This window comes from Molothrus aeneus, chromosome 9 (genome assembly GCF_037042795.1).
Source record: "Molothrus aeneus isolate 106 chromosome 9, BPBGC_Maene_1.0, whole genome shotgun sequence".
NCBI lineage: Eukaryota > Metazoa > Chordata > Aves > Passeriformes > Icteridae > Molothrus > Molothrus aeneus.
The window spans coordinates 24,797,218-24,940,513 of NC_089654.1; the positions used below are offsets into that span (position 1 = coordinate 24,797,218).

Genomic DNA, 143,296 nt, shown 5'->3' on the forward strand with positions numbered 1-143,296 from the left:
TTTGTGTTTTGCCAGTGGCCTTCTGGTAAGTGTTAAGTAATTTAACATAAAAAATTATGTATATATATTAGGGTTGCAGTTAGTTAGAAGATGCAAAGTATTTCCAAATTTTTGTTGATGTGCCCTGCTATTGGCTATACAGAATCATAGAAACCCAGACTGGCTGGGGTTGGAAGGGACATTAAAGATCATCTCTACCCCCCTGCCACTTCCAGGTGTCCAGGTTGCTCCAAACTTCATTCAGCCTGGCCTTGGACACTTCCAGGGATGAGGCATTGATCCAGAGATCCTCAGTGGGTATGCAGTGGGTTGGTTTGAAAGCAGATGTTTTGAACATTATTTGCCTTCTTCCCCCAGGTTTAGGGTTTCCCTGCCTTGCTTTCTCTCCAATGAGGAATCCCCCTGGATGAAAAGTAACCAGCATGAGTCAAATTCAGAGTGCTCTGTACCCTGCCCTCTCCAGTGGCAAACTAGTGAGATCTCACCAGCTTTAACAGGTTCCCTCTCCCAAAGCTGCTCAGCTCCCAACTTGCCCAGGCCACCTCTGGCTTTGCTTTCCCCAGCTTTGGCTGCACGTGGATGCTGAGATTTTCAGACAAGAAAAGCACAGAATGGAAAATTGGCTTGGGTTTGATTTTGGTTGTGATCTGTATCTTGCCAATATTGATGAAAATATCTGGACTTACTCTGTAAGTAAGCACAGAATTCCCAGATTTTATGCTAATAGGAAAAAACCCCAAGAGGATCAGAGGAAAGAATTACAAATTGAATCCAATCCTGCTGCTCCTCAGTATGTTATTTGCAAACTGAAATCCCAGATTAAAGGAAAGGGAGCACTCAGTTCTTCCCAAGGAGGGCTTTTTCCCTATGATATTCCTTTGGGATATCGCCGCATTTTTGCCTTGTGTGGCCCTTTTCTTGCATTTTAGCAAAGGGGGTAGAACGTCTCAGATCACCTCCTTTTCCACATTTAGAGCATAGAGCTACAGCCTGCTCTTTTCTGTACTATATGCACATTCCTACAACATTTTGTTGTTTTCCTTCCCAGTCTTCCAAAGGGAACAGCACAGATTTGCAATTTCCAGAGCTGTTCACCTATTTCATTGGCTGTGGACAGGCAGGGAACACATGACAGATCCCTTCCCTCTCTCCAGTCAAGGCACCTGTTGACTTCTCTGGATTGATGCTGAAAACCAAAGGATTATTTTCTTACGGCCACTTGTTGCAGGAAGATCTCCTGGAATCTGGAGAAGCAGCTGCCTTGGGAGCTCAGCTCAGCTCAGCTCAGCTCAGCTCAGGTGCAGAACCCAACCTAGTCAGGTGCCTGCAGGGCTCCAACTCAGCGCACGCGAGGAATTCCTAAGCAGTGGGCAGAGAGGAAGTGATGCTGGGGAAAGCCCTTGGCAAGGAAGGGAGGGGACCTGCTTCCAAAGCATGGAGCTCTCCTGAGCCTGGATGGACTTCCTGCTGAGCTCCCCTCCTTTATCACACTTCCAAGGGTGCAACAGTTCCCTCAACCCCAGCTGGGGAGCAAGAATTTGGCAGGGCAGGGAGGGAATGTTCCTCTGGGGAACATTCTTGTCTTTTGTGTCATCAGGACATGCCCCTGCTCAGAGGGAAGGAGGAGCTCCTCCTCGATCAAACTATCTCAGCCATTGTGCTCGAATCCATTCGGGCTGGCCCTTCCCTAATTAGGGCAGCAGTCACCCAAAACACCTTCTCCATGGATGATCCTGCAGCCTCCTGATCGCTGCTCGTCATCTCCCACTGAAACCACCGGCCTTGTCTTCCCTCCTCCCTTGCTCAGCTTCTCCCCAAACAGGGAAGTGGCAATTCACCTGTGGGGACAATGAGCTGACTGGTGTCAAAGGAAAAGAGCCCCACATGTGGTCTGAACCTGCCCCCATTCACCCACAGCCTGGATAGGCACTGAAGTGATGCTTTTGCAAGGGTCCTCAGGATGTTTAGTTTCTGGGACTGAAGATGGTCACTGAAGTATGAGGAGTGAGTGGTGAGGAGAATTGCTGGAGGTGTTTAGGTGCCTGGGCACAGTAGGAATGCAAAGGAACTGCACATCTATGGAGATGGAAAGGAGCCCCAAAGCAGAGGCAGAACTGTCACACTCTCAGGGCTGGAGAGTTGTTGGGAATATTGACCTGTGGGACACTGGGATGAGCTTGGACCAGAGAGGACTTTGGGTGGCTAGAAGGAAGGTGACTCTGGGTGAAGTACTGTGGCTCTGGGGTTGGTCTCTAGGCAGAGGCTGTGAGAGGACAGGGCGCCTATACTGGGATGGGGGAATACTGGGGACAGTCAGCAGTGGGATGATGGAAGGGGACTGAGGTGACATTTGCTCAGAGGCTGGTGCAGGTGGTGACTGACAGGCAGTACAGTGATCCTCTGGGACATCTCCTTCTCAGCTTCCCCTCATTTCTCACCAGAGGTGAAAATGTAGGGAAGAGGCTGGGTGGCCTCAAAGGTGCTTACTGCAAGAGAGGGACACATTGTCCAAGCTCCTGCTCCAGCTTTCAGGAAGCAGAGCCCTGCTCTGGTCTAGTGGTCACTTGCACCCCAAAGCAGTTTCCCCTTCTGGAGAATGCCAAGCATGAAAGGAAACAGCTCTAAGCTGTTCTAGCCTGGGAAAAGGGAAGAGAGGAAGGGAAGTTAGTTACACCAAGGTGGTGTTGTGCAACTCCAGTATTGTACTTTCCCTTTGAAGCTGCCAGGGCTGTGCTGGCATCTCGAATGTAGATAAGAGGAGCTGGCTACTCCAGGGATAGAACAGTGAAATCACTTTTCACTTGAGGCCAAAGAGAAAAAAATTACTGCATCTGGGCAATTTAAGCTACAGGCATCTTGGGTTTGACACACCAGAGAAGTTAGTGCAGCTGGTAATGCCCTGTAATTCTCCATGTAATCAATTAAAGAACTGTTCCACCCTAAATACTGCTGAAGGAAAACACAAAGAAGCACATAAAGGTAATGTTTTCAATTTATTTATAGAAACAATTGCATTTTAACAACATTGTTGTCCTACAAAAATAAAGTGAAAAACAATTCACAGAATTTTAAATAAATAATCTCAAACATCCACATTTAGCGGCTGCAGAGTACAGAACACAGAGTGCACAGGAATCCTTGCTGAAGCAGCCTGTAACTTAACTCAAGAGAGATGGTCTGAGGAATTCCTCTGTGCCTACCCCAAAATAACTCAATCTGTCCAGACTTGTCTCCCTTTGTTTCTGCCAAACCCTGCTCCTGGGTTAATGGCAGAAGGGTGCCCAGAGCTGGGTCTGATGGACAATTTGCATGAGGCACAAGTGTCCGAGCAGTGTTCACTTGCTAGCATGTACAGTACTGACCACCTTGGATACCAGGGGAGAGAAGGTTTTCCCTTCTTCATGCTTCCAACAGAGAAAGGAAAACAAATGCCCTTCTTGCTCCCACAGCATCCATACCAAGGACCACTCCAGATGAGTCACTGGTATCGATGGCTGCAGGAGAGCTCGGTTCTGCTGTTCATGGCCACAACTACAGCCCTACCCAGCACGAGGCATGGCTGGCTCTACACAGATCCATGGAAACAGAAGCCACACACAAACTACACTGCTGCCAGAGCTGGTACAAATGCACAAGCCTCTACAAGTGCTTGAGAGTTCAGATGAAATAGAAAACTCAAGTTCTTTTCCACAAGTAGTCAAGTAATTTTGGGCAGAATACCCGGTTGCTGCTCTATTCCAGTCTGAAGTGATATTTTCTTTTTCCCTATAGTTCCCCAGCTGCTTTTTTGGGAGGATCATCTTCTATATTTCCTCTCTAGAAATTAAAAAAAGATACCCTTACATGCAAAGTCTGAAGTCCTATACAAGATCCTGTGTAACCTATGTGCCCAGATGAGACTAGATATTTTACTGCTGGATTAGGACAAATATGTCTAGGAGATTTTGTGCTGGCCAGTTTTAAAGAAGCTTAAGCCACTTAACTTAAAATAACTCTGTTAATAAATTATAAATAAAACATTATCCCTCCTCCCCCCCAATAAATAGAAGTACAAATTATATGTACAGCTTGTGCACACAGGCAGAGCTACCTCCTGTGCCTGGAAGTGCTGCTGAAGCTCTTGTGTTCAGTTCTCTGTGTATTTACAGAGCTGCTCAGTTCACAGCTCCCCTGTTTTTGGGAACACAAAGCCACAGCACACCCTAACTCCAGCTATACTGTCCTCCTGTCCTTGGAGTAACAGACATTAAAACTACATTTTCAAGTAGACCAGAGAACTACAGCTATGAAAAGAATCCCAGTGCCTTGGGCCAAGTTTAAGACCTCCCCAGAGTTACATAATAAAAATATCCCTATCCAAATGCAAGCAGCCTTGTATTGCAGCCTGAGAGTCAGTAACTGCTAAGCTTAGTATCTCATTTTCACCCCCTTACACAACTAATACATCTGTCACACTTCCTTCAAAAAGAAGTAGAATCCAGGAAAAGTACTATTTTCTTAAATACTGAAAACATTAAAAATATTTTTTTAAAAACTTGTAAAAAATTTTACTTTAAATATTTAAAACATTAAAAACATATTTTTAAAAAGCTGTAAAAAAATTACTTTCATCTAAATCCAGAAGTGGATTTGTACATAAGAGACAATAAGTTATGATACAATGTGCCCTCTCTGCAGTGAGGGAGAGGTAGTATCAACAACAAATGCAATGCATTTTCTGACCTTACATAAAGAAGTGAATCTCAAGTATTTTTTTGTTAATTTTTGAGTGCTCATATGAAATCCATAATCTTTTCTGGCAGTTTTCATTAAGTCAGATTTTTTCTTGTACTTTTAGGTCAATAGCTGCTTTCAACTTGCTGAGAAAAAAAGTTGCTTTTGTAGTGTTATGTGACCTATGAAAACTGCCAGACAGAATCACCACCAGCCCCCTTCATCAAGTATTAAAACAATAGTAAAAAGAAGTTGGAACCTTCATCCACTTTGGAATACATCATTCTGTTACAGAAGATTTTAAACAAGGGATTCACCACTGTCAAGCTGAAACACAGAAAATCCCTTTTGTAAATGGAAGCCTTACTTCAGTAAGGAATTTAAGGCAACCCTCACAACGAAGATGCTTAAGTTGGTTTTTTAAATACTAAGTCATAAATAGAATAAATAACACAGTTAAATAAATAAATAAATAAATAGAGAGATAGCTGGATTCCTACAGCTCGGCAGAGCGCTCTTTCAGCAGGAGCGTGGGGTTGATATCTTCCATGGCAGTTTTTGAGGTACTAACGTTAATGGTGGCCTCGGTGGGCTCGGGAGGCAGGATGTGGAAGGCGGTGAAGGGACAGCCCTTCACGTTGTTGCAGATGAGCTTCTGCAGGGAGGCCGTGTTGACGATGTCGAAGCCCACTTTGCCCCCGAAGGTGCTGGGCTTCCAGTACTCCGGGGAGCAGATGGCGTTGCCCATCAGCCCCTTCAGGGAGAACGGGGCCCCCATCTCCACCATGGTCTCCCCAAAGATGGCCCCGGGCCGGGGCTTCTCCACCAGCAGGCCTGGGTACAGCTCCATGGCATCGATGTCCCCGTACAGCTCCTCCAGCTCCGCTGCCATCTCTTTTTCTCCTGCAATGATTAAAAACTGTAAGTGGAAAACTCCCATTTTCTGTGCAGGACTGTCCTGCTCAAGCCCAGCAATGACACTGCAGGACTCTCTGGGCATTTTAAGGCAATGTCTCTCATTTGCTGGGAAGGATGAGGACTGTTACCTGTAAGCTCTTCGAAGGATTGGAATGGTTTCAGCATGAAGCGTTTCCTGTACTCGTTCAAGGACTGGTACCTCATCTGCCTGCTTTGGTCAATGGAGGCCTTTGCCACTTTCTGCACTGCAGCAGGAACATTCTTCCCACCAGCAACCTGTACATTAAAGAGGAAAAGCTATAAGATCTCCTGATATGAGTCACGAGGAAGTTGTGACTTTCCAGTGATTAGTTTTAAATAGCTTTATCCCATTCCCTTGTCCCACCCACAGAGGCTCATGCTTCTGTCGGTTCACCATCAACTTGAGGAAGGACCTACCCTGCCAGCGCTTTGCTTGGAGAAAGATTTGACCATATGGGAGAGTCCATGCTCCAGCATGATGGAGTTGTTGTAGAGGAACTGCTGGAAGGTGTACTCCTGGTCGTGGATCTGGAAGGTGTCGGGCAGCAGCGGGTGCCAGTGGTACAGGGTGTTGAACTCGGCTGCAATGCGGTTCTGGTACTGGAACTTCTGGTTGAACAGCAGCTCAGGGTCAAACTTCAGCTTGAAGTGGTACCCACTCAGGTGCTGCACATAGTCCTCTATAACAATCTTGATTGTCTCTCCTGTTGGACAAAGGAACAGGAGAGAATGTTGGCACTGCTTCTTCTCAGTGGCAGGGAAAGCACCATTTCTGAACTGTTCTATAATATACTACAGTGATCAGGACAACAAACACTTTTCTGTAATCTTTCCTAGAAAGCAACTCATGTATTTTATGTGACTAAGGGGTGGAACAGTACTTCAGATACCAAGAGTTCTTGGCTGTGGGTAGTGAGGTATTTTCTACAGCCTGCTTTCCCCCTCCCAAGACACAATTCCTTGCACCCTCCACAGAACAGCACACACCAGTATTTACACTGTGTTCAGTTATATAATATCTCTAGGACAGAGGGAGGGGATAATGAAGAAAGTTGATGTCTGAAAACAGATCTCAGCTTCTGAACTACGTAATACAATTGTCTTCGTTTCTGGTTTTAGCTGGGGCAAGGTTTTTTCCAGCTTAGAGCACATCAGCATTTACATAAGATGAAATATCACTGGGCATGCAATTAAGACAGGAGAACTATGCAGAGTTACATTTTACATAACCTTCTGAACTTTAGACTTAATCACAGCCTTTCTTTTAAAGCATACCTGAGCTGACCCAACCCTAGGGAAAAAAAAACAAAACCCCAGATCAGGGAGCCTGAGGTCACCCAGCCTCCCAGGCTTTCTCTGAGAAAGGAACCTCAGCTTCCTGTCTTTTCACTGCTTTCAGTTCTGCTTCCCTCAGATGAGGGAATTGACTTCCCCTGAGTTTTCTTCAGTTCCATCTTTAGCAGAGCTGGGGCAAGCTGCACCTCAACACAACCCCAGTGACGGGCCATGAAGGAGCCACTCCCACCCACCCCAATTTTGGGGATAGCTTCCCCCTCACTCCAGCCACGCAGGCTGGAGCTGGAGCTGCACCTAGCAGCAGGGCTCTCACCGATGAGAATGAGCCGGGCGGTCTGGAAGAGCTGCTCGTCGTCCCACTCGGGGTGCTGGTGCTTGAGCACGTCGCAGACGCGGTTGTGCTCGCGCAGCCAGATCGTGGCGTACATCATGAGCCCCGGCACCAGCCCAAACACCTCCTGCCCCACGGAGAAGCGCAGGTGCTCGGGCACGTGGGGCGGGTACAGCATCTCTGCCTGCGTGTCCCGCACCGTCGGAGGGTACATTTCTCCATCGATCATCTGTGCAAGGGGGAAACAGCAGGAGCTGTGAGCTATGATACTTTGGTAAAGCTCTGTCCACTCTCTCAGTTCTGACTCACACTTTAGATCACCTACACCATTCACACAGCACTAATGTAGGAAATCTATGCCATCCAGTAAGAAGATAGGAATTCTGAGCTAAGACATACCTGGTATTTTAGCTTTCCATCCTTTCGAAGCCTCAGTTTAAGTTGTCTCTCCAGAGTCTCTCCATAAATGTGGTTCAAGTCAACCTATAAAATAAAAGCATTTGGGACATGAAGCCAACCTGCATTTTTTGCTATTTTAGGATAAGTCTCTGTTCTATGGATACCAATAGGAGTTCACCCCCGAGATGTTTACCTTTCAATTATATTACCGCTACCTTATAAGTATCATGCACCGATATTTAAGATGAAGCCAAATTATTTCCTGGCAACTGGAGCCATCTCTGCATAAGAGGAGGTTGTTACATCAGCAATATAAAAGGACTCTGTTTAAAGTGTCAGCAATTTTTTATTATGCAGACAGCTTTCTATATATATACACACAATTTATAGCTTTGGTTTGGACGTAAGAGTGACACTTATAGTGAAGAACTCTTTGTCCAAAGAATGCCAGTCTTGTAGGTAAAGATCTTAAATCCAAGTCTGTTTTTGAAGTTATTTTTAAACTAAGGCTATCAGCAGTACATAAGCAAAACTTAAGTGCTGGATATGTCTCTTTGGAAGTGACAGAGTCCAGAGAAGTTTTGGATACTCGCTACATCTAACGTGCTTTAGGTGAAAACAGATTTTGGGAACAGTAAGAGATCATTGGGCAGGTATTTTAAACAGAACCACTTGTGCAGAGCATGTGGTTCTGACCCGGGAAGAGACGCTGCTGAACACTGGAATTTGGCCTGAGGAGCAGCTACAGAAGGGGTAATCCCATGGATTGTGGCACAGTGTGTGCACAGGTGTCCCCTGGATGCCATTCTGGCCATTCCAGGTGCTCAGCAGCTCCCAAAGAGCACGAGCCGTGTCCCCAGCTGTGACCGTACCCCATGGCCGAGCGCTCTGGTGAAGGCAGGGCCCCGCTTCTGGTCCGTCTTGAAGAACTGGTGGGTGAAGTGCTGGGCAAAGAAGGTGAACATCACATTTGTGCCTTGTGGGTCAGGAATAAACTTTCTCCTCAGCAAAAACTTCTCCACGATCAGCTTCGAATCTGGGAGCTCTTTCTTCCCTGTGGGAGAAACAGACAGTGAGATACTCAAGACAACTCTTTATGCAATACTGAAGTTTATTCCTAACAAAAAGGCTTAAGACTTTCAGTGGAATATAATGACAGCAGCATACAAACAAAGGGAATTACCTACTCTTCTATGCTCACTTTCTTGATTTTATTAGAAATTTCTAAATTCCCTGCTTTTAGCATATAGCTCAATAGCAAGAACCAAAATAATATCTTTTAGGTCTTTAAACAATATATCCAAAACATGGTTATTCATAAAGTCAACTACACTGAAAAAAGGCTACAGACAAGCAGGTCTCATAGGAACTACTACTTATTTTTTCCTCTTAGAAAAGACCAAGCAATCATTACGTGTCTGGTTTATTCCTCACCTTTAACACCCATTGGTGTTGGGCAGTCAAGTCCTACTGGTGGAAGGCTTCTTGTGTAGTAGGAAAGGTTGGAATAAGCTTCCCAGCTTTTGTAATTGTAGTCACTATTGTAAGTTGGTGGGCTGTCAATCAAGTGTGATCTTGCTGAAAGACAAATATGTATTTGGTTATTTTTAACTCTACATTTTAGGCTCAAAGAGTAAATCACAAAGCTAGATCTTTTGCATATATTTGGCAGCAGTTGTAAATTCCACACATATCAGTTACTGATGTTAAATATGGTTACAGTTACTGAATAACAGGACTGGATCCTGGCTGATCAGCTGGATCTCACTATTAACACAAGCAATGGGGTGCCAAGTTCATGTCAGCAAAATCCTGGACTCTTGCAGAAAGTAGAATCAAGCTGCACTTCAGCATGTTTCATACAAGCCTGCATCATGCAGAAGTCTTAAATTTTGGTGTTTTAATTTCAGTGCAATTTAGGCTGCTTGGTTTGTAAACAGATCAATTCATTGCAATATTCTGGAGTAAGCTTTAAGAGGACTGGAAGAGACAATTCACACTTACACGTTAGTACATATCTCATAATAGTGTCCCTTAAGAAGGGAATGTTGTTGATGATATTCCAGACTCCTTGGAAGTGGGTGAGGATGTAGTGGACAGTGTTTGGTGATGGTTTCAATGCTAGCTTCAGCCACGTGAAGAATTCCGCTGCAAACGACAATGGGAAGGTTATTATCAATTAGCTTATGGAGGATAACCTGCAATGCTGGAATTGGACTATGAGTTTCATTTGGGAGAGGGGTGTGGGATACTCACGTGTGGTGCAGTTCTGCCCGTAGAAGCCTGTCCTGGTGCAATCGCACTCGTAGCGATCTGGCCCGGCGGTCATGCAGACGCCTCTGTTCTGGCAGGGGTTCGAGCAGCAAGGGTTGGCTGTGGGGAACCAGAGCTGGGGTTAGCATCTCTGCAATACACTCCCACCTTCCCAGGGCTTTAGACAACCAACAAGAACGGCCTGGAGTTTAAGGCTGATCGGGAAGGCATCACAGCGACCATCCATCCACGGCAACCCCTGGGCAACCAGGGAGCAGCTTGAAAAGCGCAGGAATTAGCCTCTTGTCTGCTGCCAGCAATAACCCCCCTCAGAAGGGGAGATCATCCCTCACAGGCCAGCGGGGACCTGGCACTCACACACAGCAGAGAAATGCCAAGAGAGCGAGGAGCAGGAGAAGCAGAAAGGCAAAGCGCGCGTTAATCCGGAGCGCGGCGCGGACTCACCGGCGCGGCCGGCGGCCAGCAGCGCGGCCAGCAGGGCCAGGGGCAGCAGCGGCATGGCTGGCTTTGGCTGGGCTGTGCTGGGCTGGCGGTGCTGGCTCGGCAGCTCCAAGTGTGGCGGCCCCTGCCGCACATCCCGTATTTATGGCAGCGCCGAGTGGAGCCGGGCTGAGTCACAGCCGGAAGCATGAACCGAGCACGGAATTTCTGCTCCCGCCCCGGCCCGCCCCAGGCTGGCCCCTCTCGGGGAGGTGTGCGGGGCGGCTGTGGGTACGGCGCGGGGCCGCTGGCAGCGCCCGGCTCCGCTCAATGACGGCTCGCTGTTGGTTTAATCCATTCCATTCATTCAGCAGCAGCTCGCAGGGCTGCGGCGCACACGGGCGGCAGAGCACCCGCGCTGCGGAGCGCCCCGCGCCGCGGGAAGGAAGGAAGGAATGCTGGAGGGAATCAATACTTTATCTTTTGGGCATAGATTATTTACCCTTTGCTACTATTTTTAGTGCGTGAGGAGCGACAATGAAAACAGGAGGATGTCATGCGGTTGTGCAACCCAGCGTGGAGCTGCGCTTTCGCCCTCGATGGATGCCAGCATTAAACACCAAAACCCCACAGCGGCATTTGCTGATGTTTGAACTACAAATCTGTGACTTGACAGAAAGCGGATTCAGGCCGATTTAAACGTAATCTTATTTTTGGCCCCAAAGCGTATTGTAGTTCGTGAGTAACTAGTGTACATCAGTGGTGGGTCTGTCTGGATGTTTTAAGACTGGTACACAAAAAGTTGCATAATCAAGAGAAGGCAGATAATATTTCTTTATACATTTGCATGCAGAAACCACAGGCTGGGTCATACACTTCAGCAGAGGATGTCTCTGTCAGCCCAGCTGAACCGGGGGCCTGTGGCACAGCCACGTCTTGCTCAGTCTTATCAAGTGTAAAAAAAGTGATATTTTTTCTTGCATAAGCCAAATCAATTAAATATGGAATGTTGATTATCCAGTGGATCAGGCTATGCCATGCATAGCACCAAGGGTCTACACACATTTTCATACATTTCATATGTCCATCTCACACTGATTTTGTTCCATCTCACAAAGCTTTCTTGGATGCTGTCACACTGTAAGACTTTACTGCAAACAGCAGGCAAATGAGACTCTGTGTTTAAATAACATGCATAGGAAAATGTTTCCAGAGTTGTTTCCAGCAACATTAAGGGGAAAATTGAATCCAGACAATTGCCCCTAAAATGATAATACAAAGGTAACTGTGCTATGATTTAGAGGACCCTGGAGATAGAGATAACTGATGATGCTTAAAGTTTTCAATTATTACAATTAATCAATATGTAAACCAAGAAACATGGCAGAACTCCAGGCTTTGGAGAGGATGTTTCCCCTTGAGAAGCAGTACTTCTGCAGCTGGAAACCAGTCAGCACCCCCCACCCTCCACTCAATGCTGCAGTCAGTGTGACGTGAGCTCTCTCAAGTCTGATTTTGGCTGGGGAAGGTCACTTGTGTCACTGTCAGCTGCAGTAGAATTGAAGGGGTCATTCAGCTTCTCAAAATAATGAAAAATCAGGGAGATACAATAGTGCTGCTTCTCAGAAGGCTGCCCTTCCCCACTTGTTGCTTTGGGATTATCTCAGGTAAAGAACTGGTTATATGTTGGAAAGGGACTTTTTCTCAGAAATGGAAGTTTGCTGTGGCAGGATTCACCACCAGGTGGAGATTTTATGCATCAACAAAATGCTCTTTTCGTTTTTAGCACATAAACCATCTTTGCTAAGAATTAATGTTATTTTTCTTTCTGTTACTTGAAGTACCTTTTGGCCCAGGTCAGAGCAGCCTGTGGAACAGAGAACCTTCGTCAACCTCAGCCTTTTTGCATTTGCTGACATTTCTGCAGGAGGCAATTCCCTGAAGCTATTCCTGTTTCTATTTTAGGTTTAACTGCATAAATTCACACCTTTCCAAGGCAAGGGTTCAGGACAGAGGATGCAGTGACCTGTAAGGATTGACATGCTTCAGTAATGCCAACAAAAGAAGGAGAGATGGAGTGGCACCAGGGAAAACATTGTCTCTTGGCACTGGTGCTGCTCCATTTTGCAGTAGGTCAGCTGAACCCAGCTGAATTAGCACTGAATTCATCCTTGAGCCTTTTTAATCTGTTTGAAATATCTTCCCTCCCTTTGTGACTGTGGCAATCTCAGGTTTTGTAGCACAGTAGTTTCCTGGGATGTCATTTGCTCTGTGCCATTTTGCTGCTCTTTCATGGCAGAAGGAGCTCAATCTGCTCCTTCTGCTGTCTGCTGTCAGCTTGGATACATTGCTCCCAATGCAAGCACACTCCAAGGCTGATTGGACATGGATACGATAACAATCCTGGATGTTCCAACAACGTTCTTGGGAACTGAAGCACCTCCAGGGGAAGTTGGTGTCTTTAAGCTCCCATTCTATGCCTTTTGTAGTATTAGAACTCTCTTAACAGAAGGGTTTGATTATGAAATTGCTTTGTTCTTTCATGGGATCACCCTGGCTAGACAGCTAAGCTCTACTTTCCTGTGTCCTCCTGCTGTGTCCTCATGGAGCACTCTGATCACTTGGGTCCCAGTTTCATTGGCACCCTGGGTCGTGCCTGAAAACAAAAGTACTCATTACCTGGTTTGGAAACAAAGGAGGTTTGTGAAAATTTCAGTAAAAAGGTGCCTTGTTTATGGGGTTTCCAGGCTACCGCAATTTTGGAATTGTTTGGAACACAATTCCAGGCAAAACTACGTATGAAAATAGAGGGTGTGAGAGCTGGGAGCTGGACTGCCTTGCCCTCAGGAGAAATCCCATGGACAGTGATTGGCAAGGAATGTTTGTGCATGGGCTGGGGCTGCTGGCACACAAACACCTGGTGCTGGGGGACCAGGAGGGTGAGCTGGGAGCTCACCTCAGGGGGACATCAGTCATTGTGTAGGGAAATGGAGCATACCTTGTTATCCAAATCAGCTTCAGTTGGGGCTGGTTTTATTCCTGGAATTATATTTTTAAAAATGTGAAAAAAAAAAAAAAATAGGTGGGCGGCACAAAAATCTACATCTGACTTAGGCAAGACGTGAGCAAGTTTGAGTCTCCCCTTTTATTTTCCTTTTTAAGAGCAGCTTGCCTTTGGACTTCAGCTGCTGGAAAACAACATAAATCCACAGCTTGTGTTTTATTTGCAAGCCAGTAAGAGTTTTGAGGAATGTTTTCCAATACGATAGATTTTATTTTACCATTAACATCTGCATAAAGTAAACCCTGCTCAACAAACCCTTTCCAAGCGTCTGTTTTTAATAACATCTCCAAGTTCTTGTTTTAATTCCCTGGCATTCTTGACAGACTCAGTTACTAGTCAAAGGCTATAATGAAACAGGTGAGAAGAGTGACTTTACATCAGATTTACCTGCAGAGATGAGATATGAAATGAGATACCTGTGCAGTCATGTGTGGTGCCCAGGTTTCTCCCAGGCCTGTTTGCTTTGCAAATTCTTTGCCAGGTACCTGTATGATATTATTACTACAGGGCATCTGCACACTGCTTGGGACATGATACACATAGTTTGAGAGAAAAAAAACCACAAGAATTACTCCTTGCTCAGCTTAAATGCAGATCTCCACCTGATCCAAAGCAAGGATGAGCTCTTTTCTTGGGAGGTGCCCAGACACTGAATCCCCATGATTTTAAATGAAAGGGAATGAATGAAGTCCCTGCAGAAATGGCTTTCAGAACTGTGTTTTGTTTGTTCAGATGAAGTGTATTAGATGATTCCTTTCCTCATTGGCACTGTTGGTAGTCACAACTTCAGTCCTGCCTGACTAGTTCCTGACAAATAAGCCCTAAATGACTTAAACTCAGCTTGAAGCTCTCTAGGACGACCTTTTTCCAAGGAGTGTAGATGAATGGAGGATGAAGCACAACATTTTTATCCTATATGGTAGTTTGAGGCAGAAGCTGGCTGAAAATTTCATCCTAGCTACGATCTGTCCCATTTTTAAATTTTTTTTTAGGTCACAAGACTTTAAATTCCTTTTTATGGTGAATTTAAAGGGGAAGGCCATAAACATGAACTATTGGATAAACATAAGATTTTTGGCAGCCACACTCTGGATTAGACTTGTGTATTTTTTTAAACTTTTAAAAAAAATTCTGATTATTTTTCAGAGACTTTATTTGGATACACTCATCTATGCATTGTTTTTTTTTTTTCCCTATATAAGCTGTACCTATTAAAATGGAAAATATTTTTCGTCATTTCTTGACTGAAGAAAAGGATGTTTTCTTTATTGGCAATTGTTATTGGTAATTGTTACCAAAGTTAAGCCATGACCCTCCCTGCTCCCATGATCCTTTTTTTATTTTTTTTGCAGAGACCATTTTTCCCCACACAGCCTCCATGTGTTTCTGATGTGGACATTTGATCACAGGCAGATCTGAAATACGTCATGAGATTTTGTAACTGCCTTTACATAAAGAAACGTCAGCTGGCACTTTATCTGCTTTTGGTCACCAGCTGCAACTCACATTAAGGTAATTGCTTCTGCTGTTCCATTTTTAGTAAGCATTGTATATTGAAAGGCTATCTTTCTGTGGGAAACCTGCACAGAAAACCCGCCTTAGAGAGATTTCCAAATACTTCCCTCCTCAATGCAGATGCTTGAATTTTCTTTTAGCAACTTCCTGCTTAATGTTAGTGAAATCTGTCATCCAGCCTCATGCTCTTTTGTTGTGCAAATACAATCATGTGGAATTTTCCTTTGCTTCAAGCACATGGACATTAAACTGGGTAAGGGAAATGGAGATAGGTTTTGCTGAGTGGAAAATTATTTCAGTGTAATGCTTTCTTACATAAAACATGCCTTGGGGTATTGAAATTTATTTAGCTTTATTCATTAAGATTTTTTTTCTACAAGAGCATTTACCAGATCAGTTTACAACAGTGCAAAACCTGCTGTTCCACCAAGTAAGCTCTGCTCTGCAGGCTTTTGTAGGGTTGTCTGTGAATTCGAGGTTTCATGGAATCACAAAATCACAGAATGGTTTGGGTTGGAAGGGACCTTAAAGCCCATCCAGTGTCACCCTGTGCCATGGACAGGGACACCTTCCACTGTCCCAAGCCCCATCCAGCCTGGTCTGGGACTCTTCCAGGGATTCAGGGGCAGCCACAGCTTCTCTGGGCACCCTGTGCCAGGGCCTGCCCACCCTCACAGGGAACAATTCCTTCCCAGTATCCCATCTACCCCATGTTGCTGTCTGGGAGTGGGAAGCCATTCCCTGTGTCCTGCTCCTCCCTCTCTTGTCCCAGTTCCCCCTCCAGCTCTCCTGGAGCCCCTTTAGGCACTGGAAGGGGCTCCAAGGTCTCCCCAGAACAATGCCATCCAGTGCTTTGAGAAGGGGGACTCCGCAGCTCCTTGTTGTGACCCTTCCCTCGGTGCCCACAGGGAAGGTGCCACCAAGGTACCCCATGGCCCAAAGGGGATTCAGATATTGATACTGAGACACTGAGTTCCTTAAAACTGACTCTGGCTCTTCCCAGCTGGAGGCTGGAGGAGTCATCTGGTTTCAGCAAGAGAAGAATGTTCCATGACACAGCTCCCGTGGCAGCCCTTGGATGGACAGTGCCCACACAAATTATGGCTTTGACTTGCACCAGGGTGGGGAGGCTCCTGGAGCAGGCTCTGCCCACTGCAGCATACCCAAACTCCCAAGGCTCCTCTCTACTCATCTTCACTTCCAGAATTAAATCAGGACTGTTTTCCAATGGCTTGTCAATTTGCCACACTTCCAGAATACCCTTACAATTAAAAAAAAAAAAAAAAAAAACACTAGGAAGAAATTAAGAAGTAAAAGGGATGAAATTTATTTTGAATGAGCTGGTTACTGGTGAAGGAAAAGGACTCAGTGACCAGATTAAAACTGTGCCCTGTGATCCTTTTCCATAACAGCCCTCCAGAAACTCAAATTATTTGTACTTATGGTGGGAATTGAAAGCACCTGAAGAAATACTGTGAGTTAAACTACTCAGGTCAGAACAAGATCAAGAAAATGTACATCTCAGGAGATACAAACTGGAGAAATTCCTGCTTTATTCAAAATTAAATTAGATTATTGGGAAGGAGACATCACATCATATTTTGTCTTGCCAAGACATATGACTCTAAGCAAAAGCAAATCATCTGGAAATTCTTCAAATACTTTTCTACTTTTTGAGACGGCCAATTATTCAATGGCATAAAAACCTGGCCAGCTCACTGGGCTTAAAATCCAGCCTCCAAGGGAAACTGTGCCCTGGGGATGCTCATCAGGAGATAAAGCCTTGCTGGCTTTGACTCCTCTCCCTAGAATATGCAGTGAGGGAAAATGTATAATGATCAAAATTACAGAAATAGAAAATAATTAGGGATCTGCAAGCCCTGCAGTGGTTGTAAGAGCTCAGAGCCCAGAGAATTTATGTCTGCAAGGAAAAACATCCCATATCTCTTTTTGGTGCTGGAGCTGTGTTAGTCATCCCTCTTCAGGAATGTCATCCATTTATTGTTGCTATTTGGATAACCTGAAGCCAGCCAGGTGCACCATGTGCCTGCAGAAACAGCCCTTTTCAAAGAGCTGAACTGGCCATCACAGGATCCTTAAGGCTGGAAAAGACCTTGGAGTCCATCAACTCCAAGCAAAATTTGCAAGGGTATGTGTTCTCACACAAGAGTGTTTGTTCCAGGAGCTGAAGTGTCCAGGTTAGGGACTAACTCATGGCTAGATGAATTACTGGTTTTACAAGTAAAGCGTGTGAATTTATGGTTGTTATTTTTATTGTCCTTCACACAACTCATCCTATATAATGAATTTTGATGGTGTTTCTTTGTGGAGCAGTTGTAAATTTGGTTTAATATTGACATGTCTCTCTTCCACTATTTTTCTGTTTATCCAGAGGCAGTCCTGACTATACTTTGGCATTTATTTCTCATCCTGACCTCCGGTGTAGAAGAGATAAGTCATAGAAGCCCAAGAGCAAACAATCAGCTTGTCTGGTTCTGTGGTTTCTCTGGAAACTCTGGAAACTCTGTGCTGGTTGCCTCTCTGTTCATTAAGTAAATGAGGGCTTTGCAGCGTTCTGGCCGTGCGTGTTATTTTGGGGTTTCGTTTCAGATGGCATTCTTCCGGGGATTGTTGTGGAGAGAGTTGCCAGCAGCTTAGGGCCAGTGGGCTGGAGGCCAGGTTTAGGTGGAAATAGCAGGGTTTATATCACCAGCACACAGCTCTGTCTGGGCAGCTAATTTTGGGCTGGTGCTTCTTTGAGGCATCGGCCGTTCCTGCGTGTGTCTGGTTCCAGCCATCACAAAGGCTGTCACGCCTTGGGCAGGCCAGCAGTGGTGCCCAGGCCAGCAGCCGGTGGCAGGGCTGGTGGGAATCGCAATTCTCTGCTGTTCCAGGGAGCTTTTCTGTGCCTGCAGCTCTGTGAGGGGTCCAGCTCTTCCTGGGGAAAGAACACCTGACTCTGTGCAAGGCCTCTGTTTCCTCTTGATTCGATTTCTGTGGGAAGGGCCTGAGCTGCCCTGCAAACCACTCCCCGTGGCTCCTCTCACCACAAACACACTCCTCCACCCTCTCTCCTGGACTCCATGAACTGGGATCATCTGGGGTTGGACCTGTGTGGGGTGGCTGGGAATAGAAGTGTGGATGTGGCAAGAGAGACCTTGTGAACTTCCACTGGCTGAACTCCTGTGAAAGGCTGGAGTTCCTGCCCAGATCAATCAAATATGGATTGCTCCACACACTTCACAATAATTCTGAAGTGTTGCAACTTAGTTCATGGGGATTTTAAATGTTTATAGACTTTCCAGAGGGAAGGAAAGAGGGGAAATATTTATGTGTAGATAATTTCTGTTATATTTGAGCAATAGAAATGCTGGGCCCCTTGCCCAAGGCTCCTTGCTCCCTGCTCTGCAGCACTAATGAATGTAAATGACTAAAGGCAGGCCTGTGAGCAATGCTGAGTGGAGAAAAAGCCCCCAACAAATGCAAAGCACAGCAGGAATCACCAGATAACCACCTTACATCCTTTTCTGTGTGCTGCACCCACTGGGTGTGCAATATTGTCATATCAGATGATTTGTTAGATGCTCCAAAACAAGTCTCTGCAGCCCCGTGGAGATTTACATTGCAACGATTTGGATGCTCTATTTATCCTTGGGCTGGAATATTTTAGTGATTGCCAATTACCTAGAAGTCCTCCTCAGCACAAGGCACTGCAAGATCAGTGTGAAATAAAGAACTTATGCACAGCATCAGAATCTGGACAGTTAAAATGTTCATGATGGGGAGGAGTGAGACAAGCCTGTCTGCAGAACTCCTCAGATCTAAAGGTTTCATACACTGCTGGATAACACTTACCTAACTGACTTGGAACCACTTCCTATGCAAAAAACCATATACGACTTCAGGCTTGCAGCCATCAGAAATTGTGTTGATTGAGATAATGTGTTTCATTCCTTACCCTAAGGCTTTTGGATTTCATAGAGCTGAACATTTCAAAACTTCTCCTTCCCAGGTGTTCTGGTTCCAACTTAATTAGGAGGGTGATTTTAATTTTACTCTTTCTCAGCTGTTCCGTTTTGCTCTGATGCGTAACCAAAATATTAATAAAATCTTCACCTCCTCTACGTTAAAAATTGGCTTTTCCACCTGATATAGCTCTGTCCTTATCTTAAGGTGAATCTTTTTCTCTCACTTGGAATTTCACATTTGATATAGCCATTTTGAACCTTCTTTTTAAATTATCAGTATGTGGAATCAGTCCTGATTTTGGGAGAGAGTGCTCATCCCTGAGCTCTAATGCCTGTTGTGCCTGGGATTGGGCATTCATGAACAGGAGCACTGCTATAGTGCATGTCTTTAAATACAGTCACCCCAGGCATATCTATATCCATTTCCAGGTGTGGAGTAGTATATTTGAAGCTTGTAGCAAACAATGTATTCCATGTTTGCAGAATTTTTATTTAGAATACAAATAAATAAATGTTTATTCCTGAGGATATGCAAAGTGCTTTGTTTTGACAAGAGCTGAAATTATTTTAGTCCAGCCTGGTAAAGGGACTCACCCCTCTGCCCTTTCCATGCACCTGGGGTGGCTTAGAAGTGTGGCTAGAGAGGTTTTAGAATCACAGAATCATTCAGGTTGGAAAAGACCTCCAGGATCATCCAGTCCAACCTGTGACCGATCACCAGAGCACTCAGCCCAATGAGCCTTTGTCAGCCAGACCAGAGCCCTGCGTGCCACATCCAGTCATTCCTTGAACACCTCCAGGGATGGGGACTGGGCAGCCCCTTCCAGTGCCTGCCCACCCACAATTTTGAGTTATGAAACCTGCTGGGTACTGTGGCTTGGGGGAGATGCATATAAAAACCTCTGGGAAAAAAAAAAAACCCACAAGGAAAAAAACTTTATTTTGCTACCCTCAAAACTGAAAGGTAATAATTAACATTAAGGTAACCAATGCTAACAGCAAAAAAGTAGTTTGTTTAGTTACTGAATAAAGTGTCATTAGGCAAATGAGATGACAAATTTGAATTGACGTGGATCCTAAAATAATCCATACAAATTTTGCAGGAGTGATAGCCACTGCTGTCGTTCTCTGAGGTCACACCTCCTCCTTTTATCCACATGACGTAACGTGGGCTGGGAGCTGTGTGAGCCTTGTTTGCCTTCCTGTTACAGGAGCTGTTCTGCTCCCTGAGTTTGTCATAAACCCCTGAAACCTCCTGAAAAGTTTATGGGGGATTATGAGGAGCTGCAAGCTCTAGAGCACCAGGCTATCCCTGTGTCACTGGGACTGTGTGTTCAGCTCAGAGACTGGATTTAAGGAATGATGGGCATGTCTAGGTGATCATTTTTGGCATCATGTTGTTCTTTGGTTTGAGCAGGGAATAAAGGTGAAAATGTAGCAAGACCAAAAATAATCATCTGTCTTTAGTTTCTCACTCCCATTGTCTTCTCACTTTGTTATCAAAAAGGAAAAATGTTGGTTTTGAAAATATTTGCCAACTGAAAATGCCTAGCAAGTTGCTCTCAGCTGGGTGTGGACATTCATATGATTCAGTCCATTTTCAGAACCCCATAATCCCAGAATGTTTTAGATTGGGAAGGACCTTAAAGCCCATCCACTTCCACACCCTGCCCCTTCTGCTATCCCAGGCTGCTCCAAGCCCCATTCAGCCTGGCCTTGGACACTTCCACAGATGGGGACTCCAAAACCTTTTCCTGATGATGGTGAGAGTGTGCAAGCCATGGATAGTGATGTAAATTACATGCCCTGTCTGTCTCCTCTGCCTGACTCTTACCTCAGCGGTCTCCTGGACAGGTTTCCAGTATTGATGTTTTATGAACTTTACTAGATAAATATGTGTAAAGCATAATAAAATTCATTTAAACAGAAAATTGTAAATAAGAAAAAAGAAATATCAAACAGATCAACATTTTGAGGAGAGAACACAAAATTTATCCACACATCTGGTGAAATAGTGACTCTTTTTGGGTTGTCTCTTTAAAACTTTAAAAATGGTAAAGGTGAAGCCAAAATAATGTTGGGCTTACAAAGGATTTTGATTTAATCCTGTCTGGTGAATATCTATATTGCAAGTGGCATAGCCTTGTGCCCATCCTTTAATGCACAGAATTATGATGAGGAAAAGTGGACTCTGATGTAGTCACCTCTAAAGAGCCATGCTGAGGAGGAGTCTGCAAGTGAATAATTTTTTACCTGTGGAAATATTGTACTCAAAGCCAGCCTATTTCCAGCTGAAGTTTTAGGATCCTGATCCCATTCATTGATCCCTAACCATCCACCAAATGTTTTAGAATCCTGATCCCATTTATTGATCCCTAACCATCCACCCAGCAGGTTTTAGCTGTATCTTGTACCTCTTTTAGCAAAAACCACCACACAGTGGCATTTGTGTCTTAGGTTTCTTTCTGTCACTACTCAGAAGATCAAATTTCCCAGTGTTTCCAGCAAGCAGAGACACAGGATTGGCTGAGCAGAATCACAGCTGTGAGTTGTCAAGATAGATCAGCAGATAAATCATCTGAGAAGAGCAGACAATTAGAGCTGATAATTTAGTCTTTTTTTTCATAGAGAGAAAAATTGGGCAGGTCCTGTGAAAATACCCAAGAATTACAGCTTTTGATTAACATTAGCAAGGTGAAATTAAATCTGGAATCAACAACTATGCAGGGACATCTTTGCTGCACAGAGGAGCATCTGGCTCTGGAGCCTTGGCACAGGGTGCCCAGAGAAGCTGTGGCTGCCCCTGGATCCCAGGTCAGCTTGGATACTGGGGCTTGGAGCAACCTGGGACAGTGGAAGGTGTCCCTGCCCATGGCAGGGGTGGCACTGGAAGGGCTTTAAGGTCCTTTCCAACCAAACCGTTCTAGGATTCTGTGAATTTGTTAAACCTGAGCATGTCCAGTTATATAGAGGAAACCACAGTAAGTTAATATTTCTCCTTTGGTTTCTTTTGCCTTTCTTGCTTGGCAATAATGGATATTACCCCAGTGTGATGCAGGTTGTGTTTGCCTTGCTTTTTGTGCCTGTTTGTGGCTCATAACATTCTGGATGGATACATTTATATAGATACAGAGAGTGTGGAGGTATGCTTGCATGTGTGACACATCCAACCACATAAACCTTTATTCAAAGGGTTTTCTGAGAGCCCACTGTGAACAATTTATTTGGTGCGTTTGAAGCTCTAGACTTAATTCCAATCAGGCTAAGAAATCCATAGCATGTGCATTTAGAGATAAATGTAGATAAAATTTTAGATAAAATGTAGATAAAATCTTACCTAACCACTATAGGAACTTGCAGTCAACTTGATTTAGATGTAGATTATTTCAAGCCCCTAACCCAAGTGGATGGCATGGCTGCAGAGGCTTTGTGTGGTGCTGATGGGTTCAGAATTTCACCATGCTCTGTGCACCCTGTCTGCACCAGGGGCCTGTTGCACTCAAAGAAGGTAAAATTAATGATGGCAGATGGAATTCCTGGTCTTCCTTCTCACCCTTTGCTCCTGCATTCCCATCCAATCACTTGAGGCTGTGGATGGGGAAAAGACAGGGATATTTCTCTAATATGGGAAGGGAGTTGTGGACTATTTGTGTGCCAGGCACAATCCTAGGGATTGCATAACTGCAGGAAAAACACAGAGCTGTTCTGGCACTGTCAGAGTTGGCATGGAGGAGGAGCAGAGTCCTTTGCTAGAACAAACAGTTCCCAAGTCAGCCTCAGTGCAAGGATCTCCTCCTTGGGATCCTTTCAGTTTTGTGGAGATTTTTTTAACTGTGCTGAGTTGAAACTGAAAATAATTTCCATCAGGGAAGGAGCAGTTTTTTCTACCTAATCTTTCCTTGCTAATGGCCCTCTGTGTCTGCTGGACTACTTGGGATTTTCTGAGCACTATTAACCTGGATTTATGACCTGAGCTCAGTTAGAACTGCAAGCACTGGGACCTTCAAGAATATTAGAATTACTGCTCAGTTCTTAGAAACAATGAAGCATCTGGATGTTTTACACTGAGGGATAAGAATTTCAAAAAGAAAAGGTCTGGATCCAAGATACATTTTTAGGACTTCCAAAGTGAATCAAACTTTCAAAACTTCAGGTGTTTTGTTCAAGTTTGGGATAAAAATTGCTCTTTATATCCAGGAATAGCAATGTGCCCCTTCAAAATTCCAATATCTGTTCCTAGGAGAGCTTTACAAAACTAATGGCTGAAGGGATGGCAGCTTAGTAACAGACTTTGAGTGAGGCATTGTCAAAAGGGGAAAAAATGAAATTCTGCCATCTCAAGTGGAAAACTCTTTGAAATTTCTAGCAGGCTGATAATGGGTTGATTAGCAGTAAATCAAAGATGCTCAATAATTATGGTTTCCTTACAGAAGTAACTTCCCAGTTATTAGAAAGTTAACCCAGTATGATATTGAGGCTGGTCCCATCCCGTACCAGAGTGGGATGAATGGTTTTTAGTGCAATTCCACCTAGATCCTGTCATTCCCTTCTGAGTATAGAAGAGCTGGAAGAAGTTCAGACCCAGAAATAAACCAGGTAAGTGCCTGGAAGGCTGGAGTTTTGAGAGGGTAATAAAGTAGGTAAATATACAGCACAACTTGGCTCCATGACAGTTCACCTTCTATGGACACACTGGCTGGGGAAAGAAGAGTTTCAGGTGTCTGTAAAAATAGCAGATGAAGTAATGGAGGAAATATGGATCTGGACACAGGGGACAGAATCCTTAGAAATCCTTAGATCTTGCAGATCATCCCATTCTCTCTCTGAGAAGTGATAGAAACATTAGAGGGTGCTGAGTAGCTCATGAGGAATGGGGAGGGGGTAGTAAGAAGCAAAGCAGCCACAAACTGCTTTGTGAGAGGCAGGGGAGGAGGGCATCTGGTTGGGCTTCTCTCATCAGGAGTTTCTCCCTGAGGGAGGGGCAGAGATACTGGGAGAATTGGGCAGGGACAAGATGGGGCTGGGCCAGCTGCTGGCTCTGTCTCTCTCTGTTTTGGAGGAGCACGGTCGGAGCTGCTGCTCGGGGAAGGGAATTCGCTGCTGCCGCCGGGGCCCAGCCCAGAGCTGCTGCTTCTGCCCTGGGGGGAGCCTCTGCTTGTGAGAGCAGGCCCTGAACTGGGCCCTCATTCACACCCTCCTCACTGAACACTGAAACAAGGGAGCTATCCCCATGTGCCCCGGGCTGGGCTGCCCCAGGGTTTGTGCAGCAAAGCCTCTCCTCCATCCCTTCCCTCTGGGCCCGGCAGCCATCAGCCCCCAGGAGCAGCAGCGCCCGAAGCTCTGGCTGGGGTAACGCAGAGCTGCTGCTGTTTGTCTGCCTTGCTGTGCACACTAGGAAAGGGCTGCTATTCCTGTCCTCATACCTTAGCCTGAAAACCCCTTCATTTCAAAATTATAGTAATTCATAGGGTTATATTTTTCCATTCCAAGGGAGGTACCTCCCTTCTGTAGCAGACACCTGTCTTTCAAACCAAGACACCTGTCTTTCAAACCCAAAGGGACAACAAAAATCAGAGGCCTTGAGAACCACACTGGAGAGGTGGAGTATGGGTGGAAAAGGCTTCTGGCAGAAGGACTTTTTTGGTGACCTTAACCTCTCAGTAGTGTTATAATAAATCCTTAGGAAACACATAGGAAATTGGATGTTTGTAGCAAGTAATGGCCTGGAAGAACAGCCTGCAGCCTTAGGCACAGCTGAAAACCAAAGACGTAGCAAATTAATCATTAATCACAGTAATGGTTTGTTTCCAACACTTTATTGTAAGAAATGTAGGTTTTTATTGTCAGGTACTCATGCTTTAGGATTTTCTCCTGGTTAGGCTTAGGATGGTTTTTACGTAGAGAACGCAGAAAGGATTTGGAATTGGAAAAATGAATGTGTTAATGAGAATTATTTCCCCTGATGGAAATGATCCCATAGAATTCAGAACAAACAGTGAAAGTGGCCATTTGTGACCCATTTCAGACCAGCCATTAAGCATACAAGTAAAATTAGGCATATGTTAATATTTCTTTGACTGTCAGTGGGACTTCAACAGGGCTTAAGTGATGTCCTGACTAGAGAAGCTTCCCTCACCTCATTGTTTTGCTGATTTAAATCTGGGCTAAAACAGATGTCCTTAAAGCCTCCATGCATTTTTATGTGATGTTCAATCCCACTGGCAAATGTGTTCACAATAAAGTAAAAATGTAGTGCCAAGTTGTATTCAGAACCAGAGCTGGCTGCAGGATTGATGGCAAGGTTTATACAGCTTTGTCACCATTTGTCTCCACAGCAAGCTTTGTTTGAGGGTGTACAGAGAGAGGACTCATTAGAGAAAAGGCAGCAGGGAATATTTTTACATTTCTTGAATAAGATGCCATCCTCCCATGTGGAAAGGGAAGAGGTAGCCAGTGAGGAAACAAGGGTTTGTTCTGATAAGCAAAGAGCTGGAATTAGCTCTGTTTGATTGGCATCACATGAGAGAGGATACTGATGTCAGCTGTGCTGGACCTGCTCTCAGGGCTGTGTGCTGAGCTCTGAGTATTGACAACGATTGGTGAATGCTGATTGTGGTTTATGCTACTTCTCTGTTTAAAAAAAAAAAGGCAAGGAGAGCAAAAGGAGAAAGGTTGGGGTCTGCAGGCCCAGGAGTGGAGGGTGCAGCTGCAGGTGAGGGCCCTGCTCTGCAGTCAGCACTGTTTCACCAGGGCAGCTGGGCTGAATTCCCCCAAAGAAAAGGTGGAACAGAGAAAAGAAAAATTCTGCAAATGTCTCAAGCACAAGAACTGCTTTGTTCTCCTTATTTTCTGCATCTTGGCTATTTCTAACAATTTGCATACCTGAGTACCTTGTTGCCATGATGACTCTTCACCTGGCAATTATCAATATTATCTGTGACTTGTTTTCCTCATGTGTTTTATTCACTTGCCTGCTCCTGTGGGATTGTGTCCTTCTGCCATTTGCAGGCTGGTTTGTCATACTGAAACATTCCCATGTCACATACTGACAAAAATAAAGTTTATGCTTCAATCTTTGGGTATTTTTTTCTTCAGATGTTTTACTTGGCACCTCCACAGGAGTAAGCCCTGTTGGACTCACTGTAAGTGCAGAGTTATGTCCCTTCACATAATTTATTTTGGGAATATCCAGGAATTTAAAGAAGTGTAATCATTGAGGACAAAGCTCAATGTGCCCATTTAGTCATTAATAAAAAAGGATTATGCTCTATCAAATAATAACATCCTCTACTAATTCCTGTATAAAGTTTGTTTTCTTTGGCAAATTGCTGTATGTTCTTTTCCAGTAGATAGTGATACTTGTAAGGGGTGAGTAGATAAGGCATGAATCATTGGATCAGAAAATATCCCGAGTGGGCCCACAGGGATCATGGAGTCTGACCCCTGTCCCTGCCCAGACACCCCAACAATCCCACCCTGTGCACCCCTGGGAGCTTTGTCCAAACCCTCCTGGGGCTCTGGCAGCCTTGGGGCTGTGCCCATTCCCTGGGGAGCCTGGGCAGTGCCAGCACCCTCTGGGGAAGAACCTTTCCCTGAGCTCCAGCCTCACCCTCCTGTTCTGGTGTTTTGCACTCTGATCTTTGGTGCTCTTCCAAGGCAGTGGGTAAGTGAGACAGAGATGGAGTTAAATGCAGGATTGTGGAGAGAGGCCCTCCCAGAAGAGCCACTGCTTGTGGGGAAGGTGCCCCCTTTTCAACAGAATCATAGGGACCTTCTCAATTTTCCTATGTAAGAAAAAATACCTTATCCTGGGAAGGTCCAGTTCATTACTGTGAGAACAAATAAAAATCCCAAAGCACAGCTCATGTTTAGGAATCATCTACCACAGAGATTTGAATTCCTTAGGAATTTAACTGCCTTATCCCCCCCCCCAGACCCCTCTGTCCCAGCATAGAGCATTAGCCCATGGAGCTACAGGGATCACAGGGCTGGAAGCCTTTCCTTGCTCTTACTGCCTTGAGCTGCAGCACCAGGGAGGCCAGGCTGGGGCCAGCAGATCCTGAAGTTTAAGAGATTGAGGTAAGATATATTAAAATTATCCAGAGTATTTCTGTAACTCAACATTGTGCAAAAAGTCTAATTGAGATAGTCAGGTCCTGAGACACGAAATGCACTTTTCTTCCTTGCTGTATTGGAATGCCCAGGTATATTTGTAGAGTTGTAAAAAAATCCTTCTGCATGCACCCTGTATTTATCCACTGTTCTGTGTTATCTCTGTGTGATAGTGACTTTGAATATTTCCAGGTTTTACTTCTGTTTTTTAACTTCTACTTGCAGAATGATCTGTCAGTTTGTTATTGTGGGGAGAGTGATGGCTTGCTGCCAGGCAGGGTGGTGTGGGTGATGTTTGCCTCATCCTGATGCTTTCCAGCTATTTCTGGGAGCAGATGTCTTCAATCACAAGGATCCTCCTCTCCAGAAATAAATAATGGAAATATTTATCACTGAATAAAGTGACTGCCAAAGATCAATCTGCATGGTTGCTGACAAGGAACAGCAACTCACAATTCAGTGAGAAATCTTTAGGTTTGCTCTTACTCCAGAGTGTCCCTGACCATTTATAAGATACAGAAAAGATTTCATAGTTTCTCAGGGAGAGATGTGCAAGTCTGTACAGTACCTGAGAAACAGCTGGCTCCTATTTCCTTGGTTTTATTTGTATATTAAGGCAAACATGTTTAATTTCCACCTGATCTATTCCTCAGTGTCAAACAAAAAACCAAGTTAGAAAAAACTACAATTTCCTCATTCTGCAGATGTAAAAAATTGTTCACTTTTCTGTGAATTCTGCAAATTTGGACTCAATTCTTCCTGAAACAGCAGGCTGAGAGATTGTTCCATATAAAACTAAATTTTTATTAATTTTTTATTAATTTTTATTACATTTTTATTAATTTTAATTAAATTTTTATTATATTTTTGTTAATTTTTAATTAAAATTTTATTAAATTTTTAATGAATTTTAATGATTTTTAATGATTTTTGATTGCTATGCTTGGTACCAGACTGAATCAGTACATTGAGGTTCTGCTGCTCTAGAAGTATTTTAAAAATTCAAATTCAGCCTCAGCACACAAAAGTAGCTTTTTTTTCCTGTGATAGAAAAGGAACTCCTACTGGTTAAAAAATTCTCCTATTTGAGTTTAACTTGTTTTACAGAGTGTTTCTTTGTGGTTAGAAAATGTTTTTATGTGCTTTGCCTTTGTCATAACTATAGAACAGATTTAGGGCATTAGGGAATAAAGTTTCCTGATAGTGAAAAACTTTGATGGTATCTGGGGACTTTCCTGAATGTTAGGACATATTTTAAATAAATCCAGCCCTCTGCCTGGTGTAGTGTCTCGTATCAGCCTTTGATGTGGGGTTTTCATGTCTAACTTAGTTTATGGGTGTGAGACAGAGTAACAGTTGGGAGAATGAGGACAAAATATCCCAAAGAGATGAAGGCAGTGTTGGTCAACAGAAGATGCAAAACTCAGCAAACACATTTCTCCAGAGCTTCTCCTTGGTCTGTCACACCTGGAGTTTTGCACTGCTCCTGGATTTCCGTGATAATTTCTGATGTGGGGCCGGGTCTCTTGTGGTCACAGCAGAGCTCAGGTTGATCTTAGTACACGGAGAAGCCAAAGAGTAATGGGTGCATGGAAAGAAAAGGAAGGCATTAGAACAGAAATTGCCTCATTTGTGAGAGGAAATGTCCAAGTTACCCTTTAAATGGAGTATTGTCTTTGAAGAGCCTGAATGGACCATAAAACCAGCGACCCGTGGTGTTAATAACAGAGTGTGAAGTGAATGTTAAGGGTGCCATTACTCTCAAAAGGGCAAACAAGGTTGTCTAAACACCTTCAGCTATTTAATGAAAATATATTTCTTCAAAAGTATATCTCCAATATAGTCTCTTGGTTTCTCTCAGTTTTCTTGTGATACTTGGGGGAGTTCTTTGCACTTCTTAGGAGGGGGTTGACTTAATTTCTTTTGATTTATGTATTGACCACAAGGGCTTCATTAGTTACTGATTTTTTTTTGGTTTGAATTAGTTACTGGTTTTTTTTAGTTTGAATTTCAAACTGAATTCTATTTCTTGTAGCTTTTTGTTTGCACTGACTTTTTCTCTAATAATGATTACAGGACAGAGCCGAGACTTCTGGACCTGTGAGTCCTCACTTCTTCCAAGGGAACAATAAATTATATCTATAAATATGTGATAACCCCATGATTTTTTTCAAGGGGAAATCAAGGGGAAACTGCTGGGCACAGTTGTCAACAAGGCACTGGGCAAGAAAGCAGGTGGGAAATGACAGTGAGGACAACAGATCTTCAGAATAATGAGCTTCTTGGCATTCATGTTCTTAACATGTTTGGGGTTTATTGTCTATTGCCTCTTTGGTGACTGATTTTTGTTTAGATGGAGGCAACTTTATTTACATCCATAATCTAAGTGGTGCTCCTGGATATAATTTAATAAAATATTTGGTCGTGGTACTCATCTCATTTAAAATGTCCTAATAGAAATAGGATCAGTCTCAGTATAAAATTATTCTAATTTGTTGAAAAGCCACAAGTCAAAGTCTCATGAAAAGCCGGTTTCCTGTCAAGGAAAGCTGGGAATATGAAGCCCTGGGCAACCTGGTCTTACCCCAGAGCTGCCTCTGCTTTGAGCTGGAGGTTGGATAGGAGCCTCCTGAGGTCCCTTCCAGCCACTTCTCCTGTGATCCCATCATTTTATGAGGACAGACACCATAGATCCAATAGCAGGCAATTACAGGGATTGACTTTTCCCTTAATATGAAGGTTTCCCCTGACATGCTGCACTTCAAGCACTCAGGGGATATTTCAGGATCACAGGATTGTGACTGAAACCTGCTGTTATTTTAGCTCTTTATGTTTGTTTCCATAAGTGCCATGGGTGGCTTGGCCACAGCCCCAGAAAACCACCTTGTAGGTGGAAGCAGGGAGAGAAAGAAGGAGAGGAATATCAAGGAATCAGGCACCTGACTGAGAGCCCCCTTCAGAAGTCCCTTCTGGTGCAAAGTTTTCTCATTTACAGTGGAAAGTCCTCCAGAATTATGACTTATTTTTTTATCTCATAGGGGAAATATTTCCATGTGGGAGTGGGGAAGTAAGGGCAAAGGCAAATTGGCTTGGAGAAAAAGCCATTTTTCTGCAGTCCTGTTATATCTGATAAATGGTCTTAAGGAGTAAAGTGGTAAAAAGGAAATGCATTTACTCTGCTAGACGTCAATGACAGGAAGCACCAGCTTGAAAATCCTGCTTTAGGCAGAACCCCAGCTAAACCATGTCAGGATATGCAATGGATAAGCAAATTGCTAATTTTCACCTGGACAAATCTTAATAGCAAATTTACAGTTCCCCCCTCACCTCATGGTGCTATAGATAATGCTTTTCACCACAGGAGGAGAGGTATTTTATCTTGACAAGAGCAAATGTCAGCCTTCCCTGGAACACCTCATATTTGTGAGCCTGATCAAAGAATGACATTTCTCTGATACATGGTGAAATGTCTGGAAGAAAGCAGTGAGTTTGTGTGAAGCATCTGACAAAATACCTCTTTTTGTTTACTTAATTGCGTGTTTGTCCTGCTATCCCCACTCTCCCTTTTCCACGGTCTGCCTGAAGCTATGCCCTTGAGGACGCACTAAAGGGCCCCTGTAATTTGGCATGGCTTCCTTTAAAGTTCTGCTTCAGGGGAGATCTCGTTGGTGCCTCTCAAAGCCCTTTTCCGCACCCTGTCATTGCCTCACCACAGTCCAGGGCTGTTCCCACTGCTGCAGGAAGGGAGGGAAGCCAAGGAGGCAGCGCAGGGTCGGGGGCTCTGGCAGCTCTGGACACACACAGGGACACTGCAGCAGGCAGTGGGCTGAAATAGCTTGAAATTAGAACAGCAAACTTCACATAAAAGACAAGGCAAAGAGGTTTCTTAACCCGTTCCAAGGTTAGTGGTGAAGCACCCCACAGCACAGTGTGGGGGAGAATGAGGGATGGGGGAAGGCAGCTGCTAAACGTCCTTTGTCACAGGGGAAAAAAATAAATCATGAAACCCTACCCATAATTTTCTTGAAGAAACAGGATTAAGATTAAAAATAATTATATGAAGTAACGTGAACAGTCACAAGTAGAAAAAAAAGGTTTTTATTTCTCCTTGTGTCAACAAGAAGGGAAGAGGAATTTTTGACTTTTAGTTACTCAGCTCTTTATCAGGAGTCTGAGCTGTTTCCTTGAGCAGGGAGAAATCAGAGTTTTGATAATCAGAACTGACCCTGGGAGTTCTAATGGAAATACTGGAGTTCCCCTGCTTGCTGGGGGTGGTGTTTATTCCAGCATTTGCTATCTGTCAAACCACAAAATCTATAACCAGAGTTGTTCCCTGGGAATCGCGCTTTGGAGAGATTTCAAATGCCGAGAAGGAGAGTCAGAGATAAAGCCTGGGTTTGCAGATGCCCCCTCCTTGGCAGAGTTCAGGGGCAGCTGATCAGGCCTGCGAGCAGCACGTGGCTCCACACAAGGCTGTGGCTGGAGCAGGGCTGTGCCAGGGAGAAGGGGGAGCAGGGGGACCCCAGGAATGGGGCTCACACCTGCCTGGGCACTCATGGTCACCTCAGAGCGCTGGGAACTCCTCTTGTGCTCAGCAGGGCATCTCTTGGGCACTTGAAATAAGTGCATTTGGAGGATTTAGAGCACAGATGAGGGGATCAGACCCCCAGCCTTGCTGTCAAAGGGAAAAGGGTAACTAAGTCAATGAGAACAATCTTATTCATGTTTTGTCATCTCTACATGTCTCCAGACCAATGTTCAGCTTGTCTGACACATTTCAGAGTCCTTTCCTACCCAGAGACGAGGTGAGGTGGTCTGCAGACAGCGGTTGAAGTGGAAGACAAAAGGATCCAAATAATGGCACCACTGTAGATTTGCTGCATTTTTCTGGTCAATGTTCCCTCAAATGGCACATTGAGGATGTGGAGGAGGAGGCTGCCACATCAAACAGGCGCTTTCTGAGCTGGCAGTCCTAGGCTGGCTTTCTAAACATACACTTGCCCTTCTTTGTGACAGCATTTACAGAGGGCAGCTCTTCCCTACCCTGCTTCCCTACCCTCACCAAGGAGACAGACCGCCAGATCATCAGTGGTGACCAGGGCAGCTCAGCCCCTCAGTGCATCACAGCAGGGGACCAGTAAGATAATGGAGAAAATGAGAATTCTGGCTTGCTTTGTGCCAAGGAGTGGCTTGCTGCCCTCTAATTGTGGCTGCAGCTTTGCCAGACACTCAGCTTTGTTAATAAAATGTGAATGCCACCTACGTGCCCCTCACCGGTATCCTTTGGTTTGCTGCGCTTTGAGGAGGTCTTGCCTGAGTCATTTCAGCCTTTTCTTCTCCCCTTTATCTCTGCTTTTTTAAGACCACATTTTTCAAAGAAGTGAGTTCCAATTTAGGCACGGAGTTTGTGCAAAGCCCCAGTGTAAAAATGGGTCTTTGGAAAGAGCTTGACGTCAACATTGAAGTGAAACTGTCTCATCTTTTGTTATGTGTGGAGAAGAACTGGCATCTTTGAGAGCTGTCATGTTAAGAGTGCAGGTTATGGGTGAGCAGCAGCTGAGGTTTGAGCATGTCAGACTCTCCCGCTGACTCACGGTGAGCTCCAAAAGCCCAAGTAGGAAGTACTTTTTTGGGTGCTAATCAAAGGATCATAGACTCTGGAATAGTTTGGGTTGGAAGGGACCCAAAAACGCATCAAGTCCCATGGATTGCCATGGGCAGGGGCACCTTCCACTAGCCCAGGCTGCTCCAAGCCCTGTCCAGCCTGGCCTTGGGCACTGCCAGGGATCCAGGGGCAGCCACAGCTTCTCTGGGCACCCTGTGCCAGGGCCTGCCCACCCTCACAGGGAACAATTCTTTCTTAATCTAAACCTGCTCTCCTTCAGCTTAAGACCACTCCCTGTTCAGCAGGAAACAATGCAGCAAATAATACAATGCAATTTAGAAAGAAATTTACCAATTTCGGTATATTTCAAAACACTTCAATTTCAAATCTATTAAAGCAAAACAGAAAAAATGTGAGTGAATGAATGGAAGGGAATTCTAAGGTAATCATCACAAAGAGCGAAAGTGATAGAATTAATAATGACTTAAAATTCCACTTTTTAGATGGAAGTGTAAAGTGGACCAAAGGGGACTGAGTGGTCAAGCAACACCTTGGTGGACCTGGCCGAGGTTCACAGGGCACAGTCACCGCAGTTTCAACACCCATCCTTTCAAAACCAAGAGTCTGTAAGTGAAAGTGTTGCACGTGCAAACGTTCACGAGGTACTTGAAGAGCACGGACGTGTTGTGTGGTCACATCTGCTGAATCAAACACCTTGAGAGAGGCACATTCCCACAGTAACATCCACCGCCGCCGCGACAGCAAGGGCATTTTAACGCAAGGGATATTTTAATGCACATCCCATTTATTTGATTACCATTTTCTGCCACATCAGTCGCTCCTCCGGCTCCGGCCAAGCGCTCCCCACGGCAGCGCCGGGGCTCCTCCGTCCGCTCGGCCCGGTCACCGCAGCGCCCGGAGTGACGGAGCCGCCGCAGCCCCGCCGCTGTCCCCTCTCGCAGCCGCTGTCCCCGCTCCCCCCTTGTCCCCGCATAGCCCCTATCCCCCTCTCAGCTCTGTCCCCACGGCCCCGGCCGCCGCCTGGATCCTCCTTAAGAGGCGGTGGCGGCGCGGGCCCCTCCCCGCCCGGAGCGCGGAGTCGCCCGCGGCGGGAGCGGGAGCGGAGCGGGACGCGCCCGGCGGAGCCCGGCAGCCGTAAGCGCGGGGTGGGAGCGGGGCTCACCGCGGCTGCAGGGGTCGCAGGGCGGGCAGGAGCGGTGCCGGGAACGGGGTCGGAGCGGAGCCGCCCCCGCGGCGGGACGGGACGGGGCTGGCGGAGCCCCCGCGGGGAGCAGTCCCTGCGCGGACAGCCCCGGCCGCGCCCGGCCCGCTCCGCTCTGTTCCGCGGAGGGGGCTCCGAGAGGCGCGGGGGAGCGGGGTGGGAGCGGGACCGCGGGGTCTCTGCACGGGTCCGCAGCTCCATCCCCGGCCGGGGCGGGGGTGCGTGCCCGGCCCCTGTACCCGCCTCTGGCACGGGCACGGGCAGGCAGTGAAGCACTCGGCCGTGCGAGCTGTGGGGAAGTGCGGCAGGGCGGCTGCAGAGGGAACATTTCGCAAAATGCCTGCGAGAGCAGCTTTTCTCTTGGGTCTGATGTGAGAGAAATGCCTGTAAGAGTTGCTGCTCACGGCCTCGTGCAGGTTTCTGTTCACTTAATCGGTGTGGTCACGGACCAAAGTCACGGAATGGTTTGGGTTGGAAAAGACCCTAAAGCCCATCCAGTCCCACCCAGTGCCCTGCGTAGAGACACCTTGCACTATCCCAGGCTGCTCCAAGCCCGGTTCCATGGGGTTCCCGGTGCCTTTTTGGGACTCCCGTACTCACAGGTGCGGGGTGATTTGTCCTGCCCAGCCCTGCTGCACCTGTGCAGCGCTGCTGCCCCAGCGGTGGGACCCGTTCTGTGCTCCCCCAGCAGCTCCGGCCTTTGCATGGGCTCTGTCCCCTTCCCTGGGGAGCTGGAGCTGCTGGGGCTGGCTGACCCCTCCCCAGAGCTTGACCTTGTGCCTTCATTTTGGGGACAATCCCTTCGGCAGCCCGAACTGCTGAGTGTGGAATTTCCCATGTGGATGACGGGATGCAGACTCCGAGTTCCAGCTCCAGCCCCAAGGGAGGAGCAGTGATGTGGGTAGGACCTGTAACTGCAGTGGATGTTCCTGGCAGAACTGTTCCTGGCAGAACAGATGCTGTTCTGCACCTCACTAGGGCGAGATGCACGTGAAGCTGTTGATGCAGGGGATCAGCTGCTTTGTGGTTACCGAGAGTTGTTCAGCCTGCTGAGGATTCCAGACAGAAAACATGAATCTAAAACTGATGTGCTTATTTTATTTTCTTCTCATTAGTGAGAGGTTTTCAATATATGGTGTAGAGATAAATGCTCTTCTAGCACTGTTGTCTCTCCAAACCTTCACGTTGGCCGTTGTCCACCTCTCTGCACTCTTGTGTTCCCCTATGGCAGGGATCCATAACAAAAGAGAAATGCAAATATTGATTTATGCTTGAATCACATAAATTAATCTCTCCTGCATGGCCAGTCTGCACTGGAAAAACACCAGTTTGACTCTTAGCACCAAGTGCTGTTTATGACTTGTTTTTCTTAAAAAAATTAGAAAAAAAGCCAAAAAAAAAGGAAAAAAAGTTCTCCAATGCTGGTGCATCACTAGGGTTGCATATTTAACTTGAATATGTTCCATTGAACATTGTTATCATGATTATAATTTTCACAGCACTTTGAATAGGTTACTTCTGCCTAGTTGGCCTAAACCAGCTAGAATTGGAAGTATTTCTGGTTTTTCCCTAGTTTTTCCCTTCAGTTCATGAATTTTCATCCTACAAAGGGGAAAAATCACGAGCATGGGGTAAGCATTGAGTATTTCCCTCAAAAGTATTCCTGCAAAGCCATTGAGCAAACTTCACTGACTTTGAATAACCTCAATTCCTCTGACAATGCCAAGGGCTGAACCCAGTGCAATGCAGAAATGACCTTCTGGGTGCACATTGCTGCAGGAGTAATGGGAATGGCTCTGCTGGGGTGTTTGAATTGATGTGCAATATCCAGGGATGTGGCAACCTTGGTGACTTCCATGTAGGTTGGAACAGGACAGCCTTGGCAGTAGAACTGGAGATTTGGGAACTGTGAATTCAAATCACATGAAGTTAATTGAATGGCTTGGGATAGAAAATACCAGGGAGAGCAACAAGTAGCATCCAGAGAAGGAGGTGTCTCCCTTGTACCCAGAAGTTCAAGTATATTAAAACTGACTACAAAATATGAGAAAATACTTTGTTGTCCATGGAAAATTTCTAGCTCAAGAGGTAAAAGCTCAGAGTATGGTATGGCCTGTGGTGAATGTGGAGTTGAGAGAATACACTCCCATTTATTTTTTACCTGACACATAACACTGCTGTGGAGCAGTTTCCCTATCCTTCAGGGCACATATCCCCTGCATCTGAGGAAGGGGAGTGGCCTCGAGGGAGCAAAACTGAATTCTTAACTAATTGTTTAGTTCACACTGATGGGCAAGTAGGTGTCAAAAATATTGGTGCCTTACAGTCTGGACATGATTTAAACTATAAAAGCAGGTCCTTCCCTACAGCTCTGGTTCAGCTAAGGATTCAGCTTCCAGTTAAAGCCTGGGGGCCACTCATGGGACACACTTTTAAACTGAGTTTGCCTCTGGTCTGGTTTTATTTCATTTGTCTCTTTCCAAACAGAAGCTCCACATAATTTGTGGAAGAATTTGTCTTTGATTTGATGGGCAGGGGCAGCAGGATCTTGCTGTGAGGTGATGAACTCTTGTCTGGGTTTGCTGTGGCACTGATATAACTGTGTCTTTTTCTCAGTAGTCTGAAAAACAAATCCCAGAACCTGCTTTGGTAATGGAAATGACCTCATCACTGCCCTAGGTTATAATAACGTGATGTAGTAACAGAATACTTTCAAAAGAATTCTTCCTTTTTAAAAAATAAGAAAAAAAGAAGCCCCTCATCACCTTGGTATTCAGACTTTCCTGAGGATTTTCATTTACTGTTTACCTCAGAGAGATGACCCAAATTTCCTGACTGTACCAGTTTCCAGTAGCCTGTGTGTCAACGTCTGGAGCAGAGTTACTCAGCCCATGAGGCAGGGATGGGAGGTGGGCTCTAGGACAGGGGAAAGTGGTCCCCAAAGCAGGACCAAACTAAGCACCAAAAGCTTCCATTTTTTTTAATAGATTATGGGGAAAACAAAAGGATCTGGTGAACATTTAAACTTTGATTTTTTAAAGTGAAAAATATTGTGGCAATACTGCAAGTGAGAATTCATGGTCTTTTTTTAGAAATATCAATTAATTTTCCAGTTTGAACACATTGTGGAGGTGTCCAAGGCCAGGTTGGATGGGCTTGGAGCAGCCTGGGCTGGTGCAAGGTGTCCCTGGTCACGTCAGGTGTGGAACTGAATGGGCTTTGAGGTCCCTTCCAACCCAAATCACTCTGGGATTCTGTAGTATTACATAGAATGACACAGCTTCTGTACAGAATAAGCCAACAGTGTTGATGAGGGGAAAATACCACCCATGAATTGACAGATGTACAGATTTGACTCATTTTCTCACGGGTTCATTTTGGGCTGCCAGCTGTGGTGCTTCCTCACCTGTGCTGGTCCTGTCTCAGCTGGCAGCAGTGCCAGGGGACACAGACACTGGAGCTTTTCTCCCAGGTGTTTTCCTTTCCCAGAGAGTGGGCTGTGGGGATGACACTTCCATCTCAGCCTATGCTTCTGCTGCATGCTGGTAATTGCAGGACTCTCAGCACATGTAGGGGAGGATGTTTTTGGGATCTGGACTGACAAACAGCCAGAGTGGGAGTCAGCGTGGGAGTGTCCCAGACTCTTTAAGTGATCCCTGGAGGAAAAGCAGGTGCTTCCATGATAAAATCCATGTGATTCCAAACAGATATCCCTCAGAGCACAGAGTGATGCTCTGGGAGTTCCCTTTGCTCTGTGCGAGGGGGGGGCACAGTCTCTGGGGTTGGTGTTGGAGCTGGCTGAGAGGTGTCTGTGGTGGGCTGCTGTCCAGGCTGCACAGCTCTGCTGGCAAGCCCTCTTCAATTGTGATGTTTAATCTCCTTCCAGATGAGTGGTAGCACTGGTGGCTTGGAGAGAAAGATACAGAGATGCTTTTTCTCCTGCTAACAGCATTACTTCAGCTTAGAATGCTGAAAGTATTTAAAAATACAGCTAAGCCTGCAAACAAAAATTGTTATCTTTCCAGCTTCCCTAAATATGCAACTTTTGGAAGGAGACACAAAACAAATGGTCAAAAGCTTCCACATACACAAGTTCTGAACTATTTGAGATGTATCAGTCACATCTGTGTTTTTTTGTGGTTATCTGATAGTAAAGCTGTTGAACTGACTCATTTTTGATATTCATCTGGTATTTTCCTTAGAATGATTTCAGCATAAATCAGTAAGGCTCTAATTTCTTTTCCTATTAGTATTATCAGTGCTCATATCCTTTGCCAAGGTGGGTAGGAATGTGCACTTCTATAATAAATTATCCTTTTCTATTTACTGGGATTATAAAGGTCCTTATTTATGCACACACTGAGATCTTATAATAAGATCTGTACAAATGTGTATTTCTTCCAGTAAGGGGCAGTCCCAGCCTCCAGTAAGGGGCAGTCCCAGCCCCCAAGGGATTGCATTTTATTAAACATGCATGAAGGACAGGACTGATAAGTGGAATGTTGGGATAGGTGGAGTAAGAATTGGATGCACATGTCCAGGCTGTCTCATCCCATCTGCTCCATGGCCTTGGCCAGACCACGAAATAGAAAGATTTAGCCTTACATGTTCTTTGTGATGTTACTTTTGATTTGGTGGTGCTTCCTTGCCCCTCTACCATGTCTGGTTCTCAAGGGTAGAGATTATAAGTAGGATTTAATAACTAAAACTGTGTTTCTCATGCATTTAACTTACTGCACTGTCAAATGGATGTTAAAAACAAATTCCTCCAAGCAGAGGTTTCATTCTGTCCCATCTTAGGGGAAAGCAAACAGCACCTGTGGGTGATTGCACTGATCAGGGAGCAGCTCTGGCTGTGGCATGCACCAGCACTTTGCATGCTCCATCCCAAAAACTGTGCCTTTGGACCTCACATGCAAAACTGGAGCTCTATGCAAAGCCAGCAGCTGCTGCCTGGTCTGGCAGTACTGGGAGGAGCAACGTAAAACTACGTTTTGGGGAGAAGGTGGTTGTGGAATGTGAGTAAATGGAAATGTTATGGTTGATCCTGTTGTGTTCTGTATTTTCAAAACTAGCCTATAATGGAGAATTTTGAAAGACTTTTGAGGCACATCTGTTCTTTAATTTATAATCAATCTGGGTGTGTGTTGAAGTGAGCATTGCAATAGTGGCCATCTCTTGTCCTAGACAGTTTCTATAAAATACAGAACTAACTATTCATGTGGTGCTGTTCTGTTTGAATCCTTTTCCTCCTAAATCCAAGCAGAATGGATAATGAGTTTCTAACCACAGCACTGAGTGTAACACCCCTTTATCTCCTGATAAAGGCAGGACTCTGTAATTTTCACAAACCTGGTGGTTTTGGACTGTTGTATTGTGAAGAAAAAGTAGTTTTCCCTGTGTAACCAAAGCCCTACAGCTTTTGTGGTGACTTAAGGACAGTGCTGGTGAAAAACTTAACAAAAATGGGAACAGAGCTTGTACAGCATCCGAGAGGAGGGTGCTGGGAAGCAGGTCCTGGCTTTCCCTAAATCCAGAGTGTTGTTATGGGTGTGTGTTTGTTTCAGTGATGATACTCTCAGAGTCCCTGCTTTTCCCAGGCACTGTGAGGTTCCCTTAGGGAGCTGCTGTGAAGCCTGTCCTGATGGTAACGAGAGCCAGCTCTTTGCTAATGGCAAAGCCTGCCAACATCTTGCATTTCTCTGGCATTTTCCACTTGGAATAGCACATGTCCACACAGGCTTTCTTGGTGAGTGATTGCATTCAGCTGGGACATGCTTCCAAGTGTTATTTTGCTTTTTATACTTAAATTCCTTTTTCCAAGAATCCCAAATTCATTGGCTCAGTGCTATTCAATGAGCTCTTCAATTCCCCTGTGGCCTGGAGAACACACGTAAAATTTTTATAAGGGTGTTTTTGAAGTAGAGAAAATTATATTGGATATTAGGAAGAAATCCTTCCCTGTGAGGGTGGGCAGGCCCTGGCACAGGGTGCCCAGAGCAGCTGTGGCTGCCCCTGGATCCCTGGAAGTTCCAAGATCAGGCGAGATGGAACTTGGAGCAACCTGGGCTAGTGAAGGTGTCCCTTCCCGTGGCACAGGGTGGCACTGGATGGGCTTTAAGGTCACTTCAAACCTTCTGTGGTTCTGTGAAATTAAATAGCTTCTTCCAAGGCATTAAGTCAAATCTGAATGAAAATCCCTATCTGAAAGGAATGGTGTGGGCAGGGCAAGGTCTCTCCCCGAGCTGAGGGGCCTTTCCTGGCCACTTAGTAGCTGTTTTCATTTAAGTGCTGGTTTTGGGGTTAATTTCACCCCCAAAGAGTTTTATTTAAACTGATGTAGTTGTCTTCTGACAACTTTGTGCTTTGACAAATGGACATTTTATTTAGAGAAAGTTTCTTGAAAAGTGGTTAAACACCTGCACTCTGAACTCTCTGCCCTGTAACGCGTCAGTCATTTCCCTTTCACCACAGAGCCAACACATCCATGGGTGTTTCATATGCTGAGAGAGAGTTTGAGTTGGCAAGGGAGGGAGTAAGCCCTCGGTGTCTTAAGAAATAGTTAAATTAGAAGCTTAGGTAGTTTGGTAAGAGAGTAGTCATAGTTCATTTAAGTTTCCTAAACTAATCCCCTGTGCCTCAGAGAGGAGCATGAAAGTCCCCCTTGTGTCCCAGATTTTGCAAAGCTCTTTTAACAAGGGGATATGTAAATTTGGGGTTTCTTCCTCCTTTGATTGCTGTCCTTTTACTTTTGAAGTCATTGTGGCTCCTTAGTGATTGAGAGTTATTGTATCACACTCCTGAAATCCACGTTTAAGTTGCTGTGTTTTTATGGGTTTTTTACTTCTGTGGGTTTTTTCTGTTTTGTGTAACCACTGATGAAATTAACCTCCTGGTACTGCTGGAATCACATTACAGTAAAGAGAATTTTTTTTTTGTGTGTATATTATAGAGAAAATTTTCCAAGAATTGTATAAAGATAATCTTTTCAGTCTTGATCCATCTCCAAAGCCTTAGTTGGGAATTTGTTTGTAGTGGCTTCAGTCCTTCATCCTCTCAGGGCTTGGCTGTGTGTGTGTGTGTGTGTGTGGATGGATAAGAGTTAGATAGTTACCTAAAAATGAAGTGGCACCTGACTCAAAGCTTTCCTTCTAAATCAGCAGGCGTGGCACTGTACTCGTGCCACAGCTCGGTGTTCTCCCTGTTGGCACTCTGAATCCATCTGGAATGGTGGGGCAGGAAACTGAAGCCCTTGGAACAAAGCAGGAGCAGGGACTGGTTGGCAGGGCAGGGCTGGCAGAGCTGCCCAGGGACCAGAGAACTTGGGGAAGTTGTGAGCCCAAGGCACAGGAAGAGGAAGGAGCTGGGCAGGGGCAGGAGGCGCCGCTCCCAGTGTGGTCTCCGAGCAGGAAGGTGCCACTGCTTGCCCTCTCCAGCAGGACAGGAGGGTGGAGGAGAGCCCAGCCAAGCCTGGTGCAGAAAATCAAACCCCTGGGCAAACACTTTGCCAAGGTGAGGTTGCCTTCAAACACAAGCTGGCAGCTCAGGAGCTGCTTGCTCCTGAGCGTTGGGGCTGCCCCATCCCTGGAGATACCCAAGACCAGCATGGATGGAGCTTGGAGCAACCAGGAATAGTGAGTGGCATCCCTGTGGGTGGAATGAGATGGTCTTTAAGGCCCATTCCAACCCAGACCAGTCTGGGATTCTGTCTAACAGCTCAGATCCAGGGCTGAAGGTCTGCTTGGCCAGAGGCTTGGCTGTGTGGAGCCAGGTGGAGCTTGCTCCAGATCTGGCTTTGCTCAGCAGCCAAGGGTTGGATACAAGACAAAGATCACTGTTATGGAAGTACTTAATTTCTCCTCTCAAAAATGTAATATATGTGTTGGGCATGTCTATGTTTGTCTTTGTGTCTGTGTGTAAAACATATATTTGTGTTACTTACTCAGACTCCAGCTTGTCAATAGCCATGAAATATTTCCATATAAATTTTACTCTCAGCATTTAAAGAGGTTGAAAAATGTCAGCGTCAGAAGTTTGTTCATCACTACTTTTACTAGAAAGTCCAGACAGATTTCCTTGAGTCACTCCAATTTTGTCATGCTTTAAGTGCTGTGACCATAGAGACCAAAGGAAGTGCTGCACAATTGTCCCCTTGGCTGCACATGGTGACCAGAGCTCGTGTTTGGAGTGAGGAGCCCAAAACCAGAAAGTTGAGTCACGTTGTGCAGACATGACGAGTGGGAGATGACAAAACAAACCTTGTGAGTGCAGCCCTTCCTCCAGCCTGGCAGTGCCAGCAGCTTGGCTGGGGCTACAGCCTGTGCCAAAATGCCAGGAAATCCCCAAAACTGATACCAACTGAACTGAAAAAGACTGAAAAAGATATTGAAAGGAAATATTGACCTTACGGTCAGCTAAATTTGTTTTACGTGCATTACTGGCCAGAAGCTAGCTGTTAAATTTTACCAGCTTGTTCCATTTTTAGCTGTTTTTGGGGGGTTTTGTGTGAAACCACTGCATAACTGTAGTGAAGGACTGTCAGCTGCCTCAATTGAAGCCTGAGTGCATCAGGCACCATTGCATATTGGATTCTCCCACAAAACCCCATAAATACTTAAATAAAAGCTTATTCTAATGTTTTCCCTTTCTGTTTTTAAACTATTCCTGCTTTACAGCAGGAAAGTAAAAGAAGGGGAATGAAGGCATGGATATGCAAGAACCAGACCCTCATGATTTTAATAGAATCTTTAAAAGGCATTGGCTCAGAAATATTTAGAAGTTGGCTGAGCTCGGTGTTGTCCCCAAGGAACGGGGATGGGTTTGGAATGAGGTTTTTGGAGGCTGATTCTGGAGCTTTAAATCATGCAGCAGCAGTTCTTGCCATGGTACCAGTGAGGCTTCTGGAAGGGGGATCCTGAGGTTTTGGCAGGCAGCAGCTCTTGATCACAGTGCATCAGAGCAAGTGGAAAGTTTTGCCAATGCTCCAGGTAAGAAAGAAAGGCAGGGAGGTTTTTTCCCTTCCTTTCCCCCCTTCACATGAGCTTTAAAGGAATATAGTCAACAAAAAGCTCTGCCCAGTCAGGTGTTGCAGTTGAGATGTCTATCTTTAGTTTTAAGAGTTCTTGCATAAGTGTTTGCATTCCTGGCAAGACTTTGGAAGCTGCCACTGGCAGTGAGTTTTTCCATTTCAGAGAGCCTGGCTCTGGGTACTTGGGGCACCCAATATCTTGAAATTCAAAAGTGAGCCTTAAGCTGGGCTTCCAAAAGTGAAAATACCCTTAAAAAATAACTGTCAAACATTCCTGGAAGTGTCCAAGGTCGGGCTGGACAGGGCTTGGAATAACCTGGGATAGTGGGAGGTGTCCCTGCCTGTGGCAAGGGGTGGCACTGGATAGACTTTAAGGTTCCTTCCAACCCACATCATTCCAGGTTTATATGATGAAAAGTTTATTTGTGGAATAACTAGGTCCCAAATTCCTACTTTATAGAAATGTTGGGCATTTTCCCACCTGCTTTCCCTAATTGCACTGTGCTCATAGTAAATTACCTTGCAGAGGTGGGTTTGAGTAGTGCATTCTGATTGGTTTAGGTCTATGTCCTAATAATTGTTTTTCATGGAACTTCTGTCAGATTTTTCATGTTCCTCTTTGTTTCTTGGCTTTCTTGCTGGAAAACAAGTGAGCTGCTTCCCACATAAGCCTGACCCACGCAGTGGGGATTACTGGTCAGCTGCCTGAGGTTTTTTGACCAGTTTTGAGACTCTGCCTTGTGGCTTTGATTTCTGTAGCAAAGGATAGTGGTTGTTGCCATTTTTAAAGAGTATTCTTGGTATCTCTCAGCTGAGTTTGTTGTTCTTTCTCAAGGCTTTTTTTTATTTCCAGTGCAATTTCAGTTGAAGTAAAATACGATGTTGAAGAAGAGTTATTTAAAGGTTTTAACTCAAGGAGCTCTTTCATTCCTTGAATAAATGAACTCCTTACTTGGAATTTACTCAGTTCACTTGGACATCCTTCTGTGAGTTTGCCATACAGCGAGTTCACCTATGAGGACATGGGTTTTTCTCATAACCTCAAGGCTCTTGCAGCGAGTGGTTCTTGTTAAGTCCCCTTTGCGCAAGCAGGATAATTGTAATATAAACCATGGTGCCCTGAATCAGTTGCCTCTTCCTCAGACTTGCAGATGCTGTCTATGGGGAAACTACAGCACTTGGCGTGGTTTTCAGTCCAGGGAACTTCCATGGCCAACGTGACACAGGTGTGGGGATTCAGGCAGAGATGCTTCCAGCCTCTTGACCATTCCTGTTGGGGAGGCCATTCCTTGCAGGTTATAAGACAGGGAGGATGTTTTGAATCCAGCCTAATTCAAGTTTATTAAAGGACCTTGTCTGATGCCCTTGACTCACCAAGCTTTGCATCGTGTATCATGGAGCGTATCTGTGGCCTGGTAATTTTGCAGCTTCTGTTTTCCTCACTTTTGGCCTCTAAAGTAGCCTTCAGCACTAGAAAAGAAGAAACTTTACACTGGTGGTCATTGTTGGGACTTTTCCAGAGTTTCAGCCCTGCTAGAGTGTTTACAGCCCTCCTTCCACTGTTGCTGTGTCACCTGTATTTTCAGTAATTGCTTACAGGCCGACAAGTCATCTTTAAAAAAAGATTCACTATCTTTTCATCTATTACGTCCCCTACAGCAGGAAGTCAGATCTTAAAATCTCCTGTCTAGCTCTGCTGTGTCAACTTCCTTGACAAGCTTCACCTCACAGTGTCCTCCAAAAATGTGGCACAAAGGTTGAACTTTTTGCCCTTCTGCTCAGAATCCTTCCTCCCACCCATACTTCCTTAGCATGGGGAAAGCAGTCACAGAACTACAGAATCACTGGGGTTGGGAAAGGCCTGTGACTGATCCCCACCTTGTCACCAGCCCAGAGGACTTTCTTGGACACCTCCAGGGATGGGGACTCCACTATGGGCAGTCCATTCCAATGTCTCATAACCTTTTCCATGAAGAAGTTCCTCCTGACATCCAACCTCACAGTCTGAGGCCGTTTCCTCTCCTCCTGTCCCTGTTCCTGGGAGCAGAGCCCGACCCCCTGGCTGTCTCCTCCTGCCAGGAGCTGTGCAGAGCCACAAGGGCCCCCCTGAGCCTCCTTTGCTCCAGGCTGAGCCCCTTTCCCAGCTCCCTCAGCCCCTCCTGGTGCTCCAGCCCCTTCCCCAGCCCCGTTCCCTTCCCTGGACACGCTCCAGCCCCTCAAGGTCTCTCTGGCCATGAGGGCCAGACCTGGACACAGCACTCGAGGTCCCTCAGCAGTGCCAGCACAGGGCACAGCCACTGCCCTGGGCCTGTGCCCACACCAGGGCTGGCACAGCCCAGGGGCCATTGGCCCCTGCTCCACTAGGGCACACCTGGGCTCATTTTAAGTTCTGTCCCCAACACCCCCAGAGCCTCTTCCAGCTTCCCAGCCACTCTTCCCCTCAGCTGGAGCTGCAGGGGGTTGGGGTGACCCAAGGCCAGGACCCAGCACTTGTCCTTGTTGACCCTCATCCCTTTGGCCTTGGCCCATTGGTCTACTTGGCACGTCAGGAGAGCATCTGCTTTTCCATTTGTGGTGGAAGTGGAGTGATGGGAGCTCTACATGGAGCAGAGGTAATCCTTCCTCCTTGTGTGGGAAGCCCTAAATTAAGAAATAATATTACAGTGATTTTCCAGGATGCTAGACAAAGTCATGTAGAAACAGAGTATTTGTTATTTCTGTTATACAATCACAGGATCAATCTAACCAAATAAAATGCTGTAATCTGATTTGATAGAAATGGAGGGTGACATTCATACAAAAAGTCTGAGTCATTACTTAGCTTATTCTCTACCCCTTAGTCTTCTCCTGATAGATTGAAAGTTAATGACTTTGCTGGTGAGTCACACTTATTATATTTAAAGTTGTTCCTGTCTTTGAGTTTTTAAGAAGAATTGGACAGCTTGATATAAACAACCTCCCTCTAATGATTTTTCTTACACTTATGAAGACGTATTCTGGCAATGATATTTATATTATGCTGTGTTTACTCATTTTTAGGGTTTTTCCACTTGGTGAGACTAACTCCAGAGTAAGCTTGTGCTCAGCATGGGAAAAATCTCATTATTCTTATCTTTTGACATATGCTGTACAAATGAATTATCTGTAGGAATGTACTGAGAATGAAAATGTTCCAGTAATAATCTCTGTGTATGTGTGTGTGTGTGTGTGTGTGTGTGTGTGTGTAGCTTCTTTTTGTAACTGTGTTAAAGTTGGTCTTCCAAGAGAATAATCCCTTCTCCATTTCAGTCTGTCACCTCAAGTGAGTATGAGCTGAGATCACAGAAGACTATTGACTCAAGGAGTGATCCAGTTATCCACTGATAGCTTGGTACTGATGTTGTCTGAAAATGTGCCTAGCGATGAAACACCCTTGTCCTGGCAGAGGTAGAGTGCACTTTTGGGTGAAAGTGAGATTTAGGCACTTAGGGAAAGGCTGCCTGTCCATGACAAGGCTGGGATTTATGGCACTGGGAGAAAGGGAAAGGCTGCCTCTCCATGACAGGGCCAGGCTAAACTGTGGCCTGTTTGCTGTGTAATTTGTAAACTTGGACATTGACCAATGAAACAGTGAGAATCAGAGGGTCATGGAATGATTTGGGTTAGAGGGGACCTTAATGCCCATCCAGTGCCACCCCCTGCCATGGGCAGGGATACTTTCCCAGGTTCCTCCAAGCCCTGTCCAACCTGGCCTTGGACACTTCCAGGGATCCAGGGGCAGCCACAGTTTTGTGGGCACCCTGTGCCAGGGCCTGCCCACCCTTAGAGGGAAGAAAATCTTCTGTATGTTGAATCTAAATTTCCCCTCAGTCCGTTTGAAGCCATTCTCCCTTGTTGTGTCACAATTCCTGATGCAGAGGCCCCCTTTGGCTTCCTTGTAGGCCCCTTCACATCCTAAAAGGCTGCTGGAAGGTCTCCATACAACCCTCTGTTCTCCAGTTAACTTAATCTCTTCTTTGATTTCCTATAATATACAGTTAAATGTTAATGTTGGTGGTGCTGCCTTGAGGTGCTCTTCCTTTAGGAAGGAATGCTGTCAGCCCCAGGAACAGCACAGTCACAGGTGGTGTGACACCACCAGGTATCAGGAAAACAAAACAACCTGTGTTGGTAATGTCACAGTGTCCTTGAAGATGTGTTCAGAGGCACTGCTTCCCCTGCATCTGCCAAGGGTGGGGCTCACCAACTCCAGCTCAAGTGCAGGACTTTGTGTGTGCTTGTGATACAGCCCTGAATTTGTTATGGTCAGCTTGGGGAGGAGGCTGAGGGCAGAGCTCACCGGGGGCTGCAGCTCCTCTGATCTCTGCTCCCTGTGACCAGGGACAGGACCCAGGGAAGGGCTGGAGCTGGGCCAGAGGAAGGTTTTCCTGGATATCAGGAAAGGCTCTTCCCCCAGAGGGTGCTGGGCACTGCCCAGGCTCCCCAGGGAATGGGCACAGCCCCAAGGCTGCCAGAGCTCCAGGAGAGTTTGGATAATGCTCCCAGGGATTGCTGAGATGTCTGTGCAGGGCCAGGAATCAGACTTGATGATCCTTGGGGGTTCCTTCCCACTCAGGACATTCTGTGATTCCGTGAAGTTTTTCCCCATTAGGCAGTGTGGGATGGACAGCATGTAGGGGAAAGTGTTAAGCAAGATAATTTTGGGATTACAGCTCTATTTGCTGCAGATGTTTGCAGTAAACATTCTTCAAGACTTTCTTCATGGCTCTTGATGAGGATCAGGATTTCCTGGTTGTTCTGTATTTGGCTCCTCTGCCACACTGAGATTTCTAGATCTAGAAATCTCTTAATTTGCTTTACCCAAACTCCATGGGTAATGCAGTGCGAGCTTCCAGAGGGTGTGGTGTAATTACCTGATCTGAATTAAATCAACTGTAAGGGATTAAGTATTCAAGTCACTTAAACATCTGCTTTCTCTTGACATGGGCTCTGGGAAGAGCATGGATAGCTGTCCCTCTGCCAGCCCTGGGCACCTGAAATGGCACTGATGCCTGTGCTCGGGTACCTGCCTGTGTTTGTCACATCCTGAGGGACTGTGATTAACACAGCCAGCCAGGAGCTGCCATTTGGAGTACCATGGCACGGGCAGGGCTGGATGTGCAGTGCTGGTGCTCAGAGCCCTGTGGGACCCCGAGATCCCAGGCTTTGTGTACGAGGTCTCCTTGCTCCCTGGCCCTGCTGAGAGCCCTGCCCGTGGCCCTGCGCGGGTGTTGGGATGCAGTTGTTGATGACGTGGTTGTGTTTTTGTCCATCTGCAGGATCCTTGCCTCATCCATGGAGGGCAGATGGCGCCTGGGGACTCTGCTGGCCCTGTAGCCAAAGAAGCTGTTTTGTTGTCTGCAGCATCACCAACGCGCTTCCTGCAGATGTCGAAACAAATGAGGCGGGGGGTTGTAGGGGGAGAGAGCATGATCTCATGTCTGAACCAGTTGAGGGATCATCTGGGGAACTGGAACTCTGCCTTTAGGATGCAGCACGTTAACTCGAACCAGGCTTTTTGTCCTGGGTCTAACCTGTTCTCTTATTTCCCCAGGCAGAGCAGTATCCTTGGCTTGGTTTTGTGTATCCTCTTAAAGTGAGTGTGGTAGTTGGCTGTGCACTTAGGGGAAATGAGTATTTTCTGGTTTTACAAATTTCCTCTCCGTTACGGTGATTGGGTAGCTCCTGCTGTTCCCTTTCCTGGATTGCCTTCCAAGATGTCAGCAGTTCCTCCAGAAATGATATAGCTGGGCATATTTACCATGATTCTCCAATGCTGAAGTCTTTCTTATTCACACTTCCTCAGACAAAAATGAATAAATAAACCCAGGGTGATTCCTAGCCTCAAACTATCGTTAGGGCTGACAGGAAAGGGTGGTCAGGCATGACCAGGGAAGTGATGGAATTGCTGTCTCTGGAAGCATTCAGAAAATGTGTGAGATATGGTGTTTTGGGACATGATTTAGTGATGGACCTGGCAGTGCTGGATTAATGGTTGGACTTGATGATCTTGGAGGGTTTATCCAGTCTTAATGATTCAGTGATTGAAGAACGGACATTGTAATGTTCTAGTGATCATAACAAAATTAAATTTTTATTGTTATGTCTTCATGTAGTTGCTCAAGAGCAAAGGTTTGGGAGTGATATATACAATTGCTTAGGGCTTATCCTGCTGTTTCAGAATTGAGCATTAGGAATCATTGCTTTGAGACCAAACCCCAAATGGTGCTTCACTTCTTTTCACTTTGAAATTTCTGCTGATTGATCAGGTCGATGATGGTCCAGCTGGATGTGAGAACTGATCCCATCCAGCAGTTCCCCGGGTTTTTTAAAGATGCAGACAAGAGTAACCTCGGGTACTTGGATGGTTAAAAACAGTTCTGACTTTGAAGGCCTCTGGTGCTCTGGTGGCCCCTGATCTTCACTGAGTGCTCAGAAAGCAGTGGCCTGTGGAGAGCCTGTGGGAGAGCCATGAAGTCCTGATTTGCAGTTTGCCCCTCCAAGCCTCTGGAACATCTGCAGTCAGTGGAAGGTGGCCAGGAGGTTACATACAGCTCCAGCTGGAGTTCCCTTCCTGGATTTACAGAGGGCAGTATTGCTGCTCCTGCCGGGCTCACAGTCATAACTAGCACTGAAATGTGTGGAAGCATAAATACTACAATATAGTTACAGAATAGATATAATTCCTCTCTTCTTTTGTTTATCTGCAGAGCTGCTAGAAACCCTGGCATGACTGGAATTTAACATACTGGATTCCTGCTCTTACCCTGAAGTAGAGGAAATAAGCAAGCACAAGAAATTTCTCCAGCTCAGGCAGGTAAATACCTATATCTGCACAGCTTATGGGGAATTAAGTTCTTGGTAAACAAATTAATTGTGGAAATCTTTCTAAAGAGTAGGAACTGATTTGCTCTGTAAAATATAGTTCAGAAGGAACAGATTAATTTTAATTATATCTTCTTCTTTTATTTAATAGTTAAAGGACCTTTCATTCTGAACTCTGCTCTGAGAAAAAGGGAAGCCTCTCCTGTGTGGGATTGAAATAGATACTTAGCAGTTGCCTTGGATAAACTAAGGCAAAAATGTCTGTCATAGATCCTTATCAACACATTGTGGTAAGTAGCACTGAATCTTATATATTTACATATATATATATATATATATATATACACACCATCTTCTCTGATATATACACTGTCTTGTATAATGACTTACCTGCTGGAAGTTACTCTAAATAAGCACATAACATTACAGTTGTTACTATTTCCTTGAAGAAATGGTGTGTCTAGTTTTCTTCTCTACAGTGCAGGTTTTTTTTTTTGGGGGGGGAGGAGGAGGAGGTTGTACTCTTTCCCTTTTCATTAGTATGAGTGGAGAGATAAGTTGACATTTTGGGATATTTGGATCTTAAACTGCTGTATGTCACTAATGTTGCTTCAAAGAGAATCCTCACAATATATTGTGCAAACTCTAAGTGAGATGATCTGTGCCACTCAGCAGCACACTGTGCCCCTGCTCCCTTCCTCCTGCTTTATTCCATTTATCCTGCTGCATCCTTGCCCCAGCTGTCACACCCTTGGGATGGCAGTGAGCCAGTGGATCCTGCTGAATGAGCAAAAACCCTGTTCAATACAAAAATAGACAAAAATTTCTTAGGGAGAAATCCTTCCCTGTGAGGGTGGGCAGGCCCTGCACAGGGTGCTCAGAGAAGCTGTGGCTGCCCCTGGATCCCTGGAAGTGCCCAAAGCCAGGTGGACGGGGCTTGGAACAACCTGGCCTAGTGGAAAGTGTCTCTGCCCTTCCCCTGGACGGGCTTTAGGGTCCCTCCCAACCTAAACCACTCTGGGATTCCATGGAAGGGTTAGAAATTCCATTCTGTGCTGTTGCAGCTGGCCCAAAGTGGGCTCAGCCCGTGGATGTGTAGAAGTAGGAGCAAGGGAAGGAGGAAGGAAATGGGAGCAGAACTGCCCTCAGTGGCTCAGCAGCCTCTGAACACAGCTGTGCTGGAAGTGAGTTTCCAAAGCAAACACTGGGATGGCAATTCCTGCCCAAGCCAAAATCCAGAGCCACACTGGGGGTGTTCCTATCAGGGGCTTCTCGTAACAGCACGGGGCTGATAGCACCAGTGAGGTGTCCCCAGAGATAGCTGCCACACACTTGTCACAGTGTTTTACTTTTACATGGCTAAAAATACTCCCTGTGCTTCCTACAAGTGATCTCTTATCAGCCCTGTGGTTTGTGCCCCATGCACTCACATCCTCCACAGCAGTGTGCAGCCAGCAGATGTCAAACTGGCTTTTACTCCCTGCCCAGTCCTGGGAGCTGCTGGGAGGGAGGACAAACCTCAGGGTGATGTCTGTGTTAAAACAATACTGGCTTAATTCCTCCCAGCATCAGTGCCCTCTCCTGGATGGATTGCTTGGAATGATCTGTATCTTTATGGGAGAGGTTTCTGAGGCACTCAGTTATGTATTTTAATAAATCACTTACATAAAAGGACTTTTTGATACCAGTAATCAACAAAATGGAGCTGTCCTACATATGTAATATAATAAATAAAAATGTGTGTAGTAAATGTAGTTACAGCTCCCTGGGAATGCTGAACTGTTGCTAATTCCAGAATCAACAGTGTTTGTGCAAGAGCTGATCCTTTAATTGCTTGGAAAGTGAATTGAAATCTTTGAAGTTTTTTAATTCTGAATAATAAAACTGAAATCCCGTGGAAAGTTTTATTGCAATTTTGATCAGTCATGGGCAGCAGGCTCACATTAATGCAAAAATACTGGATTTAAATGATATTTGGCATTAAATTACTCAAAAGGATTCTGCATTTTCCAGAAGTCCTTGTGCTGGCTGTTGTGTGTTTTCTGAGCTTTTTTTTTCTCTCATTTTATGAAAGACTCTGAGGTATAAATTAAGATGTTCAGAAAGCTGCTGCAGGTGCAGACAGAACTGACTATTCCAAAAATGCAAAGAATTAAAGTGTGTAATGCCTCTTCATTTACTTTGATATGGGGGATAAATATTGTAGCAATGGAAAAAAGCACTTCAAGATAAAATTTGTGTGTGGGCACAAAAGTTTGTCTTAACTATAATACCCTGTGAAAGAAGAGCATGGACTCCATGAAAATCAATTACTTATGTAAACAAGCAAATATTTTCATTTGTCCAGCTCCATTGTTAGCTCAAGTGTCCTTAACATGAAGGAAGTAAACCCATTTAATACCTGTGCAGTCTGCCTGACTGCCTGGCTCACAGAATGCCCGTGTCCTGGTGGAGCTGTGCTCTGTGACTCAGCATTCTGGAATATGACAAATGTGATTTTGAGCCCATGCAAATCCCTGGCTGGCCGGGCACGGCCGGAAGGGCGGCAGGCGAAACCCGCCCGTGTGCCGGGAGATCCCGCGGCTCTGTCCCTGCCCCTGGTGGGAAGGGGTGGCGTTGGTGTGCAGGGACAGCTAAATGAGAGTGAAGCAGATAATTAGGGAAATCTTACTGAGGGCAAGGAAAGCACTCAAAGGTGAGAGAGAAACAAAGGAGACAGGAAGAGCTGAGGTGTGAAAACAGGAGATGCTGAACTGTGGCTGTGCAGTCATGGAAGACGTTGTGGATTGAGTAGTGAACACTGTCTGTCCATCTGAGTTTCCATAACTCAGAAAACCCGTATTCAGACAGGGCATGGTGAAAACTTTTTGGTTTTTCTCTTTTCCTCTCTACATTGATGGAGAAAGAGGAAGTGAAATGAAACACATGTGTAAAGCAGGTCACTTTGGATGGCGTATTTTAGTTTTTTAAATCCATAGAATCCCAGAATGGGTTGAATTGGATGGGACCTTAAAGCCCATCCCACCTCACTGCCATGGGCAGGGACACCTTGCACTGGAGTTAATGGTGAGCTTTTGAAATTTGTAACCTGTCCTAGATTTTTAAAGGAATGTGGATGTTGCTCCTCTCAGTGTTGCAACGTTTAAGTGATTTATTTACCATTATCTGTTTTTCAGAAGTACTTGATGTATTTGTACAGATTTTTATCAAGGCTTAAGGTGAACATAAGTCACTTGAGAAAATGCAGCTTAGTCATCTAAACTAGCAAGGGCTGGATTTGTAAAGGCATTCAGAGTCAATACATTTCTCATTGTGTTTTCAGGGGCCTTCATCGGAGCTCCTTCTGAAAAACTAAAAAAAAAGATTTTTCATTCTGAAATATGGACATTTAGGCCTTTTGATCTTCTTAGAAACTGGACCCTAAGTGGAAAATTGCCCTAATTTCTGCTTACATTTAATTTGCATGAAAAACATTTATTTTGGTGTAAGAAGAGATCTAGACTTACGAGCTTCCTGTGTGTATCTGTGTATTTATTATTTTTTTTACCAAGAGGGAGATTGTTTATTTCAGTAGTGGCAAATTTCTTCCAAGTGTGTGACCATGGCCAAATATTAACAACTGTGTATAACTGTAATCCTCAGTGTGTTGTTTTGGGTGAGGCATGGGGAAAGAAGATACTGCTTTTCTGTTTTGCCAGCCCTCTGTGTTTTCACATGCCTTTCAGAGGATCCCAGTCTTAAACCAGACTTAATTTCCTTGGCAGTACAACAGCTGGAATGATGGATGTTGCTGCTTATGTCAGTAAAAAGCAATTTTTGTGGAGTCATTAGTAAAACTGTTATGAACTTGTAATAGAAATAGTGGTGATATCTGTGCTGCTGTGAAGAGAGCAAACTGGGAAATGGTGGCTTGGCCTTGCTTTGATGGTAGGCATAAGAATTTAGGCATATGGGAGATGCAAGCAAATTACTTTACAGAGTGCTTGTTGTCAGAGAGTACCATGTAGTATCCCCCTTTTCCAGCCAGAGCTGTGGGACATCAGAATTGCACATGAACTTCACCTATCAGCTGAGAACTAAACCCAGCAGACCCATGTCCCATCCTTGTCACTTAATTATAACTCCTCTTCACTGTTAAATGCTCAGTGATCTCTGATTTGTGGTCTCCAGTGAGGACAAGCTCTTTCTTGACAGCTGAGAAAAAGGAGGAGGGTGGTGTGTTTGTACTTTGGGCTGTTTCTTTTAATTACAAGGTTGATTATGACAAAGGAAATGCTTCAGACTGTATGAAGAAACTGAGGCCAGTTGTGAAACCAACTTCATCAATCTGACATACTTGGGAGATAATATAATGGGAGATAATAAAGCAGATTTGGACAATTTCAGACAGCAAACTGGAAATAGGGGGCAGCGAGAGCCCATGGATTCTGGGGAGTCACAGCTTGTGGAAGTTCTTGAGGCAGGGTAAATGACAGAGCTGGGGTGACTTCACACAGTTGTGTTCCCAGCCCTTCCCAGATACCCACAAAAATCCCCATTTAACCCTCTGTGGAGGAAAACTCTGGACTTCTTTTTGCCCTGTGACAGAGGCAGAAATTTGTTCAGGGAGAAGTCTCATCCTCCTTCCTGTTCATCCATCTTGGAAGCTGCAGTGCAGAAGGTGGTGGATGTCACTCAGTCACTGGGATGTCTTCATGTCAGCCCATGGAAGGCTGTGAAATAGATGTTGCTCCTTAGGAACTCTGGGTTCCCCCAGCTGAACCCTCTGTGCTGCGTCTGATGCTTTCAAGGTGAGCAGCATCCCACTGGGAGTGTTGGGAAGAGTCTGAATTCCCCTTTTCCCATGGGTGCTGAACCCCTTGCAGTGCCATGACAGTTTCAGTGCACCACAGCTGGCTTTGCCACAGTTTCCTCCTTGCCTGCTCATTTGGTCTTGGATCCAGATAACTCCCGTGGCTGCCAGGGGAAAATCCCAGAGCCAGGCAGACAGTCCTGGCGGATCCTGCAGCAGCTGGCACGGCGTTGGGGTGATTCCAGCCAGATGAAGCTGATAAACTCAGTGTCTGGGTCAGGCATGGCTGCAGTGGTGTCATCTATGGCCACCTGTATGACAGTGTGGGTGTTTTCCACCAACCCTGTATGGCTGTGGGTGTTTTCTCCTGGAGTCTTTGCCACAGGGATGGGGCTGTGCCTTGGCACACCTCAGGCTGCTGCAGGAGTTGTGTTGCTGTCACTGGAGGTGCTTTTTATTGACTCCTGACTCAATGCCACTTAAGCACTCACAAGGCACTTTGCTGCCTTTTGAAGATTAGTTTTGGCTTCCCTTTTTTTTTTTTTTTTGAGAAAATTCCATGTAACCTATAAGATGTTAACTTTTTTCTTTATTCGTCGTTTGGCTCGGGTCTCTGGGTGTGAGCTATAGACACAAAATAAGGAGGTTTGGCTGAAACAACCATTTCTGGAAAAAAAAAATAGGAAGTATCCAGATGAAAGCACCAGGCAGAGCCTGGATAAGCATGTCCTATAGCAAGGGTATTGTCTGTGATTTTAAATTTCCTGGTGGTGGCCTTCTCCCTGGTTGTTTTGGTTCCAGTGATTGAGTTTATTTTAATGTACTTCAGAAGGTCAGTGGGTGGTTAGGAAAAGATAGAAGTTATACAATTTTTGTGAGACCTGATCCTGGCTTTACTACCTCACATTTCTTTCCAATCTCTGTGTCCCTGTAAGGGCAGTATTGGCTGCCCTGCAGTCTGCACTGGTTATTCTCAGTGGGTCGGTCAAACTCAGGGCTATGTAGATAAAGCAACACTACAGCCAAGTTAGGGACCTCTTTTATTAAGGCTTTTGCTTTTTGTTTCTTAATTTCACATGTTTTCCTACTTCTCTGGTTTGCTGAGGACACACCTGCTCCTAGGCAGGCAGCACCTGCTGTGTGTTTGGGCTTTGCAGGAAACAAGAACCTCCAGAAAGCGCAGGAAAGGTGCTGGTGGCTGTTTTAACAGCTTGCTTTGCACCTTCCTTACATTGTCTTGAGGCTGCTTTCACACTGAATATTGATGTGTACTAGAAAGTACAGCACTCTTACCCCTTTTGTGTGCACTGTGCATTTATCTGCTCCAGAATACAGACTTTGAAGTAATTCCTCTCATTCTTTTTAGCAGGAGAAAGCAATTACCAAGACAAGCTGTAAAATAGCCCATTTTTATTTTTCCCTTGCCGTTCTCAGTGGTTGCTGCCTGACTAAATGCCTCGGAGCAGGTTCTGTGGTGAGAGGGAGTGTTGTTGGTTGAGATTAGTAGGTGTGGCTGCAGGAAAATCCAGCAGCCCCAGTGCAGGTACCTCTTGGTAAAGCTCCAGGGTGCAGTTCAGCTTTAGGATGCTCTATCCAGTATGAGTTTCCCTTTTGTTTTGACTGGGTGATTTCTCTCTCTCTCTGTTTTTGGACAAAATGAAAGCTTATTTTGAGAGATGGGGTGTTTCTTGGTTCTGGATCTTAATCACCTCTCACTCTCTGACTTTCAGGTGGAGCACCAGTACTCACACATATTCACTGTGACAGTAAGGAAAGCCACAAATGTCACCAAAGGAGCCATTGGTGACATGCGTGAGTATCTCTCTTTCTATTTTGCTTTTCTTCTGTGAGCCTGGGCTGGGAGGGGGAGCTGGTGACTCCTTGTGCATTAAATGGTTGTCAGTGGGCTGGTTGGTGGAGTTCTGTCTGTCTGTCTAAAGCCAGGGCAGTGTCCCCGTGTCAGTGCTCACTCTCACTCAGAGAGCAGATGTGCCGCTCCTTCTTCCCATTGATCCAGGAGGCCTGAGTGAACTGTAAACGATTTGCCTACAAGCCAGCAACACCTACAATTAGCTTTTTGGCTCGGTCAGAAGTGCTGTGTGAGTGCAGTGAAACTGGAAATTGCTGCCACCTCACAGGGCTGTGGTTTGGTGGGGGATAAAAAGAGCCTCAGCTCTGCTGAGTCAGTGCAGAAAGCAGAAAAAATGTAAGTCCATTTAAAAAAAACCCACCCAAATGGGCCAGCAGATCTTGTGGTGGGGAGATGGATGACAAGAGCACCTCTTCCTCTTTCTGGGAGGCTGCTGAGCCTCTGGACTTCACAGCTGAACAGGAAACCACTAGGAAGAACAACTCTGCTCTTCTCTTAAGGAGGGAAGAGGGAGAAAATATTGGCTGAATCCGCAAAAATAATATTCCTCCTTCCTTAGGTCTGTCTGCTTTGCTGCCAGGCCACCTCTCCCTTTTCCCAGTGCTTGCAGGCTGGGGCAGGGAGGATGAGCATGACCTCTGTCTCCTGCTCTCCCATCAAGCTGATTGGACATACAAGTGTTTCCCAACTCCTGGAAACTACTTTTGGGTCAAAGTACAGCAGCTGCTCTGACCCACCCATCCTGCTCTTTGCTTCAGGGGGTTTTCATAATTGAAATCTGCTGTTGATGCTAAAATTGCAGGAGGGTTACTTGAGAGGGGGGTGTTCAACAGCCACAAGTACAAGGGAAGAGAGGGGAGCCCTGGCAAAGGGGAAGAGAGGAATTAGGAATCTGTCATCCCCTGTGAGGTGAGGGGAAGGAGCACACAGGGAAGATGCAGTGGTGTGTGGATACAGATATATATAATTTCATACATATGGTGGTGTTGAGATAAGAAGACCTCAGGAAAGGAGCTGGAAGAGTGGAACAAGGAGCCCATGAGTTTGTGTGTGTAAGATGATGAGTTAAATGGAAAGACACAGGTTTTACACAGGTCTTGGATGCAGGTGTCTGTCATGAGGCAGTGTGGGCAACATGGGCAGGGAAAAAAAGCCATGGTAACTTTGTGCACTAGATCAAATATGGTCCTATAGTATCAACTTCAAATATTATTCTTCAATATAATTGTATTTTTTTTCTAGAAAAAAAAAATCCTCTTATCTTAGCAAGTCATCAAAATCAAGAAGCTGCTCAGGAAGAACATTTTATTTTGATAAAGCTTGCCAGAGTGGTGCTGTAGGGCCACTGAAACCTGCTTGGCTTCTTGTCTGAGACAACTGCCAGGGCTCAGTAACCTGAGGCACCCCCAGGCTGAGGCATCTCTGGGTGAGCTTCAAGGACCCAGGGCTGGTCCTTGGGGTCCTGGCAGATCCCCCAAAATGAGAAAAAACAGATTGTTGCTTCTTTTTTTTTATTTTGGGAAAATTAAAAATATTTTTATTCCCTGTCATGGGAGCCTGGCAGCTATTTGATGAAATGAATGATTGTGTTAATTACTGTGGGGAGGTGCTTGAAGCTGTGAGTGGGGAAGGGCCTTCACAGTTGATTGTGCCAACATACACACACATATATATTTTTATATTTATTTATTTATTTGTTTATTTGCTTGTTTGTTTTATTTGATTTGCCAAAAATTAAACTTGTTGAGGGAATTGCTGAACTTTTCCATCAGGTTTTTTGTCTCAAGGACAGGAAGATGGCTGTGACAGACCAGGTGTGAGCCCTCTTTGGGGTGGGTGCCTGAATTTCACTTCCCTCATGGACACTCCCAAGCTGTTGACCCTTCTGAGGAGTTCCCCTTAATTTTTTCAGGTTATGAACCAGAGGTGCTCTGGGAACAATTTTACATTGTGGTGTGATGGAGGCCTGGGGCAACATGAGGGGTTTTGTTTGTTTTGCTGTTCTTTTTCCATATCAGCATTTCCAAGACATTCTGGAACAGCTCTGAGAGATCTGAACCAATCTAAGTTTATGAAATATGCTGAAGTGCTTTTGTGATGTTTTTCATCTGGGGGCCCTGAACTCTACCTGTGCTTAAGGATTTCTTGCTGCCAGGTCTGGTGTGTGTGGTGTCCCCCACAATGGGTGGCATGGAGGCACTGACTCCTCTGGCATGGCCATCCACACCTCTGTCTCCTCAAGCCCAGGCTGGGCAGATAACCAGTATTTCTAGAAAGTTTTCCAAGATTGCTTGAGCTCTTCATGAATGGGCAGTGTAAATGGTTGTGTCATCCTCAGGCCATTTTGTCATTCCATGAATCCATGTGTGGGAGTGATAAATGAGATTTCCTGTAAGAACTCCTCACCCAGCATGGTGGGAAGGGGGCAAAAGAGGTTTGAGGGCAGAGCCCTTATTTCCCAGCAGTTCATTCAAGTCCCTTCTTATTTCAGGTGTCTGCTCATTTACTGTTGCCTCTGTAGAAGTCCTTCCTTTATTGGTGTCACTTGCTTCAGTTTTAGTGTCCCCTGGGAGTGGGTGACTCCCACACCCTGGACACCTCCTGTCAGCGTGCAGGTGATGCAGCTGTAGCTGTACAAAGGTTTAAATCCTGCTTTGGAGGCTGCTGCTCTGGTAGGTGTGCTCAGCTCCTGAGCAGGCTGGGAGGTTTATGAGCTGAGTAAGTGCAGCAGGTGGGTGCTGGGTGACCTTGGCTGGCTGCTGTCACTCCCTCTGTCAACAGCACAGGGAGAGAACATGACAAAAGGGTCACGTGAGGACAGGGACAGCTCTCACCTCTCACCACACAGGCAAACAGGCTCACTTGGAGAAAATGACTGTAATTTATTGCCAGTTAATTGTAGCAGGACAGTCAGGAATAAAGGAAAACCCACCTCCTGCACACCTTTCCTTCTTTCCTGCTGCATCCCTCTACCAGCTGTCATTGGGATTGGGGTCAGCCAACAGACCCTGCTGAATTCAGAAACGCAGGTCAATGAAAAAGAAGACAAAATACATTAGGAAGGAATTGCTCTCTGTGAGGGTGGGCAGGCCCTGGCACAGGGTGGGCAGAGAAGCTGTGGCTGCCCCTGGATCCCTGGCAGTGCCCAAGGCCAGGCTGGACAGGGCTTGGAGCAACCTGGGATAGTGGAAGGTGCCCCTGGCCATGGCAGGGAGAGCTTTACAGCCCCTTTCAACCCAAACCATTCTAGGATTCTATGCCCCTGCTGCCCCAAACCTGCTACATAAAGCTATTACAAGGTGAAAAATCAGAAAATCTGCGTGGCTTTGGTGAGGATTTCATTATCTGAATTGCTTAGCTTGCTGCTGATTGCAGACCTTGTAAAATCACTTCTCTGACTGGACCTCCTGAAAAAGACTTTGCCTCTGGCTCAGTGAGTTCTTATGTAGTAGATGTGTAGTTTTGAGTCTACTCAGATGCCACCCAAACTCTAGAGCCTTTCCTCACTTCCATGACAGTACAATAACTTGTAGGAAAATTTCCAGAGTCCAGAACTGCAGCATTGTGGAAGAGAAATGCTTGCAAACTGGGTCTCCTTTCCATAGCATCTCTCTCCTTCTGGACTTTCAGGGATCTTGGTGGAAAACTGGGTCATAGGAAGCATTGTAAAATTTGTCTTCTATCTTTAAATGTGTATTTAAGTGTAATGGCTTTCACAACAAACGGTGATATCTACAGAGGGAACCAGTTGTGTGACTCTGCTCTTAACGATCACTCATCTTGCTTAATCCTGTTTGGGATTTGCAGCTTTTCCTTGCTTCATCTTCTTTTGATGCTGTAGTAATGAGCAGTGTCATTCCAGTGCGGGGGTACCAGTCCTTGGTTTTTCTGGGTCTGGATTGAAGCCACTTGAGACAGTAATTTGTGTTCAGACTCAGGTGTTTATTATTTCTTATCAGTAAAACAGTCTCACTACTGTGAGTTGGGCACAAAATGGCCAACAATCTCTTGTTACAAGGTCTTTTAAGACTAAACTATCCAATTAAGAGCTGACACCTGGATTATTTTCCCTTTTAACCCAGTAACTGATCCCAAAGAGCTGCAATGGGGACTTTTCTGCCCAATTACAAAATGCCACCCAAACCCATGGAGAAGAAGGAAGAAGAATCATGAAGAAGAAACCCAGGGTGACACCCTGTGCCCTCCATCTTGCTGCCATCCACAACATACTAAAAATCCCAAAACCTGAATTTCTCACCAAGTGATACACTTGCACTACTCTCTGTAATCTATTTCACACTTTTGTGGATTCTAGTTTATTTTGAAGTCTAGGATACTTTCTCCATGAATGAGTGTCAAAGTCAATGCTCCCTTGGGGGTCAGGGCACCTCAGAGCAGTACAGAGAAATATTCCCAGTGCCCTGGATTTCCACATTCCAGGTATTTTTAGGAAAAAATTTCCTTCTTAAAAATGTTTAAAGTTTGCTAGCTTGCAGCACTGGCACTCAGCTTCTCTCCCAATTGCTGCCCACCAGTTGGAATCAAGGATTCATCTCCACTGCAGTTTAGCTGCTCAGATAAACAAGTGCTGGGAGCAGTGCAGTCACCAGAGCTCAGCTCTGGTTGCAAAACTTGCCCAGATAGAGCTGGGAAGCAGCTCCTGAATGGCTCTTGGCATGGTCAGCCCACATCACTGCAGCCAGCTATGGACATCTCCCCAAGTTCAGGAGATGCCCTTCCTCATGGCTTCCTGCATCTCCAAAGGAAACTGGGATGGGAACACACCTTTACCTGTCTGGTCTTGGGATCTGGGAATGAGGAAGGGATGTCCAGCATGCCCTGTTTGTCCCTCACACCCCTGTCCCCTGGGGCTGTTCCCCATGAGCCAGAGCTCCTGGGGTTGAAGCTGGCTTGGTTAAACGTCATGGCAGTCCAGGCAGGTGTGAGCAGGGTTTTAAACCTGGCCTAGCTGAAAGGAAGGAACTGGAGATTTGCCTGCTTGTATTATGGTTTGTGTTACAGCAGCTCATCCAGGACTCATCCAGCTGTTCTCTGGACTGCAGCTGGCCAGTCCTGCACCCTGAATTAGCTACAGTGCACTTACCTGGTGCAGTGCCATCAGATAAGGCTCTTCCTGCAAGGCCCTGGAGCAGCTCCTGGTTTTTGCAAGGGGAAAACAAGCTAAACTGCTCCCCTTTTCCAGCCTAACAGCCTGGGAAAAGTAGGTCAGAGTTGGCCAATCCTCCACATCCTACAAGCTGCATGTGCAAGTCTTGATGTGGCTGAAATATGGATCCATAAAAGACGGATTAAAAACAAATCTTAAATGAACAGTGCTGCTAACAACTGCTCAAGCTGTCTACTGCAGATCTCAGTCTAACACTGAGGCAACCAAATGCAAGATTTCAGTTTCCTTGGCACACCCACATCCTTTCCCTTTTGTGTGGATATCCAGTGCTGGGAGGTGGAAGTAATGTTAGAAATGGGCTCTTGGGTTCCACAGTGAAACTGATCCAGATAATGTTGCTCTTCCCAGCTTCAGAAATATAATTTTGATGAGAAATTTTGTCTGTGAGTGCTTGCCACAGAGTTACTGAGGGAGGACCTGTTTCTGTGAGACGTTGGTGAAAACTCACTCCCATCCTAGAGGAAGCTCTCCCATGACTCTGTTATGTTGTGATGGTGACATGGAGCAGTGCTGGCTCAGGCCTGGGATCCATCTTGTGTGGCTGGAGAGCCCCCTGTCCCTGCTGCAGGCCCTGCCAGGCTGTGACCAGCCCCAGAGCTTGGCTGGGAGCTGCTCCTGTCCTGTAGGCACACAGTGTGTGGTGGTTGGGAGTGGGGCTGGCCCAGCCTCATCCCCAGTGGGTGCAGCTGTGAGCAGCAGGTGAGCAGCACTGACAGCAATGAGCCATGGAGTGCCCAGGGGCACTGAGCAACCACCAAAGGGAGCAGAGGGCACACAGGTGCAGGGCATCAACAGGAGGGGATAAAAGGTTGGGCTACAGAGCAAGAAGAGTGGATGCTTGCAGCCTTCTGAAGAGGTAAGGTGTTACTCTGGATATCATGGTTATCTCAGCTGTGACACTGTCCCATGTCCTGCCCTGCTCCAGGCAGAGCTTCCTGGTGGGGCTCCCCTCCAGGACCAGTGGACATCACTGTTCCTCCAGTTTGGGCCTCTCCATTTAGCAGGAAGCTCCCATTTGTCCCCTGTGATAATTTGACTTTTTCTTGCTTTCGATTCTTTTCCCTCCCATCCCCTGTCCCAGAGTGCTTTGAAGTTGTGTTAGGGTTGGGCTAATGCCTGATCCAAGGGAGAATTGAGAAGAACATCAGTCATAGTGAGGTGTAAAGGAAGAATATGAAGAGGGTAAGAGTGTGATGCTTCCCACTGATCCTCTTCTCTCCTTGGCTGCCTTCAGTGAGGCTCCCTGAACTGGCTGTGCCTTTGGGGTCATCAGCTGTCTCTGAGTTTCTCTTGCAGAAAATTCACTGGTTTTCCTTTAATCCACATAGGTCTTCTCATCCACAGCTCTTTGGGTAAGGAGTTCTGCAGGTTGCTGCCTGAAGGAGACTTTTAATTTTAAAAGCATGAGCTGAAAAATCTGAACTACATCAGTTTGGGGCCTGTGTAGATAACCTAGAGAAGGCAGTGTTTCTTTTCCTCTTGGCCCTTCTACAAGTGTGTTTTGACCAAAAGCTGAGTTGTTTGGGAATTTTTTGCCCTTTCAAGGCTGGATCAGTGGAAGCAGTGGTGTCCTGCACCAGTGAACTGGGTGATAGTGCAGTGCCTGTGCTGGGAGCTGGTTCTTCCCTCCACTGAAGTAATGCCAGAGATGAAAAGCACTGTCATAAAAGGCACAAATAATTCTTAATGAAGGTGTTACCTAATCCCAGGATTTCTCATAGCATAGCTGCTGCTTCAGAGCAGCCTTACTTCCCTTGGAGTCACCTTCCGCTCACGGAATCTGGCACTGCATCAGCCCTTGGCAAAATCCCCCAAGCCACCAGCCCTGGCATTCCCTCTGGTGCCTTAAACACAAGCAGCAGGGAGTACTCCTGGGGATTTTAGGTTGCTGTGGCCTTCTGGCAGGTCTCCTGGCATCTGCATTATTGCTAGCCTGTGGATTTGTTTGGAGCATTCAAGTATCTGCTCCATGGCTGGAGGGACAGTTATTGATTAGTACAGTTTTTAAGAATTCCCTTTTTAAAAACTGAAAAAAATCACATGAAGCTGGGAAAACCCATGATTTTAAAATTCATTACTTTTTCTCCTGACCATGGCAGAGACACCAGCTCATGTTTCTGTGTCACTGTGAGGCCTCATAAAATTCACAATTTGAATAGAAATTCTGTGGATACTTAGCTTCCTTCCCCTTTGAGGAGCGAGAGGTCATCCAGCAATTCCCATTATTAGCTTGACCTCAGCCAGGCTGCTCAGTGCATGTGCTAAACAAGTTGTAGTGTGGTGCAGCAGTCCCAAAAAATGGTGGGAAATACACAGTGATGGTCATTTGGGACCTAGTAAGTTTTTATTAATGGGATTTTACTTAATGATAGATAAATTAAAGGTTATTACCACTTTTTATTTTGAGATAGACACATATCTATCTCAGTATTATATTTGAACAGGCTTTCTATAGTTTCTTTATGGTAATTATGCTGTTGAAGTTATTGAAATTGGAATGACTGAAATATAAATCATATATCTGAAATAATAATCATATTACTATAGAGGCCTGATGACAGCCATCTCACCAATCTTAATAACACAAGATCAAATGGTTTGCAGTCATTGCAGAAAATTTTACAGGTTTCCCTAATAGCCAGATTGCTTAAAGCATTACTCATTTTTCACTGTGAAAACGTTTGACCCTAATTATTGTCCACTGTGTGTTTCACTTGGTGATTCACAATGCAATTTAGAGGGAGAATCCTATAGCCATGACTTAAATCAGCTGAGGAAAAGTCAGTGAATCCTTACTTTCTACCTCTCAGCCATTCCCAAGGCAGCAGTTTAAAGCCAGCAGCGGGGATGCTGACTCTCCTCTTGGTTTTGGATGTGTGTCTTCAGCCCCTGGAGCTTTGGGTGGGGGGCTGTAAATCTGGATTATCACCAACATTTTGTTAATTAGCCAAGACTTCATCTGCCTCCAGGCTTCTAATTGAAGGACCCTCATTGGCATCAGTGCTGAAAGCCTTAATTGTGTCTTTTAGAGTGCAGGTGGGATTTGAGATACTCGCGCTTAATTGTTGGTTCAGCCTGCCTTGTTTCTGAGAAACGGTGATGGAGCAGCAGGCTTGCATAAGGAACAGCCTTAGGGCTGAGCTGCACAGAAACTCTGCTTTCCTCAGAAATGTCCTGGGAACAAGTGCAATTCCCCCATGTGGCTGCTGCTGAGGCAGCTGCTGCAACAAAGGACCGGTTCCCCAACAGTGCTGCCCCTACACCGAATCCTTAAGGCTGGAAAAGACCTTTAGGTCACCAGGTCTAGATAGAGATAATTCTCAGATGTAGGTAATTCTCTTGTCATGACTGAATGGCAGCTTTTGACCTATACACCATAATGATTCTTCCTTTTAAAAACAATATATAGATGGCAGCCTTCCAGTGCCTAAAGGGGCTCCAGGAGAGCTGGAGAGGGACTTGGGACAAGGGATGGGGAGGGAGAGGACACAGGGAATGGCTTCCACTGCCAGAGGGCAGGGTTAGATGGCATACTGGGGAGAAATCCTTCTCTGTGAGGGTGGCACACAGTGCCCAGAGGAGCTGTGGCTGCCCCTGGATCCCTGGAAGTGCCTAAGACCAGGTTGGATGGGGCTTGGAGCAGCCTGGGCTGGTGGAAGGTGTCCCTGCCATGGCAGGGGTGGCACTGGATGGGCTGTAAGGTCTCTCCTAACCCAAACCATTTGGGGGTTCTGTGATAACAAGCTATTTTTAGTTATGTTTTCAGCTCAGTTTTTTTAACGTTACCTGGCAAATCAATTAGCAGAAGCCCAGGCAGGAATGCTGAGAGTGCACACTGGCTGTTTAATGTATATTTGATAACCTCAGTGTTTTGAAATACATTAAGTGAATACTTCTGTGTTATTTGCCAGGTTGCTAGTAGTTTTTGGTCCCCATCCAAGGATCCAAGGACTGAGATTTTGATTAATATAATATATCTTAAAGAAGTATTTAGTATTATTTATAGCAGTATCTTAATCAGAGTAAGCAGTCTTCCCATGTATTTTCATCTAAAGAAGGAAGTTAAAAAAGAATAGATTTTCATTTTCTTAACTGAAATAGCTCCAAATAAACTTTCAAACATGAAAGGGCAGGTGATTAAATCTTTGCCTTGGGTTAAAAAGCTAATAAAGAGATGGAGTGAGGTGACTTGGCAGTACTGAACTACCAAGGCTGATTTTTCCAAGTTCAGTTGATCCATGCCTTGGGTTTCGTTTCTGTTTCAACACTTCCTGGGGTTTGCCTGATAGAAAGGTAGTGATGGATCTGCATGTCAGAGGTCTGGGGTTTCCACATGCTTTGGGGTTTTAAATATGGATAGGAAACCATTTGCTGTTTGTGTTGATAAGAAAAAATGGATTTTTGTGAGTGTTGGGACTGAGCACAGCATGACCTGAATGGAGAGGGAGGCACTGATCTTTTGCCCAGAGCTCTGCTCAGCCATCTGGATTTTATCTAAAATCCAGGTTTTTGTAGGCAGCTTCAGTCTCCTGGCAGGGCAAGCCTGGGTGTTTATTGCCAAAGTCATGCTGGATATCAAGACTTAGCAAGACCTTGTGACTTCATGGATTTTTAGTTTCAGACAGCCTTGTTTCTCTTGATTCTTTTCTTTGTGGCAGAGCTTTGTGTAGTAGTTGGAAGGAATGGAAAAGTTGGCAAGTTGGAACATCTGCCCATGAGGAAAGACTTGGGGCTTGATCCCCCAGTTCCCCTGCCCAAAATGAGGAGACAAGATCAGGCATAATGCCTCAGCAGCTAATAAAGGTTGCTATTTAAAGCCTTTCCACACTGATCCCCAGCTTTAAATAGCTGCTTCTTCATTACTCAAGGGGCACTGAGACCACCTCAATGTAGCAATTAGCTGAGCCCCACAGGTATGGAGCACAGTGGAAAACTCCTTGACAAGTTGGATTAGGATAACACTGAATAGGATTTGCCTGGGGACACATTCAGAACCTCCTGAGTAGTTTCCAAAAGCCTTTTTTTTTTTGGTTGTTTGGTCAGGGTTTTTCCCCCAAAAGACATTTGATTTGATTTGATTTGAAATTACCCTACTTCTTTGTTTTCCTCTTTTCCTTCTTCTCCCAGCAGGAGGGAGAAGTGATTCTGGTCCTCAGGAATCTCATGGATAAGGTGTTACTGAACTCCCAGAGTTTCTAAAATTTGCCTTTATTGAAAAAAGTAGCTTTAGACTGAAAATGTGTACCAGGAGAAATGTTTGGACTTGCTTTTCCTTGTGATAAGATTTAATCTGGGCACTGCCCAGGCTCCCCAGGGAATGGGCACAGCCCCAAGGCTGCCAGAGCTCCAGGAGGATTTGGACAATGCTCCCAAGGATGCACAGGGTGGGATTGTTGGGGTGTCTGGGCAGGGCCTGGAGTTGCACTGATGATCCTTGTGGGTCCCTTCCAGCTCAGGATATTCTGTGATTCCGTGTTTCAGTGTTGGAAAGATGTGGGTGTTTTACCACAGCAGAGCAGGAAGCTTTTCCTGATCCACCATAACCACAGAAATAACTTCCCCTGCTCTCCTGGGAAGCATCTGAGCCCTGGCCCCATTTGACACAAAAAAATCCCCTCATTGTATGGAAAACCCCTGCTTTAACTTGTTAGAAAGTTCATTTTTATGGCTGCGTTCTGTGCTCTGGGGAATGGCTATTTTTAGACACATCCGATGGGATTTGCCAATGTTTTCTTTTCTCCCCCAGTAATTCCTATCAGCTGCAGTTGCCATATCTCTGTTTTCAGTCAGGGTTCTGCTGTGTAAATGAGGTGTCCTCATCCTGTGGTGACTCCCCAGGGCTGTGGTGGTGGCAGTGTGTCAGAACTGAGTGCTCCTTATGCTGTGTGCAGCTCTGCAGTGCTGGGACAGATTTCCTCCATCACTCCCAAACCAGCAAAGGTGAAAGAGGATCCAAAACCCACAGCAAACTGCTTGTTTTCATTATTTTGTGACACAAGCCAAAGCCATTAAAGGCTAGAAAGAGAGGAAGAAGTAAAAGCTTTTAAAAACACCACTCTCTGGCAGATGTTTGCATATTCCCAATGAACTTGACTCAGTCCCTGTGCCCTTCTGTTTGCTCAAGGCTTTGCCCCTCTCCTCCTAAAACCCTAATGTTTCTTTTGGGGAGATTGTTGGTATTGTTTGTGACATTGTTCACAGGGGTCTGAGGATGAGGGAAGAGACGAGGATCTGACTCCATGTTTCAGAAGGCTTGAGTTATTATTTTATTATATATATTATATTAAAATTATACTAAAAGAATAGAAGAAAGGATTTCATCAGAAGGCTAGCAAGGAATAGAAAAAGAAAGAATGATAACAAAAGCTTGTGTCTCGGACAGAGAGTCTGAGCCAGCTGACTGTGATTGGCCATTAATTAGAAACAACTCTATGAGACCAATCACAGATGCACCTTTTGGATTCTACAGTAGCAGATAACCATTGTTTTTACATTTTATTCTTGAGACCTCTCAGCTTCTCAGGAGAAAGAATCCTAAGGAAAGGATTTTTCAGAAAATATCATAGCTACAATTGTTGTATCATTTTTGTCATTGCATTTATGTAGCTTAAAGAGTTGCATATCTTTCTGTCCTTTCCCATGAGTGGTACACAGAATTGTATCATTTTTTCCAGCCCAAGCTGGAGTTTTCCCTTGCCTGACCTGTGTTGTGCTCCACAGTTGACACTCCCGATCCCTACGTGGAGCTGTTCATCCCCACTGCCCCCGACTGCAGGAAGAGAACCAAGCACTTCAACAACGACATCAACCCTGTGTGGGATGAGACCTTTGAGTTCATTCTGGACCCCAATCTAGAGAATGTCCTGGAGGTAAATCCCACAGCTGGGCTGGGCAGGTGAAGGGTAAAACAACAGTGGCTTACACATGTGTGGCATTTGATGTCTCAAGATCACCCCTTTGTTTAAAATGTTAAACCTGGGTTTAGCTGTGGTGCTAAGCAAGCAGTGTTGGATAAATTGAGTTATTCAAGGAGTAGCCTGAAGAGTCATTACAAGATATGCCTGTGAGTCATCCCTTGGACAGCTTCTGAGGGATAGTAACTTCTTGTTCCTCACATCAGCTGCAGAGTACTCCCTGCTTCCTACCCTGATTCAGCCCTTACAGACAGGGAATAGGTGGGGCTTAAGTCAAGTCTCTGCCCATGGAGACAAAGCAAAAGGCTGGTTCTGCTGTGTCCTCCTTGCCTGGAGCCCACCCAGGGCTCTTCTGCACACTCCAGCCTTGTTGGCCAAGCCACTGTTCAGTCTCATGTGTTAAACTTCTCCAGGCTGCACACAAGAGCTGAATGTTAGGTGTGAGTGTTTTCTGAGTGGGCATGGCAAGGATTTAAGGTTAGCTCTGCTCCTTTGTGAGCTCTGTTTTTTGTGGAGGATGGCCCTGCCACCTGCTCTCTTCTGACCCAGGCTTACAGAGTTCAGTCTAAATTGGCCAGCTGGGACAGAGGCTGCAGCCTGTGAAGGTTTTCCTTGAGGCTGTGACCATCAGATCTTGGGTCTCAAAGGGAATTGTGCTTCCTTCAAGTTCCCTGTGTTCCTGGGTGTTGTAGAACCATGGGTTACTGCACCTGGGGAAGGCTCAACAGTTTGAGCATTACACCCATGGTATGGATCATGAAGTGCATCCTGCACTAGAGACAAAAGACATTAGGGAATTCACAATGATTTATTTCCTGGGCATCAGTTCCTGCCTGTTCCTCTGTGCCATTGCTGGGTCTCCTGGAGCAGAGCCTGGGCCCTGCTCTGAGCTCCCTTTCTCTTAGGCAGCTTCCCTAGGAGTGTTTGAATTTGTTGAGGACGAAATTTGGTTCAAGGGTTTTGAAAGGGATAAAATTACTACAGTCACAAACACAGCAAGATGGATTAGAGGTAGAAATGTGTCTTTACAATAACTAAAGGCTGTTGCTGGTTCTGAGATAGGCAATTATCAGGGAATTTTATTGCACTACAAAGAGTAGATGATAACATTTAATAATGGTTAATTGTGGACCTGGTAGAGTAGGAAAGAGCCTTTGGACTCTACAATGGAGTGCAGTGTCAGAAATATGTAAAGTCACCTCCCCACCCAAATACTCTGTGAATTCTGAAGCTCAGACTCCACAATCCTTGTGACTCCTTGGAATGTTTCAATCTGCATCTTTAACTCTATCCCAAGGGTAGTTTGCCCTCTGAAGTGTAAGCAGCTCTTCAAAATCCCACTGAGAAGTTTTTGCTTTTGGTTTTAAGAGACAGCACTCAGAGATTGCAGGAATGGGCATAAAGTTCTGCAAGGAAACAGAGCAATATAAATAGCATTAAAATAATGAGCTCTGTCCTAAAATAAAGAGAATTCATCATTTCAAAGGGTTGCTTGTGGCACAGGATGAAGAAAATTCTTTATAGCTGAGAAGAGGCTGATCCCAGATGTAGCAACTAATTATTCAAGTGATTGTATCATGATTCCTTTTGTTTTCTACAAAAGATACAGTCCAAGCCACAAACATGTGATATTTTAGAAGATATAATGCCACAAAGTGGAAAAAGAACCTGTAAATCAAATTAGTCTGGAGATCTCATTTAATAAAAACCATGTAAATGAGAATTTGAAATTCTTTCTATATATCTTGAGGACTTGGAAAGCAGCCACTGGGGAAAAAAGTCTGCTAAACATAGATCCACATAGATTAGAACAAAAGCATGGAATGGTGTTCTGCCATATCCACATCCTTCTTTGGATATTATCACATTTTTGAAAGGTCTCTGCTCCAGCATGGAGGGTATGAGAAGAGACTTGAAGGTCTGGCTGGATACAGAGAGCAGCTTTGTGTAAATTGGAATGCTGCACGCTTTGCCAAATCACTGCTGTAACAATCTTAGTCTGTAGAGTCAGGGCTGGGGTATGTGGATTCCATCTTCTCTGAAAAGTTGCTGGATGTTTTTTATAATTAGAACTATACGAGTTTCTCCATAGGGAAATTCTACTGACTGGAAATTTGAAGGTACTGTGCTTTGCTTCTACTATATGTAAAATTTGAAGGTATTGGAAAGATGGTGAGATTTGCTGCCAGAAAGGTGCTGAGATTAAAATCCTGTTGTGAGTAATCCTGGTGTACTCCTGCAGTTCAGTTCCTTGAAGTGCCACCTCCACTTATCCTGTTTTAAAAGAAATGTCAGCTGGCACTGGGCATTGACTGGGTTGGGTCAGGCCCATTCTTCTTCCATATAATTTTTTTAATAGGCTTGATGGAATTAAAAAGGGATTTCTTGCAGTGGAATTGAATATCCAGATATCTCTTCCAGGTTACTCTCATGGATGCCAACTATGTTATGGATGAGACTCTTGGCACATCCACGTTTCCCATCTCTTCTCTGAAACTGGGGGAGAAGAAGGAGGTCCAGCTAACTTTCAATAATGTAAGTTGGACATTCATGACTTTGCCCTGGTCAGAAGTTTTCTGAGCATTCACTGTTGCCCATGGATAAACACAGAGCCTAAAGACACTTTTAAGCCTTTATTATCTATCTTCTTACAGCCCTGCTGAGAGGAGAATTAAGCAAAGCAGTGCCACTGAATGTTTTGGTGTCTCTACTGGCAGAATCCTCTTTGAAAGTCTAGTTTGGGACTTCCTCTACCTGAAGCAGTTTCTTGTACACTCAGTGCAGTTTAGTTTCATGGCCTCAGTTTGTGTGAGGTTACTCAGAGTTTGCTGGTCAGTGCATTGCCCCTCCTGCTGCTGCCTGTGGCTTCCAGAAAGCTGCAGGGATTCTTTTATCATTACATGTTTCACTTTCTGGAAGTGACTTGTTGTAACACAGACCTGGTTAACATGCAGTGATGCAGGTGATGCAGTAATTGGATTATTCCCTGTAAACATGTCTGCAAATCAGATGGAGTCTCTTGAACAGGGCTTGTCTGCCTGCACTGTAACTCCTGGAAACTGTTGTTAAATCTGGGTGGAATTGAGCTTGTTCTGCACATGTTGATATCTATAAATACCATCTGCATTTCTGGTTTGGGCTATGGTTTATTTTATGATCAGAGATCTTGATTTGTCACCACTCTGCTGTTTTCCATGTGATACAACTTTAAAAGTGTAGTTAACAGCAAATAACTGGTTAAAGGTCTATTTATTGGAAACCAGAGAGTTTCATGTGTGAAGTTTAGCATTTCATTTGGCATAGCCTTAGGGCAGTTGGAATTTTGATAAATTCCATTATTTTTCCTTTTTGAAATAACAGCATTTTTGAAGTTTCTTCATATTTATTTCACCAAGTGTTTCAGTAACTCTTGGGCTTCCAGAGCATGGGCTGGGAGCAGGTCCTGGTTCTGCCAGGCATGAGGTGGGGCAGTGAGAAAGAACTGATGAATGCATTTTGCAAACACAGTTCACAGAGCTCATTCCATGAATACAAGGCCTTGCCTTGCTTGAACTTCCCATCAGTGTTCAGCAAAGCTTGGTAGGGAGTCATAGGGCAAAAAAACCAGTGCATAAAAGGCAAATACACTCTGAAATCTATAAGCAAATACTTAAGGGGAGATAAAGTCAGGTTGAGCCTGATGTAGACAATGTATACCTAGAATTCCTGAAACTGAAAATGAAATAATACTCCTGAAATGTCTGTGGCAGTCTGTGTAAGGTATAGAAAATGCCATGACATCTCCCTGTTGGAATGCTTCCCTCCAAGGGTTTCTTTCATGTGCATACATTTTTATAAGCATTGGATCACTGCATGGTTTCAGGAGTGCTTTCTAAATTAGTAATGCCAGGTGGGGAATAGTGTAATTGCTTCCCTGCCTTTGAAGTGCTTCCTCAGTGACTCTTCACTCTGTTTCTTCATGTCCTCCCTTTGTTTTTTCTCTGCCTGTTCTTTCTTTCTCCCCCCACCTTGCTCATACTCTGCCTCATTTGCAATTCCCATTTCAGGAATTGGGACTCAGAGGCAGCTGTGCATCCCAGATCCTTCTCTGCAGTCTGAGGGTCAGGCAGACCTTCAGTCTGGGCTGTTGTGGCTCCATCCCTGGTGCTCACATGCCCCAAGTGAGGAGGAGAATCTGGTTTTACACAGAGGACAATCTGAGTCTGTCACTCCTCCAGGGCTGCAGCAGCCAAGGCCATTGCACAGAGAGAGGGTGAAAATACCTCTCCATTCTGTCTGAGTTCCACAGCCAGTACTCCTGGATCGTTCCTGACAAGGAATTGGTGCTTTAATCATAATTTTTCAACTTCTTGCCTGCAGGCAGCCCTTCCAGTGCTCTGTGAAAGGCAGAGGAGGCCAACCCATAGCTCATGGCCAGTGTGGCTGGCAAGTGAAGTCATTGTGCAGTGACATTTATTGCATTTTCCAGCAAGCTGGAAGCAATCACCCTTCCTGACTGCTAATTAAGGCATGTTTAGCTGTGGAGAGACACTTGGTGCTCCTGTGGAACACAGAGCAGTGATTCCCTCACACAGGTGGCACTTGGGTGTGATCCCCTGGCTCTCCTGCCAGCCAAGAGGGGGTGAAGTGCATCAGATCCCCTCAGGACAGAGATGAGCTGCATGTCAGAAAGGGATTAGCAGTGCAAGAAAGGCAAGACAGTGGGATCTGAGGAATGAAAGCCAGCACTTACCAACATTTTCCACTGTATTTAATTCTAGTGGTGTATTTTGGAATCACACTTTAAAAAAAACCCATAAAAAAGAATCTCATTCATAGGTGCCAAAAATACCCTCCTTTTAAAAAAAATGAAGAGAAAAGAAAGAAAGAAAAGTTCTTAATGAAGCAGTTGATATTCCAGGTGTGTTTGTGGGTTTTCCCTCTTTAAGTGCTGTAACCATATTGAAATATTTCTTGTTTAGGTCACAGAAATGACTTTGGAATTGTCTCTCGAAGTATGGTGAGTATCTCATATCTTTTTTTAAAAAAAGGGGTGAAAATATACCAGCAGCAAAGAATTTATTTTTTTTTTATTTTAAACTGTTCATTAAAATTTTCATGGAATCACAGAATATCCCGAATTGGAAGGGACCCACAAGGATCATCAAAGTCCAACTCCTGGCCCTGCACAGGACACCCCATGAGTCCCACTCTGTTGGGATTTTCTTAAAAACATGTGAGGTGGAGTGCAAAAATTCCCTGTTGTAGCATAGAAATACCAGGTACTGTAAAAGTGAGGAGATTTTACAACTTTGGTTTATTTTCATGTTGTAATTCTGTTATTGACTAAACGCTCTTACTGGGACTTAGAGGTGTAACCCTTCCAAATGTTTGCAGGAATGAGGCCATCCCATGTAGATCTCCCAGCCTGGTTTTTGTGAAGCCCCTTCATTCTTTTATTCAAAAAAGGGCTTTGTTTCTAAAAAACCCACAGACCTCACTCAGGTGCAGCTTCATCCTCACTGTTTTACCTTCTCTGGCAACTTCGCCCCTCGCATGAACTTTCAGCTGCTGTTACAGAGCTGCTCCTAAAATGTATTTAAATGTAAATACTGCACAGTGAAGGTTTAGGTGAAGATTTAGGGCCAGGAGTTCTCCATGTAAAAGCTAAGCAGATGCCTACCTTTATTTGTCCCATTTTTTCCCCTTCTCTAGCAGTTTTTCCCCCTCATTCTTCACCTGTCCTGGTGAAAGACCATAAATCATATTGAGGCATAAGCAGAACAATACATTTCAAGTCTAAAAATGATTATCTGAGAGCAAGGAATTTAAGGAGTAATTTTTTGTCTGTAGCTATAAGTAGGAGCGCTGAGCACTCTAAGAGTCAAGTTATTTCTTGATTACTCCGGATGACAAACATCCCCCAGGGATAATTTCTGCTCATCATGTTGTACTAAGAAAATGCATTTGTGGGTGGTCCTTGAGACCACCCTGAACCAGCCAGGCTTTGTACTTTGCAAGTATTTAATATGTCTGACTTTAAATAAACACAAGATGCTTGGCTGTGTCTTCTTAGGCTTTGAAGTGTAAAGGATCTTATCAAGTTCTGCTGCTATTCCCTGATAGCCATGCAGATTGTGGGTATCTTCATGGAACATTGCTTCTAGGGACTCTTTTTAACCCTTTTCTTAATCCTATCATTTTATTTCATAATAGGTTATTTTAAAAATAGGAGAATTACCATCTGAGCCTAAAAGGATCCATTTCACCAATCTGGGGAATTCTTATCTGAGCCTAAATGGATCCATTGTGCCAATCTGGGGAATTCTTATCTGAGCCTAAATGGATCCATTGTGCCAATCTGGGGAATTCTTATCTGAGCCTAAATGGATCCATTGTGCCAATCTGGGGAATACTTATCTGAGCCTAAATGGATCCACTGCACCAATCTGGGGAATTATTATCTGAGCCTAAAAGGATACATTGTGCCAATCTGAGGAATTCTTATCTGAGCCTAAATGGATCCATTGTGCCTATCTGGGGAATTCTTATCTGAGCCTAAATGGATCCATTCCACCACTGTATGCTTTTCAGCAGGTACCAGGGTGGATTTGTCCACTCCTCCTCTTTGCTGTCCATGGGAGGTGGCAGCTGAAGTTGTACCTTAAGTACAGCACTGAGATCCTTACATGAGATCCTCGTGTACATTTCTTATCCCACAATGTAGAGGGAAAATACTGAGGAAAGGGCTTAGTTTTTCCTGTGGTGTGCCAGAATGATCTGTGCTGTAGGTTTATAATTGTATGTGAGTGCAGAACTTGCTTGCTGTATTTAATTATTTGCTTTTAATGAGTTCTATATAAAATGCATGTCTTAAAGACACCTTGTTCTTTGCGTCGATCCCTCTAGAGCAGATGGATGGTGTCACATGAAAAATACAATTTTATTTCATCTTCTGTAAGTGTGTGAGGATTTTCTGCTGGTTTCCCAGGGAGGCGTTAGTGATGCTGTTTGGGATTGAGCCCCTTGTGACAGGCTGTCCCTTTCCCAACCAGCTCCTCCACGGACCTGCGGTTCAGCATGGCGCTGTGCGATGAGGAGAAGAGGTTCCGGCAGCAGCGCAGGGACAACATCATGCACAGCATCAAATCATTCCTGGGGGAGAACAGCCACAACCTGACCTCTTCCCGTGATGTAAGTGTGCAGAGCTCCCAGCAGGCTTAGCATCCGCTTTGGAGTCCTTCATTTGCCTGTCAGAGGAAAGAATGAGGCGTGCGAGGTGGAAAGGTTTGATGGAGAAAGATTATAGATGATAAAAATCCTTTTCTTCTGTGAACATAAAATATTTAGCCTGGAGAGTAGTTTTTCTTGGCTCTAAATTTAGAAATTAAAGTTTATTACTGGGGGAAACTATAAAAGGAGAGATTTAGATTAGATATTAGGAAGAAATCCTTCCCTGTGAGGGTGGGCAGGCCCTGGCACAGGGTGCCCAGAGAAGCTGTGGCTGCCCTGGATCCCTGGAAGACTCCCAGGCCAGGTTGGACAGAGCTTGGAGCAGCCTGGGCTAGTAGAAGGTGCCCCTGTGGTGGCAATGGATGAGCTTTAAGGTCCCTTCCAACGAAATAATTCTGGCGTTCTGTGATTCATTTGCCCCTTAAACTGCTCTGATTTTTCCCCGTTTGTTAAGGTGTTGGCTCTGAGGGGAGATTGCCATCTGAAAAGTGCCTCAGGGTGCATGAAATACCTGCTGAGTCCTGCAGTGGCTCTGGGCACTCACCCAGCACAGAATATGCCCCTGCATGCCCAGTACCCATCCCATGCTCTGTGACCTTCATCTCTGAAAGACTAGACAGGAAATGAGCTGGTTTAAATTTAGAGTCAGCTTGGAAATTAGTTTATTTCTTTCCTTCCTTCTTTTCCTTGAGCCAGTTTGACTGGATTAGGGTTATGAAGTTTTATTTCTTTGAAACATGAAGAACTGGAGCTTTCCTTGATTTGGTGGTGCTTTGGACCATGCCAAGAGGAAGGGAAGCCAGCAGATCTCAGTGGGCTGATTGTGGCTTGGGACATCTCACAGAATCAGGGAATGGTTTGGGTGGGAAGGACTGAAAGGATCATCCAGTGCCACCCCCTGCCATGGGCAGGGACACCTTCCATTAGCCCAGGGTGCTCCAAGCCCTGTCCAGCCTGGCCTTGGACACCTCCAAGGATCCAGGGGCAGCCACAGCTGCTCTGGGCACCCTGTGCCAGGGCCTCACACCACAGTGAGGAAGGGCCCAGATCCTCCTGAGCTCTTCAGAGGTTTCATAAAACAATGCATTATTTAAAGTTAATTAAGAATCCACTTGGTACAGATCTGCTTATTTTGTTGTAGCTTTCCCATTCTCTTCCTTCCTTGCCCATTCCCTCTCCTGTGCTGCTTCCAGAATTGTGACAGGAACACTTTGTGCCTATGGGGGTGTCAAGCAATGAACAGAATCCATTAATTAATCTGGGTTGATCCCTTCATTGCCATTGATTCCTTTTGTGCATTTTTAATACAAGGAGAATTTGTCAGTCTTTTGCAGCACTGAAGAATATCTTTTACATTTCCCTGAAGTTTTGAGCAGCTGGTAAATGTTTTATTGTTGTGTACTTTTGAACTCTGTCTTGCTTCATGAAACTTTCTGAGGAACATGAAAGAATTTAACAAGAATTGTACATACTTTAATTGGACTGGGAAGAAAAAGTGTGTATTGAGAAGGGACATTTTCAAAGTTTCTTAATTTTCAGTTCAGTTATTTTAATCTTAAAGCATGCAGATCCTATCAGAGTAGGAATCTGTCAGTGTGACATTGGTGTGACCTAGAGCCGAATAAGATCTTCCACAGAAAGGATGTGGTTATTCTGCCAAGCTCCTGTTGGAACTGGAGTAATACTCAGTGCCTCAGGTCTCAGTTCCATGCAGCTGGTATCTGTGCATGAATTATTACAAAGGACAGCTAAGATTTCTTATTCTTTGTGTCATCATCTTCCCTTGGTATCCCTCACTGACTGCAATACTGAAATTTTATCAGTTAAATTGCATCTTCCCAGACAGTAACTGTAGGTATCCTCCCATTTTTCATATGCCAAATGTGTGTTTCTAAGCTTACAGAATTTTTATCTGTTTCTAGCAATGAAAAAACCCTTTTTGTTCAAATTAAACTGCAGTTTTATTGCTACAGTTGGAAGGTAGCAGGAGGATTTATGGGATGTCTGAAGTCTTAACATGAAGTTGGGAGACATTGAGTAGTTTTAGCTGTTTGTGGGTCTTGTTTAATCTTGGACAAGTCACACACTCAAAATTCCCCCAAGTTGCTTCATCTATGAGTGGCTTGTGCTTTGCAGGGATGCTGAGAGACTTTAGTACCTCTGAATTCATTATACATGTCTGCATGGGGAAGTGAGTAGTTCCAAATTTCCTAACTTAATCCTGAGGCACGTTCTGGAAACACAGAGGTAGAGATTTCTCGTACTTCTCTTATTGCTCAATTTATTTATTTTAATATGTGCTGCTTCAAGCAATTTTCTAAAAATACCATAATCTTCCAAAGAAAGCATATAGTTCTCTATGACTGGATTTGCAGAACAATTTTTAAATAATCATTTGTGTGCCCTATGGCATTCTTTTTCCACCACAGGTATTCAGATTTTGTGCACTGTGTTTGCAGGGCATTTGGATAAAGACATCTGCACTACTCATTCCCAAAACAAGACTTAGTATGGTTTAGCTTTTTCTTGCCTGATTACTGGAAGATAGGATTAAGAACCTTTTGGTTTGAGTGAACTCTGTGCTGGTGTTTCTGTACAAAGGATTTGGGGCTCAGTAGAGGAGTGTGCAGCCCTTGGTATCCTCTTTTTCTCTGTTCTTCATCAGGATGTGGTTTCTTGATTCTTGCCTTTGGGTGCTCTGCCTGCAGCTAATTCCCCCCTCCCTGCCTCTGCCCTATTTATCCCATAGAGCAACTTGCTGGATGAGTGTATTTCATTTCAGTTTTTACTGTTCTGTGCCCTTAAACATGTCAGAAACTGAACTGGAGTTAAAAAGCTGATGTAACAAACCCGACAGGAGGGGACAGTCGGGGGTTGGCTCTGCTCCCAGGGAACAGGGACAGGAGGAGAGGGAACGGCCTCAAGCTGTGCCAGGAGAGGATCAGGTTGGGTATTAGGGGAAGTTTCTTCATGGAAAGGGCTGTAAAGCATTGGAAGGGGCTGCCCAGGGCAGTGGTGGGATCATCATTCCTCTAAGTGGTAAAAAAATGGGTGGATGTGGCACTTGAGGACAAGGTTTAGTGGTGAACACGGTGATGGTGCTGGGCTGATGGTTGGACTTGCTGATCTTGGAGGTCTTTTCCAACCTGAAGGATTTTGTGATTCCATAATCCACCTTCCCCTTGCTGTAGCCACCCTTCCCAGTGCAGGAACCTGGGATGCCCAGAGTGCCTGTGGATCAGGAAGCATTTGCAGTCAGGATGTTGGTGACTCTCCCGGGCATTGCCAGCCCATCTCCATAGTGGGTTCCTCTGCCTCCTGAGGGACTCTCCCATTTTCCCGGTGCCAGTGCACTGGTGGGTGGAGCAGTGGTGCTCTGGGAGTGTTCTCACATGCCTTCTCCAGGCTTGCACCTGCAGGTGACATCTCCATCCTGTTGGGATGTGTCTGCTCAGGCTGAGTGGGCAGTGCTCCTGAGGAGCTTTCAAAGCCTCCCCAGGTGATTAAAGGAATGATTGCTGACATGGCTCTTCCTTCAAAGCAGCTGCTCCGTTATTGGGGTGTTGGCTTAACAAAACATATCCCAAATCCTTCCCTGGGCTGTGTCATTTTTGGGATAGATCCCTATCTCTGGAGCTGCACCATGAATACCTGTGGTTTCTATTACTAAAGCTGAACACTTATGAAGGAGGTAGCAGAATCATCTCACTGCATCAGGAATAAGCAGTTTTGGGGAGTGGAAGCCTCAAGAAACATCTTGAGTGCCTTGGTCATTGTTCATGGGCATTTCCTTGGGACAGTCAGTCCTCAGGGAGTTTCATGGCTTGGAGCATGGAGTCTGTAGAAAGAACAGGACTCCGTCATCACATGGATCCCTTTCCTGTCACTAATCCTGTCTATTGGCACCTGGAATTGCCTTTCAGGGAGATTTCTGACAGATTAGCAGTTTGATCAGATAGGGGCTTTGTGCACAGCTGTGTGATTCTTTTTATACTCAGTAACAATCAAGAGGTGGTTCCTTTGTCACCCCTGAACAGTGGAGAATCCTCCTGGATTTTGGAAACTGGGAACCAGATGAGCCCTTTACTTAGGCCAAAACGTATGATGGTGGGAGTAAATGAATTTTTATTTTATTTTGTCTTCTTTTTAGATACCTGGGGAAGCTGTGCAGTTGAGGGGAATAGGCTGGATATCAGGGCTGGGCAGTAAGAAGGAGAAAAGTGTGAAATGACCCCCTATGGACACAATTTTAACCTGCTGCCATAATAAACATGGTTCTGCTCACTCCTCTCTGGGTGGCTGAGTAATTGTCCAGATCCCCACGAATTCCCATTAGCTCTCTGGTAGTTTTTGCAAACTGGTGGTAAAACAGATTGTCTTCATGCTTTGTAGTAATAGTGGATGTTTTTGTTATAAAACTTGTTTTTAAACTCCCAGTCAAAATATTATTTGTCTCTGTTATGTTTCTCATTAGTAAATGTTACTGCCTTTGGCTCTGTCACAATGATACAAATTGGATTAAAGCTGGTGTTTAGATTCCTTTAAAATTCCCAGTGGTTTTGTAACTGAATAGTTCATTTAATAACTGAATTTATTATCTCCTCTATTTTGCATCACGGATAAGAGGGACAGATTTATTTTATGTTACAAGTGGTGACCTGTAGCATAAAATAAATAAGTTCTAATTCTTCTAGGGGTGTCCAGGGTCTGGGCTGGGTGCTGCCAGGACACATCCCTTGTCCCTGATGTGGTGCTGGTGTTGTCTCCTCCCTGCAGGTGCCGGTGATCGCCGTGCTGGGCTCGGGAGGGGGGTTCCGGGCCATGGTGGGCTTTGCTGGAGTCATGAAAGCACTTTATGAGTCAGGAGTCCTGGACTGTGCCACCTACATTGCTGGGCTCTCTGGATCCACCTGGTAAGGCCTTCCTCTTGCTTATCCTCAGCTTCCCTGCATCAGGTTCTGCAGGAATTGTCACCAGAACTGGCTTATTTCTATAGTTATAATTCACAGCACGTTTTATACATCCAGGTCTTGCTGGGGGGGAGGGTTTTGGATGCCCCAAAGGGCAAGGACAGCTCAGGCTCCAGGTGCTTTTCCAGGAGCTTTGAGAGCAGGAATGGATGGATGGAAAGAAGTGCCACACATATGCACCCATATTTCTATATGAATGCCTAATGTGTGTTGTTTTATTTTCCTGATGAAAAGTGAAAAACAAAAAAAAAAAATCCCTTGTGATTTGAAGCTGATGACTCAATCAAACCAAAATGTGTTGTGTGCTTCAGGAGGGCTTTTAGAGCTCCTCAAAATCACTGAAAGTTCTTCTGCTCCATTTTACAGCCACTGTGAAGTCCTGGTGGATTGACTGGGAATGTCTGGGGCCTGGCTGCCACCCTGCAGGGCATCCCTCTGTGCATTACCCCCTGTCTCTGTGGGTCAGGGTTAAAATTAAAATTAAACAGTCCCACTGGCACAATACATCAGGTTTTAAAATAGTTGATTTAACCTTGAGGAGCAGGCACAGGCATTGAGGGGCAAGATCTTCAGTTCCTGATGAGTAGCTGTGAAGAACACAAATTATTTTTGGAGATTCTCAGGGAAAGGGCAAGGAGTAATTGGATGAACTCTTGGGGGAATTGTTGCAGTGAGAGTGGCCAAGCAGGGGGATGTGCTGAGCCATCCTCACTTGAGGCTGGGGACAGTGTCATCCTCAGTCTGACTCAGTGCTCATGAGAAAGCTGAACTTGACTGAGCCACCAGGAGGCTGGAGCAGAGACCTGGGGGTCCTTTCAGACTCTGGGATGAGATTATACAATTGTCTCAATTCTTGGAGAGAAAAAGAACTTGTAGTAGTATGAACAAGCAGGGAATCTGCCTGGGATGAGTTTTATCACCTGGTTTAGCTCTAAGGAAGCACATGAATTTTAATTCCACACTCTAACCCCAGAGTTGACTCTTGATTGAGATAATGTATCAGTTCTATTCCTTATATGGGGCCTTTTGTCAATTATTTTTCATTGTGTGAAGCTTGCTTCCCCTCTCCCAGACTAGAAGGAAGCTTTCAGAATGCCAGGAGGTTTTGAAATGCCAGAAGTGTCTGTGAACTAGAGTAAATTTCTCCTTTAGATTGCACTATAAAGGGTGGGAACCCCTGTTTTCTGTCTCTGATGGTGGGGGCAGATTTATCACAGTCCATTGAGATGGATGGACCTCTGTCACAGCTGTGAAAAGCAGAAGGTGGATGAAGAGCAGTGGAGTGTGGTGTTAAAACATTACCTGTGTTTCTAGGGAAGGGTTTGCAGTCCCTGCTCAGGACAGACGTCACTTTGCTGGCTATGAGGTCCTTTTTGGGGCAAACCCAGGGGTGAATGCGTAGGTGATCTAATGTAAACCTATAAAATCTGAGTTAAAATAGTGAGATTATCATTTATATTAGATTATCTGAACTGCTTCAGTCAGAAACAGATTGGAGACAGTTGTGTTTGCACAAGTGTGTCTTTGCTCTCTGATGTCATCCTTCAGTCTTTCCTTGCTTGATGAATAAATAAATTGACACTTTGGCACTCCCTTCCTTGCCTTTCTTTTCCATGCAGTCTGTCTTTTGGGAATAATTCTCTTTTCTTTTTTTTTTTCCTGAAGGGTGGAGAATTCCTTTCCTGGTGGGTCAGGCAGGTTTTAACTTGTCCCCTCAGCTGCATGCCTAACCTTGGAGCAACGCTTTTCTGCCATCTTGCTTCAACCTTGTGCTGCCTTCTCCAGCTTCATTCCCCTTTGCCTGCACCCAGGAGCTCACATGGAGTCCTGGCAGCCCACGTGGGACAGGGCTGGCTGTGCTGTCACACAGAAGGCTGGGCATGACCTCAGGGCCAGGCTGACCCTGTGTGTGTCTCAGAGCTTTGCCTGGAGTAAGGCTTGTGTACCTGGGCCAGGTCACTGGGTAAATAGTAGTAAATGAGCCTCTCACAGATTAGAAGGGCCTGTCTTGGTGTGACCTAACCCAACCAAGTGGAAGCCAGGGCTGCCTGCACGTGTGTCTGAGCTTTGTTTGCAGTAAAGCTAAGCTTATTTCTTAGTGACAAACTCATGATTTACCTCATCCTTACAGTCAGCCAGCTCTCTGTGCAGGTTGTAGTTACTGTGCTTCAGTTTATTATGGAAGCATCATATCCTGGGAAGTGGGGCCATATCCAGCCCTGAACCCCCTGGCCTGGGCTGAGCCCCAGCCTGGGCAGCAGGGGAGGGATCGGGATTGTGCCCCTGAGCTCAGGTGAGACCCCACCTGCAGAGCTGCCCCAGCACAGGCAGGAGCTGGAGCTGCTGCAGAGAGCCCAGGGGAGGCACCAGCATGGGCAGAGGGATGGAGCAGCTCTGCTGGGAGGAAAGGCTGGCACAGCTGGGATTGTGCAGCCTGGAGCAGCTTTGGGGTGAGCTCACCGGGGCCTTGCAGTGCCTGAAGGAGCTGATGGGAGCCATGGAGAGAGACAATTTCCAGGAGATGGAGTGACAGGACAAGGGGAAATGGCTTCTCACTGGCAGAGAGTGGGTTTGGATGGGATATTGGGAAGGAATTGTTCCCTGTGAGGGTGGGCAGGCCCTGGCACAGGGTGCCCAGAGCAGCTGTGGCTGCCCCTGGATCCCTGGCAGTGCCCAAGGCCAGGCTGGATGGGGCTTGGAGAAACCTGGGCTGGTGGAAGGGGTCCCTGCCCATGGCAGGGGTGGCACTGGATGAGCTTTAGGGTGCCTTCCCACCCAAAGCATTCTGGTATTCTGTGATACACTGAGATATTTCAGGAATTTTTCAGTAGTGGTCATGAACTGGAGGGCAGAGAGGTGCCTCTTACAGGGAGAGAGCTGCATGTGTGCTTGTAGCACCTCCAGTCTGCCACACAGCTATGCTAACAGGAGGAGCTCTTTCCAGCCTATGTTCCATCTGCTATCCCTTAAAGAGAAAAATGAGGACTCTTTAATCATTTGCTTCATACACATTATGGAAAATGCATGTGGAGTGCTTGATCCTGTGCTTATATTTAGAACAAATTGCTCAGCTTTCTGTGCTTTGAGAAAAAGGAAATTACAATTTCCTGTATAAATGGAGAGTTAATTAACCTGATTTAATCAGTACCTGTATCAACTCATGTATGAGCTTCATGTAGCTTCCAGGCAGCAGGTTGGATACTCACAGAGCCTGTTGGCCTTTGCAGGTATATGTCAACTCTGTATTCCCACCCTGACTTCCCAGCCAAGGGCCCAAAGGAGATCAATGAGGAGCTGATGAACTCGGTGAGCCACAACCCCCTGCTGCTGCTCACCCCTCAGAAGGTCAAGCGCTACATCGAGGCTCTGTGGAACAAGAAGAGCTCAGGCCAGCCTGTCACCTTCACTGACATCTTTGGCATGCTCATAGGGGAAACACTGATCCATGATGTGAGTGCTCATTTAAGCTGTCAAGCTCTTATATCATTCCCATTGTTACTATTTCTTTCAAATTACCTTAGTGACATTTAATAAAGGGTGCCCATTTTGCCCTAAATGTGATGGTGTTTGCAGGGGTCCCAGGATGAGGGAAGAGATGAGAATGTTGACTCCATGTTTCAGAAGGCTGATTTATTATTTTATGATATATATTACATTAAAACTATACTAAAGAATAGAAGAAAGGATTTCATCAGAAGGCTGGCTAAGAATAGAAAAAGAATGATAAAGGCTTGTGACTGACCAAGACAGTCCAAGCCAGCTGACTGTGATTGGCCATTAATTATAAACAACCACATGAGACCAATCCCAGATGCACCTGTTGCATTCCACAGCAGCAGATAACCATTGGTTACATTTTGTTCCTGAGGCCCCTCAGCTTCTCAGGAGAAAAAATCCTAAGGAAAGGATTTTTCATAAAACATGTCTGTGACAATAAGAAACAGCATTTGCTTAAAAAAGTACTAATTTCAACGTGAAAGATCCCCTTGGTTTCTTTGAAAATAAGACAACAGGAGAGCTTAATACTGTTGAATTCTATAATTGAAAATTCCTAATTGGCTGAATCAAGCACAAAGACTTCCAGTTCAAATGAGTCAGGTGAGCAGCAGCTGGATTTGGTCTCGTGGCAAGATTGAAATGTGTCAATAGATTTGCACATATGTTTTATACATTTCTATCCCTACACTGATAATGGGTTTTAAACCATTTAAAACACTGAGAAAGATGCAACACAGCATTTAGTGGAAGATGTATACAATTCTGCTGCTGAAGGCCTGTTAATGATTGTGTGAGGTTGGTTAGAAGTCCCTGTGTACCAAGGGATAAAAAAATGCACAGATGTTTAATTTAAATCAGATCCTGACACATCAGTGAAAAATCTTTTCTTATCAAATTTCATCGACAGGAGGAGACTCCCAGATCTTTATATAAAATAAAAATACGTGATATTTATCTTTATATATGTATGTGCGTGTATATATGTGTATATATATATATGTAGATATATATGTGTATGTGTATATATATATATGTATATATATCAGCAGGCCTTTCCAGGGTGTGTTTGGGAGCAGTGTCTTTCTTTCCCTGCAGAGGATGGACACCACCCTGAGCAATATGAAAGAGAAGGTCAATAATGCCCAGTGTGCTCTGCCACTCTTCACCTGTCTGCACGTCAAGCCAGATGTCTCAGAGCTGATGTTTGCAGGTGTGTTCCCAGTCTGTGTTGAGTCACTTGTGGCAAGGAGGGAGGTGTGTGGCTGGTTAAAAAACCCTTTTTCTTTTTAATGCATCTGAGACTAATTGCATCTGACTTCTGGGAATCTGACAGAGTGATAAGAAGTTACTCAGGGATAGGTGATGACATATTCAGGTAGGAGTGCCAAGCCAAAGAGAAACCTGGTGACTTCAGCAGGGGAAAGATGTTTAAATTAGGGTATCAAACAGGAAAAGGAAAATGTCCTCAGTCACCTTCTCTTTCAGAGACGGGTGACATCAGCAGTTAGACTTGATGATCTTAGAAGTCTTTACCAACTCTAATGATTCTGTGATTAAAATTGGACAATAAAATTAGATATAAAGCCTTTTTTCACTTCTTGCCCAGTGTGAAGTGCTGTTTCTAACACAAAAAAACCCTTTTACTCTTATTTATTCCATAGGTTTTAATCCTCTCTGGTAACTTCAGTTGAGAGTGGGTCCAGTTGTGGAAGACGTACACTAAGATGTGGATGTGTGCATTTATAGTTATATACAAGACTAGAAAGGGAAGTGCCAGGTGGTTTGCCTCAGGCTTAAATGTCATTGTATTTCCTAAAATAGTTGGAGAAGTGGCTGTCAAAGCTTTGGTTGGAATTGAAAATGAGGAATTGTAAATTAGGCTAAATATGTCATGGGAAAATGTGTCTAACTTTGCTACTTAGGAAACAGATACCTTTCTGTTTGAAAATAGAAGTATTTTGGGCTTTAGATGACCTTCTGTTTTTCAATATATTTTTACTGGATTACTGTTTTAAAACCAAAATTATCTTTTGTTTATAATGTCTTTCAATACGCAAGATCAGAAGCTTTACTTTGCTCTATAAAGATATTCCCTGTGCCAGTGGATCTTGGGTTTGCCTTTTGAGGCTGACATCTCTGTCATTACAGAGGGTGCTAGATCTTGATTGCTTCTTATTTTAAGCTCCATTCCTCCTTTTAGCTTTTCCTGATGTGAGAGCTCTAGTAAATTTTGAACAGAAATATTTACACTTCCTAATTTACATTGATTCTAAGGCAGAAATTTTGGTTCCCTGAGCAGGCTTTGTGATTTGAGAAATCTTCAGTGCAAATGCAAACTGGAGGTGTCCTAAGACAAATTAATTCCAATTCTCAGCTCAGCTTTGCTGTCACCCTGGTTCTGCATACATATCTGCCAGTTCATGTTTATACAGCTAAAAGGAAATATGAAACTCCTGGACTGGGACTTCAATGGAATTACCTTCTGTTCCCGTGAATGTGAAGATTTGTGGGTGACTTATTTGGAAAATAGGATGTTGTATTTGACTTAGCTCAGATAAGCATTACCCTTACCTGAAATGAAACTCCCAGCAGTCATGATTAAATCTTTCCTTTTTGGGACAAGTGTTCACCTTCTGCTCCACACGTCAGCAGGAATATCTTGAGGGTGGATGATTTGTGGGGATATTTCCAAGCTGTCTCTTTCACCTTTCTGTTTCAGAATTACTTCTGGTTTATTTCCAGTCAAATCAACCCCTGCTAAAAATAGGGAAGGTGAAATAGATGAATGGGTGAAATGCTAAAAAGAGAAGATATGTTTTGTTTGTTATTTGCTCCCTTTTTGAACTGAATTCTCTGATGGAAGCAACTCCACTGGTGAAAAAAAAAAGTGTTTCCAAGTCAGCTAAGATCCATTTTCAAAGGCCTACATCAATAGAATCCACATCACTTCTGATAATTTCTGCTAAGATCAGAAAATGCATGTGAGCATTCTATTCCATATTTTTCTTGAGCTCTCTGTTCAAAAAAATGGACTTTTAAGGAGATCTTTGGCAATGTTTGAATCGATAAGTTTATCAGCTGCCTGTCAGCCTTGCCTTTTGGCACTGGCTTTCCCATGAAACTTTGGGTTTGGGTAGAATCCAAATGCCTCTGCTAGAATATTTCACAACCCTTGGGATATTCAGTAATGGTTTTGTGCCACCTCTGTCACTGCTCTCCGTGTTTTGGTGGAATTGCAGTGAAGGAAAAGCAGCTTGGAGTTGAGGCCCAATGTGGCAGGGAACCATGCTGAAGCAGGGGATGAAAACCAGGTGTCACTGTGTGTTCCCTCATTTGTAATCCCTTCTTTTATACCTCTGGTTTCCAAACTCATTCTTTTCACCAAAGTTTATTGTGATAAGAGAAATGAGGATTCTTTCCCTGCTGAGACGTCACTGACCTTGATTTGACATTCCTAATGGTTATTTGGCATCCAATGTCACTTAAATTTCTTTGCTTGGTTCATTTCTCCATCATTTTCCTCCATCCTGAGATTTCTGACTGAGCAGTTTTGTTTCTAACTTTGCAGACTGGGTGGAATTCAGTCCATATGAAATTGGAATGGCCAAGTATGGCACTTTCATGTCTCCTGATCTGTTTGGAAGCAAGTTTTTTATGGGGACAGTGGTGAAGAAATATGCTGAAAATCCCTTGCATTTCCTCATGGGTGAGTATGTGACAGAAAGAGACTTTAAAAGAAAAGCAATTTCAGTAGTTTATGGACTTTTAAATGCAGTCACACAAAGTGTGAGACAGAAAGTGGAGCTCTCAGTTTGTTGGAAGGCATTCATTTGAAAGATTTCACAAATAAGGATTGGCATTGTTGATTTGTTTCTAATTTCCATGGGGGTTTGTTTCTGATTTGGACATCTGAGCTTATGACTTGGCCTGCTCCAGACTCAGAGGTGTGTTCAGAGAGCAACCAACTGCTTCAATAGTGCTTCAAAAGATCCATGGAGTTTATTTTCCTTCTGCCCATCACCATTCATTGTTTATTTTTTCTCTTTCAGGTGTCTGGGGCAGTGCATTTTCAATATTATTTAACAGAGTCCTTGGTGTCTCCAATTCTCAGAATAAAGGGCCCACCATGGAAGAAGAATTAGGTACTATTAGTAAATAATTCCACTATGCAGAACAATTACTAGCAAGATTCTCCCTCTGTGGAAGGATGGCACTGCTTGTAGTCATTTAAGAATGTGGAATTAATCACCTTTAATTGCTGGCACTGCTGGATGCTGCTGAGGGGGGAGAGAGTGCTGGGAATGTTCTTGCCTTCCTTTCATTTTTGTTTCTTGTCACTCAGAGCTGCTGAAAGTCACATGAATCTATCCAGCTCTTTTCTGGTAGTTAATAGAATCCTCTCTTCATGTTGTTATGTGATTTTGGAGAGCAGAAGCTGACAAGTATTTAATAGTTACTTGTGTAATCTCTCAACACTGGGCTATTAAAATGCAATTTTAGGTTTAGCAAAATGCACCTGAATTTTCTCACCTCTGGGTTGTTAAATTTCTCCATTCTAACCACAGCCTGTTGGTTATCTGGTCCTTTACTTGCAAATTGAGTGGTTTTGGTTTCACTCCTGGTACAGAAATGACAAGGTGACTGTAAAGAAAGAGTTGTGGCTTGGTTTGGATAGACTTTATTGAGTTTTATCTGAGAATGTAGTTAACGATAAAAGGCTTTTCACACAGCATTACAGGGGAAGATCTGACCAAGAAATAAATTGTCCTAGACAGCCAGAGCTTTCTGAAGAGCAAGAAGAGCAAATGTAGATTGAGATACTTTAAATAATAACCTCTGTCTGCCTCCAAATGGATGGAATTCAGCTGTTTGCTAATCTCTTCTTTATGGATGAGAATGAGACTCCAGGTTCCTATTTCTGATACAACTCCTGAGTGTTAACACCTCTTCATGGAGGATCCCTGTCAGTAAATGGGATCATGGAAAAGTTTGCTTTTGAAAGATAGTGAGACACAGAATGTTATCTGTCATCTGTGACTCATGTCACATATAATTTAAAAGTACTCTTTGAAGTGAGATCAGGTGTGAAAATATTGATGTAACTTGAACCACAGTCTGGACCAGAGCTGGAGATATCCCAGTGCCACCTTGGCACCACAGTAACATTTTCCTAGTTCAGTAGGAGCTACTGAGAAGACAGAAGCTAAACATCTACATTTTAATGAAGGTGAATAAAGTGTGTCAGGTATGCAGAGGGGAGTGGGAGGTACTGCTTTAGGGTTGCATCTTCTTTTCCAGCCCAAAACTTGCAGGCTGAATCCAATACCTGCTGATCACATTCTGATGTCCACAGCAGACCCAGTCTCTTCAGCTGTATTTTCTATTACAAAGACTGAGAATTTTATGACTCAGATTGTTTTGAAATTCTTAACTGTTCTGCCAGTTAAACCCCAGCAGTTTAAAGGAATTTATATTTCTTTCAACAGAAAATATTAGGCTAAAGCACCTTGTGAGCAATGACAGCTCAGACAGCGAAGATGAATCACAGCATCCAAAAGGTAAGGAAGTGCTCAGATTTCATTTCATTGGTTCCTTTTTCCATCAGCTTTTGTGTGGCTCAGCAAAATAGAGAACAGGAGACCCCAGGAGGTTCTGGGCTTCACTTCATGTCCCCTGCTCAAACTGATCAGCAGGTGATTCTCTCACCTGTCTGGAATTCCACGTACATCCCAAAAAATGTGGTTTGCTGGGCCAGAGCTCTCCAGAAGCCTGTTTCCAGCAAGCTGCTGAGCTCAGAGGCACCTTGGAATTGCTACCAACCCCCTAAACCAACACTATCCATTGTTTTCAAGGGTTTAGTGAATCAAATATTTACCTGGGAATGGTTTAATGTGTGTTTCCATCATTCACAAGTGTCTTCTAGCACCTTTACAAATGACATCTGATACAGGAAATTCCTCATGCATGGCACAGTGTTTGTAACAGTGCCCAAATCCAGGTGCCCAGAAGAGGCACAGCCACAAAAGGAATGTTGGGCAGTGGCAAGAAAAGATTCTGTTGACAATTACCTCTAAGAACCTAAAGCACCTGGAGATTTCTGATGTCTTAGTCAGCTTTCTGTATTTGATTATATTTTTGGGGTGATTTTCACCTGCAGAAATTGAGTTTTATTTTTAGCAAGTGGAGCAAAGATGAGAATGCAGCTGTTTGTGATTTCAGGATCTACAGAAGAAAAGACAATCTGTATGGTGAGACAGGGAATTGTGTCATTAGCTCAGCTCAGTGATTGCTTCTTCAGCTCCCCCTATGTGTAAAACCGTTGGTGGTACCAGGTTTTGTGTTTATTTGTGGGTTTCCTGTTTAAACACTATAGCCAGCACCAAACACATTTCTCTCCTAGTTTGTAGCCATAGTGAACAACCAACAAATCTGGGATTGTAAGCACTTGGAAATCCTTCTCACTTCCATAGAATGTAAAATTCGGCTCCTTTAAAGCCTGGCTTAAAGAGGCAGGTTTAAAAGCTGAATTTAATGTATCAAGCTTGAGTCTGAATTATTTTCTTATCCAAAACACCCCCAAAAACTCAAGTATTGACAGGTAAATTAATGGAGGGTGGTGCCAGTCCAGGTACTTTTTACTGCTAGCTCCAACTACAGACATCTAAGTCTGCATCTTTCATTGTATTCTTTAGTTAATTAAAACCAGATATTAATTGTAGGTTACAGTTTACTGTAATGATAATTTCAGGTATTTTAGAATTCCCATGCTATAGCATTATCCTTTATGCAGACTAACTCTGCTTTCCTGAGCAAAGCTGGATTTCTAACAGGAAGGAAAGATGGAGAAGGCTGTCAATGCACATCCAGATAAATTTATGTCTACATCAAGTATGTATCTTATCAGCTCAGGTCTATCCCTGAGCTTACAGAGAAAGCCCTGCTCAGGTCATCCTATTTTCCCAATCTATTTTCCTGATGGACACATCCACACTATTGGGGTGTAGATGAAAGGTTTCACTGGGCTGTGAAGTTGAAAGGATGAATTCTCTGCACTTCTCTGAAATCATTGTTTCAAATCATTGATTGCTCCATCATCTCGTTGAAAGAATTCTTGTATTTTCGTACATCCTTTCCTGTATATCCCCTGCCATGGTGAGGTTACACTTGCTGTGTTTAAGTACCACTGCTGGGTGTTTCCATTTTTGTGTGCAGGCACGGAGGGCGCCGAGGCCAAGCAGGAGAGCCAGGGGAGGCTGCAGGAGAGCAGCCAGGAGAGCTGGGTGCAGCGCATGCTGATGGCCCTGGTGGGGGACAGCGCCCTGTTCAACACGCGCGAGGGCCGCGCCGGCAAGGTGCACAACTTCATGCTGGGGCTGAACCTCAACAGCTGCTACCCCCTGTCCCCTCTGGCAGAGCTGCTCACCCAGGAGTCCCTGGAGGAGGAGGAGCCGGCAGCAGTGGCAGGTGAGTTCCCAGCACGCTGGTGCTGTGTGTGGTTATTCGTGAGGGCAGAGGCGGCGCGTTCCCAGCGCGGTAACGTCACACCGGGAGGGCTACAACAGCTCCGTGGGCATTGTCCAGCAGTGGAGCTTGTGAGGGGGCTGGGAGGCTCAAAGGGCACCACATGGTGACTTCTGTCTGCTCCCTGCCCTGTCCATTGGCACAGCCACTGGGGGGACAGTGGCTCTTGGTTGGCAGAAGGGACCAAACTGCTTTTGTGCATGGTGCCCTTTGTTACATCCACTTACATTCGCTGTCTCACTGTCTTGGCCTTCTCCAAAGGGTATCCAGATTGTTCCTTGGCTCTTATTGCTGCTAAGCCTGCTGGTGGAAAGGAAACCTTTCCTTGTTCTCCTGCAGGGCTTCCCTGTTGGAAAACCTTTGTAGCTCATCTGCTCTCTTTGTGTTTTGAAAAACCCCTGGAGGCAACACACTTCTTCACTTGTAGGATCACAGAATCAGTGAATTTTGGAAGGGACCCACCAGGATCATGGAGTCTGACCCCTGTCCCTGCCCAGACACCCCAACAATCCCACCCTGTGCATCCCTGGGAGCTTTGTCCAAACCCTCCTGGGGCTCTGGCAGCCTTGGGGCTGTGCCCATGCCCTGGGGAGCCTGGGCAGTGCCAGCACCCTCTGGGGAAGAGCCTTTCCCTGAGCTCCAACCTGACTCTGCCCTGACACAGCTGATAGATTCTTACTTTGCTGACACCATGTTCTTCCCAGTGTGAACTCACCTGACGAACCACTCCCATTCCAGGGTCCCTGATGTGCAGGTGCATCCATATTTCATGTTGGCTTAAACAAGAATGCTGATAGAGGATAAGAATTTCAGAAAAATATGAATTTGCAAAAGAAGTTCAAAGTTTTCCCTCACCCTGTGAGGGATGTGGTGTGTGGAACAGTAGCTGTGAAGAATAATTGTGTTTGGTTAGGATTTTGGAGCCTTTGCCTTGGTGTTTACTGCAATCTGCTCAGTAAAAGGCAAATTTCTCAGTGTTCTTCTGGCACTGGCAGTGTCCAAGCCCAGGCTGGACAGGGCTTGGAGCAACCTGGGATAGTGGAAGGTGTCCCTGCCCATGGTAGGGGGTTGCCCTGAGTGATCTTCAAGGTCCTTTCCAACCCATGATTCTGTGATCCATCAAGCAAAGAACCACTACACCTCTTTGAAGGGGGTGTTCCCTCCAGGCTGTTCCTCCCAGCACAGCCCTACCAACTATCCCTGGTGACAGCACCATTCTCCTCAGCCCTCATTTCCTATGCAGAAGAAGGAGATTGTCCCAACTGCTCGTTAAGCAACAGTAAATACCTGATGTCATTTAAATGCTTAAGTAGCAGCCGTGCTCTAATGTGTATTTGTTAATGTAACAAATCCCTTGCAGGGCTTGAAGAGTAATTTCCATCTGGACTCCACTTTCTAAATATTTCTGTCATCTCAGTAGTGTTTACAACTGGGTAGTCTTAATATTTATAGTACTTGGAAAAGAGGCAGGAAAGTGGGTAGGAAATTTATGGTTGGAAAAAATGACAGTTGATGAGAATTTTGCATAACTAAGACACGTGGATAGTCTTCAGAATCAACTGTCAGTTTCCTGGGATTTGATTTAGATGGAAATAAAATGCTGGTTTGACAGAACTCGGCACCTCTGACACAATTACTTTGGAGTGCCTGAAACTTCTGTGGGTTAAAATGGCAAAAGTTTGACATGACTGCAGTTTTTTGCTGTTAGCCAAAGCCCACATTCATAAACTTGCAGTTACAACTCAGATCTGACAGCTGCGAGTGGTTGCAATATTGTAGTCAAGAATAGTTAAAACCCCTTGAAATGTCAGTAGTTAATATAAAATGTAATCATTCAGTAGTGTGATGAGTGTATCTACATTTTAATGCTGTGAATTTTCCTAATATATGGAAGAGCTGAGGAGCCCAGGGGCTCAGATAGAAAGGAGACTGTGGTGTAAAATTTAAATCCTTAGATTACTGTGGCACTGGATGCATTTAAGCTGTGCATATTTATTCCTAGCACTGGCAGTTTACCTGTCAGCTTGAGTGCAGAGGGAAGTCTGTATTGCTTTAAGACTTACTCTCCTTTATTGCCTACACTCCAAAGGAGAAATAAGTGAATCAAAAAGGATATCAATAATACTTTCCATCTCCAGCTGTCCCAAACCCTCTGCAGAGGATGAACTGTGGCTGACCTAGGGCAGTCTTACAGTCATTACTGGGGATTGAATTTAGGGTCTGCAGTGCCTGCAGCAGAGATCCCAGCTGCTTGGTCTGGAAGTAAAACCTTTGGCTTTGCTTTCCCACAGATTCTATTTGTGGAGATAATGCTAAACATTTTCTTATTTCATCAGGAGTGATTTCATTGTGAACTCTGAGTTGTTGTGTTTCTTTTCTTGATGTTACAACACACCAGAACAATTTGAGAAAATGCCAAGTGCTTAACAATGGGGAAAAATAGCCCCTAATCCCTGCTTCCTTATTTCAGTATTTATGGAAACAGTTGTAGTGGATGGACGTCAGTAGCAAGTGCCCTTCTGATCTGCCCTCCTCCCACTGGAGCTGCCATCTGTGGCAAATTTGGTCTCTAGGATGTGCCCTCTTTATTTCCTAACAAATATCTGTCTGTGAATCCCATTGTTGGGAAGCTGACAGGACTGAGCTGGCTAAACATGGAGCTGGGCTGCTAAACACAGACCCACAGAGTTGTTAAGGCTGGAAAAAACCTTCAAGATCATCATGTCCAACCATCAACCCAGCACTGCCACTAAACCCTGTCCCCAAGTGCCACATCCTCCCATTTTCTCCCAGTCTGCTGTTTGATGGACTGGAAGGTGCTGATAATAGGAATGCATCTTTCCTAAAAGGCTAAAAATTCATGTCCCATGCTCTGGGATTCTATGAAGACTGTGACTACTAAAAACCATTTATATGGCTGTTATAAATTTATTGATGGCATGAAGACATTTTCTCCTTTCAAATATAGTAAGATTATTTTGATAAATTTGATTTTAGGGTCATGAGGGCTGTAATAGGATCCATCTCACTCTTCAGTCTTGGGAGGAAGTTTGTGTGGCAGTAATAACACTCCCATCACAAACACTGTTATAGCTGATGCTGTTCTTGATTAAAGGATCTTTCAAATTCAATTTTTGTAACATAAGAAAAGATGAAACTTGAACGAACATATTTTTCAATTCCTTAGAAGTTCTAGTGAGAACAAGGGTTAAATTCTGTTTGACCTGTTGTCTTTAAACAAGAAGAGAAAAACCAAATTGGTCTATGCATGCTAAAGGGAACTGTAGTCAGTGTGGGTTTTTTACTGTTTTTTTAAGTTGTGATGAATTTGATAAATACTGATACATTTTCTTTCATTTATGCTAATTCATGATTATGAAATATATCTGGTTCTAAAATAGGTTTATAAACACACTTAGCCCTTTAGCAATAGGCAATTATTTAAAAGTGTTCTCTCCTTTAGAAATCAAGGCAAATAGTGGGAAAATGGTGCTTTACTATTTAGAAAAGGGTCCTCTTATAAACAGCAACAGAAATAAAAAATGAAATAATCTGTTTTAAGATTTTGTTTGGTCCTCACAACATACTGCTCCTGAAATGATAGGGACAAGGGTTAGAATTATTTTGGATGGATTTTCTTTGCTTCAAAAAGACCTTTTTTTTTCCCAGATTACTATCATTGTCAATAAGTAGATGCCAGGAAATTCAATTATAAAGAAATAATTATATTTTTCTATCCAGCATTCCTTACATTACACTGCCCTCTACAGATATGAGCATTAGATTTTTTGTTAAAAAGCAAAACCATGCACTGGAAATATTGGTAAGGTCTGGAACAAGAAAAGACTGTCAGGGGAAAAGTTTTTAAGTACAGCACGGATAGTTTAGTAGTATCCAGAGACTTTCATTTTCTAGTGTCCGGAGACCTGGCCAAGTGTGAAGACAGCCAGGGAAAATGGATTGGCTCTTCCTGAGCTGTACCTGAGGGAATGTTGGGGTTAGAGGGAAACATCATCATCAGAGAAAAGAGTGGTGGATACCACACTGGGACAGCACCAGCAGCAAGTGGCTGACAGGGAATTCTGTCCAGTGCCTGAATTATGGATATGGGTCACTATTTCTCTTTGTTCCTGCTGGAGTGGTGAGAGTGAGGTCATCAGGTCTGGTGCAGCTTGGAAAACAAGACCTGATAGTCCTGATTTAATGAGCAGAGGCAGGCACAGACAAGTGTCACAGGAGGACAGAGCCACATTGAGGATTTTTGGGTAAATTTGGGAGAACTGGGAAGGATGTGGGGTTGGGAGGGAACCTGGGGGAATAGGTTTGGGCCAGGCAGCTGTTCCAGGGCTCTGCAGCCTGCAAGGAAAGAAGTTCTTCCTTGTGTTGAGGTGGAGCATGTTGTGTTTGTTTATGGCCATTGCTCCTCATCCTGTCACTGGCTCCACTGAACAGAGTCTGGGACCATCCTCTGACACCCCCATATGTCTCTTGACATCCCATAAACTTTTTCCTTTGTGTATGGATTGTTTGGGATGATGGAGTGAATGTGGGAGGGCTGGGATCAAACCTGGTTATTTGTCCCCTTTGGTTCACCTCCTCTGGGTCTGCCTCGTGAACTTGGTCTCCTGAGGGCTCTTCCAGTTCTAGCTTTTCACCTCATTCTCCAGTTTTTAAGAGTTTAACTAAAACTTGAATTCTTGGTGTGTTTGCCTGGGATACACTATGCAGTTCAAATTCCATGCTGTCCCTAGAACCTGGGGAGAGCTCATCAGAACCTCAGTTCTTAACTCAGGTGTCCTTGCTTGGTTTGTTTTTCCCATGTTCCACGCAGATCCTGATGAGTTTGAGAGGATCTATGAGCCCCTGGATGTGAAGAGCAAGAAGATCCACATTGTGGACAGTGGGCTCACCTTTAACCTGCCCTACCCACTCATCCTGAGGCCCCAGAGAGGTGTGGATCTCATCATCTCCTTTGATTTCTCAGCCAGGCCAAGTGATTCCAGCCCTCCTTTCAAAGTAAGTGACACAGGCCCTTCCTTTCCTGCATTCAGGGGTTTAAGGTGACTCAGGTCTATTCCACATGGTCCCAGAAAGGCCTTGGTGCTGTTGTATCTGCAGCTTTGGAATATTTTATTCCACGTCAAGGCAGAATCTTGCCCTGTGCCTCAGTTCCTGTTTACATGCCTTCCATGAGGCAACTGGCACAAAGAGGGATCATGAACTCGCTTGGAAGGGGGAGCTTGGTTGTTTTTATGGGAGTTTTGCTTTGGCACTGATTGCAGAGTTTTATTTTCTGTCAGAATTAAACAATTAAGTCATTTTCCCTGCCGTACTCTCCCTCCACCCAGCTGCTCTCCTCTGTGTGCTGTGATGTAAATGGATGGTTTCGTGTCAGCATCTTGCAGAAATGCCTCATCTCAGGATTGCTAAATAAATAACCTTTTGGAATCAGGGCTAACTGTTCATTTACATCTCACCAGGATAATCCTGGTTTAAAATCCATCTTGAATCCATCCATCTTTAAATCCATCCAGACCAGAGGAAAACAGCAGCAGAACAAGGAGTGAGTGCCATGGCTGTTTTCTGCAGCAGGTGTGGAAAGCACAGCTGTCAGTCTGTACCACCTGCACATCCACACAGCTCCAGCTGATCCCAAAGCCTTTACATGGATCATTTTTGGGAACTGCTACAGAAAAAGCAGCACTTCAGAGACTGCTGTGAGGTTCTCACTTTGTGCTGTGGTTTAGTGGGCCTGGTGGGATTTGGTTGATCTGTATGATCTTGGAGGTCTTTTCCAACTGTAATGATTCTACCAACCTCAAAAAGGAGGCATTATTTGTTTCAAACCCAAATGGATTTTTAAAATAATTTTTAAGGGAACTCACTTTTAAGGGAACTCAAACATTCCTGTTTGAAAAACAGCTGGCATTCCTTGTTGCTTTACAGATAAATTTTAGTTAAAACAAACAGAGAATTCTTTTCCTTCAGCTGCTATGGAGTGACAAAACTCCCAAAACAACATCAGAAAGCAACAGCAGTAGCAAAATGAGCTTCAGATCAGTGCTGCTAACTGCAAAGCAAAATTACAGGAGAATAAAAAAGAAAAATTCCTGTAATCTCAATATCTCTTGGGGCTACTGGGGAGAATAGAGCTCAGAGAAGAGAAGACTTCTTAGTGCTTGAGTTCTTTTGTTTTTCCTTAAATGACTGAATCCCAGAGTCTGTTTTTTCCTTTACATTCTTATGCAAATAGAATATTATCTCCTTTTTTTGTCAAGAGTGTTTGCCCCAGCAGCTAAATTTTGCTGACACAGCACTGCCATTGCCTCTGAAACATCTTTTCCCTCCCTTTTTTAACATTCCACAGGTGGAGTCTGTGCAAAAGGCTGTATATGGTCACCCCTGCTACCCTTAGCATTCTGTCTTTGTCAGCTGCAATTTTCTGGGTTGTTTTGGGGAACATGGAGAGATTAATGAGCACTCAAGTGGCATTCTGAAGGTTTTTCTCCAAAATGTCATTTTCAAAATAGTATAAATCCCTTAACATGATAAAAAATGGCGGGAGAACTAGATGGTGCCTCAGGTTTTCCAGAACCTCTCTTGAAGTGAATTGTTTCTGGAGCACAAGTGGGTGTGTGCTGAGGCAGACACAGGTGTATTCCTGAGGCACAGGACAGGAACAGGAACCAGTTCTGTCCCATTGGTGCATTGCAAAGAGCAAATGCCACTTCAGAAGTGGGCCTGTATCTATGGTAGCACTCTAATATTTTATTCAGTGACTCGAGCCTTGGTTTACCATTTTACACCCACTATCTCTTAATCTCTTCCGTATCCAAAACAGCCGTCCAAAGAAGGGTCCTATTTCATTGAAAACCAAGATTAAAGATGTTTGACCTTCCCTCTCCTCCCTCTCACACACCCTCATTACATGCTTTTGAGTCATTATTTACAAATTATCTTGTTTACTGGGTTGTCATGAGGAAAAAGAAGCCTGTTTTCCAGAGCTCTTCACACGGTGTGCTTTGAGAGGCCCCTGAGCGCGGGGGTTAATTCTGAGTACAACAATGTGTGGCAATGTGTACAACAAGTGTTTAGGAGCTCTCAGTGGTTGCCACAGCACTGGTACTGATTTGCAAAGTAAAATTATGGATGGCTATTCCACACTGTCAGCTCTGTAAATTCACCCCCAGGTTTCTGGGGCAGACCACGTTCCTTCCTGTGACTCATGTGGCAGGTGGCAGAGCCTGGGCAGGGTGAGTGAGGTGCTCACTTGGTCTAGCTGAGATGGACTTGATTAATCCTGAGAGCCACAGGGTGGTTTGGGCTGGAAGGGACATGAACCTCATCCCACTCCACACCTTCCACTAGCCCAGGTTGCTCCGAGCCCCATCCAGCCTGGCCTTGGGCACTGCCAGGGATCCAGGGGCAGCCACAGCTTCTCTGGGCACCCTGTGCCAGGGTCTGCCCACCCTCACAGGGAACAATTCCTTCCCAATATCCCATCTAAACCTACTCTCTACCAATGGGAAGCCATTCCCCCTTGTCCTGTCACTCCATCCCTTGGAAATTGTCTCTCTCCATGTTTCCTGTCAGCTCCTTCAGGCACTGGAAGGTGACAGTGAGGTCTCCCCAAAGCTTCTCCTCTCCAGGCTGTGCCATCCCAGCCTTTCCTCCCAGCAGAGCTGCTCCATCCCTCTGACCATCCTGGTGCCTCCCCTGGACTCCCTCCATGTCATTCCTGTGTTGGAGATTTAATAATTTATGGATTACATTAACCACCCCATGCAATCCCTGTCTCTGCAAACCTCCTGACTTTGCAGTGGAAGCTTTTGTGCCACCTGAGTCTTTCTCCTCTTTCCAGGAAATCCTGCTGGCTGAAAAATGGGCCAAAATGAACAAGCTTCCTTTCCCCAAGATAGACCCCAATGTGTTTGACAGGGAGGGCATGAAGGAGTGCTATGTTTTCAAACCCAAGGACACCTCCTCGGAGAAGGACTGTCCAACCATCATCCACTTCGTGCTGGCCAACATCGACTTCCGGAAGTACAAAGCTCCAGGTGAGCTCACAATTCCTGATGCTGAATCCACCTGTTCCTCTGGAATCACTTGGTGGTTATGTGCTAGGAATGTTTTGCCTCTGAAACAACTCAGAGCAGCTTTGTCTGCAGTCCTTAGGGAATTAATTCAAAGGAGACGTTAAAAATAAGGTAATAAATCCTCAGCCCTAACTTTTGGATGGAATTTTTGTATTTGTCCTGTGCAGGTGTTCCCAGAGAAACACAAGAAGAGAAAGATTTTGCAGACTTTGATATTTTTGATGATCCAGACACACCTTTCTCTACCTTCAACTTCCAGTATCCCAACGAGGCTTTCAAGAGGCTCCATGACCTCATGGAGTTCAACACCCTCAATAATATGGATGTGAGTATGGGGGGTTAAAGGGGCTGGATTGTTACAGGGGGAAGTGGGTGATGTGAGGAAAGCCCTAAATCTGCCCTACAGAAGGTACAGGGCTTTGCCTCAGTGTTTGCCTGATTCTCTCATTCGGTTCTTGCCTTGGTTTTGCCATTTTACCACCCCAAGCCATTGAGTATAACTGAGCAAAGGGCACTGCTAAAGATGTAAACATGATGTGCAGCACTTTATACTCAGGGGCTTTTTGTCTAATTGGACAAAAAGGACACTGGAAGTTTTCTGTGAAGGAAATTTCTTTAACAGCTAACACATTAATAATGATTTGTAATTGATAGTTGGTGAAACATGGCATCATGATCCCAGCATCTGTGGGGTGACAAATGTAATGATCATCCCAGATAAAGATACAGGGGTTTTAATCAATATAGTGAAGAAAACTTGTTGCATCAACACAAAGGATTTAGAAGTGAAGATTTAATCTTTCTCAACATAATAATTACTTTCTACATCCTTGAAATATGGATTTTTCTCAACGTTTGGATTTACCTTTCTGAATTTCACTGGGGCTTTTTTAAATACTGTGTGTTTTTGTGTGACTTCGTTGGTGTTAGTGGTGTCCCTCATATTTTTATTAACCACATTAAAATCAGTATTTTATACACTCAATAAATACTATTTGTGCTAAAACTCGTTATCCCTCTGCTCAGTGATGGAAGGGAGCTAAAAGTGGGAGCAGCAGTTGTTAATGGGAGAAGGGGCTGTTTCTGTCCATTTGCAAGTGTTCAAAGTGAGCTTTGCTGCTGGCTGCAGGTGATCAAGGAGGCGATGGTGGAGAGCATCGAGTACAGGAAGCAGAACCCCTCGCGCTGCTCCGTGTCCCTCAGCAGCGTGGAGGCCAGGAGGTTCTTCAACAAGAGCAACCTCAACAACAACAACCACACGTAGAGGCTGTGCCCGGCCAGGCCCTGCCCAGAAACTGCTCCTGCCTTCGGAACTGCGGGCAGAAGGACTTGAGTGGAGCATCCCGGATCCTCACAGGGCTGTGCGACACTCCTGCGAACATCTTCTTGTGAATGCATTTTGTACTGCTTTTTATGAGAGCTAAAAACATTTCAGTAGGCGGAGATCCTCATTTCTAAAACTGTGGATCATTGGGTTCAGTGTCTTTTTGTTTTCTTATAGAATTGTAAACACTGTTTTCTTTTGCGGGGGGGGGGGGTAATTGGTTTTTAATTGATGTAAACTGGGCATAGCTTGAAGGGTAAGATGGAATTAGAAAAAAAAAATTGAAATCCACTTTACTGCTATATGAGAATGTCTGTACCACTCAGCAAAAAACAAAACCTCTGATATTTTCTTTTTCTTATTTAATCCTCAAAATTACATTGCTTGAACTCTTGTGCTACTGGCAGCCATATGTTAAATTATTGTCAGTTTGTGTATTTCTGACCTGAAAGTTTCTTCATAAATTGACAGTGATTTTGCATTTGAGCATGATTAAAACAACACATTTCTGCAAAGGGACAGTGGCAATGTTTACTGGGGATAGGTAGAACATGCCCAGGTAAGAATGTGAAGGCTATTTTAAAAATATATTCTTAGTACTTCGATTAATGAAAGACTGGTCATAGACAGATTCATTTAGTACCATCTCAACCAGTATTGCTGTAACTGTGCAAATGCACAGAAAATGCAGCTGCACCTCTGAAAACTTTAATTGCTAAAGTCGGTAAATCTCTGGGAAGGGAAATAATTACAATGCATTTCTTTAACAGCCACTGTACCAAAGAATTGTGGAATGGTTGGGGTGGAAGGGACCTTAAAATAGATCTCATTCCACCCCCTGCCATGGGTAGGGACACCTCCCACTAGCCTAGGTTGGTCCAAGTCTACATGCAAAGTTCTGTGGTTAAATAACATTTCCTGTATTGATCAATAGGTTTTATTTCTATTTGAGTTAGTGCATGTTTAAAATCAACAGAGAAAATAGAAGTAACTTATCTTAGTGCTGCATAATTTAAACATTTTCCATAAATTCTGGAATACAGAAAGGAACTGGTACCATTATATTATTGTAATATTGTCTTTTAAATGTTGTCTTTCCTGTTGGTAATGTAATATTTGTATTTTATATTTTATAATATGTACCTACTCTGTTTCATGGAAGAGTTTTATCATGCTTTATACAGTTTATATTATCACAATGTTACTAGATGATAAAAAATAAAACTATATTTGTCACCTGCTGTTTTCAGACAGTTTTATTTTGATAATTTGTGGGCTATTTTCAGTTTTTTGTGAAGATATGTGGAGCAGCTCGATGGTGAGGGGCAGCTCACAAGACTGACAGTGCATGGGATGAGTCTTTGCTGCCTTTAATCTTGGATTCCTTATAAAGCAGGGAAGTTTCTTAGATATTATTAAAAATAATGTGGAAGGAGAATAATCAAGTAGGAAAAACCTCTCTTTTGACACACAATGTGACACCAACCACATAGAGTTTTCCTGTACCTAGAAATGTATTCCCAGCCTGTGATCCCTAGGAGGCATAAAAAGGTGGATTTAGAAAATGAATTATTTCAGGCTTCAAACATTACTGTAGGGGCAGCACATGGGAGATCCTTTATGTCTGAAGGACATGGGAGTGCCACCCTGCACTGGTGAAGGGGATGAAGCCTTGGGGGTGAGCTCAGTTCCTGGAAAACAGCTCTGGTGGGCTCTGGAGAATGGCTGTTGTGGGCTCTGGAGTCCATCTCTGGAAACATCTCTGGAAACCAGTTTTGGTATGGTCTGGAAACCAGCTCTGGTATTTTCTGGAGACCATCTCTGGTGGGCTCTGGAAAATGGCTCTGGAAAACACCACTGATGGGCTCTGGACACCAGCTCTGATGGGCCCTGGAAAACATCTCTGGTGGGCCCTGGAGACCTGCTCTGGTGGGCTCTGGGACATCAGCACTGAGGGTGGCCTTGAGTGTCTTTTCCTTGGGCCCTTGGGACAGGCTGTAGTGCCAGGATGGGCACTGGAAATCTCTGCCTGCCTTTTTCTTTACCAGCAGAAGGGAATGCTCAGAATAAATCCCACTGACCTGGGGAGCACTGGAGCTCTGAGCAGTGGCCTGGGCCTGTTTGTGTTGGTGAGAAGAAGATCCATTTTGGCGGGAATGGGGCTGCAGCCAATGCCTTTTCCTGTTCCCCTGGGCATGTTTTGTCTGAGGGATGACACCTGAGCACTGAGTGATCACCTGCAGAGCTGTTCTTACAGAGCACACAGAGCTGATTTTCCAGGAGATCTGCTCGTGCTCAGGAGTGGATGTGGGATCAAACAGCAGATTGTGCAACCCCTTGTGTTGACATAACAGGTTTTTGCTCTGGTGCTCACTGGAAGCAAAGCTGAGCAGACGTTTCCTGGAGCTGTAAATTCACCCCTCGCTGGCTGCTGGCTCCTGGGGTTGACAGGTTTGTGTGGGGATGTGACTCAGCCAGGAGGTTACACAGGGCCCTTCTCACGAGGAGGGGTGGGAGGCAGGGGCAGGAGGATTCCCAGGAATTCCCCATGGCAACACAAACACAGCACTGCTGAGCACGCGAGGCGAGGAGCAGGCCCTGGGGCACAGCCAGGACACGGCAACTCCTTAACCTTTCTTTAGAGAAACCAAACCCCACAGGAACAGCAATTCTTCCATAGCTGTGTAACCCATGAGGGCCCCACAAACCTGAAATCAGAGAACCAAGGCCAACCCAAAAGACTCCTGGTTTTGTCAGGAGGTGTTTGGGAACAGAGCTCCCTAAGCAGGCAGCCGTGAGCTTGGAGAGACCCATGTGGTAGGATGGATCTCAGGGGTGCCAGAAACACAGCCACATCTGAGAAAGGGGACAAATGGGGCACTGAAAAGGGAACCCCAGCTGTGATGGGGTCACTGGTGCTAGGCTGGGTCTCTTGTCTGCAGATTTTGCAGCACCTGGGGCTTCCCTGGCATTCCATCTTCACCTGGAGCCAGCAGCCTATTCATGAGGCCATCCCGAGACCTGTCAGAAAAACCTTGGGGAATTTAACATCAAACCACCTTTACACTTAAGTATTTTGTCTTTAATCAGTACAATGCTCTTCCAGTGCGTCCTCCTCAAAGGCTGTGGCCAAGCTGGCCACAGAAACCTGGGAACCTCAAGGTGGTTTTGGCCTTTGTGTCTTTCTCAAATTCTCACCCAGGTATATGGTTTTAGGCAAGTCAAAACTGAGCAGGGGAAAATAGGCAGCTCTGGGTTTGAGTTGAAACTGTAACTTCTGCCACTGAAGAATAAACCAGACTGGTAAAGCTACACCTCCCATCCCTGGCAGTGTCCAAGGCCAGGTTGGACCAGGCTTGGAACAACCTGGGATAGTGGAAGGTGTCCCTGCCCACGGCAGGGGTGGCACTGGATGGGCTCTAAGGCTTCTCCCAACCCAAACCATTCCATGATTTTATGATTCTAAAGTTATATCATTTGTTTGGTACCGTTTTGTATTTTAGCTGCATTTCTGCTCCTCACGCAACTTTTTGGATGGATTGGAGGGATGGATGCTGGGCCAGCACTGACAGCAGGGGACATGGGACTTGTGCCAGGCAGGCTGCAAGTTCTGGGATAAGGAGGAGAACGCAGGAGACACCCTCCACATCCCGCTGGTGCTCAACACCTTCCAGACGTTTTCTCACAGCTCGTTTAGGGCGTGTGCCACAAAACACAAACCGGAATTCACGCCATGGCTTTAAAAGAGACTGGGGGAAATGTTTCACCAGCGTGTTTGGGAAGTAGAGACTGATGCTTTGCAGCTGTGGACTCAAAGCAAATCCCTCTGGTCCGGTTTCACCAAACCCCAGGGATTTGCCTGAGGGCATTTTTGTGTGACGGGTCAGCCCCTGCTCCTGGCACTGATGAATCCCAGATGCTGCCAGCTTGGAGGGCTGGGGTTGGGAAGGTCCCTCTGCTCCTCCTTTGGAACTGCTCTGTCCCTTTATAACCCTGTGAGGAAGCTGTTTTGAACTGATGTCTTTTTGACCTTGCAGAAGCCCAGAAGTTAGTAATGCTGTTTAACTCTCATTTGCTGTTCCTCCCTCAGCTTCAAACCTCTTTTAACACCTTGTTTAAAAACATGTTTTAAACCCATTTTTAGGTAAAGAAATTTATTCCAAGGTGACAACAGAGCAGGTTTCAACACCCCACCAGACCACAAGCCTTTTCCTGGTGTTGCCTCTGTGTCTTTTCTGTCTCTTCTTTCAAGAGCTGCCAGAAAACAAATTAGAGAATAATTTGACATCTGAAATCCACTGTGTCTTTATTGCTCACTTCCTTTTCTTTTATTCTGGAATCTTGGGATCATGGAACCATTAAGGTTGGGAAATACCTAACAGATCATCAAGTCCAACCATCAGTCCAACACCACCACCAGGTTCAGCATTAAACCTGGTCCCCAAGTGCCACATCCACATGGTTTTTGAGCACCTCCAGGGATGGTGACTCCACCATGCTCCATGACATGGCTGTGAGCTGGGACAGCTGGAAGATCCAGAAGCAAGCAATGTTTCAGTGTAAATTGTTTGAAATACAGGAAACTCAATCTTCTAGATGAAGAGCACAGGTATTTATACAGTTAAATATATGTATTTAAAATTTATGTTTAACTTATGAACTATCATTGCTCTAGACCAAACCCACCCCACTTTTCCTCTCACCCTGGGGGCCAGTGCATGTTTCCAGCTAAAGGAAGTATTTAAAGTCCCAAAGAACATTGTCCTGCTGTTTGGTCCCTGTGTGAGGAAAGGGCAGCAGGGTTGGGGTTGGTCTTTGTGTTTGTAAATGATTTAGTACCAGAGGCAAGGAGGGTGAGTTATGCAAGCAGCAAAATGTGATGAGAGTGACCTAAATTTAATAAAATGGCTGAAAACAGTGAAGGTGTGAAAAGTAGGTGAACACTGAGGGTCACTGAGTTGCCTACTGTGAGCTTTACACACTCCCAGAGTCAGAAAGCCTCTCTCTGTCCTGAAGACTGCAGCCTCAGGTGTTTTGAACAGCACACACTTTAATGTAGATGTTTTTCTTCCAGGCAGTGATAACTGCCCACAATATCAGCCAAATTCCTAGCAATCTGAGAGAAAACTGGAGGGCACAGAGTTTAGTCTAACACTGAGTTTTAGACCATCCTTCTGCTGTGAGTTCTCCCTCTGCCCAACCAAGGCATTTCTGACCTCTTGTAACCTGGGACATGAGTGGTCTTTAATCAGTGTCTTATTGTTTTCCCTTTTATTTCATGTTTTGTTTTAGAACTTGTGTTTGGTGCACTGATTTAAAAGGATTTAGCAGGAGAGATCTGGGCTGGGCCAATGGCATGGCTGATACACAGAGTAGAAAACAGCTCAGCAAATGTTACAGAATCACAGATGGGATTGGGTTGGAAGGGACCTTAAATTTCATCCAGTTCCACAGTCAGGGACAACTTCCACTAGCCCAGGTTGCTCCAAGCCCTGTCCAGCCTGGCCTTGGGCACTGCCAGGGATCCAGGGGCAGCCACAGCTGCTCTGGGCACCCTGTGCCAGGGCCTGCCCACCCTCACAGGGAACAATTCCTTCCCAATATCTAATCCAGTGTTGGTGGAGCTGACTGAAATGAAATAAACCCACCAGAGCCTGTTTGATCCCTTAAACAGATGTTAACAGGAAGGAGCAAGGTCCAAACCCAGCAGCCCCTCCTGTGTGTATGGCTGGAAGGGAGAGGCCAGGGCTCCTCCTGTGGAGCTCAGTTTGGTTTACTTCAATGTAAAATTCCAACATTTGTGTTCTGCAGTGTGACCAAAGCCAACTCTCCTGCTCTGTTGTGTAATGCAATAAATGTCAGCTTGACAAATTCAACTTCATTGAAATAGTTTTTTATAATTGCCCGTGGTGTTGTAAGATGCACTTTACAAATATTTGTTGGCTTAAAGGATGCCACTGAATCACTGTTCTCTGGTGGAAATCCTTGCAGTGGAAAACAGCCCTTGTTCATGTTTTCCCAGTTCCCTGTGTGGTGGGACACTGAGGAAAGCTCTGACAAAACAGAGAACTTGGTGTTATGAATCCACAGGTAATAGCCAAGCAACGGTATTTCACCATCTAAATAAACACAGGGTGCCTAGGAAAAATAGAAATTATGTGAAGATTCAGCCTTTGCTTCCCAGCAGGAGCAGGACACAGAGCTCAAGTGGCTCCCAGATGGGGTCCTTGGTGTCCCCATGTCCCCAGCCCCTGGCTGTGGGCTGAAGGTCTTGGCAGAGCGATGTGACCCGGAGAGGAAGGGCAGTCCCGGCTGCCAGGGGCTGCTCCCTGCAAAACCTGGGCAGTTCCAGCCTCCCTCAGCCCGCAGAGGTGAGAAAGCCCTTTGCCAGGCCAGCACCCAGTGATAAATGCTGTGATGTACAAGGCCAGTAAATGGGCATTTAATGATTCTTGACATTCCTCCTGGATGCACAAACAGCTTTTTGTAGGACATTAACACCAGGTGCCCCTGAGCAACCTGGCTGTCCCTCAGGCAACCTCTGCAACCCAATGAGTGCCTCAGGGACATCACAGTCAGTTCTTCAAGCTGCACAAAAAGGTCATTAACCTTGGAACAGAAATCTTTCAGCGGAAAACTGGACAGGTTTCATTCATCCCTTAGAGGAAGGCTCAGCTGCCTATTTGTCATCAGATTTTCCTCAGCAATCTTACCCCAAAACTTGCTTTTCTCTTTCTCTAATTCTCAGTGGTAATGCAGGAAAAATAATTGGAAGTCTCCTCTTTTCTTTTTGCCCCAGAATTCTGTACATGGATGCAAGACATTCATGACTGAGCAGTTGAGCAGCTTTATGTTTTTGGGATTCTCTGGGTAAGTGTAAGGAAAACACGGAGAAGGCACTCTAAGTGCCTCTGTGCACTGATCCCCCGAGTTTAACCCAGCCCCCCCACCTGTGAGTGCTGTTCAAGGCTCTAAGTTTAATTAGTTAATGCACAGTTAATTGCCAAGTGTTTTACACATTGATCCATCCACTTCGTAGGGGCTTTGTAGAGCTGTTAAAACCTTTGCCAGCCCACAGCTCATGCTATGAACAAAGACAACTGTGTGTAAAAACAAAAAGAAAATAAACCTCTGTATCTAAAAGTAGGAAAATTGAGATTTCTGATGATTTTGGGGTGCTGACAAACCAAGGGAGAGCTGCTGGCACTTTCTCTTATCCAGCAGGAATTGTAGGAGACAGTGAGTTCCCAGGAGAGACCTTGGCACTGTAGCTGGGAATTGCAGTGTGGGATCCTCACGTGTCTCTCACATTTTGTCCTGTGCCTTATTGGTTTTCTTGCCTTTAGGTATTTTCAGCTATAAATACCTAACAGATAAGTAGCTCATAAATTGTTATGTATCACTCTGAGAAGGCAAGAAAGAAAATGAGACTCTTTACTTGGGTTTAATTTTAAATTGTAAGACTTTTAGATGCAGATAAACACATAGATTTATTTATAGCATTTGTTCTTTAGAAACGACACAGCCAACATAACATTCATGATGTGGCAGATTTAACAGGAAATTTTCGAAGAAGACCTGGCTTTATGTGAGCTTTGGGTTGTGTCTTGGGTAATGTTTTCTGGGTGTGCTCTACTGCAGTACTTCAACTGCTGTGGTTGACATTCCATAGATTCCTCCATAAAAATCCCAAAATGGTTTGGGTGGGAGGGACATTTAGGCTCAATCTTGTTCCAACCCTCTGCCATGGGCAGGGACACCTTCCAGTGGACAAGATCTATTGGTTCACTGTTTTAGGAGGAAGACTCAGATGTAGTGTAGAGCATTTACCTGTGCTGGTAGCACGATGGGAGGTTTGATCTCAACCCCTTTTTTTTTTTTTTTTTTTTTTTTACCAAGAGCAAAAATTCCTGCCACTATTTCTTAAACTCCCATCTTTATGGATGTGAAGGTCCTGAGGGTCACTCATCCCACCACAGAGTGGCCTCTGGCACATTTTGCATTTTGTAAGCAGCAAGGGGAAATCTCAGGTTAAACATTTTCTGTGTCACAGTTCCATAGTGAGGCAGGGCTGAGGGAAGATCACTGGGACAGGGTGCCCAGAGAAGCTGTGGCAGTGTCCAAGGTCAGGTTGGACAGGGCTTGGAGCAACCTGGGATGGTGGAGGTCGTCCCTGCCCATGGCAGGGTGGGAATGGGGTGAGTTCTAGGATTCCTTCCAACCCAAACCAGTTCTATGAAGAACAGGAGGAATGGAGGCACCAAGAAAAGAGAAGAAATTTCAGCATCTCTTCCCCACGTTGCCGTGGACATCCCTAACAGCCTGACTTCCCTCCAAACACCCCTGGAAGTCATCCAGCCTTTTTCTGTGGCTTTCTGTGGCTGGCAGCACTCCCAAGCTCCCTGACCCTTCAGCCAAGCAGGAGCACTAATGAGCCATCAGGTTTTTCCCAGGCGTGCACAGCATTGTTTTAAGTCTCCAGCCCTGAACTAAACAAACCCCTCATTCCTCCTCAGTTAATATTTACCTGCACAAATGAGGCTGGATTATTTCACAGGTTAGTTTGTAATTGTTACCTGCTTTATTTTGTCTTCCTGACAACGAGTCACAGGATCCTGAGGCTGGAAGACACTCAAATACTGTATCAAATTGTGGCTCAGCTTCATCAGGATTCTGATTAAGGACAGTTGTGCAGGATCTGTAGTTTTTATCCAGAGCAACCTGTCTCCAAATAGTGGTTAAATTTGTTTTGGACTTCAGCAAATAAATCCACAATGAGATTTGTTTTTAGGAACTCAAGGAACTTTACAGCAGTGTAAAAACTGCTAGAAATATCTCTTTGGAAATCAAGGAAACTTTCAGAACTGTGTAAAAACTACAAGAATATCTCCAAAAGTAATGAATTTGTAGCAGCGAGAAATGTTAAAAATTAATTTAACACTTCCTTGGTTTAGAATTAATACAGGATATGTTTCTTTGATGTGAGAAGAAAAAAAAAAAAGATCCTGGAGAATGTTTTGTTGCTACTCTGAAATGGACATAAATGTAAATTTTCAATGACAGTTTCTTCCAGCACTAAGCCAACCCTGGTAAGTGGCACTCTAAAAATGGGGTGGTTTCAGTGGGCACAAAATCGATAGAGTGGCACAGAAGTCCAACATTTTTTCTGTTTTCCCCCTTGTAAGTTCAGTTAGATCCTGTGTTTGCAGCAAAGCTCCTATTTTGTTCCTTGTTCCCTAAAAAAAAAAATGTTTACTTGAATTTCTGTCCAAGTTACCCTCCTAAAAGTGTTCAGCTGTCCCCTGTATGTTGTCTCTAAATCAGAATGACAATAATTATTAAGCAGATGCAGAAGCACAGGGGGGAAAATATGTAATTCCAGGCATTGTACAGAGACTTTTAGTTCTAGCAGTTGAAGTGTTTAAATTCAAATGTCATTTTTCAGGGAGTACTTTGAAGAAATTCTATGTTGCTCTGCTTGGTACTGACAAGAAATGGTAAAAACAAATACAGAGTATGCAAGAGACAGAAGAGGCTCCACTGGGCTCAGTGCAGAGCAGAACTTCAGAGTTTTCTCAAACGTACCATAAAATATTGGTAGTGCCCTCCACGATTTTTAGTTTTTTATTTTATTTTTTTTTGAGGAGAGAGCTGTGAGGAATTATGGAATCTCAGACTGCTTTGGATGGGAAGGGACCTCAAAGCTCCTCCCATTCCATCCCCCTGCCATGGACAGGGACACTTCTACTGGACCAGGTTGCTCAAGGTACAAATCCAGACTATTTTACTAAAGTGGTTAGAAGGTTGCTTAACTTTGGCTTCTTGCCCTTGGGTTTAGAGGATGTCTTCCTTCCTGCTAATTATTATGTCCTTCTTCAGAAAGGCTTGAATACATCAGCCGTAAAAAACTCAGCCCATAAGTTATAGCACTCAGCCAGTGACTGGGTACTCTGAAGTACTGGCTTATCAATTTCTCAAAATGTAAATATTTTCCCTCTTTTGGAGAAAAAACGCTATTTTTTAAAATGCTTAATATGTCTTGCCTCAGTGAAATCTCTTTGCAGTGAATTTAAGTGACAAACTTTAACCCCCCTTCTCTTTTTTTTTCTCTTTCAATGTGTTGCTGATGAACTTGTGTTTGTAACATGAAAGATATGATAGACTTGTACTTTGAGATTTTTTCCTAATTCAATTAAATTCTACAATAAAAGGTTTGTTTTTCTTCATTCAGTAGTTTGTGCTCAAAACGTGGATATTGAATATTCACTTCTCAACTTTAAACACAAGAAAATTTTAGCTTAAGGAAACTGGAAAACACAACAGGGATTTTTACTATGGAATTTTGCCTTTTTTTTTTTACTCTGTTACAGTGTTCCTGTAAGGGTGTATAAAACTGAAGCTGAGGCCAGGAGAAGGAGTCAAGGGTCTGTCTGGAATAAATTGATAGCAAAGATGAGGAGAAAGAACAAATTGCTGATTTGGTGTGTGCACAGCTGCAGCAACCTGAGCTTGGTGCTTGGAGCATGAGGAGCCCTGGAACTCGGGAATGGGAGCTGGAAAGGGCTGATCCTCATTTTATACGGTTTCTTTAGCTGTCCTGATGCGTGCTTTCCCCCATCCTCCTCACCCTGATGCTGCCCGGCACAAACCAGTCCCATTCCCAGCATCTCCTGGTTTCTGGGCGCCACCTCTTGGTGCTGGGACAGCTCCTCCCTCGGGTGCTGGACAGGGACTGAAGGACTCTGTGCCTGGAAAAAGGGAAAGCCACGCATGCGAGGGGCAGCAGGTCATCTGAGCAGCGGCATCTGAAATTTAGCACCACCACCCGAGGAAATGGGAAATCTCATTTCCAAGGAAACCAATTCCCTTGTGAATGACACAGTTGTGAGCTGAAACAGATTTTAATGTTTTGGGCCAGATGAGGTTTGTCCAGTTGGGTTTTGTTGCTGTTTTACTCCTTATTATTGTTTTTGTGGAGGTTTTTAGTCCCCATGAGTAGCCCATGCCAGATCTCCCAGAGAAACCCCCTGTATCCCATAGGGAGACAGTGGTGTGAAGGGGAAGCATCACAGGATGAGGTTCAGCATCCTGTTCATTAACTCACAGGTGCATTTCTCCACTGCCTTTCCATCCATCCATCCATCTATCCATCTATGCATCCCCATCCATCCATTTATCCAAGCTCTTGCACAACTGATAGTTTCACTAAGTGATTAAGACATTGCACTGCAGCACCCTGAGAGGTGCTAGTGAATAAATACCCACCTTGCAGCTTGCCTGGAGCCCTGAGGAGGAACAGGAAGGGAAGGGAAGGAGTTAAGTGCTGCTGCTTTTTTTCCAGCAGGGATTTGTGCCACAACACCCTTGGATGATTTACGGTCTGTCTCTGGTCCCAAGTTTATGCTGCTACCCAGGATTAACTGATTTTAGTGTTCAAGGGGGATAAAATGATAAAACTAAAAGGCAGTCTGTAAATTCCAGCAACAAGGGCTGCCTTTTGCAATAGATGGGGCCTGGACATTTTTATGTTCCTCTTTATTTGCAGTTTGGCTCTACCTGGGGGAGCCAACATTAATTGCCAGGAGGTGGAGAGGGAACAGTGCTACAACCTGGGTCTGTGTGATGGCTTGGAAAAGTACAAGGATATTCCTTCATTTCAGCCCATCTTACACAGGTATTAAGGAATTGTTAACAAGAAGCAATAAAAAGTTTTATAGGAATGGAGGAGTGTAGGGGGATAGAATATAAGTAAATAGAGGTAGTATAGAAAGTAATCTTACCCCCCAAAGAGTTGCAGCTGGGTTAATTATTAAACATTAGGAGCAGGCCTGATTTTAACAGGTCACAGCTGTAGCCAATAAGAAGAGTGTTATAAAAGAGTGGATTGGGTGGTTGAGGGCAACTGGAGCCAGTTGGCTGCTGCAAGAAGAAGGAAGTGTCTGTGCTTAGAGGAGATGCCCATGAAAAGCATCAAGGAGGTACAAAAGTCTAGCAATATGGAACCTTTGCAATATAATGATAATAGAACTCTTGCAATATAATAACAATGGGGGGGGGGGCATGAGTATTTAAAGAGCAGGTTGGAAAGTGCAGGTGGTGAAGGCAAAGCAGAAAGTAACAAGATCAAGCTGCACCAGGGAAAATCTGGTGTAAATGTTCCCTCTCCAACACAAGGAAGAAGTTTTTTCCTGTGAGGGTGGCGTGGCCTTGGCAGAGGTTGCTCAGAGAAGTTTTTTGTGGCTTGCTTTTTTTTCCCCACTTTTAGGAGACAATTTTGCACCTGGAGTCAAAGGGATCATTAGGAAGGAAAGGACCTGGAAATGGGTACAAGTCTGAGTGGTCAATTGTTTGCTCTCATTGTTGGATTAAATAGGAGCAATCCCAGTGGGGCAGGAGCAAAATGCTGGAGATCAATGTACCAGAGTTTATTTTAATTTTTAAAATTTTTAAGTTTTTTTTTTTCTCTTAAGTGAAAATGTGGTGATCTGTGTCACCTCCATTTCCTCCCCAGACAACCACAGGATTTTGACTCAATGCTCTTACAACAGATCTTTCCAGCCTTAGTGTTTCTATGATTACAACTGCATCATGACTACCAGCTCTATAAAATTTTCTTTTATTACTTTCTGCTGTCCCAGCCATAATTCAAGGGCCCAGCTTTGTTCCATGAATCTGCAATTGTTGTGAATGGGTTATGCTTGGAGTTGAATACTGAGATGGGAGTTGCAGACTCATTTCCAGCACCAGAAAGGAGCTCACAGGGAACATTACTCACCTTGTTTACCCTACAGGCCACCCTTAGGATGTGTGTCATTGCCCATTTTCCGTATGGCATCCCAGGGACTGGTGTTCTCCTTGGCTGCCTGGCCCAGGCAAAGCTGGGAGGCTCAGGGACATCAATCAGGCCACCCAGACACTCATAAGGCTTCTAACACTGCACTGTATTTCTGAGTATTTGAGTTTATCCTCCTCTGGCTCCTGTGTGCCAAGCAGTAAAACTGGAGTTATTCCATCAAATCTCCTTGGTTTTTTCTTTGCCCAGAATATGACCAGGTTTTCCTCTGTCTGGAGCAAAAGACAAGGGAAAGAATGGAAAATAGGTAGAAAATGAGTTTGCTAAAAGCAAAATAAGTGGTTCCTATTTTCTCTCCTGTTTAGTGGGAGCCTGGAAACAAGCTGGAGTGCAATCTCTAATTATAACAGTTTTATCTGGAGATAAATGAATGGATGAAAAATATTTCATTTGAAATAGAAATTTCAGGTGAATTTGACAACTATGGGATATGTAAGCACCCAAGGCCAGGTTGGACAGGGCTTGGAGCCACCTGGGACAGTGGAAGGTGTCCCTGCCCATGGCAGGGGTGGCACTGGATGAGCTCTGAGGTCTCTTCCAACCCAAACCATTCTGGGATTCTGTGAGATGTCTGTCAAGCAAATGGAGTCAAAGCACAGACTGAGGAAATAATTTTGGTAATGTGGGAGTTTGGGAAGTGTGGGTGCATGTTTGAGGCTGAAAAGAGACTGAAATATTCTACTCTTTTATTGCTATGAGGGGTCAGGAAATCTGCAAATGGCTCAAAGGACAATTGCAGTGACTGGGGCTTTGATCAGAGCTGGATTTTGAAGGGGGTACCCCAAGAGGCCAATATATGTTTGTACATCCAAAACACTCTGAAAATGCAATGAATTCCTCTTTGTCATCTCACCCTCAGCTTTGACCCCGGGTTACTGTTTAATACAAACAGAAAATGAGAGAAGATGGATTAGCACTGAAAGAGACCAAATAGCCCACGAGAGCAGTAAGGAATAAATCTGTGTTTTGTGGGTAGCGTTGGCTCTTAACACCTTGTTCACATTTTTGTTTCTTTGAGGGGAGGCAGTCAGGGAGATGGAAACGATGCTGATGTGTCACTTGGGGTCCAGCAGACCTTCCCTGAATGCTGGGACAGAGAGGCTGTCTGATAAATTCTCACTGCACATTTATGGTGCTGAATTGGTCTTGCAGCTGAAGAGAATTCAGCCTCTCCTGGAGATCATATTAGTCTCTAAAGATAGAGGAGTAAAATGTGGCACTGCTGTCCCTCAGGGCTGCAAGCATTTCAGTGGAGAGCCCTGGAAATGAAGTCAGAGGGCCCTGAAATGAAGTGCTGGGGACTTTGGCTTTGGAGGCTGCATTATCCCCAGTGGCATGAGCTGCCCCAGGTGATGACAGAAAGCTTTCCTGCTTTCCCGGGGGATGGGCTGCTGCAGGAGCTCTGCAGGAATAGATTTACTCATTATTTGCTTGCTTAGCACACAAAATTTCAATTTTTCCGTGGGAACCAGGAGTATGTGCAGCCTCTTCCTGGGGCCTCTTTCTCTTTTTCTCCTCTTTAACCTCTGAGTATCACCAAAGGGGTACCGGGGACAGACAAAGGTGATACAGAGACTCCATCATCAGAAGGCATGAAAAACATTTTATTATTAGAAATTCACAGTTCTTATAGAAACAGTGGTGGACCTAAGACCTGATTGGCCTTTAGGAATCTTCTCTCACCTATTGGTCAAAAAGGGACAACTCCTCCTTGTAAACCTCTTTGACAAACAGAGATTACCTGCCAGGTGCAGAGATTGAGATAATAATGGTTTTAATTCTTTCTCATCCCAGGAAAATCCTGGGAGAGCTGTGTCTCTCTCTGTTCAGAGAATATGTGATCACCACATCTGTGCTGTTATTGCTCCCTCTTTTGGGGCTCCTCAGGAGTTCCCCAGGCCCACCACGTTTGTACATCACACCCAGGTGACAGCTCTCTGTCCCACAGTGTCCCTGTCATTGCTGGTTGCTCTTTCTGAATGCCACTTCAAGCTCATTCCCTGCAGGAAAACTTTAGTGGGAAATTTAATGAGGTTTTCTTTATTTTTTTTGTACTCTGGGAATTTTTTTTTTAAGCAATCACTTATTCACAGCGACTCCAATGTATTTTCAGGGATGGCAGGAGCAGAGTAGAGGCAAGGAAAAGGCACCCAACGTGTTTTGAGGTGGTGGGGAAACCAAACCATGGTGGTTTGACCTCTCCAAAAATGAGAAACTATCAAGAAGCAACAAATCCCACCATCAATTTGACCCCTGGCAAAATTGGCTCCCAATTCCTGATCTATTTAAGAGTGAGGCTGAGACACCACAGGTGGGATCCAGTTTTCAGGAGAAGCTGCTGGAAGCTGTTAATCTTACAAAAATACTTGTGGAGGAGATACCAGCCCTCCTGGGCTAGATATTCCTTTGTCACAGCTGGAAACTTCCCAGCAGGAGCTGGAGCAAGCCCTGAAGTGGGCAATAAGAAACATTGGGGAAGAAGAATAAATGAGCCCAAATCTGACAGCCCTGCAGAATGTGCCCCAGAGAGCGTCAGCTGAGTTATTCAGCTTTAGTTCTTTAAACAATATTTCAAATGACCATTAATTCCTGTTGGTTGGGAGTTTCACAGAGTGATTGGTAGTGAGGAGAAAGGTTTTTTGTAAGAAATTCTGAAGTAAAGTCAAAAGCTGCTGGTACTTTTGTCTTATTTGCACATGAATCCCTGTGAATTATTCTGCCTCCTAATCCCTGCTCTGCTGGAGTGGATCGTTCAGCAGCACCTTGGAGAGGGGCTCTTTGTGGAATAACCTGTGCACTTCTTAGCACTCAGAAATAGGAGAATGTAGCAGAGAGCCCCAAAATGCTGCCATGGGGAGCTGCAGAGGGTGTGGGGCTTGTAAACACTCCCCGATACACCTGATACTGATTTCCCTCTAATGTGTAACCCTCCCTTTTAATTTTTACTTCTTGTAGAATTAAGGAATTTTCTTCCTCGTTGTTTCTTTCATCTCTCAATGTCTAATTTCATTTCTCAGCAAGCCTCAAGTTTATTTGTAAAAGCAAATCTCTTTTTCCATTCATCAATCAATCAGTGGAATCCTCCCCATTGTTTCTTTTATCTCCTGGTGCTAGTTATATCTCCCAGCACACCCACAGCTTGTTTGTAAAGACAAATTCACTATTCCTCTCAGGAGGGACCTTAAAACTCACCTTGTTCCACCCCTGCCATTGTGGGGACACCTTCTACCTTCCACTGGTCTATGTCCTCTTTCCTGCAGTCCTGGGCTTTGTGGGATATTTCTGTGTGTGTGTGTTATTAGTTTACCTCTTTCATCAGCAGAAACGCCATAATATCCCATTTCTACTTGGCAAAGTGGGATTTGACCGGGGCTGTTGAAGCAGCTCTGAGAGCAATGGGGAGGGGAAAGGGCACGCCCGTATTTTCTCCAGGATTCTGTTCCCATCATTCCCGAGGAGGAGCTTTCCCTGCCCTGGAAGTTCTGCCCACATCCTCTAGATGCTACTCGTGCTCTGCAGGAGCCGCAATTCCCCAGCAGAGCCCCGAGCCGAGGTGTGGAGCTCCCTCTGTGCCAAGCCCAGCATCAGCACCTCCCTCCCCTCCCCTCATTCGCTTTCTCGATTGTTCCTGTCACAGCGAGAATTTACAAAATTGTCACTTAACAGGAGAAAGTGACAATTTCCCTCGAAATCTTCTGGTTGCGGGGACCTCTGCTGCCCTTTTCCTCAGCACATTAAATGCATCCAGTGCAAGGCAACACTTTGGAGAGCAAACCAGCAAATAGCGAGGCTGCTCATTTTAACTCTTCCCCGAGTCTGAGTTCGGTCCTGTGAGGAATTTCTGATGAGCCTTGCACTCTCTGTTATTAGTGCAGGGATTAAAGGAATGTGTTGTGAAGTTTGCCATTAATTTTAATTTTGGGTTTGTGTGTTTTCACCTGTTGTTGTGTTACATTAACACTTAGGAAAATGTCTTTTTAATGAGAATTTGGGTGTCTTTGTGTCTCTTTTTGTTGTGCTTTTTGCCTGACCACTCCCTGAGGGAAGAACCTTTTTCTGATATCCTCTGGCACAGCTCCAGCCGTTCCCATGCTCAGATTAATTGTAAAACTGAGTTTTATCTCACAGCCTTGACTTCTACTCTTTTTCCTTCCACTTCACTGGGAGACCCCCAGCAAAACATCCCAGTGCAGACAGTCAGGAGGAGGTTTTCAGTCTGCTATCACACTGAGGGGTTTATGGAAGGTAAAACCACCCATATATCCTGCTGAATGGCCCCAAAATCAGCTCAGGATGCCTGCAGGTTCAGCAAGGTGACATTGCATGGGTTAACCATAAATCACAAATCAATGGCAGACTAGAACTGAGGCATGAGGGAGCAGCAACAGCTTCTGGGACTTGACAGAGAGATCCTGGCCTTCAGAGGGTTAGGATGTTTAAATCCCAGGCTGCATTCCTATGCCAGGGCTTTGCTGGGCAAGCCTCTCCTTGCCTCCCCAGTCTGATTTTAACTTCCCTTTCTTGTCCATGCCTGCAGAGACCGGGGAGAAATGCCACACTCAGCTGAGCCTGAGTGTTAATTAATAATAGACCACTTATGCTGTGGAAGAGCTGCTTGTGTGCAGTTTTGGGTGTTCTTTTCAAAGGTCAGAAAAGACACATGCAGCAAACCCTCCATCCATCCTCTCAGAGGGGATGATGTTTCAAAGTGACTTGGGACAAAAGCCACAAAATTCTCCCTCAGTTGTGGTGGCTGTGAGGGTTTTAGGACAAGGGAAGAGAATAATTTGATTTTGTATTTTTTAGAAGGTTGATTTATTATTTTATGATATTTTATTAAAAGAAATTATATACTAAAGTTATACTAAACTATAGAGAAAGGATACAGACAGAAGGTTAGAAAAGAATGAATAATAAAAAACCTTTGACTGACCAGAGTCCTGACACATTTGGACTGGGATTTGTCATTAAGTCAACACAATTCACATGGAACCAATCAAAGATGCATCTGTTGGTAAACAACCTCCAGACCACATTCTAAAGTAATCAGATAATTATTGTTTACATTTCTTTTCTGAGGCTTCTCAGCTTCTCAGAAGAAAAATTCTGGGCAAAAAGATTTTTCAGAAAATATCATAATAACACTCAGTAGACACAGCCACATAGGTGTGGTGTAAAACCTCTGGTCACATGTGAATGTTTTCAGAGGAAAAATGCAACTTTTTCAAAGCAAATCCCCGTGGCTTCAGCTCTGAGTTATTCCAGCTCCTTCTGCATGAAGCATTTTAAAATGTTTATATACAATCTAGTTAATATGAAGCCCTTCATAAATTTTAACTGTCTGTGGCAACAGCTCAATAAATTTTCTTGGCCCAGCCAACTGTGTCTCTTGTGGAAAGTATTTAATGTCTGTAAGGAGCCCCAGGCAGGTGGGGTTTGGCAGATTCATGGTTGGCTGTGGAAAAGCCAAGGGAGCAGCCTGGGAGTGCTTGTCCTGCCCCAGCCCAGGTTGTGCTGGAGCTGCCTGGGGATGGCAGAGTAGGATCATGATGAACTGGGGTTAAAATGTGGGATGTCTTTCCTAGGAAAGCCATCCAGGGCTCATGGACATTAAAGCTTGGACCTTTCTGGCCTAGTGAAAGGTGTCCCTGCCCATGGTTGAACTGGATGGGCTTTAAGGTCCCTCCCAACACAGAGCACTCTGGCACTCTGTGGTGACCCGTGTTACAGCTGTCTCTTCTCCCTGAAAGGCTTGAACTGATGCCTCCAAGAACAGCAGGTTCCCCAGCAGGTTGGTTCTTTCTTGCTGCCTGGAAGCTCAGCTTCCTTTGGGTAACCTCAGTATAGATATTAGCTGATGATCCCCACCCCAGTGGTGTCAAAGGTTCCGTTTCATAAATTCTGTTCAAAAGCACAGAGAAACTCTCATGCCAAACAATTCTGCTGGGTCACCAGCCCCAGATAATGAGTATTTGCTGGGTGAGGGAGGTGCTGAGCCTGACTCCTCCCTGTAGTTTTAGCTCCTCCCAAGACCTTCCCTTCCTCTCTCACAACTCAGCAAAACGTGAATCTGCACAAATTTCTCACATCTTGTGTTTGCACAACACTTGGTTGTGTGCCCTGTCCCAGCTTAAAATGTGCAGTGTTGAAAACCTTTCATTTTTCTCACCTTGTAAGATACCAATTTCTATTTTTCTACCTGGCTGAGAATCCAGTGCTTTTCTGAATGCTCCTGGGGGAAAAAAAAACTATGCAAAAGTGCTGGATCTCATCCCATCCCCAGTCATTTACTTCCTTCAGCAGATCATGAAAGAAAGAAAACAGAGCAGTTTAGAGGTGGTTTTTATATCAGAAACAATTTGTTTTTCTGCTCGAAAGTGCTGATTGCACCGTGCACGTGGTCCTGCACACCCTGGGACCAGCACCTGCAGCTGCTGGACTGCCCCAGACACCCCAATTGTCTCTAGAGGAATAAAATGAACAATTTTGGAGAGTGCCTTGGGGATGCAGGCTGTCAGCCTTTTTCAGATTGTTGTGCCTTTGCTTTCAATGAGGCTTTTCCTGGCTGTTCCAAATGATCCCAGAAGGGATTTTACACAGGGTGTAAATACACTCTGATGGGTGAGGGCTTTGATAGTTTGGAGGTGTTTGCTTTCATGTAGGTGTTTTGCAGATTTAATTTCCATTTGGTTAGGTTTGGTTTGTGTCAGGAACTGGAGCTGGATGGGGATTTCATTGCTACAGATGGTGCCTTGACAGAAATCTTTGGTCTAGTACAATTGGAACAGAAATTTCAAATTATGCCCACAGGCTCAGAAGAAGAGAATCCAGATCAGTAATGCAGCAGGTGTTGGCCATTTGTAATTCCTGCTTCCCCATTTGGGCTACATCAAGCAGCCCTTCAGTTCTGGGACTTGTGCAGCTTGGCTCTGATGTATTGATGTCAGCAATACCTTTTATTTTCCCTGAAACGCAATGTCTGTACATGTGATTCAACCAGGGTTCAAGCTGAGTGCCAGCCAAGGCTTTGTTAAATTTTTTTTTTTTGCCCATCCTTTGGGAACAGCTCGATTTGCACCTGAAATGAGCATGCTGAGCTTTCCTGGTGCCTCTGCCTAGGATAATCCTGACTTAAAAGCCCTGACTGGTAACTTCAGCAGCCCTTGGCTGTGGTATTTAGGACTATTTTGATGGTCTTGGTCAGCTTGATTTTTCCTCCTTGAGCATTAAAGGGGAAGTTTATAATGATTTATCTTGTGCTTTTCTAGTGTTGTACCATGGAAAAATTTCCAAAACAAAGGAAGTATCAATCTTGATGCCTTGCTGGACTTTATTTTTAGATGGTGCTGGTTCTACACTATAGGTTTCTTTCTTTTGGTATGTAAGAATGGAATTTCTTAAAGCAAGGTTCACCCCATGACAGAAAATATTTACTCAAAGTTGACCATAATGGGATAATAATGGAAAGCTTCTGAACATTGTGGGTTTTTTAAAGTCACTCTATGCCAACAGTTCCTCCTAACCTGATGTATAATATGACATGTTTCATTTAAAAATAAAAAGTGTATGAGGAAATATTCTTACCATTTAGTTTAACTTAAAAAAAGGGTAGAACATACCTGTTTAAAAAAGGGGGAAAGCGGGTTTAAAACTATTTAGGTATAAACATTCTGGGATCATTTGAAAGGGCCAGCATCAAAACTGTTAAAATACATGAATTTCATCTTCTGCCTTGGTTTATTTGATGACTGTTCTTGTATCTTGGAACCTTCCTATGGGTTTGTTGGCTAAAATGGAGTAGTCCAGTGCCACATTGCTCATATTGGTGCTTTTGATGCAGAACTCCAGGATTCAGGACAAAGTCCTGGCCTGCTCATGTGTGATGTGTGTGCTTTGGCTTTATGGCCAGGCTTCAGCCTTTTCCCAAAGCTTCACTGGAGGAGGCTGTTTGTGTGTCACAGTTGTCTGAGAGGTTTCCATCTGAACTGTTTCATTAGCTGAAATTAGTTCAATTTAATTGTTTCTGGCTTGTGCTGCCTGGCTGCAGCTGGGAGGTCCTTCCTCGCCAGACCCCAACCTGTGCCTCTTTGAGGGATAATCCCCAAGGCTTTACCTGGAACATGCTCATGAATTCTGGTTGTTCTCTGTCTTGCCAAGCTGCCTGTCCCCCCATGAGTCACCTCTGCATGAATGCAGTCCTGTGAGACACAGGGAATTTCTTCCCTCTGCTTTCCAGTCATCACTTGCCATAGCACAGAATGTTTTCTTTGGACGGTAACTGCGGCTTGGAAACTGGGATTTTATTGCAGATATCACAGAATCGCTGCCTGCTTTGGGTTGGAAGGACCTCCAAGATTATCTTGTTCCACCCCTGCCATGGGCAGGTGAGAGCTCCCTCTCAGTAGGGAACCTTCCCCTGTCCCAGGTTGCTCCAAGCCCCATCCAGCCTGGCCTGGAACTGTCTAAACCACCCTGAAAACCAGAGCACGGGAGGGGGAGAGATGATTTCTGAGCTCTGAGTGGAGCAGCACCCACAGGGGAGCTCAGTACAAAGAAGGATCAATCATAGGAATGTAAACTTTGAAATAAAAGCAGATTATTGCTTTAGGTCTCACAGGAAAGCGAACCAAAAATGCCCTGAAAGCAGCAAAGGAGAGGGTGAGGTTGATACCAGCTCCTGTTGGTGTAGATACAGAATTCACAGTGTCATTCTTCCTCGTTTCTTATTATTCTTGTTATTTATTATTCACAGGGGATTATGCAAAGAGATTATAGCACAGATCCAGCTGAACTGCTGGAAAAGAACACCCTCAAACCTTGGAAGGAAGGAAGGAAGGAGTTTTCCTCACCACTTGCCCCATCTCCTGGTATCTGCTCTTTGCAGATTGTTTTGCACAAAGGTGAACAGGAGGCAGTGTCTGATACTGGAAAGTGGAACAGAGCTCCTTTTCCCATGCTGTGTTACCAAAACTCCTTGTTCACCAGGTGGATACTTATCCTTAAATATATAAATATATTGATATACAGCTGAAAGTTTAATTGAAAGCCTCAGTGGATTTCTTGGTTCCTCTCTTGGTTGATGTGAAAAAATCCTTCCAGGGATGGCATGGACTGGCCAAAGGACTTGTCTGAGAATAACAAAGCTGCAGACAAAAGTCTCCTTCTGTCTGTTGAGGTTTAACCTCTCCTCCCACGGTGAGGAGGAGGATTGGGAAGAAAGCAGCAGTTTCCTAATTGGAACAAAATAAAATATAATAATAATTGTAGTGAGAGGGAGAGAGACAGAGGAAAACAGCAGGAAAGGTGAGTGATGCCCAATATCTGAGTCCCCCAGCAGTGATTGCTCCCCCAGTTTATGCACTGGGCATTCCATGGGATGGAATATCCCCCTGGGTCAGCTGTCTGGGCTGTGATCCTGCCTTCCTCCTCAAGGAAAACTGCACAATCCATCCCAGTTTTGGGAAGAAGAATAAATAATGCATTGGCAGATACACAACACAGGTACCTGTATGTAATTTTAATGAGTGTGGAGCTGGAGTTTAAGTGCTGTTTTTCCAGCACATCCTGTGAAACAGGTGAGGGATTTTGTGGAGTGGGCCACTAAAGGAGTACAGTTATGTGATTTTGGAGGTCTTTTCCAGCTTTGATTCTGGGCTGCTATCTTGCAAATCAGAGTGAAATTGCTTTCTACACTCTGGAAAAGTTATGTGTATGAATTCCTAACTGTGTCAACCCAAAGCATTGAGCTGGCCTTTATTTGCATAACCAACAAGCATTTTTTATGGAGTGACCAAGACTTTAGAAATGCTACCAAATCACTGTGGCAAGAAAAAAATGCACTGTTAAAACTCAGTGTTTCAGGATGAAAGCTCACATTCCTGAGGTAGAGGTGGGGTTAGCAGCACACACAGAGCTGATACTGTTCAAAGTGGTTGAACCCTGTCACAGTCTCAGATGTGACTCAAGAAAGGACAGCAGAGCTGACCTACATCCCTTTGAGTTTAAGGATGTTGACGAGGAGTTTAGATAAATGAGGATAAAACTCCTTTAATCTGCTGGCAGGTTATTTGATTTTTTGATGTTTTAAGAAGATTCCTTCTCTCTTTGCTCTGACTGCTAAAACTAAGTTGCCTGGGAAACACATAAACCAAAACTGTTCCATGCATCCCTGGTGTTCACTTGGTGATCCAACAAAAAAAGTGCTCCCAGGAAAAGCAGCCACTTGCTGTGTGGTTGGATTTATTTTGCTGGGTGTTAAAATCTGCAGAGCTGCAAGATAAAGGAACTTGGAGAAATCAACCTTCAGTCCAGCATGGTTTTTATCTCACCCTGAGTATGAAGGTCTTAACAGTCCCATTTTCCTTTGTATTACAAGTTCTTTCCTGTGGTTGATCTCCTTCCAATTCCTCAGCAGTTGATTAACCTTCCTTTTTTTTTTTTATTTTTTTATGAGAGGAAAATCAATATAAAAACCTGATAGCTCAAATTCATTTTTATTTTTAGAAAAGCCTTAAAACCCTCAGTAAACGAGGCTATAGGTTGAGGCTGAGCACCAGCCTGTCCTTGCCATGCTTTATTCTTAGAAGCTCCTGTTCCGGGCTTTGCCATTTGTGCCTCAGATCTGATCTAATTGTCAAAGACAAAGAACTGCTCTGGCAGCCTCTCCCAGGGATAATCTCTTATGCTGAGAAAATCTTTAGACTTAATTAAGACAGTTTTATCATTCCTGTGAACTTGCAGAGTGGCACAAAAAGGCCCTATTAATGCTCAGAAAGTCTCTCTATTCTAATCCAGTGATATTAAGCAGAGGTTTATTTCAATGAAGGTAACAACCCTCTCCAAGTGGGACTTGTTTTGCACAGAGCTGTGGATCATTCCTTTATCTCCTCTAGAGATGTAACTTGAAAACTTACTCTGCAAATAATTATTTTTACATCTTGAAAGTGGTGCTAAACTCCAGACCCCAATTGAGCTGTCATCGGGAAAGTATAAATATCCTCTGAGTTTACCTCTTATAAGGCCTTTTTATTTTTATAACTGTTTAACAAGAAATGTAAAGTTATGCATCTGATCAAAGAAAGCCCCCTGATGTTTTATGCAACGTGTCTGCCTTTGACTGGAACAAAAAATAGATCTGAGAGTACTTTAATCTGTTGAAAGCAGAACTGTACTTAACAGTGAGCGTCACATCTCGATTGTTTGAAGTGACTTCGGGTTCTCTCATCTGACTTGACATTGTTTTACTTCATTGTTCGTGCATTTAACATAAAAGAAGATCATTACTATTTTAAAGTTAACACAAAGAAAGTAGTCATGATCAACAGCAAAGGTTCCCAGCTCCTTGTCTGTGGGCTTTGGGGATGCTGTTTGTGAGTGACTCTGTGTATGCTCTGTGTGTACAGTTATGTATTTATGTTCAATTACTAGTGCTCTACATCGTGGTACTAAAGAGCTGGAGGACAGTGCTCTGTAAACAACAGAAAGACTCTTTCAGGTCTTCACTTTGGTTTGCAAATTTGGGCTTGGATTCCTGCAGAAAGATTAGTGCTGTTTTCTGGTGGAGTTTACACACTGGTTGAATGCGGAGCCTTCAATAAAAGGGAAAATGTGTGAACTTTAGAAACTTGCTTTTGGTTTGGGAGTGCTCATCACTTCCTCTCCAGTTATCAGCGTCTATTTTGCTGGCTCTCAAACAGAGGAATTTGGAGGATTTGCTTCCACCTGGATACCCATCAGCTCACAGGCACAGGGTGCCCATAGAAGCTGTGGCTGCCCCTGGATCCCTGGAAGAGCCCAAGGCCAGGTTGGACAGGGCTTGGAGCAACCTGGGACAGTGTTAAGGTGTCCCTGCCTGTGGCAGCAGGTGGAACAAGAGATTTAAGGTCCATTCCAACCAAAACCTTTCTGGGATTCAAGTACAACTGCCATCCTGGACAGCATCAGGCTTTAGCCAGAGGGGTTTGCTGGCAGGGGAGCAGTGGAAATGGCACAGAGGTGCTGCATTTGGAGAGGCTGTGTGTGCCTGGGGCTTGACTCCATCCCATGAGTGTCCCCTGCCATGGGCCCTGGGGGGGATGGCTGTGTGCTGCCTGTAAGGCACCTTTGCTACTTTTCAGATCACAGATTTCTTACAGTTCTGGGTCATGGTTGATCCAGACATGCCAGCCATGACATTGGGAAGTTCAGCTCCCGCTTCTTGAGGCTCTCCCCTTCCTAATCCCTCATCTTCTCTATCAGCCCTTCATTCCAACCTGCCACTTCATCCTGAAGAGACACTTCTGGACAAATCATTCCTTAAAACTCATCCCCCCTCCAGTGAAAAGTTCTGACCTGAAATGATCTGCAGGGAAGGAAGATGCTTTGCCAAACCCCTCCCCATTTCCTCTGCTCCGTGTTTACTCCTTAGGAGTAAAGTCTTAGGAGTCTTAGGAGCCTTTAAGCACCGACCATAACAGTCTGTGGGGTCTGTGCCTGCCCAGTACAGGGACACTGCCCCCTGTTCTGTGACAGTGGCTTCCTTTGAGGACAAGGATTTGTCCATCTCCAGCCTTTGGCCATCCCACTCTGGCTGTTGCAGATAGGGAAAGACCTGGTAAGGACTTGCTGACCTGCCACAACCAAAATCTGCTGTAGCTTTAGGTATTCCAGTAGTTCTGTTCCAGTTTTATTCCAGTTTTGTTGCTAAATTACAGATGTTGGACAGGTAACAGAGAAGTGGTGGGGGTGAAACATTCTTCAGCTGCACAATTAGAATAAAACCAGAGCAAATGAAGACAGAAATTCAAGTTTCTGTCCCTGCACCTGGTACCTGGCTCATCCTGTGGGTTCTGCCATTGCTTTTTTTGATCTACCTGAGCTGCCATTGCATGGCATGAGAATTCTCTTTTAACATGAGAATTCTTCCCAATCAGGAAGTAATTAAAATCATAGACTGAAATATTAAATGGAACAACAATCACAGTTGTATTTATCTTTTATTGCAGTATATGTTTCTCTCCTGAGTTTTGGAAGATGTTGCTGCTTCCTCTTCAATCACAGAAAGGAATGAGCCATGACAGTTCTTTTTAATGAAAATACTGATCTAGTGTTATCTTTGTAAAGCTAAATGAAAAGTTTCTATGGCTGACTTGGTTGAATATATTTATGGTTTAGCCTGGGGAGTACTGATTTAGTGCTGGTGAGAAGTTTGATATCTTTTTTCATGTTGAGGTTGATTTTTAAGGGCCAGGGAAAACTTGGCCTGCTTGGTATTTGGTAGGATGATTTTATATGGTAAAAAAATCCAACTGTTGAGCAGTGACATGTGTCTGTTTGAAGGGATAATTTTCTGCCAAAAGGGAAGCAGTGCTCAGGTTTATCTTTATGGAAGGGAATGGATCATCCAAGATGATGTGTGGATTTATGTTTGGGATTTTTTTAAGGTACTACAGTGTGGCTCCTCTTTGGTTTTTTTCTTTAGTGACTATATTTTATTTTTAGGGAGGACAATATAGTAGAGAAATAAAACCAGTTGTCCTGTTTTTCCCAGCTCTGGTTAGTCTCTCCCACATCAGGGATATGATCTTTCTGAAGAAGCGGGAGAGACTCTAACAGTGACACCCAATCTCTAAACAATCCAGTCTCCATCAAGTGTTCTTAGGTGATTCAAAAAGAGAATATTTAAGTGTCTGGCAGGAGCTGATTTTCTGCTGTTTGCAGTCAAGTGACTGCAGCAGTCCTTTCTCAGGGCCCAGCATGCAGAGAGCTGTTAAATACAGAATTTTCCTTGGCTTAGTGGCTCACAGAGAGTGGCTTTTCAATAAACAAAACGCTTTCCATGATAATGGTACAGCACACAAACATGGTGCCAAAGGACTCCAAATAATGTGTGGTTGGCTTGGGGAAATTGCCATTTTAAAGAGCAGAACAGTGCTGCTTTTAATGCAGGTGCCCAAAGGCATTGAGACTGGCTGGGCTCTCTTCAATTTCAAATAGGAACTGGGGAGGTGAAAAAAAAAAACAACCAGTGGTATGTTTTGTTGGTTGAAATTTCAAAGCTTTCACACTTAAAAAAAAATAACAGATTATAAAATAAGATTAATTAACAGATTAATTAACAGAAAAATTAACGGATTATAGAAAGAAAAATTAAGTTCTATAGATTTAGAAGCCTTAGAAGTGTTTTAAGAAAAGATCAGCAAATCCAGTGCAACAAGGAGAAAAATCCTTCCTGCAAATCCTTCAAACCCTTCCCTCCTGCTTATTCAGCATATTTCTATTTAGAAACTATTTTGGGTGTGTTTCAAAGACTTTCTGGATTTATTTAAACTAATTGCAACAAGTTGGGGTAGTACCTTTAAAGGAACACACAGGTTTTAGTAATTTTTTATTTATCCAAAACATCTCCTTGAACTCAAAGTTCCTCATGCAAATAGGTATGTGGTGAGACTTTCTAGCCTTTCAGAATTAAAAGCAAAACATCTATTTCTAATTTTTCAGTTCAAGCAGTTTTACCTTGCTTCAGGTGATTTCAGTTTGTGCCGCTGCATTGCAAATACCATGACAAAAGTTTCCTTTCCTTTTGGTTCTTTGCCCTTCTCTTTTCCTAGATGAGATTTTGCTGGCATGGGTTTTGTCCCTGGTGTGTGTTTTCAGGGCAGCTTTTCCCCTGGGTGTGGTTGGAAGGAGCTGGAATGGGATGGGGCCAGGCTGGCTCCCTGGAGAGTCATTTCCTGAACTCTGTGCTCCCAGCCAGTGATGCACAGTTATGATAATCTGGCTTTAGGATGGCAACAGAATCCCACCAGCTCCTTGAAGAGTCTCCCTGCCTGAAAAGGTATGTGTAGGATAATCATATAGGCAGTGTAGCCCTGGAATATCTTTGCCCCCTCATTTGGTAAATAATGGAAAAATCCCTCCCCTACCTTCCTGAAATTTCAAGTTAAGGATTTTTTCATCCCATGAATCTCCTGGTTGATGGGGTTGTTGCCAGCTAGAATGAGACCAGCTCTTGTACATCCTTGCTTTTCTGCCCATCTTGGCATCATTTTCTTCAGATATATGTCAGTATTCTTGTAAATTGTGATTATCTGACTCCTATTTCCAGCTGTTGTTCCACGTGGCCTTAAAACATCCCTGTTCCCACACGTGTTCTTTTAGAATAATACAATCATGAAGGTGAGAAACCTCTCGGATCATCCAGTCCAAGCAATCTTTCCTGACTTCTCAATCCTGAAATTATTACATCAGTAGGGATTAAAGAATATGTTTTGGTGTGGGTATGTGTGTTTTACAGGTAAAAATTATACAGATAGTTATTATATTCCACAGGAGACTTTTGAACTGCATGGCTTTAGCCCTAAATCATAATGTAGCCAATTATTACCAGTTTTTCTCATTGCATCTGAACAAGTCCAAAGGAAGAACAGGAAGAAAAGAGAAGTGCCTTCTGTTTGGACAGGTTCAGCCAATTTTAGGCAGGTTTCTTTGACTTTCTTTCACTGACCCTACTCCAGCAGCTGTTACTGGCAAAGATGTGTTTCTAAATGCCATATTGAATATATAAATACACATTGCACGTATTTCTCTTGAGGTTCTGCTTTGGTATCTGCTGCTCTCATGCAGTAAATTATTTTTCTGCTCTAGATTAACAAAGCTGCAGCACTCAGTGACAGGGGCAAATCCTGATGTATCTGCACTCCTGGGTCAGGGTGGTGATGAATGGTTAGAGCTTTGCAGGGCACAGTGTCCAAATAATCCCATTCTCCAGCTGGAAGATAGAAAATATCACTAAAACACACAATACTTCATGATGGTTTGCCCTGAGAAGATGGGGTTTTTTTTGGCAAATGAGGTAGAGAAGATTCTGGTGGGATTAATAGGTTTGTGGATGGTGTAAACTCAACAGAAGGTTGTGCCAAACTCTGTCCTTCTGTCTGGAACCACCCATCTTTGCAGCTGGCTGTTGTCCTGCTCTGAAATGCCCCTTCCTCTGCAGCCCATGCTGTGTGGGGTGATTCCATGGCATGGAAATCCCCTGAGTGACCTGGAAATGTGTTTGTTCTCCCCAGCTCTGAGTGTGGAGTTGGGGATGCTCATCACCCTCTCCTGGCAGGCCCAATGATCCCACGGGAGCTTGGCCAAACTCCAGAGAGCTCAGTGGGGGCAGACTGGGACACTTGACTGGGGTGAGGCTGAAGCTGGACTGACAGGACCCTCAGCAAGACAATTCCACTTTCCCCAAGGTCCTTTGTGCTCCACAGGTGCTCATATTTGAACTGTCCATCCAGAATCCCTTCAGATCCAGAGAAGCAAAAAAAAAAAAACCAAAAAAACCCAAAAAACAACCAACCAAAACAAAAAGAAAACCCCAAGACAAACAAAACCCCCCACAAACAACCAAAAAAACCAATGAACCAAACAGAACAACCCCCACCCAAAAAACCCCCACCTGTTACTTTTGAAATTCCAGCAGTCTGGTTTGTACAATGTCCTGATGTCCTAAATTTGTTGTATTTGCCATCTATTCCCTCCATCTTTGCTCTGATGTGACCCTGTTGAGGCAGCACTGGCAGAGCAAGGATGTGAGATGGTTTTCCTGATGGAATGTCAGAAGGAAAAAGGGAATACACAAAGGAGGAGGGATTTTTGCCTAAATAGAAGCTGCATTTTCATCTCACCTTTCAACTAATTTCAATAAATACATTAAAAAATGTAAGGTAAAATAAAGAGGGGGGAAATACTTTTTACAAACCACCTAAAGTTTGAATTTAGAGCCTTTTATATCTGGCAACATAAAGTGAAGGGCAAAATAGCAGCCAATCCCTAGAGCAGGCCCACATTCCATGTTTTATGAAAAAGACATGATGCAAACAAGCATCTGATTAATAATTAGTTGAGATGATTTGAATTTGTAAAAAAAAAAAAAAACCACCTTTACACAATTCTGGGAGAAGGAAAATAATTATAAAAATTGGGTTTTAGGGCTGCAACAACATAAAGGCACCTCAGTGTAGATATGAAAATGTTGTCTTGGTTGGTCAGCCACAGCCTGAGCTTTGCTTCCCTTTTCTGGCTCATCCTCATGTTCAAAAGGTTGGAAATTCCAGGAAAATGCAACAACCCCACTTGTAAGGAAAAGCTACAAATATGGGTCAGGACCTAGTTTAGCCAAAAGATGGTGCTAATGTATTTATGGAATTGGTTAGAGCCAAAACTGAGCAGGGAAAACACAAAATTCACCATCCTGTGCTGCATTTTAAATAATGAATGAGCATTTTTATTTACAGTAAGCCATGGTGAATGTAAACAATTTCATTTTTACAGATAACATTCAGCTTCTCTGAATGGATTATTAGATATTAGCAGCTTGGTGGGATATTTCAGAACTAAAGAGGATAAATGAAAATATACTTGGATGGTAACCTTTAAATTTCACAATTATATTGCAATTCCTGAGACTGGCCTCTCATTAAAAAAATAAAAGTGATTGAAACTGCACAGAAAGTACCAGAAATGTGTAAGTAAGATAGAGACAAACTGTACTTTCTGCCTAACCAGATTTGCATTTTTACCTTGATTTATATTGGTTTAGATTTGACTCACTTCATCCCTGAGATCCCAGAGTTTTGGAAATCCTGCTAAGCTCCTCATTTCCAAAAGCCAAAATTCCCCCATAATACTGGAGAGGAACACTGTCACTTGTTGGCAGAGAGTTGCAGCCTCTCAAATTCACTCTGGGTTTGAATTTTTCCTGTGTCCTCCAAGAATTCTGCTGTGAAATCCTAGAGGAGGAAGTGCTGGCACAACATCTTCTCTGTGCCACTTCTCCCTGTCCCCTCCCTGAGCTGTTCCTGTCACACACAATGTCCTTCAGCCTCTCCCAGTGCCACTCCACCTGCACATTTCACTTTCTGATTTTTAAATTTTGCCAGAGCACTCTAAAATTTAAGCAAAATATAATCCTGGGGCAAAATAAGCAGAATTTAATCCTATAATAATCCATATATTATCCCCTCTCATACCCTGCACTGAGGTTCCAGATTTTTCTGCCTTGTTCTTATTTATGATGTTCAGGAACTGGTGTAGAGCTTCAGTGCTGATAGCAAAACCAGGGAAATATTTTATGGAAAGCATAAAATATAGGATAAAAGGATCTTCCAGATCCTTTTATCCATTTTGGGGGCATTTTGTGGGGAATCCTTCCTGCCTGTGTGGGCATTCCCCAGCAGATCATTCAGAAGTTGTGCCTTGCACTGTTGGGTTTCACCTTTGATTTTTAAGGTAATTTAAACCTCTAGCAGGTGACTTCCCAAACTTGTTTTTTTCCCCCCATCACTTTGGTTGCTCAGCAGTGTCAGCATCTTCTCAGACATGGTTGCTCTACTTTTTTTTTTTTTTTTTTTAAATTTGAAAAGAGGGACAACCCAACACTTTGAAGATTTCCCGGTGCCTTCCTCTCAGCAGGAATGGAACCCCCAGAGCTGGTCAGCAGCCACATGGAATAAAAAAATGATGAGCCATTTCCCAGAAGTTTGGCAGCATCACTCTGGTTTTTGCTTGGTTATTGCTTCCACTCAGGGTTTTAATCAATAGTTGCTTTTTTGACAGGGAAGAAGGGCAGACAGACAGTCCTGAATTGTCTGAGCCTTTAAGGATGAAAAGTGGTCACACAGATGGAGTTGTGGAAGTGACTCACAACTTTTTGAGATTTCTGGCCTCAGAGCAGAAATTCTGTGTATTTAGCAAGAGGGCTAATTGCTAAATTTGAGCTAAATTCGTAGATATCTACATCATACACCTGTGTTTTCCTCCAGATCTGTGTTAAACCAAGATGACCAGGTTCAGGAGGTGATAATTTCACACCCTGACTTTCCCTTTCCCCTGGAGGTGTGGCCTCAATTGTTATTTCTGTTTTGTTTGCTTTGCAAACTTGTCAGTCTTTAATTGCAACATCTGATGGTAAATATAACCAAAACTGCTTCTACAGCTTCATATTAGATTTTTATTTTTTTTTCAATTGAGTTCACAGAAACTGCCTCAGCATCTCTACCCCGTCAGTGTTATTAATGGAAGGAAGAATTTGTGTGGAACCAACTTTGGCTTTTCCTCATTATGCCTCAAAGAAATTGTTTCACAAACAGGCAACAGAAAAGATATTGAGCATCAGGAAATAAAATATGAAGGGATATCTCAGGTTTTAAGGCTTGTACATGGCAGAATCTAAAAATGCTCATTAACATCTTTTTCCTGACTGCAAAGGGTAAAACTTTTCCATCTGACTTCTCATAGACCATATCAAATGCTTATAATAGAAAATGAACATAAATTCTTAAACAGTTTGGAAATTGAAAAGATTGATTTTCTTTATGTATGTGGCAATTTCTTGGGATAAAGAAGCCATAAACTATAAATATGCACTACTAGAAATGGTGTACATTGTTTTCTTGTGATGGCATTTTCAACAACTGCAAAACAAAAGCAGAATGAAATATGGAATTTAAATCCAGGGGTGTTATTAGGCTTTTCAAATGAAATTATGGCTGACTAAAACTCCTTCAATTCCACCTTAGGACATTTACTCACTTCATTTAAATATTATTACTTTTGAAAAACATATAAATGTCTGCATAAGTTGAATTTTTTATTATTTAAATTCCTGTAGGTCTCTGGCAAGTTTCTGGTTGCTACCTTTAGATTTCTTTAATCAGAAATGCAGGGATTTGTCACAGACATCTTTTCTGAAAAATCCTTTCCTTAGGATTTTTCCTCCTGAGAAGCTGAGAGGCCTCAGGAACAAAATGTAACCAATGGTTATCTGCTGCTGTGGAATGCAACAGGTGCATCTGGGATTGGCTCATGTGGTTGTTTCTGATTAATGGCCAATCACAGTCAGCTGGCTCAGACTCTCTGTCGGAGACACAAGCCTTTGGTATCATTCTTTCTTTTTCTATTCTTAGCCAGCCTTCTGATGAAATCCTTTCTTCTAGCCTTTTAGTATAGTTTTAATATAATATATACCATAAAATAATAAATCAGCCTTCTGAAACATGGAGTCAGATCCTCGTCTCTTCCCTCATCCTCAGACCCCTGTGAACACAGGGATTTGCCTGAGTTTGTGTTCTACCTCCATGGTTTCTTTATGCTTGACAAGGGAGGAGTGAATTGTTGTTTCTTTCCCTGTGTGCTGCAGCTCCTGCTCCTCTGCAGCCTGACCTGGAACAGGAACAGGAGCTGGGGCTGCCCTGCACAAATGAGATGGAATAGCAGGAAATCCAGGTGGGAAATGGGCAATGTGTGTGCACTGAGAGCCATTCACACAGAATTACAGGCAGAACTGAACCTTCTCTTTTAGGCTGTGTTGAAGCTGATTTAAGAAATACAAATGGTGACAGTGTGTGCACAGACTCTTGCTGGATTTCAGAGATGTCTGTATCTGCAGAGCTGATTTAGGCCCAAAACTGTGGACACACAGAGAGCATTTTTGCATCCTTGACATTTTTATCATCTTTTAAAGTCAGGTGCAATGTGTGCCCTGCGAGAAAAGGGGCTGAAATTGTAACCAAAAGCTGTTCAAATGACATTCTGACACTTTTACTGCACACAAGTAGCTCAGGGCAGTGGTCAAGGCTGCCAGAGCTCCAGAAGCTTTCTTGCCCACCCTGTGAGGAGAGCTGTCTGCAAAGAGGGATGTTCAGGAGCCCCCAGGCAGGGTAAAGGCTTCTCCAAACTATTTGAGGAAGGCTCCTTTCCTTGCTCCATCAGAGTGCCCCTGACTGGCCTCTCTTGTGCCTTTGTCTCATCCCATCCTTCTCAGAGCTGTGCCATCCCAAGCACTCCCTGCAGTGGGGTCCAGCCTCCCTCCCTGGGCCACCTTCCCTCCTTTCCTGTGCCCACCCTCTCTGCTCCCCTGGTGCCCTGGGCCCACATTCCCTGGTGCCCTGTGCCCACCCTCTCTGCTCCCCTGGTGCTCTGTGCCCACATTCCCTGGTGCCCTGTGCCCACCCTCTCTGCTCCCCTGGTGCCCTGGGCCCACCTTCCCTCCTTTCCTGTGCCCACCCTCTCTGGTCCCCTGGTGCCCTGTGCCCACATTCCCTGGTGCCCTGTGCCCACCCTCTCTGCTCCCCTGGTGCCCTGGGCCCACCTTCCCTCCTTTCCTGTGCCCACCCTCTCTGGTCCCCTGGTGCCCTGTGCCCACATTCCCTGGTGCCCTGTGCCCACCCTCTCTGCTCCCCTGGTGCCCTGTGCCCACATTCCCTGGTGCTCTGTGCCCACCCTCTCTGCTCCCCTGGTGCCCTGTGCCCACCCTGCCCCGCAGCCAGGCACTCCCACCCTGTCCCTGCTACTGTGGAGGTGTCATAGCCCCTTCCCAGGCTGTGACCACCTGGGTGTCCCTCTGTCCTGCCCTGAAATCCCCCCAGTCTGTCCTGCTGCTCTGCCTCCTTTGAGTGTGAGAGTGGCAGCTCTGCAGTGAGAGCCGTGGTGGCCATGGCCATGCTGGGAGGGACAGCTGCTTTCTGTGACAGCCTGCAGTTGCTGTGTTGAGCCCAGTCAAAACAAAATGAAACAGTAATTAAGATTTATGAAAGAATTGTCTCACAAAAGCCAACTGAAAAGGAGAAGCCATAATAAAAAAGCTGAAAGGAAAGGGATTGCTTGTTGCTGGGACAACTGAAAACGTAGCAGCAGGTAAGGCTATTGCTGATGGGCTGAAAATCTGAAATTGAAATGTTGTCTGCTTTCAGTGAGTGCCACAAGTGAATTTTTCTGCATGCCTGACCTGCTTTGTAGTCGGCTGGCGTGGGTTTGTGACTTGCATGTAGCTTCATTTGCTAATGCAAACCCAGTGTTGGTAATGCCTGCCTGATGAGTGATGCTCCACTGCCCTTCTCAGACTCCTGTTGGAGTGAAACACTGACTAAGATGATCTGAGCTCCTCTGTAGCCACCTGAATCCGTGTGCAACTGGGCTACTTTCAATTATAGAATAGGGAAAGCTTTGAATTCCTGCTCCAGACGAGTTATTAACGTCGGTATCACACTGTGATAAAACCACATTTTTAATCTTGCAGTACTTAAGGTACATAAAGCATCACTGCTGCTTGAGATTTACTGGCTTCCCACTGCTCAGGTTCACTTTGTCAGCAGCAGAGGAAAGTCAGCTTTGAGCTCACAGGTAAAATGGAAAGAACTGGAAGAAGTTGTTGTTCAAAGCCCTTCTGTGGGTGAGGGGAAAATCACAGGGTTGGTACAAATTGTCTGCTTTGCTTAATTAAAAACTAAACAAAACAAAAAAGGCAAAACAACACCCACCCCTCAAATTTCAACAACTTATGGGAACTATAGAAACATTGGTAATGGTTAAGAAATTACCAAGTCTTATCTCTTCACCAGTTGAGGTTATCTTTGGTTCCTGTGGATGGAATTTAGACCTTAACAGCAAATTCTTTCCCAGGAAGTATGGGAGGGAGAGATGGTGCTTAAATCCAAGACTGTTGTAGTCTGGGTACTGGAGAGCTGAGCTGAGGTTGAGCACCCTCACCTCAGCAGCCTGGAAAACTCACTTTTGGATTATCCAACTTGTGCTCACTCAAGCTCTTAAAGCTCCTCCTGCTTTTCCCTTGCTCCAAAGGCTTTCTGTTAATGCCTTTTTTTTTTTTTTTTTTTTTTTTGCTGCGCAAAGCTTTGCCTGACCCTTTTTGGGGGTTTTGCAGAGCAGATTAAATCGTGGACTGCTCTGCTGGCAGGGCTTTAGGTGTTGGTGAAGGCTCAGGGAATGTGTGACTGCAGCAAATTCCCCTCTCCTGCTCCCTGCTTGGACACCTGTGGGCACAGAGGTTAATATTCCAGGGGATAATTGGGTATTTCAGCACCAGCACCTGCCTATTTAGTGGTAGCTTTTTATGAAATGATGCAATTTCATCACCTCTGCTTTTTTTTTTTTGTTTTGGTTTTTTTTTTTTTGTTTTTTTTTTTTGTGTTTTTGGTTTTTTTTGACAGCCAGTGTTAGAGCCAGACTGTGCTGGTGTAAATAGGCATTAAAGCTGCTTTAATTACTCTGCTTTACCCCATGGAGGCTGCTGGGACTTTGGCAGCTTCTCTTCAGTGCAACCTAATTACTGCACAGGCAACAATTTTCTCTTCACAAACCACCTGACCTTGTCAAGCAGGTTCATTGCTGACCACAATCTGCTCCCCAAACTTCCAGCTCCTTAAAAAAAAGGTGATTATAAGCACAACTTTCTGCACAGGAGTTAATTTGAGTTTTCCCTGGCTTGTACAGGAAGGATGTTTCCCACCAGGCAATGCAGGGAGAATTGGACACTGGGACATTGCGGCCAAAACAAATTTACTCCCAAAGCTGATTAAATGTCAGAGTTATGGTGCAAGATGTGATAACCATCAAATATCTCAGCTATTTTCTGCAGGTTTTAATTTATATATTGTTTTATGCAAACAGCCATCCATTAATGGATGGACTTGTGGGCTGTGAGTGTTTTTAGATCTAGCTTGCTATAGTAAGCTGATGTCACACTACTACAGATTTTCAGATTATTTTGTCTAAAGCAGGTACATGTGGAAGAAACAGAAGAGCAGGATCAATAGAAAGTGCAGAAAAACATCAGAAATCGAGAGAGAGAGGTTTTATGATGACCACAGCATGACTCCAGCTTTTATCTTTGCAAAGAAATAATATATTCTCAATATCACATTGTCTTTCCTTTGAGGGAGTTTCAAACATGCCTGGGGAAGGCTCCCACTGTCTGATAGCTCTAATTATCAAACTCCATCCAAAATTAACCTGGGCTGCTCTTCCAGTCTGAGGCTTTTCAATATCCAGTTTGGGGAGGGAGCACTGTGAGTGCACAGGAGCAGAGTGTTGGGAGATGGGAGCAGGAGCTCTGTGGCTCCATCACATTCCTTGGAAAAATGTTCTTTTATCCTCTCCGTGTGGGATATCCTGGTTCATGTGCATGTTTTGGGATATAAAGGGTGACCTGAGCAGCTTGTAAAGGATGGTTTAAATCAAATGGATGAGGAGGAGGGAAATTGGGGTTTCTTTATTCCCTGCATTGCAGAGGAGGAAGGGCTGGATGGGAGAGACAGGGAAAACTCTGGAGAGCTCAGCTTCAAAACAGAACTCAAAAGTTTCCTGAGTTTAACATTTTAATCAATAGTTTTGTTGGGTCCCTCCTATGAGCAGCTGCACACACCCATCTCAACCCTTTTGGGAGTCACATTCATTTCACACTTCCACAGTGCCTGGCTGTGTCATTGGGGTGTGTTCCAAAAATTATGTACCCCACAGGCACTTTAGTTTGCTTATTCCTGCATTCCAGGCAAGCTAACATTAATCATAGCTGGGCTCTAGTTAAATACTGAGTGCTAAATTCATAATTCATAAGTGTCAGAGGTCTCTAAATTGGCTGCAGCTCCCCAGCATTGATTTGGGGAGCACCCTGATAAACATTTTGTCTCACAGAAAGGAAGCAGCTTGTCAACTCTTGGCTTCATATGTGGGACAGGTAATGCTTGCTCTGTGCATAGGCTGCCAAGTTGAATTTAAATTTACAGGCATTAAATTAATATCTGCATGGTTGCAACCATCAGATCAAAATATTCTCTGAGAATTTAAAGTTGGAAATAAAGTATGCATTTGAGCAGGCACATATCTGTGTGTTTGGGCTTTCCAGGTGGGAAATCCTCAGTGGGGAATCCAGAGCCCCTTGGTAGCCCATTCTTGAAAGAGTGCCAAATTTTATCATATCCAGACCTGTGTGGGATTTCATGGTTTTTTATAGCCCCTAGTGCATTATTTTGCTGTGCCTACCCCACAAAACTATGTTACCAATGCATGAGTCGGCTTTGAACCCTGTGTTGCTCTCTTATTTCATATTCCATGGTATTTTTCTCTATTTTGGAAGAGGTTTGTGTTAGGCAAAGCTTGAGAAGAAAGACTTGAGTGTTTGGTTGTCCACTTTACCCCCTTACTGGATTTTATTCACTCTGTTACTGAGTAGAAGGAGAATTTGTGTATTTGGTAGGTTTTTTTTTTTCATTCACTGCTATTACTGAATAAATTATATTCATTGCTAGTATTGATAAATTAAGCCAGCAAAATACACAGAGATTACACATCTGGAACCTCAAATCTGCCATTCTTCCAGGATCAGAGCAAGTTACTGGATTTACAGTTGCTAAAGGAGAAAGTGATGCCATGGGATAGACAAGGCATGTGCTCTAATGAATTTTTTTTTGTTCCAGTAATATCTTGGACATCAGTGCTCAGGATTTTTCTCTGTATCTGAGTGTTGCCAGGGGCAGCCAGCCTGGCATTACCAGAAATGGACACTCCCTGAGGATCTGCTCATGGCTGGAAGGGGTGAATGAGAAGGGATGCTGAGCAGGGTGGGTGAGGCTCTCCTGCCCTGGGATCACAGAGAGAGCAGCTACAGGAAATCAGGATTTCCCCCCTGTCCCGGGATAAACCCAGAGTGTCTCTAATTTCCTTGCAGCCTTTGCTTTCTTTTCAGCCCCACAGTGGGGACGGCTGGCTGTAGTTTCAATCTGCTACTAGGAGGTCCTTAAGAAAACCAGAGTTTCTTGGGAAATCCCCCTTCTGGCTTTCTTGTGAAATGAGAGCAGCAATGACAATAACCCTGCAAAATTTTTATTTATGTTTGGTTTATGGCTACTTTGTCCAAGGCAACTTTTTTATCAGTGCTCGGGGCAAAAGCACCGATGGCAGTAAATCACAGGACATTTCCAGGGAGGCTGGAAGTGCCAAGGCCCTGGGCAACATCCCTGCAAGGATTCAAAGGCTGATCTCCCTCCACCCTCCCTGTGTCAGGGTGGGGCATCCTCTCCAGCCTTGCCAGACCTGAGTTTAATGAGGAATGGAGTGAGCTCCTGTGCTAAGCACAGAAACACTCTCCAAACCTCCCAGAGCCATGGGAAGGGCTGTTTGAAGATGCTCTCCCAACACCTGAGGGGTGAAGGGTTTGGGGTGGAGATGGACACCTTGGCCTTAAAGGCCTTTCTTGGGCTTTCTTGGCTCCCTGAGTTGTCCCAGAGCAGCTGCCCTGCCAGGACAGTGCTTCTGTTAAATTCCTTCTTTCACCTCTGGCTCCACACAGGGTTTTTTGGGGGCTCATTCATCCACCCATCCTGGGTGGTGTTAAATCCTCCTGTCCTGGCACTGACTGTGGAGCTCCTGAATGGCGTTTTCTTCTCACATTGCTATTTCAGAGGAAGTGAAAGTGTCTGGAGAGAGTTTTAAACCTGGCTGATGCAGAGTGCCCAGCTCCTCAGTCTCTTGTAAAGGCAGTGAAAGCTGTCATTTGTGTTAAAATCAAGTGGGATGTGAATCTCCAGGTTTCAGTAAATTATTCCTGTCACTTGGTCTCTGACTTCTGCATTTCTGCTTCTCTGAAACTTATTAAACATATCTGAAAAATAGAAGGGAAAGCAGCACACCACAGGTCACAGTAAATGATGTTGTTTATATTTTGTTGAGACTAGGAGAGGCAGTAAATTAGTCTGGGCTCCTCACATCAGGGAGACTTTGGATGACATTGAATATCTGAGTGTCTCTCTGCAGGGACACGGTGTGCTGCCTCATTTCCAAACTTTTATCTAATTTTGAATGAAAAGGAATGGAAGTGTGTGATGCCTATCAGCAAATTAGGACGTGGACAGACAAATAACCTTGGTCTGGAGGAGAGCATGGCCTCGTGTTGGTGATGGGGAAGAAATGGATTTTGTTCTGGTTTGTCACAATTCTCATGGGACCTTTCATGAAACACCACATGAGCCCAATCTTTTGTCTGGCCCTCTTTTATAGCAGCCCCAAACCACTCACTAAATGTGATTTTTTTACTGGTTTAGCTTTAACTGAACTGTTTGTGGTTTTCCAGAGCAGATCAGATTGGGTGGTATTGCCTTTCTTACTATTCCCAATCACTCATCCCATCTGTAGGGTCAGCACAGGCAGGATCTTGCAAACACCTGAAAAAATTGCTTTCTTTTTTTTTTTTTTTTCTGAATGTAGACCATGGAAACCAAAAATAGAAAAGACACAGAAAGAAGGCATAAAAAAATCTGTGACTTGCCTCAAACCAACTGGTGTTCTGGAGCCAGCAGGTGTTCCCAGAATCCTTTGTATAATGGGAGACACTTATTTTTGCATATTATTTTCCTGAAGCAAACTGGGGACTCCTTATTACCTTCCTGCAGCATGCAGACAGAGCATCCTTCTGCTGGTTCTCCTCCTGGCTTTGGGAACTGTGCACAACCAACCTGAGCTAGAGCTTTTAATCCTCAGTCTGGGATTTGGGGAACTTTCCTGAGAAAATGGATTGTGACACAATTAGTCTGTGTAACCTTTTCTATTCCTTGGTAGAAAGTCTTAAATTGTATTTTAAGTGAGAAAAAGAGGTGAATATACCCTCTTGGAAAGAAAGGAAAGGATTGAGTGCTTCAATCCTTGGAAATTGCTTATTACAGAGGACAGCTCCTGGTTTATTTTGTGAAGTTTTATTTCCTGGTTCAGGCTCATTAAAGCACCTTTTGGAGGTGTCACTTCTGAGCAGGGAGCAGGAGGGATGGAGCACAGAAAGGCCTCCTGCCTCCAGGCACTCCCTCACTCCAACTCCCATTACTCATGATAAATCCTGGCTCGCCAACATTTATCTTGCAAAATGTCCCATATTTTTGTAAAATGATTAGATTGACTAAAGAAATAGAGACCTATTTTATATGATGATACCTTGTGAAATTAAAGTTGACAGGCGATAGCCTTTGTCTGGAGAGGCACTTTAGAGAGAAAAGTAATCAATGGAGAAACTTCTAGGGAAATGTTAGCATAAGAATGAGTGGTTTCAAATAGGCTGCTCATAAATTCCAGCTGGACTTCAGAAGTTTGCTCACAGATAGAGGAAATGAGGTTCTGGAATGACTTTCCAATAATAATGGGAAAAGCAATCAAGCGAGTTGTGAAGATGAAATAAGTTTTGTGCAGGTAACTGTGCTATAAAATTATCATCTCATTCATTCCCTGGGAACTTCCTCGTGGGCCTGTGTTTCTGTCCTAGTGATAATTCCCCAGTGGGCAGGGCTGGGGCTCTCTTGGCAGATTGGCATCCTCTAAAGACCCTAATTTCTTTGAAATTTCATAAAAAATGTCTCCCAAGCTTTCAAGAATCTTTATGGATAAAAAGTGGATTGAGGTATCCCTGGTTGTGTGCTCTCACACCCCACTCCTCGACACATCCTGTTGTTCATGTGCTGCTGGAGGAGATGGGATGCAATTAGTTGATTCTTCTGCCATCGTGCCTTGAAGTGTAGAAAAAATTCCTTTATTTTTGAGCATTTCTAACTTCACAGTTGGCATCTCTAAAGGCCTCTGAGAGATGTAAACAGCAACATTCCCATTTTCCACATGAAAATAAACCTTGCCAGCTTGGTTGGAACTAATTTTCTAATTAATGGCTCCCTGATTTTCTCTCTTCCTTAGAAGCTGTGGTATTCCTGGGGATAACAGCACTTTTGTTGTTGTTAGGCTCGACTGGGTTATTTTTCCCTAGTGAGTGTCTCTTTTGATTTAACTGTAGGCACTTAGGGAGAACAATATGGAGGAGATAAATGAAAGTGCACAGAAAATATTCATTAAAAATATAGGTCCTTGTCTCACTTGCCACGGAAGAGCAAGATGCAAGATTGTTTTTCTTTAGATCCTTTCCTCACAGCCTATTAACAACTTTCTCTCTTTTTTTTCCTTTTTAAACTTTCTGTTTCTTTCCCCAGAGTCAGCAATGTGTTTAAGGAGTGAAAACATTCTCCTTTGAAGGTCACCCCTAGCTCAGATGGACTTGACTGCTGATTGCACTTGAGCTTGTAGCTTTAACTCACATTAACCCCATTTGTTTTTAATTAAGAATGTCTTTTGAGCAAAGAGAGTCCATCACTGCTGTCAACAGGTAAATTTTGCTCTTTAATACCAAGTCTTATATTTCAGTATAACAGAGATGAAGCTCTGAGGGCCATTTTACTCAGACTATAGATTTTTAAGCAGGAATGCAAATTGTATCACAATTTTCCATGGTCCAGTTAAATCTAATAGCTTTCAAAGTGAATTCTGATAGAAACAACTCACTCAGCTGCACTATTTAATGTATTTCCTTGGAGTCCAGTGTGTACCAGGTAGCATTTCTGTTCATTAACACTGACCCTGTCCTGTGAAAGCCCTTTCAGAACTGTCAGGCTCTCTCTTCCTCTCTTCCCTTTGCTAGTGCTATTCACAAAGTGTTGCTTTGGGGTTGGCTAATCAAACACAAACTTTGATATACGGGTTG

General features: G+C 44.5%; 2 protein-coding genes across 2 annotated transcripts; one reads left to right on the forward strand and one right to left on the reverse strand.

The window, feature by feature from the left end:
- Positions 1 to 2,974: 2,974 nt before the first annotated feature.
- PTGS2 (prostaglandin-endoperoxide synthase 2) lies at positions 2,975 to 10,506 on the reverse strand. Its single transcript, XM_066555684.1, has 10 exons — positions 10,397 to 10,506; positions 9,935 to 10,051; positions 9,683 to 9,826; positions 9,113 to 9,256; positions 8,551 to 8,732; positions 7,679 to 7,762; positions 7,262 to 7,508; positions 6,070 to 6,356; positions 5,760 to 5,907; positions 2,975 to 5,616 (listed from the first exon to the last, which is right to left on the reverse strand). Exons 1-10 carry the CDS (start codon positions 10,449 to 10,451, stop codon positions 5,210 to 5,212), a joined length of 1,815 nt encoding a protein of 604 aa, XP_066411781.1. The 5' UTR covers positions 10,452 to 10,506; the 3' UTR covers positions 2,975 to 5,209.
- A 23,243-nt stretch (positions 10,507 to 33,749) lies between these two features.
- Positions 33,750 to 102,350, forward strand: PLA2G4A (phospholipase A2 group IVA). The gene is made up of 19 exons (XM_066555764.1): positions 33,750 to 33,791; positions 49,615 to 49,721; positions 49,881 to 50,019; positions 56,252 to 56,333; positions 68,300 to 68,448; positions 70,915 to 71,028; positions 73,455 to 73,492; positions 75,528 to 75,666; positions 80,482 to 80,618; positions 83,903 to 84,125; positions 85,269 to 85,383; positions 87,742 to 87,879; positions 88,223 to 88,315; positions 89,660 to 89,731; positions 91,386 to 91,637; positions 96,526 to 96,710; positions 99,556 to 99,751; positions 99,958 to 100,115; positions 100,920 to 102,350. Exons 3-19 carry the CDS (start codon positions 49,987 to 49,989, stop codon positions 101,052 to 101,054), a joined length of 2,259 nt encoding a protein of 752 aa, XP_066411861.1. The 5' UTR covers positions 33,750 to 33,791; positions 49,615 to 49,721; positions 49,881 to 49,986; the 3' UTR covers positions 101,055 to 102,350.
- The last annotated feature ends 40,946 nt before the right edge of the window (positions 102,351 to 143,296 follow it).

Excerpts from the sequence above, each read along its gene's own strand:
- PTGS2 (XM_066555684.1), bottom strand. The coding sequence starts at position 10,451 with ATGCCGCTGCTGCCCCTGGCCCTGCTGGCCGCGCTGCTGGCCGCCGGC. Across the intron at positions 10,052-10,396 it reads GCTGGCCGCCGGCCGCGCCG|CCAACCCTTGCTGCTCGAAC; the intron begins GTGAGTCCGCGC and ends GGTTCCCCACAG. Across the intron at positions 6,357-7,261 it reads CGCCCGGCTCATTCTCATCG|GAGAGACAATCAAGATTGTT; the intron begins GTGAGAGCCCTG and ends TTTGTCCAACAG.
- PLA2G4A (XM_066555764.1), top strand. The coding sequence starts at position 49,987 with ATGTCTGTCATAGATCCTTATCAACACATTGTG. Across the intron at positions 71,029-73,454 it reads TCCAGCTAACTTTCAATAAT|GTCACAGAAATGACTTTGGA; the intron begins GTAAGTTGGACA and ends TTTCTTGTTTAG. Across the intron at positions 75,667-80,481 it reads ACCTGACCTCTTCCCGTGAT|GTGCCGGTGATCGCCGTGCT; the intron begins GTAAGTGTGCAG and ends TCCTCCCTGCAG.